This window comes from Hypomesus nipponensis, chromosome 11 (genome assembly GCF_054491055.1).
Source record: "Hypomesus nipponensis isolate SF chromosome 11, ASM5449105v1, whole genome shotgun sequence".
Lineage (NCBI taxonomy): Eukaryota > Metazoa > Chordata > Actinopteri > Osmeriformes > Osmeridae > Hypomesus > Hypomesus nipponensis.
In genome coordinates this window covers 15689667-15830807 of record NC_140371.1, presented here as the reverse complement: position 1 = coordinate 15830807, position 141141 = coordinate 15689667, and the positions used below count along the sequence as shown (strand labels likewise).

At 44.3% G+C, this 141141-nt stretch overlaps 11 protein-coding genes across 18 annotated transcripts in view; 5 read left to right on the top strand and 6 right to left on the bottom strand.

Annotated features, from left to right (window-relative positions):
* The window catches only part of inpp5a (inositol polyphosphate-5-phosphatase A), a 100060-nt gene extending 78531 nt beyond the window's left edge, over positions 1–21529 (bottom strand). For 2 of the 5 annotated variants that reach the window (XM_084710098.1, XM_084710096.1), the window contains exon 1: positions 21072–21528. In XM_084710098.1, coding sequence (XP_084566224.1) covers positions 21072–21146 — 75 coding nt within the window. In that variant the 5' untranslated portion in view covers positions 21147–21528. Of the gene's footprint in view, positions 1–2769; positions 2862–7557; positions 7908–21071 lie in introns of those variants that run through there. The other 3 variants (XM_084710097.1, XM_084710100.1, XM_084710099.1) reach the window with 3 other exon arrangements.
* Positions 21530–34949: 13420 nt separating this feature from the next.
* Positions 34950–41665, bottom strand: pwwp2b (PWWP domain containing 2B). Of its 2 annotated transcripts, none has more exons than XM_084710196.1 (3): positions 41339–41665; positions 37605–39324; positions 34950–36769 (listed from the first exon to the last, which is right to left on the bottom strand). In XM_084710196.1, the coding sequence occupies exons 1-2, from the start codon at positions 41476–41478 to the stop codon at positions 37605–37607; spliced, it is 1860 nt and encodes a 619-aa protein (XP_084566322.1). In that variant the 5' UTR covers positions 41479–41665; the 3' UTR covers positions 34950–36769. The 2 variants fall into 2 exon arrangements, with proteins under 2 accessions (XP_084566322.1, XP_084566321.1); XM_084710195.1 differs by having other exon boundaries at positions 37609–39324.
* A 203-nt stretch (positions 41666–41868) lies between these two features.
* On the bottom strand, positions 41869–47771 carry LOC146268346 (leucine-rich repeat-containing protein 27-like). Its single transcript, XM_084710197.1, has 12 exons — positions 47579–47771; positions 46851–47163; positions 46610–46740; positions 46451–46509; positions 46101–46253; positions 44999–45269; positions 44504–44644; positions 43959–44064; positions 43615–43770; positions 43213–43334; positions 42674–42800; positions 41869–42535 (listed from the first exon to the last, which is right to left on the bottom strand). Exons 2-12 carry the CDS (start codon positions 47055–47057, stop codon positions 42440–42442), a joined length of 1569 nt encoding a protein of 522 aa, XP_084566323.1. The 5' UTR covers positions 47058–47163; positions 47579–47771; the 3' UTR covers positions 41869–42439.
* Positions 47772–48122: 351 nt separating this feature from the next.
* stk32c (serine/threonine kinase 32C) lies at positions 48123–89681 on the top strand. Its single transcript, XM_084666976.1, has 12 exons — positions 48123–48764; positions 62117–62172; positions 71371–71522; positions 77771–77944; positions 81863–81900; positions 82361–82450; positions 82574–82677; positions 82775–82891; positions 83841–83966; positions 84783–84911; positions 85743–85810; positions 86543–89681. Exons 1-12 carry the CDS (start codon positions 48683–48685, stop codon positions 86748–86750), a joined length of 1344 nt encoding a protein of 447 aa, XP_084523102.1. The 5' UTR covers positions 48123–48682; the 3' UTR covers positions 86751–89681.
* Positions 89682–89686: 5 nt separating this feature from the next.
* On the bottom strand, positions 89687–94036 carry LOC146268344 (placenta-specific protein 9-like). Its single transcript, XM_084666975.1, has 4 exons — positions 93874–94036; positions 93683–93771; positions 90519–90613; positions 89687–90365 (listed from the first exon to the last, which is right to left on the bottom strand). The coding sequence occupies exons 2-4, from the start codon at positions 93744–93746 to the stop codon at positions 90234–90236; spliced, it is 291 nt and encodes a 96-aa protein (XP_084523101.1). The 5' UTR covers positions 93747–93771; positions 93874–94036; the 3' UTR covers positions 89687–90233.
* A 2450-nt stretch (positions 94037–96486) lies between these two features.
* LOC146268343 (uncharacterized) lies at positions 96487–102324 on the top strand. Of its 2 annotated transcripts, XM_084667022.1 has the most exons (12): positions 96530–96593; positions 97046–97148; positions 98621–98966; positions 99170–99286; positions 99459–99700; positions 99871–100036; positions 100175–100274; positions 100359–100434; positions 100680–100805; positions 101028–101195; positions 101693–101750; positions 102192–102324. In XM_084667022.1, the coding sequence occupies exons 1-12, from the start codon at positions 96530–96532 to the stop codon at positions 102288–102290; spliced, it is 1665 nt and encodes a 554-aa protein (XP_084523148.1). In that variant the 3' UTR covers positions 102291–102324. The 2 variants fall into 2 exon arrangements, with proteins under 2 accessions (XP_084523149.1, XP_084523148.1); XM_084667023.1 differs by lacking the exon at positions 97046–97148 and having other exon boundaries at positions 96487–96593; positions 98645–98966.
* A 1610-nt stretch (positions 102325–103934) lies between these two features.
* On the bottom strand, positions 103935–106757 carry tmem254 (transmembrane protein 254). The gene is made up of 4 exons (XM_084709797.1): positions 106590–106757; positions 105466–105569; positions 105018–105077; positions 103935–104759 (listed from the first exon to the last, which is right to left on the bottom strand). Exons 1-4 carry the CDS (start codon positions 106674–106676, stop codon positions 104639–104641), a joined length of 372 nt encoding a protein of 123 aa, XP_084565923.1. The 5' UTR covers positions 106677–106757; the 3' UTR covers positions 103935–104638.
* A 1742-nt stretch (positions 106758–108499) lies between these two features.
* mxtx1 (mix-type homeobox gene 1) lies at positions 108500–110337 on the top strand. The gene is made up of 3 exons (XM_084709445.1): positions 108500–108521; positions 108907–109091; positions 109555–110337. Exons 1-3 carry the CDS (start codon positions 108500–108502, stop codon positions 110335–110337), a joined length of 990 nt encoding a protein of 329 aa, XP_084565571.1.
* A 3156-nt stretch (positions 110338–113493) lies between these two features.
* LOC146268340 (rho-related GTP-binding protein RhoQ) lies at positions 113494–121349 on the top strand. Its single transcript, XM_084709897.1, has 5 exons — positions 113494–114174; positions 114573–114631; positions 118624–118788; positions 119650–119745; positions 119921–121349. The coding sequence occupies exons 1-5, from the start codon at positions 114033–114035 to the stop codon at positions 120080–120082; spliced, it is 624 nt and encodes a 207-aa protein (XP_084566023.1). The 5' UTR covers positions 113494–114032; the 3' UTR covers positions 120083–121349.
* Positions 121350–121850: 501 nt separating this feature from the next.
* On the bottom strand, positions 121851–124961 carry LOC146268339 (GTP cyclohydrolase 1-like). Its single transcript, XM_084709896.1, has 5 exons — positions 123870–124961; positions 123403–123512; positions 123167–123254; positions 122853–122937; positions 121851–122489 (listed from the first exon to the last, which is right to left on the bottom strand). Exons 1-5 carry the CDS (start codon positions 124141–124143, stop codon positions 122360–122362), a joined length of 687 nt encoding a protein of 228 aa, XP_084566022.1. The 5' UTR covers positions 124144–124961; the 3' UTR covers positions 121851–122359.
* Positions 124962–127603: 2642 nt separating this feature from the next.
* Positions 127604–139660, top strand: socs5b (suppressor of cytokine signaling 5b). 2 transcript variants are annotated; one of them, XM_084709895.1, is made up of 4 exons: positions 127604–127809; positions 132618–134461; positions 138097–138163; positions 138288–139660. In XM_084709895.1, exon 2 carries the CDS (start codon positions 132635–132637, stop codon positions 134315–134317), a length of 1683 nt encoding a protein of 560 aa, XP_084566021.1. In that variant the 5' UTR covers positions 127604–127809; positions 132618–132634; the 3' UTR covers positions 134318–134461; positions 138097–138163; positions 138288–139660. The 2 variants fall into 2 exon arrangements, with proteins under 2 accessions (XP_084566021.1, XP_084566020.1); XM_084709894.1 differs by having other exon boundaries at positions 138097–139660.
* Positions 139661–141141: the final 1481 nt, after the last annotated feature.

The following is a 141141-nucleotide window of genomic DNA, read 5'->3' as shown; positions in this document are numbered from 1 at the left end:
AGGGAGACTATATTAAGAACAGTCAGTGGAGAGGAGTTCAATCTGGACTGGACTGGTGGTGCCTGCCTACAACACAACCTGCAGCTCTGAATCTCTGGGTCACATCAGCAACAGAGCATCATACTGTTACATCTTGCACTCTAAAAATACCACATCGCTATGGCAACCTGGGGAGAAAAAAAAAAGACTTCTTCTCTAGAGTAATATCCACAGTTCGATCATGAACAAGTCCTTTGGTTTTACTTCTAAAACAGGCTGAGCTGATCCTCTCTGACACACAGTGGTGGCAGGAGTCACAGTCTCCCATGTGTGACCTAGTTAGGGCATCATGGCTGTTTCTGGGAGCACCTAAGTCTCTCCAGGTCTACCCTTGGTAGGCCTAAACTGGGAGGGAACAAGGGCCGTTTGTGTGTGTGCGTGTGTGTTTCTTGTGACAAGAAGTCTGTGAAGTGTGCGTTTATGTGAGGGTGAGAAAGAAAGAAAGAAAAGTGATATAAAGTGTATGAGTGAGAGAGGGAGAGAGAGAGAGAGAGTGAGAGTGAGAGAGAGAAAGGGAGAGAAAGTGAGAGAGAGAGAGAGAGAGAGAGAGTGAGAGAGAGAGAGTGTGAGAGAGAGTGAGAGTGAGAGTGAGAGAGAGAGAGAGAGACAGACATGGTCCCAGCCCTAGCCTCAGTCTCAGCCAGATCAGATCATAGGGCTATATAAGGACATGAGCACTGGACCCTGTCATTATTCATACAAAGAAAAAGAAAAAGGGCAAGAAAGAGAGAAGAGAGACACAGAACACAAAAAAACGAGGGACAAAACTGCCCTTCGCACCTTCCTCATTTGTCGACAGGTCAGGTGGTAAAAACACTTGCACCTGCGTACCTGTATGTGCACCTGTAAGAGTCGAAGAATGTTCAACAAGAAGGTGTGTGTGCTGTGCGTGGGAGGGTTTGAAACAAAGTCAAGGCCCAGTCTTTTTAAGTCTTTAGCTGCAGGACCTTCAGATCCACAGGACTATCCACCGGTTCAAACAACCATAGCAGGCCATTCCTAAATAGTGGGATATTTATAGGTCTTTCCATTGTTTAGATCCCTCTAGGAACAGTGATTGCCGTTTCAAAGAGCCCTGTGTATAGAAACGATGTACACTGACACATACCAAATGCATGCGGCTCCCCTGGACTAATTAAGTCAAATTTATCGTTGAACCTCCACAGCCAAAAACGTGTCAACTGGCCCTGACCACATCTGTAGTGTGTTACCAACGAGGAAGAACCCCCTACTCATCCAGGGGTACTGTCAGACACTAATAAGACAATAAAACCACACTGTCGACAGTTTTACAAACAAACCCCCTCGTCTTTGCCAGGAAAATGGTCTCTCCCCCCAGTACCACGACAGCAGAACTTGAAGAAAGTCCATACAAGCTAAAGTTGGCTCCACACTGAGTTTGACAAAAACTCGTTCTAGAGGCCCTGTGCTAATTAAGATGACCCATCTCTGCCGAACGCAATGGCTCAGGTCCTTGGGAACAGACGGTGACCTTGGTAGGGTGGCCCTAAGGAGGGCCAGGGCCCCCTGGAGGCCCTCTGCTGGCTGGGGCCCCAGAGACAAATGGACCTAATGTAGGAACAGGTCCTCTCCTCAGCACTAAATCTGCAGTCCTGCACCGTGGCCCTCCCACAGCTTATCAAAAGTTAATTTTCTGTTAATTAGAGACGGGGCTACACTGGCAGCAAAGTAAAAATAGACGACAGCCTTTCTTTAGGGCTCTCACGCTCGCTCTGACTCTTTCTCCATGGCCTCCCCACTCTCTCATTTCTTTGCCCATCCCTTTTTCCGTTTTTGCAGTCGACGGCCTACTTTTCCGACCACTCTGGGAATTAAAGACTCAACTCAAGCTTTGGTGAAGATCTACTTTCCTGTCATCAAAGTGGCGTATTCTTTAAGCAGCCATGGAAGGGTTGTTGAGAGAAGCCCTGACTAACGACCACAGAATGGCAACCTCCTGCCGAGGAGGCTTACTGGGGTTTGGATTGAGATGTGAAAAGTAATTACATGGAACACCTCCGTTTAGTTAACACCGTGCAGTGATCCATTATGAGCCCCTGGAAAACCCCACTCGTCAACAAGCAAGCTACTGCTTCAAGGCGCCACGATTTTACCGTATGTCCATCAACTCTCATTATTCTTCACAGGAGACAAAACAACAACAACAACAAAACGATTTTGACAAAAGGAAACATTTGGACAAAATCCAAGGTCACGAGTGACCCCTGGTCTTCTTATTAGCCGCTGAGGAGCTCTCCTTTCTGTGGCGGAGTGTTCCGGTTGTGGTGCAGATGAAGCGGACCTAGATATGCGTGGAGATGACGACAGAGCTCTGGCAGACAGAGAGCCCGCTGGTCAGCTGGGAAACACGTGGGCACCACATGAGCCTGCTCCTGCCGAGCAGGTCCATGACTCCTTCCTCTCTTATTTTCTTTCTCTCACTCCATCTCATGCCCCCCCCCCCCCCCCTTGTTTTAGTTGACGTCAATCTCTGCCCTTAAACTCTACTCATCTCCACCCCCACCCCCCACCCACTGCTTTTCTTCCATCTCAAGTTCTCAAGAAAAACCCAGTTCTCACCCTTGCCTACACCCCCATACACCTGGGCAGCTCCAATTCTCTCCCTTCTCCCTCTTTTCTGAGCAACGACTGGGTAAAATAGTGGAAGGTGTCAGCTGTTCATCCTGTGTGTCAGAGGAAGGTGTAAGAAATGCAATAAAAGCCTCTTACTGGAGTTATTTTTGCACTTTCCACTATAAAAGAGGCCAGGCTGGACGAGGGCAAAGTCAAATCCCTTCACATGACTCCTTGGCTGCTGCCTCCTCCACCTCTCCCGCCACATCCTCCTCTTCCCCCTCCGAACCCAGCGACCGCAGCAAACAGCCCTGGTATCAATGCCTGAGCAGAGCAAATGTGCAGACGGCAAAGTCCTCAAATAAGCCACTTAGATACACAGGTATGAGCAAAGACAGAAGACCAATAATCACTTTGTGCTTGTGTGTGGAGGATAAGTGCATCCAGGGAGAGGCTGGTGAGCGGCTGGTGTGAAGCTCGGTGTGAGGCCAGGTAGAGGCTAGGTGTGAAAGTCAGTCCATTGTGCTCGGTCCAAGAAAAGGAGATTGGAGGATGTGACCTTCATCACACGTCAGGTGTGATAAAGGTCTCCAGAGTTGAAAGATCATCTCTCACCTTGCCTCTCCCCACACCTCTGAAAGGACTTCACGGAACATTCCGAAATCTGCTGTCCAGAGTAAGGATCAATTCTCATCTAACATGGCACAATGAATTCATTACGTCTATACAGACAGGGATAAAAGGATCTGCTTGTCAAATCAGAATTTCCCATGAGACAATAGGCCTATGTTGCCAATGGCTTCCATCACTACAAATGTTTGGAATGCATCCCAACCAAAACAGTGTCTTCAAAAGTTCACAGTGGGAATCTATTTTTATTAGGCTGTGATGCTGTTCCAAAAAACAGATCCCAAAGGCCCTGAACATGCAGAAGAAAAAGCCCCATTTGCAGTTAATTTTGGACACAGTGTTGTGAATGACAATCTACATCTAGGCTGTAAAGCACACAAAATAAACTACATCGAAATACTGCATCCTGCTAATTGCTACAGTCATGCTTGAATATCATGTTCTTGAATTAGGGTATCATGGTAGCAAGATGTTATGCCTCGGTGGTTCGGAATGTGGGATGTGACACTATATCTCGAACAGATCGACAGCCTGTGAATGTTGACACACCAGTAAAAAGAAGGTTATTAGCTTTCAGGGGAGCATGTGGCTGTCTAAAAATACCCTCCCTAGATGAAGGGTTTTGATTGAGGCAGGGACTGAGGGAGGTGGGGGGAACCGGGTGAGCCAGCTGGACTACCAGCAGGGACCACAGGGAGGCGTTGGAGGGGGTCCTTAGCTCTAATTGGCACAACAAACGGCCCTGTACGAGTCATCTGCTCCTCGAGATCCAGAATGGCGTCAAGGAGGAGAACGAGTGACAAGTCTAACAGGGTTTGCCACTCAATTATGCAATACAATTTAAGGTGGCTCATTATAGAATTAATTAGAGCAGGCCATCTTCGAGAGGGTTTAAAATGAGGCCTTAGGTTGGAATGAGCTTGTCTCCTCTGGGGTCTCCCTGCCCCCACAACAGTGAGGCCTGGAGGGACTGGGATTTTGGAGGTCTACCTTAGGTTACTTTGTGGTTTTCAAGTCAGAGGATACTTTTCCTCGAGGCAACGAGGGATGTGCTGCCTGTCACACTCACAACCCCCTGAGAGGGAATCAATACTGCAATCAGCTGGGCTGAGAGCATAAGTGTCATCAGGGCAAGAAATTACAGCATTCAGAATAACCGCAGCTGCGTGGTTGCAGAACAGGTCTGCATCACCACCTAGCAGTCTGCAAACAGCAGTCAGCCCACACACAGCTGTACTGTTGCTCTAAAAATTCCATGGATAATTTGTTGGCACCATTATTTTGGAAGACAGAAAAAAAGTTAATATAAGACAAAAATAACCTGAACTGGCTAGATAAATGACATGGGAAAACAGAGGTTCTTCAGAATGCCAAGTATTTCTCTAACACTAGTTGCTCCACGTGTGCCCCACACAGATGCTAGGTCTCCCACTCTTAACATGCTGCAGGCAGCTACTGTTTAACACCTCTGCACACCACAGCAAGATGGAAAAACATCAAAGAGTTTGCAGTGTATGAGAAAAAAACAGACATGATTGTATGAACAGGCTTACTTGTTTGTCTCTTTCCCTTAAGTGAACACCAAAGGTCTAAGCACAACACCAAAGAGTCTAAGCACAACTTTGAAACATCAAGATCTCTACGCCTCACATCTGTTCAAACAGTAACACTTTAGTCACAGAACATCGTAGTAAGAAAAGACTGAGGGGGTCCTAGGTGCTAGCATTATGACAGAAGCCAGTGAAAGTCTGTGGAGAGAGGTGTGTGATTTAGAGCGCGGGTGCAGACCACGTGCAGACCAGTCACAGAGAGCATGTCTGACCAGAAGAGGCAAAAAAACTGGCTCACTCCAGCCTGAGGGTCCCATCTTCAGGCTCGGTCAGGGAGACAGTATTGAAGCACACTGGGAGAAGAAGAATTAAGAACAGTATCTGAGCTGAAAAGCAGTGGACTACTGGGTGTCTGGAAGCCACATATCTATTGATTAGACTTACCAGAAATGCGTGATGTTTGGGAGGACTTGTGAGGGGAAATACATTGTGAAACTGAGGTAGCGTACAACTGACAAAAGAGATCTTGGTTTTGAATCAGCGAGCCCGCAGCAACACAATTACAAACCATGATGAGAGAAAATAAAAAGACATGCGTTACCGCAAAATACTTCCTTCTTACCTGCTTCTGATCCCCACTCTCTCACACTCACTCAATGCCCCACCATGAAACAGCTAAATACCTCGGCCAAAATTCTCTCTGGCCCAATAAGCTATTTGTATTACTATTTTATAACAATCCTGTCCATTTAACAAAAGGAGACCACACTTGTCTTATGTAATTGTTCAATTATGTCTTGGCTAAGACTTATTGTTTGCAGAGGGTGAAAACTATGAACAGACTGATAGGGTTTTCTTAAAGGGCTTGTGTAATTGTGGTCATGTTATTTCAGACAAAGTAATCTTTAAAAAAAGCCGCACTACAAAGTCTGGTCATCACTACAAAGTCAAAGTGTCAGGTAGCACAGGCCTACAACTTGCTGAGCATCTTGACAAAAAGTGTTGGAGTATGGATTGCTCAACTAGCCAAGTCTTACGAATCACATGAATTACATGTCTACAAACTATGCGGAGAGGTTCAATCTCGATCTTCGAAGCTGTGCCAGGTAAAGGTCTGAGGTAAAATCCCTGTGTTTAGAGACTACTACCCTGCTTAGTATCTTGCTTTTAAGGAGCAGAAACTGAAGTTATAGCCAACGTCTTGATATTATCAGCACACTTTGACTTAACAATGTTCAGTGTTTCTCCAGCTACAATCACTTACTTTTTGCAAGCCTACATGTTATGTCATTGACCTTAGAAAGCTGTTGAGTTTGCATATGTAAAATTCCCAACCTCAACCAATTGAAGAACAATAGCATGTCAACACACACAAAAATAGCCCTGTTAGCAGATGCTGATTGGTGGAAGCTCATTCTTAGACCAGGAAGATAAGTGTCTTGAGGAGGAAATCCCCCACTGGCTTGGAAAACAAAGAGCCTATCCTTCAACTGGACAAGACATCCTAAAGTCAAAAAACAGATGACCTGACCCTATCACTAGCACATGCACAATCACACACGTACACCAAATGTGACCTGGTCCCAATCAACAACCAAAAGCACCCGATAAACTTAGTTGAAAACTCTTATCTGCACACAGAACGTCCTAGAAAAAATCTAACAGATGAAACACGTTTCATCCATACAGTTGAAACACTGTTCGGATCCTATACCGCATCACTGTTCCATCATCCCCTGCTCTGTCACACAACAATAATCTTTGAAGTAGAATACGGTCAGTGGGTTGGGGAAATAGGATCCATGAAGGTTTACACACCCATTATCTTTTCAACTTTAACCCCGAGGTCACAACGAACAGGTGTGATCTCTAACAACCAGCAACAACAAAAAGGGGACGCTGACTTTCAAAAAGTAGTTCTTCTCACAATTCCAAAGCGGAAATCATTTCTTAACAAGGCCATACTTGGAAGCTTGCATAATTCATGCGAGGAAGAGAGATTCAGGCTGTCACCGAGCCTGCTCCACTTTCTCTGGCTTTGACAAGTTACACAGAGGTCTCCAGTCTCCACTGGAGCCTGCATGGCTATGTTGGATGAGTGTCCATCTTTCAGGGGTCCCGGGAGATAGACAGATGAAAGGTGAGAGGAAGAGGAGTGACTGATTAGAAAAACCAAGAATAAGGGGGTAGGAAAGAGATAGAGAAGAAAAGTTTACATGAATAGAGACAGGGCCATTGAAACAGGTGCATAATCTGCTCCTCAGTGAAGGATAACAAGTGATTATGTCTACTATAAGTCTGAGTACATAAGATCTCTTATTTGGCAATGCCGTGTCCTAGATTCGTAATCCTCCCATATCAAACATGTGGGCTATTCCTGTCCTCAAACCCACAAAAACACATACGTACATAGCGCACGCACATAACACACGCATTGCTGGAGAACACAGAAGGGCAGAAAAAGAGGTGTTCTCAAATGTTCTTAGATTTCTTGGTAAATAATCGAGTGAACTACATATTTCACTATCAGGACATGCTTAGCAGGAAATGATTTAAGAAAGATAGAGATGCTATGTGGTACAGTTTTAGCAAAGGTCACATTCCCTCTCAGGTAACAAAGTGGATTAAACTTCCTTTCTTGGTGACCAATCAGCTAACAATCTACCTTCAACCGAGCCCCCCCCCACACACACACACACACACTTTCATCTTCCTTCAACCTCTCCCCACTTCTGACTCATCTAATATCATGTCATCCCCTTACAGTTTGTCCTCTCGGATGGTCTACCTCTGGCCTTCTGTCCTCCAAAAGTCTCTTGCCGCCGTCTTCCCCTCAAGATGCCATGGGTTCTTATCGCTCTCTGCTCTCTTGCACGCAGCATCCTGTTTGTATTGGTGAAGGACAAACATTGTCTCTGTGTGTCGCGGAAGACATTTCACAGGCTATCACGTTTTCTGCCTGGACCTGATATCTCTATAATTGGGTTCTTCCTGCTAGAGGGTGGGGGAGACGGGTGAGGGAGAAGTAGAGAGAAATAGAGGCAGAGTGAGAGATTAAGGGAGAGAGAGAGCAATATAGAGCAAGAACCCGACTGACAGCAAGAGAGAGAGAAGAAGAGAGAAAAATAGATGGGGCATCCAGAATGAGAGTGATAGAAAGGGTGGAAAGGGGGGCAGTTTCCATGACACCGTTAAAAGAGTGAACAGCACCCCCCTCAACTCTTTCCACAGGGTACTGTGAGGCCCAACAGAAAGATCAACACGGTGTCCATATCACAAAAACAGGCTCAATTCATCCACTTCTGCCAAGGTCCAAAATGGACCTAGTAGCAAATAAGTATGACGAAAATATGGATGGCTATCTCCAAATCCCTCAAGAACCACTAAAATGACAGCTCCCCTAGGCACTGACCTTAAAGATACGTGGCTTCAAACCTCCCAAAACAAACAGAAGAGTAACCGCTGGGTTTCCACAACACAGGGTTGCAGCCATCCCTCACCAGGAGAGCCTGATTTATACCCTCCACAGTCCAAACTCAACGCGTAAGGTTCCCAGTTGCTGTGCCAAGAGTGAACCTAGTAACAACATGCCATAGTAAGGCTCAGCCAATCACCCACTGAGCTGGCTGTGAACAGCAAGTTCATGGCTTTAGCTCAGTGGGATAAGACCTATTTGAGGAATACGCACTGGGCAGTTCTGAGCAGACATGGTCAGTCAGGCAGGCCGGGTCAAGGCCTCTGAGGGATGGGCTTATTTCTCAGTGCTCACTCTGCGTGGTGTTTTGTGTGTGTGTGTGTGTGTGTGTGTATGCTTGTGTGTGTATGTGTGTATGTGTGTATGTGTATGCTTGTGTGCCCATGCCTGACTGTAATTTCCCATGGACCGGTCCTGTCACTGAACTCTTACCCTCTCCCTCGTCTCTCTATCCTCCCTCACCCTCCCCTCATCATTTCTGCTTCCCAGTCCCTCTCTGGCCACTCCCAAGCTATTTCCAGTCATTTCCTATATTTTTTCCTACACATCTGAACACAAACTGGTTAAGAACATCTGAACTCAGAGCTGGGGGAAACTCCAGAAGGAGTTTAAGAATACAGACAATTACAAAACATTTATTTGAATCATGTGGTACTTGACAGATTATAAACGTGTCATGAGTGACCTAAAGGGATTTCCCCACTTGAATGTGAGCAAAGAATGTCCATCTGTAGATAATGAGATCACTTGTCCTATACAGCTAGAAATTCTGATGAAGGCATTTTGCAACCGCAACTACGCTGGTGTTACAAGAAAGCAACAGTTGAGAAAGTGTTTGGGCAAGGCTACATTTCTGGAGAATTTCAAAATGTGTCACACTGTTAGTGACTTCCATATATCCTATTTGCATATTGACAAAGCCGTGAGAAGTGAATTGAAAGAAAGCCTGTATTTCCCTTGCAGTGTTTACCGTTTCCAGGGATCCGTGTATTTGCTGTCTGTCACCTTGCACGGCAGCCTGCTTCTCGGCTCAAAGGCTCATTAATACTCCGGATTGTTCCAGACTGTCACCCATTACGGCAGAGGTCTCCTCTCATTGATCATCCCCTCTAAACACATCTCCCTGACAACCCTGGCCATCTCACAAGATAAAGATGAAGAGTAAGAGGAAAGACACACACATGCAACCCCCCCCCCCACACACACACACACACACACACACACACACACAGGATGCAGAGTGCATCATGAGGGGAGGCGTAAACAGGATTTCAGAGACAAAGTGCAGTCTAATCTCTCTGTTCCAGATGTAAAACCCTTCCAAAAAGAACACACACACACCCACCCATACACACACACACAGAATGGGTTGATGCAGGAAAAAGAGGAGCAGCAGGGAGAAGTGTCTCTGGAGCACAGTCCCTATCCAGCCAGATGTGTGATTTGTCCCATCCTGGTGAAAGAACATCCTGTCACAGTGGCACCATCCAGTCAAAAACACCTTCTAAATCTAAATAGCCACAGTTGCGAAAATAAGTTGTCTTATGACCGGGGTGGGCAGGGGGGGGGGGGGGGCTGAGATCCAAGTCGAGGATGACTCAAGAAGCTGTCGCCGTACATAAAGGCCGCTCTCGGAGATCCCGGCTGTGCCAACAAACGCTGACCGCCATAGGAGCCACTCCCACCCCTGCCCACCCGGCGGAGAGAGACAGACGGGAGTGTCTGAGAGGAACGTGGCGAACGCCAGACCAGGGCAGCCTGCTGTGCTCCTGGAGCCCTCTTGTACCTTCTGAAGCAGTCACTCCCCATGACCTCGCACAGGCCATGTTTATGCTTCTTTTGGAGTCCGTACGGCAGATAGCCGTGAGTGTTTATGACGGCTTGCAAAACAAGTGCAGGTCAAAAAATCCGATTTGTTTTGACCCTGTGAACAGAAAGAACTAGCACACAGACCAGGATTTAACTCAAGACATGCTCACACTTTATAGGGAGCGGCCGTGAGAGACAGTAACACAACTCACCAAAAAGAGAAAGAAAGAGAAACAGACAGAAAGAAAGAAAGACTTGGAGCGGACACCAGCTATCCATTCGAGGGCTCTTTTCACACTGCTTCCACTTTGCTTCACCACTAGCCAATCAGATAAGATGGCACCCTGATCCTCTGGGATCTGAGACGGGTAGCGTCACCGTCGACGCCGTGTCCGCCAGAAACCTCGGTCACCTTGTAGAGTCTGGACCTCCGCTAATGGGCGACACCGACCGGCTGCAAGTTGATAGCCAGGCTAGCGTAGTGGGCTAGCAGCCCCTTGGTCATAAAAGCAAGACATTAGGCCACTGAACAAACAGTTCAGTCTGCTACCAAGCCAGGCCTCAGCTTGGAGACTGGGCTACTCAGGGGAGGAGGGGGGGACATGGCTTTGGATGGAGCCCAGAGGGACCTGACATTATGGGATCCTAAACGCTCGTCATTTCAGACTCTAATGTGTATTACCTGTCTGGACATGTTTTGACACAGGCGTGGAATAGCTGCAGGTAAACTTGTAAAACTTTAGATTGCTCGTCTTGATATTTACTTTTAGCATGTATGCGGTCACTGTTAAACAATTGTATAGTATATGGACCACTTAGACACACATACCATACTTAAATGATGGGTGATGAGTAGGCTATAATCTTCTATTAAAGCATGAGGTAGGTCGAAGGTCAGGTACCCTTTCTTCCACAAAATGCTGACCATCTAACCACATCAAGTAGTGAGGCTTGAGTAGGCAACTTCAGGATTTCTACCCGCTTTCCATCATGCACTTCCAAAGCAAACAGGGCTAACCCTGAACGTGACAACATGAGTATTTGCAGGTGGGCTTAAGTGCTACTGTTCGAGATAACGTTTATCTTGTTCCAGTCAAACTGCCTCTCCTTACCTAAAAACGGCCAGTAAGAACGCATGCAGGCTCTGGCCACCATCTGCCCGGCTGGTATGAGGACTGGGCTGGCAAGCACCGGCAAGGCTGGCACAGTCAGTTAGCCTTGTGGTGGCCACTTGTCTGGAGAGGCTCCGACAAACCAGCGGCAGATGGAAAGGGCACCACTTACAAAAAACGTGCATGTGTGTGTTTGTGAAAGAGAGACAGTGGACATGGGGGGGGGGGGGGGTCGTCTGTCTGCTCCTTAAATCAAATGGAAACTGATCTGTATCATACACCCGGCAGTCCTGTAAACTGGATAGATCTAGAGAATCAGCCCCACGGACATGTGGAAAGCCTTCTAGAACAAGGAGGTGGCCTTACACAGTAAACAATCACTAAAGAAAACATTTCGAGATGAAAACCCTGAATAAAGCTTCAACAGAACATGTGCTGGGCCAGGGCTTCTCAATGAAGCAGAGAGCAGGAATGTGGAAGTAAAGCATTCATATGCGGGGAGAAGAAGGGGGTGACCAATCAGAGTCCAGAGGGAAATCCTCCCAAGCGAGAACAAGGAAGCATAGTTTGGACAACCCAAATCTCTGCTTAATGCCCAATGACTCCAAAACTGTAAGCCCTCCCCCCCCATCCCCACCCCAAATTAGCCCGAGGACTGATTCTTTGCCGTCACAGTGTTTCCCAAGGCTAGGCCAAAGGGGTCCTTTTCCTCGCTGGTCCTAATGAAATAAAAGGATGTCTTCAACAAAGATACATTTGTGGAGTGGGGCTAAAAATAGCCCCTAGTGGGGAGAAGGAGGGAGAGAGAGGGACAAGCGGCAGGGGAGGGGGGAGGGGGGGGGGGGTTGTGTATTGTTTAAGTCCTCCAGAATGGAAATTCAGGCGTGTGGTGTCAACAAGGTTGGGTAAAGAGGTAAGTGATAAACCCCTTAAGTTACCCAGTGACCTGGCAGAGGGGAGATAAGCCAAAGGGAGGGCCCCGGACACACACTCAAACTCACGCACACAAACACACGCACACATACACATGTACAATGGAAAAAACGTTCCCTAAAATCCCAGGGTTAGTGTTTTCATTACAGAGGAACATGGACAGACACACGTAGCTCTGCTTCAACACACACACACACAGCAGAGCAGTCAGCAGTATCGTTGCTCACAGTACACACTGTGTTCCTTCAATGCCTCCCTGGAGACAGCCCAGGGAAACCCCAAAATCAGCAACGTTTTCCAGAAACACCTTTAGGACAGGCTTTGATTCAAGCACACTAACTCTCCCCAGCCCAACAGAAGTTACTCCCCAACTTAATAGCATTTGAGTTAGTCTGTATTTGGCTAAGGCTCAGGATGGGTATGTCATCCAGGGTTGTGCTAGGTTTAAGGGTTTAAGCACTGGGTGGACCTTAAAGCAGAGCAGGTCTGGTTTGAGTGTGGTCTTTAACTGGTGGTCTTGAAAGCTTTTCTCCAGGCCGAAGCAGAACAGGCATAGTTGAGGTAATGATGGGCTAATTAAGCCTTTTCTTTCCTTCACCCTCCCCCTCCATAGCCGGCTCCCGTGATTTCTGACTCTCTCCACCGAGGAAACCCCCCAAGCATTGGCAACTTGGATACAGCATGACAACTGGCAACCATCGTAAACATCGTCATTATGGATCAGCTACACACAGTCTTCTATGGGCATAGGAGAAGTCAACTCAACTTCTTTGAGGAGGCATGTGACATAAAACAGGAGCCGTGTGGGGATTTTTCTCCTGGGAGTGCCAACAACCAGTGTGTGTGGGTGGGTGTGCGCGCACATTGTTTCACTATGGATTTCTCCATTAGAGAACCGCTTCCCTTAAATGGGCACCCTGTGAACGTCAGACAGCGTAATACTAATGTTCATCTGAGAGAGTTTTCTGTTATGGTTCTGCTGAGGGAAGCCAGGCCCAGAACCACACCAATATCTCTTTGTCCAACACAGCAGACGTGACACAATCACACACACACACAAAGGTAAAGGAAATGGCATGATAACATGAACTAACCCAGTCCAGGTGTTCTGTATACAGTATGGTTTACTTCTCTCCAGGAAGTCTGCAAAGTGAGATGGAACATGAGCAACGTGTTCCTGGGCACATCGAACTTGTCTTAATAACTCGGCAACACAGCCCAACACTGCAGCTGAACTGCCATGTTAACAAAACAATACTGCTGCTGAACTGCACATGCAAACAAAACAATGGACTTGCTGGGAAAGAGACACACTGGAATGGTGTGGACAATAAGCCTTCTCCAGCACAAGCTCTTGAATGAATAAACACAATTCTTGGTGTGTGTGTGTGTTTGTGACAAAGAGAGGGAATGAGAGACAGGGAGATAGAGAGACCCAAACAGACAATCCATGTTTCCACAGAAAACTGATTGGGTGTGACGAATACTGTCTAGCCACACACTAATGACATTCTATTTCCAGTATTCTATGTACTGTTCTTAGCAGAGCACAAAAGACCTCCTTAAGCTGACAAATAAACCAAATGGTGTGGTTGTGCAATGGAGCGGTAGAGGGGGAGCTGTTCAGGGGCCAGGCTGGCAAGCCGGTAGCCGAGGAGACGTCTTCTGCAGCCGCGTGGGAGGAGCCTGGTCCTTTATTAAACAAGTCGGTTTTCCAGGAGATACATTAGGTGGGCAGGCTTTTCATAATCATTCGGTATTTGTTTTTCTACTCTACAGGGCTGAGCGTGGTGAGAAGAGAGAGAGAAAGCGAGAAAGAGAGGAAGAGAGAGAGAGAGAGAGAGAGAGAGCTGTGTGTGTAACACTGACAAACTGACAAGTGTCCTTAACACATCCAAGGTGCCAAACCAGTACTGACATCGCAAGAGGTCACAAGACTGGACGTGCACCTTGAGAGACAAACACACAACTGCAACTCGTCAAAACACACATCTGAGTTTACACAGCAGAGAAGGAGGTGGCTGCCAGGCTGTCAGATGTCCGATACACATGAGCTTGTGATTGATTCAAACATGGTGGTAACAACCAATAACAAGCTCTTGTCAAAACGACTTCCTGTGATGATCCAGTCGAACCCTTTTTACCTGGAGCAGCATACTGTACACAGACATGAGAGAGGATACTACTGGGCCACAGCCTTCCTCCCAACACAGACGTTTAGACCCACAGAATTGCATGCTGCTCACGCTACGACAAGCATGGACACACCCCATACAGTCAGGTACTCCTTTACCTGCCTAAAATAGGGACTTGTGTGTTTACATTCCTGTCGCCAGGCGAGTTTGGACACGTACTGTATGTCATCAGCTGAACACAGAGAGAGGAGTCTCAGAAGGAGAAGGTAGTATGCTTCTTGGGGAAAAGTGTTCAGTGGAGTCTGCTGTCTAACACGCTCCTGAACAGGTTTGAGGAGGTTGCCTGCATGGATTGATTCCTTCAGAGTTCCACGGTAAGTCTGGGAGCTGAGCCAAAAGTGCTGAGTTCTGGTGAAGGACAGGACTCGGATGCCTTATAAAGACCTGGGTAACAGCCTGTTGTAATTATGCGTTTAGTCGCAGGTATGTTCGTATTGTTACGTTGCATGTTTCCTTGCCCACACGCATGACTGAAGTTGCTGAGTGACATTCTGCAGTGTACATTCGTGCAAACCATAAGGAAATAGTAACAAATGAACTCTTTTGGAAAACAACACCGAATTGTGAACTCCCAGCCTGAACTCATGAAACACCCACTCCTATTTCCACAGCCCTCCCTCCCCCCCTTCTAGCCTCACATTCAGTGAAACGAGAAAGTAGGGATGCTAGCACGCACAGAACCAGGAAGTCTTGACATAGAAGATAGCCTAAGATAGCCCGAGCCTAACCGGGGCCTTCACTCTCACATCACTCCCCCTGATGTCACCTAAGGCTAAGAACTCATCATACCGGGCTAGGCGTGAAAAACACATCCTGGCTCTCTCTCACTCACACACACAAGACAGCAAACGCTCTTTCTCACACACACACACACACACACCCACTCAACACTTTTAGAAATCTTGCTTACACCCAGCCTCACATAGTGGATAGCAAGCCCTGACATGGTGAAACACCATGTGTAGCCTGGCTGAAACAGGGAGTTCCTCTCCTCAGTATGACAGTCATGGCAAGACTGGGCCACGAGGCTGCTTTGGGCCCATAACATGTCTATATACAAAAACACAACTAATTAAGCCAAGATCAAAAAATAACCCTTTCAGTTACTAGTTTATCTGGTATATTAAAAGTGTATGATTAATTGCTCTAAGTAAACCCAGTTTTATAAATAGTCTTTGTGATACCACAGAGTAAAGTAGAACTATTAACTGATAATGACCCACTGGCTCATGAAGCAGGCTAACCACTGAACAAAAGCAGCAGAAACTGCAGTGAGCAATACAGCCTTCATGTACGGTACTACACAGTAACACAGCAGGCTTCCACATTGCTGATTTAGCCTCTTGCTTTGAGCTATAAGGGTTATCATAGCGCTGAGTCCTCCTCTGCCACCAGAGACTCTCATGAATGAGTCCTTGGGCTTGGGGACAGAGGGACGGCTCTCTCTCTCAAGCTTTCGCATTCTGGATAATTATGGCTCTTGGAAGGCACCCAAGCTGGCCAGCTCCTCTGCGACACTCCCCCTTGTATCCCAGGTCCTAATCTGTGTCCGCGGGGGCCCGGCCTTCATTGTCTCACTCACCTCACTATCAACTCCTCCTGAGGAGGGCTATTGAACTCTGGGAAGGTTCATGAAGGCTCTCAGTCATTACTTTGCCCTGTCCTACCACTGGGACGGGTTGAAATAGTAGACACTGCCTGTGAGTGTGTGTCTTTGTGAGTGAGTGTGTATCACTCCCCTGAGCCACTACTGTAAACAACAGTCTAGTCCAGTGACTGCCTGCTTGTTTTCATAGGTCAGATTAGCAGATCTGGCCAGTGGGGAGAGTGGACAATTTATTCCCTTGAGTTTGAAACACAACCTAACCATCAGTGCCTGGCTCAAGTCAGCTAATCATCCAGTCAGTAAGGCCTGGCTGTTCTGTCCAGTTCTACTGCTCTTCAGGGGCATAGTGACCCGACTGACTGGGAGAGTCCCAGGGGCCCACTGGTCCAACTCACACCGAGGCCTGGTGCTGTCTGGATCCTGGACTGAGGTTTCAGACTTTACATGGTCACAGAAACCCAGAAGAGACGTGAGCCAAAGAGGAGGACAGGGAGGTATCTGGTTAAAATAGCTTTGTGGGAAAGGGTCTCCTTCAGAAAGCTGCCAACTGGCAGCCAGAATGTGACAACTCTGAGTCATGCATTCAAGCTGTGCGCATGAATGACACGGTGAGGAGGAGAGGACTGCATGATGCTGAGAACGAAGGAAACACCTCCCATGCAACACAAACCCACCTCCTCTCATTCGAGGGCCCTCCATATTGAAGCCATCAGCAGCCTGTGGGCAGAGGTGGGTTCTGGCTCTGCCATAACTACACTCATTATGACCAAGGCTGTTGGTACTGCAGTGGGATGGTATTTACTAAATTGGTTTTAACCCTCGGAACTCCATTTAGATATGATTTTTTTTCAACAATCCTGTGAGCAAACAAGTATCTTAGGTCTTGTCCTAGATAGGTTTCTGAATGCCTCACTTGGAGACAATGGTCAAGACAGGACTTACCCTACTTTAGTTGGACAAATGTTAAGTTGTCTGTAAACTAAACAGATTTTCAGGAAGTAGGCTAATGGCAAATGATTCCATTCAATTCTAAAAATGCTTGAAACAAGCTTGACTGCTGCATGTGAACCCATCCTTAGTCAGCAGAGTGCTTCTCAACTGCCTCTTCTAAGCTATAACAGATCAAATTCCTGTATCCTAATGCTAAATAAACATAACATAATCACAATAACAACATAACATAATCACAGCATCATCAAGGTATATTCTAGACCCTTGAGCCATGCATTCATATTTAACAGTTAACATGATCAAATAGTAATGGCCAGGCTGGTAATTTCATGTGAGTGGAGAGGAATCAGGTTAGAGGAAAAAGTGTCAGAGGACTCTGCAAACTCAATGCTGATTATTCTGGCTTTCGGAAGCCAACTCATTTCACCCCTCTCCAGTTTCGCCTTTGAAAATCTAATTTCCTTATCTGAGGGGGCAGAACTAGAATGAAGAAGCGCATCAAAATAGCATCATCTGATCTGCCTTTCATAAACTTTCATCTCTGGCTGCAGCATGAAACTCAAAACAGGAGCTCTCTTGAGCAGGACAAAGACAGATGAAGCCAAGAGACTTTTGAGATCATCTGAAACCAGCCTTGTGAAGCATGACAGGCACAGACAGAAGGCCTAATTAATTCACCTGCTCTGAATATCCCAGCATCCCAGTCTATCCTCCAACCTCCACACTCAATTCCCCCCCCCCCCCACCCCATTAAAGAGCACCCACCATGCAATTAACCCTTTCCCCAGAAAATAATTATCCCATGTCCACGCTTCTGTCCCATTGTTAACAGAGAGGTAGAGGGCCCACCTACAGTGGTGACGTGAAGGAGTCTTGAGAGCAGAACACACACGCTGTGCTCCATAATGGGCAGCATTCACAGTCAGATGCTGAGAAGCTACAGTGGCTAGGATACATTCGGACTGAAACTAGAGCGCACATCTAAAACAGGTTTTCCTCAGTTTCATGCCATCTTTACTTGTGTATAAATGCCAGCATACTGGGGTCTGGATCCATTAGCAAACGTTGATGCCGTGAGCTAATGAGCTGTTAGGGGATGCCTGAGAGGGAAGGAGAGAGAGAGCCAGAGAGAGAGAGAGAGCGAGAGCGAGCCAGAGAGAGAGAGGAAAGTGGGGGGTAAAAGAGAGGGACAGAGAGAGAGGGAGGGAGAGATAAAGTGAGGGAGAGGGGGTTAAAAGAGAGAGCAACAGTGGGTGCAGACAGGCAGATGCGGGGTGCGAGAACTCGGTACATGAGCCAAAAATGGCAACATGGCAAGACCATGCCCCAATCTCCAGGGTAACTGAAGTCCAGAGTGAGCACTGGATACATTTAGGGTATGACATCACTGTTCACAGACTACGGTAAAAAAGAAAAGACATGGATTGGCGGACATATCGGTAACAGGTGGTTAAACAGATGTCCAAGGCTCTTGTTACTCGACTAAGTCCTCAATAGTCCACAAGTGTGATGTATGTTTGAGAAGAGATTTCCACCATTTCCATTGAGGGGCCCCAACTGCATGGTGGACTAGCCTATATCTGAGGAGGCAGAGTGAGAGAGGTGCCCTCTGTTCCCTGGCCAGAGTTCAGACGACACAACACAGTATTGCAACTATCTCCTTAGAAAACACTCCCTATGCTCTTTATGTCACACAGTTAAGGCTATCACTCTTCCATGGCTAGGAGTTGGCCATTACTCAGTAAGGAAATAGGTTGTTTTTCTAATTATACCGATTGTTATTCTCTTTCATCAGTTCTGTTTCATCAACTTTAATCTTTTTTCAGCAGCAACGGCCCACTGCTGTTGTATGACACTATAACAACCAAGAGTTGCGCAACTTCCTTTAACACAGTAGCTAACTTTGAATAAATAGGAAAAAGGGGCGTGCAAGACATTCTCAAATGTAAATAATGATTAACACCTGACCTTTACATTTGAAATGCACCTGGAAAGAGGTGTTTGTCTTCATTTGAAACATGCCTAACCGTGAATGTTTGACTTTGCCACTGGTCCCTTTCAATGATAAATGTTTGACATTAACGGGACTCAGAGGAGCGTAATGTGGACACGTCTTCCTCGCCGCCGATTAAACAAAAAACATACAGTGAGGTTATATTAACTCCACCTTCATTTACCAGTTGCCACAAGAGAATGATTATGATAACACAACAGGCTGTGACAACGTAAGGGAACGTAAGGGGCAGCCAAATGGTCAGTGTCTTTACTAAGAAAACAAGTGTCAGAGGGCGTGATTTTGTCACTGGATCTGTGTTAGGGGAACCATGGGAAAGGACTACACTACTAAAATAAACTAATATCCTTTCTATGTAGGCCGTCAACTAGTTTGAGTAGGCAAATGTTCCTTGTCTTTGACCATACCCTCCAACACCATCTGTGTTTTATAATTTGTATTTTTTTTTGTAAAGGTCATCTAACCAAAACACCAAACCTTGTGATCTCTTACAGGCTCTGTATTTGTCTCACAACACCACAAACAACAATCTACAAAGAGTCCATTCAGTTGCCATGAGCAGTGTGGAGTTTGGACAAATTTTGTGCAAAGGTGACTGCATCTGTTCTAAAAGAAACACACGTGTTTGCTAAAGCGGTGCGCATTTTGGCTCACAGCACAAACATGTAGGCTAGCCTATGCAAAAAGGACATCCAAAGCTCAGTGTTCATGACAGGCAGTCTATTAATATACAAACATTAGAGAGAAAACCCTTCCCTCAAAAAAAGAGAGAGAAACAGAGATAGAGAGAGAGAAACAGATAGAGAGAGAAACACACAGAGAGAGAGAAACAGATAGAGAGAGAAACACACAGAGAGAGAGAAACACACAGATAGAGAGAGAGAGAGAGAGAGAGAGAGTGTGAGAGAGAGAGAGAGAGAGAGAGAGAGAGAGAGAGAGAGAGAGAGAGAGAGAGAGAGAGAGAGAGAGAGAGAGAGAGAGAGAGAAAGAGAAGAAGAAAGAGTATCCTCAGTTATAACAACAACGGGATGAACGGGTTACAAGGTGTTTGCCATCACTGGCTGTAAGCATTCATCCCAAGATGAAGAAAAAAATGTGTTCTTGACTTGGCTCATTTTACAATTCTGATAAACACAGCAAGGCTCACAAGCCCAACAGTTAGTGTATGTTAAGATTCACTAATAATATCACTGGGAGATATTATTACTAGACAGTTACATTTTGAATTTAAGCATTTACAAAACTTTTACATGACTTGTAGTTGTAGATTGATGAGCATTTAAGATAAATTTGTAGTGTGTTTGAGTTGCCATGTTAACAATAAGAGCCATGAGGACACAGTTGGTTAATTCATTAAGATGCTCTCAAGCTGCAATATAGCACATATCAACAGGTGGTTTTAAACTAATTATAGCCTAATGGTGCCCTTGTTTTGAGTCATCATTGAAGGGAAACATTTCTAAAGCTATCTTTCAAATAAAATCAACAATGTGTTTTTAGATCATGTATACCTACAATTACTAAGTAGACCATATGTAATGAATAGTGTAACACATCTACAATTCAATGGCACATTACTCGAGAGTGTAGACTTATGGTTTCACTTTCTCGGGGTTACCTTGGTGCAGACGTATTATTTATGAATTTGATACTGACGACATACCATAATATATTGCATTTATCTGAAGATATGAGATACATTCGTGTAGATAGTCAACACATCAAGAGGAACGGCGACACTCAAAAGGATCTTCCAGTTGTCTCTTCAAACCGTTGGAGATGGCATGCTGTCACAAGAATGTTTTAGGTAGGCCATGGTAAGAAACACTATGTTCTTTTAAACTGAGAGACTAATTAACATATCGGTTTAACATCAATGGCAAAACGAGGTTAATCAAGTTCTTGTTTCCCTAACCGATGTCTTCATAATGCGTGAAAAGACATGCAGCAAAACGTAAATCTTTAGAGCCGAGACGGGCCCACGTTGTGATTATGCTCGTAGCCTACAAACAAGTAAGGTGGTTACGGTAGGATACTGCAACCTATCTGACAGATTGGCGGATTAGTTAAAATCTCCGCGGGGAAACAGCAACAACGCTACAGCTACAACAGACCAAGGTTCACATAGGCAGCAAAGACACATTGTAATAGAAAGCATTCATCAACACGTCGCAGCAACTCACATCTTCAAAAAGCGATCCAACGTTGGCTGTCACGAGCAGTATTCCCGTGCTTTGTGATGTCAGCTTCCCTGCCATAATTCGTTCAGAGTAAGGATTGTTACGGACTTTGACTGTGTAAAACAGAAAGCAAACAAAAGTCGAAAAAGGTTTTAGGATGCTAGTTCGGTTAAAATACTGAGGAATTGGGACTGCAGCCAGGGTTGAGATGGCTCGGCTCGCGCAAATGAGCTGTGCCTGTGCATCTAGTTGCTTGCTAAAGGTCCGTTCTGGTGTTGTTTTGGCTACTTTTTTACGTTTAGAGCCATCGTAAAAGTTTCCGTTTTAATCCACAGCGACTGCTGGGCTCTGGTTCATTTCAACGATTAATGTTTCCCTGGCTTTTGCAGTGAAAAAGTCTCCCTCGCAAGCACGGCTCTGCCAGGACCATTGCCTTGATTGTTTAGAGAGGAGGATAGGCTGGAGTCCTTCACGGCCCTGACGTCATCAAGCGAATGGAAAGACGAGATCTCTTAAAGGGCGACGCTGTGTGGAAGCGTTACGTAGTAGGTTTATGCCTATTCCCAGACTCTCTTTAACACCTTCAGTTACTTCAATGATGGGTTTAAACAAATAATAGCCGATGTGATGTCGGCTGTCATTGTTTAGGTTACTGCTTTAAGTAAAATACATAGTATTGCTCCCATCTTTCACATAAATGTGTAAGATGCATCCCCAGCAACTGATCAACCTCTTATTACTTATGCTTCTTAATAAAATGAGTCATTAATTGTTTTAGCTGTATAAAACTGTCTCTGAACAGAAGATAAGCCGTTTTAAGATGGTAGGGCCCACACGTGTATACTCAGCTGTTAATTTTCTGTCTCTGCTGTTCCTACACAGCAGGTTTAAACTCATAACTCTAATTTCTTCAAGAAATTAAAGGAAATTGCATTTAAAACAACCTACAGTTCATTGAATAAATGCATTTCCTCATACTTTTGCTGTAGCTGAGGTGCACTCCTACAAACTTAGACTGTGTGCGTCAAGTTTAATTTGGGGTGGACCTTCTTGACTCAATAGAGACTTGGAGTGGAATGAGGTCAGGAGGTCAGTCGCATGACACTACAGGAGAGATGTTTTCTGATGTGAGAGGGTGACAGTATGGTGGACAGACTGCTGTTCCATACAGGGAGCATGAGATTTCTGGGGGTGAACACAGTGGCAGTCCACAACATTCGCAGTGTGGCCTCAGGGATGTGGGCTAGTGGGGAGAGACGATGGCTCATTGCATTTTACTGAAGAAAGCAAAGAGATTATCGCCATAACAAGTTATTCAAAGTACCCACAGCTGTGTCTGGCGTGTGTGTGTGTGTGTATGTATGTGTGTCTGTGTGTGGGTGTGTGTGTGTGTGTCTGAGTGTGTGTAAGTGTGTTGGGTGCAAACCAAGATCCATTCACTGTAGTCCATCTGCTGTGTCATGACAGTGCCCAAAAAATCTCTTTCTGTTTTGCATATGTTGTTCCTGGAATGAGACAAGAGGTGTTCATGCACAATTATTCCCTCAGACATTAGATGGCCCATATACCACAATACAAGCTCAGTCAGTGCACTGTGTGATCATGATATGTATGTGTGTGTGTTTGGAGGGGGGGAGGGGGCTCTATTATCTCACTGCACTATTCTCTTACTGGTCAATGCTGTTATGTGCAAATATAACTAGTTTTATGGGAACAGACCATCACATTTCAAAAAATGGCCTTTCTTAGGGAGTGTTATTGCATGATTCCCTGTAATCCAAGCACCCTTACAGGGCAGTAAACTGTTTGAACTCTACTAGAATTGAGTCCTTGATTGGACTGACAGATGTTTATTATAAAGTAGAGTTAACATAATATAGCCAGCACAGTGCAGCTGTGGCTGTATGACAAGGAGTTGATAGCTGGTAAATTGTCATTTACAGTACAGTATATTGGCAGAGAAGGGTGGCTTGTCTTTGCCAAGGGTAAAATATCTCTTTGCCCCTTTCCGTTGAGTATTCAAACACATAGGGGGAGGAGAGGGGAGAGAAGGATGGGGGAGGGGAAGAGGAGGAAGGCTCCCAGTGGAAATGGTCCTAAAAATAACACTTTAAATATGTGTCTGTGCACAACATGATAACAGCCCAGGTAATGTGTCCCATAAGCTGCAGTAGATACTACACTGTTAGCTCTGGACGGGATATCCCTCAGGAGTTTGAAGGGAGGGGTATCGGGAGTTGTGTGCGTATGTGTCTGTGTATATATGTGTTTGTTGGCTGTGTGTGTGTGTGTCTGGGTACAAGTGTGTGTGCTTATAACTATAAGTACATGAGAGTGTGATGGCCATTTGCTGATAAAACACTCAAACTGAACAGAAGCCCCTCCTTCTACACTCTGAGTAATGGAAAAAAAGATGTAGGAATTCCAGACTGTGAGCAAATATGTGAACTTTGACCCCTATCCCTCCACGGCTCAAATTCACTCACCTAAAAATAGAAAAACCTGGAAATAATAAGCCTTTTTATTGCATCTCTGGAGCTGTGATTTGAGTGTTTTATGACTTTGACAGCATACAGTCTTGTGTGGAAAAGGCAATGTTTTGGTTGTTTGACCTGCTACTAGTTAGTTTTCCCTTACATTTTTGTGTTTTCAGTTTGGAGACCAACATTTTCCAGAGCAGAGAGAGTTTGAATGCAGGGTGCTACAATCATGACAGCCACATGGCATTTTCGGCGAATGTATTTGAATATCTGAAAATGTCTTCCAAATGCGCTATTGTGACTCTCTCTTTCGCCCTCTCTCTCTTTCTGTCTCTTTCTATCTCTCGCTTTATATGTCTCTCTTTGCCACTCACTCTCATGCACTCACTCACTAAACCTTTATGTTGTTAATGCACATTAACAATCCTATACTAGGGGTCACAATTAACCCTGCACGTGATTCTACTCAGGCAGATCACAAGTCTGTATTCCCTTCCTGAGCTGTACCCTTAAATGTCTGACATATTTCTGTAGCCCCCTCTTCAGGCTTGCCTGGCACCCACTGTGAGGTCGACCTATTTTGGAGGTCTCCCGGGAGAGGTTGATTATATCCCCCTCCTAATTTACTCTCTCTTTTTCAGTTAATTTGGAGCAGTGTAACCTGTGGGATTTATGTCAGTTATTTTGCGACAGAGGCTGGTGGTGACCTAAATCAGTTTAAACTGAAAAGGATCGACTGGTGAGATGGAGTTTGATTTTAGACTGATTTGTTTCCACTGACAGATGCCCATATTGATGTTAGCATTGTCATGTATGGATTGATCTTTTGTTAAAGCATGTGTAGAGGTTACATTCCCTCCTTTCAAAGAAAACAGTACGTTTCAATCTATTGCAGATTAGACACATACACATTTGACATGGTAAACCTATTATATCCTTCCATGTGGAAATGAAAAAGAGAATAACTAAATAAACAGAATCAAATACAGGTTTCTTTGTTTCATATGGATGTGAAAAATTACATGTTTTTCACTTGACACCCTGTGTTTTGTGCCACCTAGAGGTTATACGTTGTAACTGTCAACAAGAACTGGCTGAAACACGTTTTTTTTAAATCCATATTGACCCGTGTACAAGCGTACAAGTGTGTCAAGTTTGGCAGGAAGAAAATGTTTTCAAAAGTTGTTCTTGCTCTACAGTGTAACTGTATGTTTCAAGATATATTTCAAGCAATAAACTCTGGGTACATACTGTATGTTCACATAGATGAATATAATGACTCATTCTGTCATCCTCATCCTTTTGAGAAAAGCTCAAGAAAACCCCTAAGAAAAGGTTTGAAACCCCCACTGGGAACATGTCAAACAGCCTGACTCATTCTGGCTCCACCGTCCTGTTAATGAGAAGCCCTGTTCCAAACACAAACCTGGGGATTTAGCCTCTTCTGTTGGGAGACTTCTGTGAGCTCCTGAAGGTGTTGAAGACTAGTTTGTGTAGCTAGGTAACGGCCACTGCCAAACTGGGAAACAGACCTCTCTGTGTGCTCCTCTCAGAGGCCTTATGTAAATGCTCAACAGAGTTAGACGTAATTGACATCAGCCTGTGTCCTGGCTCGGCCAGACTTCAAATAATTGCATTGGTCCACTGGGTGAGCAACAGATGTTTGTGCTGCAGCTGGTTTTAGTCAGTCATAGACCCTGCCCTGTCTCACACATACTGGGCTTCCTCTGTTTATTGCTTTGTCTGCATGGTGGAGGTGGGTAGGTGACCCTCCCATAATTGGCTAACCCTGCTTGTGACGTGAACATTTACATTGGCTTCCCAGGCATTGACTAAGGCTTGCATTAAGCGTTCTAGCATAAACATTTCATGAGAGAGATTTGGGCTTAAGTCTTACGTCATAGGAACATAGAAATCATAACGTTGAGTAAAGCTAACTGTAAGACTCCAGTTTATCCATTCTGACACAATGTAACCACAGAAGTATCCTAGTTTAATTAAATAGCTTTTCATTTCTTTGAAGTCACTTAACAAGTCAACAGAACATTCCATAATATAAGAACACGTTAACATCTATAACTAAAGCTAAACATGGTCTAGCCAAACTTGATTTAATAAGGAAGCACTGACTAATTAAATCCTTCTAGTAACCGTAATGCTCCAGCAGATGGTAGTGATGCTCTTCAGTGTGATCATTGGGATATTTAACATACCGGTACCTACACTTACCAAGCAATGCAAGACAATTAAGAATTAATGAATAATAGACAAAAAATGTCGCAGCTGCTGGAGTCTACTGGCCATTTTCCTGTCTTCTCTCTCACAATTTGATTTGATCACAAATGTTGGGTTTGAACAACCCAGACCTTTTCTGAGATATCACAAATGACTTATTTTACTATTCAAAATTGTATAGAATGAAAAGGTATACCATTTTAGATACATGCACTGTTGCAAACTATTTAATTGCTTTGCTTTTCCTTGTTGGCCACTAGATGTCAGTCTGTCCCCTGGACTGAGAGAATGTTTCTCGTTTAAAAATATCTAACAGATTGATGTGGATATAACCAGAATTGATCTCAGAATCATTAAGCTATTCAGCCATCAAGCTATCCATAGTTGTGTCAGTGGTATTGTAAATGTTTGCAATGAAACCAGGTTGTTAAAATGTGTGCCCATCACTTAAGTCTAAAAATGAATCCAGCAATGTAACGTAATGCCACTTAACAAATTGTATCAATGCCAAGTATTCAAGCAAATATTTAGATACCAACACAATCCTCCAAGTTAAATGTTGACGACCTCACAAACTTGGTCAGTGCACAGCTGTGTCACATTAGTGTGGTGTCTTTATCAGCCAACCATACTAGGAGGATGGCTATGTGTTCCTCTAACAGTGGACAAATCCTATTATCCAGTTGAGATGTGGGCTTAGATAACACTTTGATTGACGGGTCTGTGGCAGCTGTTTGGTGGAGACCAATCCAGCCCCTATCCTCTGAATGTCCACTCTCCCAGAGGGAGGTGTTTGTCCCTCTGTGACAGCTGTCACCCCCCCACACACACACACACGCACACACACACACACCTCACAACCCTTTATTCACCCCTCTCCCTCCACCCTTAGGCATTTCCGCATCATTACCGCTCCCCCAAACCCTTTATATTTAAATTCTATCTCTTCTCCTGTCCAGAGAGTTGTTAAATGAGAAAGTGGTCTGATGACAAGGGGTTTAAATCAAAATCCATTGGCTAACTGCTAAAGGTAGATGGTTTTCATAGCTCGCTTTTTACCCTATAGCCCTTTTGCATTTTAATGAGACACAAGATGGAGGTAAATGTATACTTTGTCGACACAACATACTTTGTTCCCTGTCAGATGTTCCTATTATGTGTTTAATCAATACTGTTTGTCTGTGGTGATAGGAGAAGTCGAGAGAGTAAGCAGAAGGGAAACAACATTCTGGCGGGGCAGATGTGGCCTGACATTAAGGGATGAGTCACTGACTGACGTGCAACAGCACACATAGGCTGGATGTGTCTTCTGTCTATCTGTCACATACTGTGCAGCCACACACACACACACACACACACAAACACACACATACACACACCAGTGAAAATAAATATGCAAGAAGTCATTGTACACTCCCCTCACCTCATTCTAAAGCACGTTTCACAAAATGGTGGTGGGTTGTGTTTCTGCAGTGGTAACATCCTGTGTGTAGCTTTTCACTGTTGGTTAACACACCCTTGGTCAGATATACTATTTATACATGGGCAGCAACACTGTGTACCTATTGGTGACTTACCTACACACACGCACACACACACACGCACACAGACATTTCTGTCCTTTTACTGTCGTCCTTCTGATTCATGGTATGTTTCAGAGACTGAGAGTGCACCCTTGGGCGCACATACACATACACACACATACATACACACACAAACACACACACATACACACACACACACATGCACACATAAACTCATAAGCACGTCCCTTTTCTGCTTTGTCAGTCTCTCTTCTTCACTCGCTCTCACACTGCTCACTCTCTCTCTCTCTTTCTATGTAATGAACATAAAGTGAACCCATGACTCCATTAGATTAATGTCACAGAGAGCAACTGCATGGGGAATCATTAACTGTAAACCTGGCAACCCCATTGAAGTGGGAAATGGAAACCCAGAGTCACATTCAAGCCTGTCTTTGTTGTTTTTACTTCACCTACCCAGGATGTATTATACGGGATTGCACATATGAACCAACAGAGGTTGCCCAACATACATACACAGAGTAAAGGGCAAACAGTGAAATAGGTTTATTCAAGTAGCATGGGTTTGTGATTGGGTTCATTGGGTTATTGTAATTATTGTGGTAATGTATCTTGACCATCTCAAGGGTGATTGATTGTGGTGGCCTGGTACTGTATGAGAATTGCTAGGCACTGGTATTCTCCTAAATGTTACACCATCAAATTACTGTAGAAACCAGTACCAACACAGTTTCACCCTGAATCACCTTTGGTACAGCTGTGTGTGGGAGGAGGTGGTGGTGGTGGTGGTGGTGGGGGGGGGGGTTCACACAAAACAGCCCCAAAACAGGACCCAGCGGCTACACATTCAAGTATTACATTTCACCTCATTCCTGGAAGCCCAGGGAGCTTATAATGACTTATATTAAATTAAACAGCATATCCATCAGGAATTCAGACCAAATCTAATCTAATGCTTCAAAGGAGTCATTCACATGTACACATGAAGAGGATTCGGACTCATTTGTGCTGTTCATGTTGTTTTTCTCAGTGCAAGCCTTTTATTCCATCTATGCACATCACTACCATTTCTCAGTGTGTGTGTGTGTGTGTGTGTGTCTCTGAGTCATCTGTGTCCAACTGTCGAGGAGATGAGCAGGGGTCCTGTCATTCGCTCTGAGATCTTACCACACCCTGGGGAACTGTGGATGAGAAATGCACGGCCTCTCTGAGCAGTTCTCTCTCATCTCAGCTTCTCCAAGAGCCGAGAAAGACAAAATCAAAGAAGCCTTTGTTGAATCCAGCCTTGTTGTGGTTTGTGTTGGCCTGTATGAAGAGCAGATGAGAAAGTATCCAGGCTGTAGGAATAGAGTCATCATTACCTTACTATGTCTCATTGAAGCCTGATCATTTTACACATATACTATAAAATCTAAGGAAGTCTCAACAAATTCCCCTGTGTAGCCAAAAAAAGAGTCAGTGTGAATCAGTGTGTATTCTAGTCTTGACATGACACATATGAAAAGGAATTCCATGACCATGGGGTGACCAACATTATTTTAGCCACAGTATGAAAAAAATAAAATGCGTAGTGAGTGTGTGCATTGTGCAATTACTGTATGTGCATGAATTCTCACATAGGCATTTCCTATGAATCACAGTCCACAAACCATAATCCAGAGTCAGACAGCTGAGAGGAAGAGGGGGAAATAGAGAAAAGAGAGAATCCACTGCAGTTTTCATGTGCCAGACTTAAAGCAAATGAGTGGTATGGGAGATAAAAGATGCACAGGCCTACAAACTGTAGTCAAATATCATGGAAAGAAAGACAACTTTAAAGCCCTTTTCATCTAAGACCACTGAGCAGTGGATATTTCCAACTGGAAGTGCAGCTGATGTAGATCTGCCATACATGGCAATGGAATGTGAAATATGAGGCAGGGTATGAGAAGTATGACTGTTCTGGAGTTCTCTTCTGTCCTGTCTCTATGAGCTATCTCTCTCAAAACTCATACACACACATGGGTACATTTAACTGTCAATAAGTAACACAAAACCACGTCTTATGCAAATGTGAGTGTCACCATTTGACCGGAGCATGAGGGGTTCCAGACAGCCTCTGATTGGCTCTAATCCTCTGCATCCTGCCAACATCAAACCATCCCTCCCAGAACCCCCTCCCCCCTTGCCCCCGCTCCCCATTCCCCATCCCTAGTCACCAAACCACAGCTGGTGATTACACTGGCCACTTGTAGGAGAGAGAGTTTTGTCAAGGCCCAGATATTGTCAGGCCATACGGGGTTCCAATGAGCGCCTGTTGTTTCGCGGCAATGTTAATAGTCCAGGATTAGCGGTACAGTGGGGGGTGCCTGTGGGCTCAAGCTGTGAGGAGGCAGAGTTCACAGATGGGATCCCTATAGCTGTGGGCAAGCCTGGAGACTAAGATCATGATGCCCCTCAGCCCACACCCCTACCCCACCGCCTGGAGCCTGAATCCCAACCAAATACATATCTTTTCCATACTGTCAATACTAGTGTCTCTAGCAGTATGATTTCATATCACAGACCCCCAGAAACTGCTTCCTGCTCTGAGAGTATCAGACGGTGATGTGCGAGAGCTGCCTTTTGTGACTACGCAGCATGAGTCATGTCGAGACGTCCTTGGAATGCTTTGTTCTATTGTGTAAGAGCGTTTGATCCAAAGTTTTGGTCAATGCTAATGCACAGATAAGAGCCAGAGGGGAACATTGCAGATGGACTGTGGGATAATTGCAAGAGCTTCAATATGTGAGGCCTGCATGAGACCAACTGTGTACTTTGTGGGACTGTAGCACATACATTTAGAAAGATAAAGAAAAAAAAAATGGGAGATATAGAGATACAGGTAAAGAGAGAGAGAGATAGAGAGAGAGAGAAGGATAGGGACAAAGAGAGAGAGAGAGAGAGAGAGAGATAGGAAGGAGAGAATGAGAGAGATGACAGATGGTGGGAAAGGTTACATATTAGCTCTTCCTGAGTTGACAACAAGCCAGACGTCCCCTGCACACCCCAGGATCACACCCCTGGCCTGTGTGTGTGTGAAGCGGTTACAATCCCATTAAAGCCCTCCTGAGATTTATCTGAATGGTTCAGAAGTCAAATTAAATAGAATTAACTTTACAACAGACGTGACATAAGAGTTCAAAGGATGATTACAACAGTAAAATGTTTTACTGAAGCACTTTACATAGAGCATAGAAATAAAGCATGATAATCTGAGAGCAAACCAAGGGCTTTCACCTTATTGTCTATGAAGCTTCATGGCTAATGCATGAAAACAAACTCTTTCCTTGCATTTTCATGTAAAAAAAAAATAGTCTGTGCTTCATTTTGTCCAAATGCATACTGAGTTAGGCTATTTGTGTAATGACTTTACTGTGATAATACATATGTATTCTAATCTAAGCACACCTTGATGAGTGGTTGTGTGGACAGGGTGTGGTGGATGTTCTTTAATGCTGGATATCCGGTTCCTGGAGAACTCTCATCCAACCACACCCATATCTCAACTCCAGCAGTGCCAGAGGAACAAGAGAAGACATGCTGAGAGATATAGATCTTTAAAAACAGGACAGCTGATTTCAAGAGCAAGACAGATATATGTTAGTATGCATTTATGAGTCAGTATGCACAGTAAATACACAAAGCAGCCTGGATTAAAGTATATTACTGGACTAGAAAGCCAATACTGATTAATTGTGAAGAAATTCTGTTAGTGGGATATGACACACTGCCTCTTAGTTAAAGTGTTGCTTTGAATGATCATTTGAATTTCCTGTTTCTTTTTCAATGTAAAATACTGCTTCAGTCTCATAACTCTTAGATCTCAGCAAAAATAGTTTATTGCTGCTAGATGTCATCATAGTGGGCAAGAATATGAATATGTGTTTGGTTGTGACTATCTACCTTGATGACAAATGTAACCTGACATGCCTGGTTTAAACCTCCATAGAATGTCTCCCCTGGATGAGAGCTGGACAGAAAAACAAGACTGGAGACGACAATGTAGAAAGAAAAGGGGATGACGGAGAAAGATAAGAGATGGGAGGATTATAAAAAAGGCATGCGAGAGAGTGAGGTTGAAGACGTTCAGTGATACTGTAACATTGGGGTTTTGATGAGCAGTGCATTTGTCTAATGTGTACAGCAGTTAACACAAAACCAGCATGTGAAAATGTGGAATAATCAAATGAAAGTAAAAGAACATCTTCTCAGTCCAACAGTGTTTTGTTTCATCCTGAAGAATGCCCATCCCCCAGAGTAAGGAGAGGAGACAAGCTGGCAGTGGTGGGGGCAGGGCGACTCTCCCTCCCTCTGTCTCTGCATCTCACTGGCAGATGCTGGGGGAGGCCTGCCTGCTTGCCTGCCTGCCTGGGGCTGTGGCATGCTGACTGCCGAGATAGGGGACATGGAAGGCAACCCCTACCCAGTGTTGGAGCTCAGGCCCAGGAGTACAGATCTGGGTCCATCTCCTGGATCCCTGTCTGGAAGATGGTGTCTTCACTTAAACTGCCATAAACTGTGTGGACTTGAGTGACCCAATGTGCCTAGATTAAAGATGGCCTTGTCTGTGAAACCTGCCTGTTTACTCAGTCTGTCTGCTTATGTTAATATTTGAGCAGTGTAAGCAGAGCTGTGTCAGTGTGTGTGTGAGGGGGACATTGTAAGGCACAGCAGCTGACATGAATGTGATGCACAAACACACACCAAGGGGGTCTCTGGCCCATAGATACTTCCTGTCATCAAGCCCACAGAACATGTTTACTGAAGGCCACATGACCCTCCCCAAAGGTGAGGTGTTGGCATTTGGGGCAGAGGAGAAGCACGCCTGAATTTCTCAGACAATCACAGCTGGTCTTCCTATGATGACATTTCGACAATGTGGGAAATGCAGTAAAACAGCAGCTTAAGCAACAACACACACGGAGAGTTTACAAATGGCTAAAATGTGTGATACATTTGGTGAGGGTCAATAGTGAAATAATTTCTTTCGAATGTTAAGCAGTTCTCAAGCAAAGCTGGCACATTTTCAGACTGCATAAAGTAAAATCCATAGTCATGAATCATTCCAGTTATAGGCCCAAAACTGCCAAACTCCTGAGAATTTAAATAAGAGGAATTTAAATCCCTAAATCAATTATTTCATTTAAACCCTGAATCAATAATGAATAGGTAAAAACAGGCCAATAAAAAGGCCAGACCAGCAAACTTAACCCATCAATACAAACCACAAGAGAAAGGACTGAAGCTTCAAGGACAAAGAAAGGGACACAGCACAGATCTGCTCCTGGCCCTGGGCATGCAGTTCAGTAATAGTCTGTGTAGCTACATATTTTCTCTGGTAACTGCCGTACTTGAAACAGGTAGGACTGTTGAGAAAAATTCAGAGAAGCAGAAGGTATAGCCTTCCAGAATGCTCAGAACCACTTCATAACATACAGCTTGAAAAACGGTATTACAGTAGGATTCAAAAGAAGTAGAATGGTTTTCAGAAGATGCACTGTTATTAAACATTCACATTGTAAACTCTAGTGCGATCCAGTGTTGTAACCATATATCTTCCTGAACAAAGCCCCTAGATTGGCGACAGATACTCATATAGACAACCATTAATAGAAGATTAGTCGTTGACAATAGACCACCCAACATGGATGCCACGTTTTTGAAACAAGAGATTAGAGGAGTGTTGTGGCAGGTTTTGTTCCCAGCATTAGTACAGAAGGCAGGCAGTCTTGCTTGCTCCAGCAACTCCTCCAGTGCTCACAGGCCAGGCTTCATCCCAAGTTAATTATGGCCACAGCTTGCTAGGAGGCATATCATTAGCAGTAATTGCACACAGCATCCTACCGCCATGTGCATCCCTTTTTGTCCCAGATTTACGTAGCACTGATCCATGAAGAACAGTGCTTCTCTGCAAGCTGCAAATGAATACAGAGTTTGCGGCAGACAGTCATTTTGGCAGTGTGTGGGTGTGTGTACGCGCGCTTTGTGTGTCATGGAGTGATCCCAGAAGTGCATGTGAGACCTGTCGGCTTTGTGCGTGCATCTGCATCTGTGTGACTTAAGGAAGCGTGGACATGTAAAGCCCATGTGGATGAGTGGCTAAACTCAATTTCAGGAAGCATGGGGATTAACATGAACCAGATAGTGTTTGTTGTGTGTAGGCCTGTGTGTGTTTTTATATCAACAGTGGGACGTTTGTTCCTCTACTCCAGGGAAGCAGGTCGGGACATGCAGACAGGGGTTTTTGATTTAACGACCCAGATGTAATTGGGCTATTTCCTCTTCCCTTTGGCTGGAGAACCACAAGAGGTACTGCCCTTGTGTTAACCCATTAGTGACTGCACCTGCAGACAGATAATGAGATCGTCATTAAAAGCTGCCCTTCTACAATCGTTTCCCTCACAACCGTATGGTTTATGAATGATAACGAGACAATTCTTCTATTCAAGATGTCATCAAAAACAAGACGCTGTGGGGGGCTGTGCCAGTGGTTACTGTGATGTGTCTTGCAGAGAGGGTCACGGCCCTACATGTTGACCTGGCTTAAGTGGAGGTAGCCTCCTGTGTGACAAGGCATTACCCATTGGTCATTAGTTCTGCCACCCTCCTGTAGGTATCCTACATACAACGTTCCTTTTGTTTGAGACGTTACAGTACTGTATGTGCATGTGTACACTTCCCCCTCTGTTTCAAACCCCCATAGCTGGGTTTTGAAAATGCTGCATACCTGCATTCCTTTCACTCACCTACATGCACAGAGGGGCTGGTTGTTAGGCAACAACCACTGCATGAGCTACATCTCTGGCCATGCTGGTCAGCATTTCACTTACAGGAACAGCATGAAAAGAGCCTACAGATGGCTGCATTTGCCATGGTGGTCAAAACAGATTTCAGCATTAGAGCTTTCCTCTGAAGCGAAACGACTCAACAGCCCATGGTCTCAAGATATCTTCCTCTGGTCATGATCCAACATATTTAGACACTTTTAGAGCCAAAGGAAACAGTTTGGAATGAAAGCTTTGAAAAATCTCAGTCCAGAGACCATGACAAGGGGGTAGGGGAGGATCAACCTGGGGCTGACGCACATTGTAAGATGATCTGATCGGGACATTGACCCAGCCCTGCCTTGAGGATGTGCTGCCCCCCATGTTATGTAAGAAAGATATTCATAGGCTACTATATCTGACACATAGCTCATAAATTAACATGTTAAAATGTAGGGAACTCAACAACAGCAAAGAGCAAGCTCTATTATCGGGTTAGTGGAAGGTTAGTGTCTATTACGTAGGGCAGATTACAGAAAACGGAACATCATTTGATAAGAAAATGCTAATTCAAGTGCAAGAGCCCCCTCTCTCCTACTCTTGTTGCACAACATTGTGAAACCAGAGCATGCAGACTAAGTAATGAGAGGGCTGCTATCATGTGATTGAGGTGAAAGTAAAGGACAAGTCGTTATTAGAGCTCTAACACAATGGACAGTATGATACAGGCTGAGAGGGGGGAACATAACTTCCTGTTGCATGCATACATACCTCTGTTCAATTTACAGTTTTTCCATCCGGATTATTATTTAGAATAAAACGGCAGGCAGCAACACAGACAATGCTTGTATATTTTATTTTATGTACAGTACATGTTTAAAAAAAAAAAAGAAAAGAAGAACAGCCATTAACATTGACCAACATGGACAACAATAGCAGACAGTCGGGTTGCTCATCCATGGGAGTTATTCTCTCATATGGAACCTAGCAACAAAAAGGGTCTCTCTCCTTTCATAAGTCCTCCTGAAGTTTAAACCACAAATCAGGGGACAAACACAGACGGAAGAGGATTTATGGTTGGTTTCATAGCCATAAAAGCCTTGGATTGGTGTAAGCAATATGGAAAACACAGCCACCATTTTATGTTTACACCAATCTGACGCTTTTAATTGAATCCATGCGAGTGAGTGAGGACGTTCATTTCAGGGGAGAGGGGTACAGAATGGCAACAGAGACTTGAATGTGTGCAATCTGCAGTGTGCTAAAGGCTACCAATGGTTTTCCTCGGTGCAGTCCAACCCCCTCCCCAACAGCGCTGCTTTAAACCCAAAGGTCACCAAAGGTCAATCCTGAAGATTTTGTCTCTACTGCTAGCTCTGTAACAGCAGTCTGCAACTTGTAGCCACGGTGGCAATTCACAAAGCAGTCTACCCCCAACTCCACCATCTGCACACTCAGCAACTGAATTCACAGTATTCTTACAGCATTTCAGTTATTATAAAGCTTTAATTGAGAGAATGCATGGGGGATGTAATTATTTGTCCATTTAATTTGATCCAGTGGACAGTGGACTGTAGTGTGTGAGGGTGGACTGAGATAACATACATACAAAGACACACCCAAATCAAATATGAGAATACAGTGCACACAACCACCCCTGAAAGGTTCTCCACCATCCCCAAATAAGGGAACACAAAATTATATAAGATATTTTATCTCCAAAGGCCATGGATAGTCAACCATGAGACATACAAACTCTCCCACTGCCTATCAGTGCTGTATCTCCAGTTAGTGTTTGAACAAGTGAGCTTACAGCAGGCCACCAAGGTACAGATAAAGTGCATTTTCTTAACATGACACATTAAATAAAGATAAGTAGAAAATAACTCGGAGAGCAAGGGGAGGGGGGATTTTTCACCAACCCACTAGTCTTCTAACTAAACCTGAAATGAAATGGAAGAGAGAAAAACATGCATGGAGGACAGAGGTCAGTAATAAATACATCAACATATCCGTCTAGGGACACCTGAAGGCTATGAGGATTGAAACACGTGATAGTAGAAGAGCTGGAACGTACTGTACTCAGACAGTACCATCATTTAATGGAACAGTTTCACATTTTCAGATCTGGAAATAATTTTCTAGAGTAAGACTATCATCAGTAGAGCCACTTACTGGTTGGCTCACTGAAGGGAAGGAACTTCTGATGAAAATGGGAGTGGGACAAAAAACAACAGAGTCCTTTACTTGGGCAATTTGATCAGTGTCACCACTAATTGGTAAAGAGGACCGTCCGCAAGAGCAGCTGAGTAGATATTTTGCAGGATTGTGGAGAGGTGGACTTAAATCATAATGAATAATAAATTGTTACGGATAATAAATACATTCGGGTTTTTGTAGTGTTTCTATTTAGATCTATTGTCATATGATTAAATCTAAAACAAAAAGAGAAATAGTTCTGAATAGTTCATAAGATGCCTCAAACTGGCCTTCTTGCTCCCTTATCTAGGCCAACGCTATACCTTGGCCGCCATTTCCCTCCAGCCATGTGTGTAAAATGATGTATAAATAGTGACCGTGGCAACAATACGTAGGCTCTTTTGGGCTGGACAAAGTGTTCAGGAAAACCTCTGAGACCATTTTTCAGCCCTTAGCTCCTACAGAAAAAAGAAAGAGAAAGAAAAGTAAGTCATAAAAGTGAGTGTAAAGGTTGAAATGTTTCTGGTTAAAAGAAACACGGACCATACACTGATTCATTTCATATAAAGAACATTATTTCAAAATGTATAACTTTTTTTCCCCCGTGGTTATCTTAACTTTGAGAAGTTATACTTGAGTGGAAATTCATTTTAGCCATGAGTGTGGTAACCTCCAGGCAGCATGATGGAAAAATGTTTTTCCATCATAAGCGCTGGAAAAATAACACCAACCATAGGTTATTCTCAAATCTCAACAGTCTGAGCTCAATTGAACCCAGACTAGGTGTAGCCTACCTTCTTATAGCTGGACCGTAAGAAGATTCAACAGAGTGTGGGACTGGCCTGTCTGTCTCATATCAGTAAGACAATATTTAACCTCAGTGTTTGTTAAAGACCTGTTGCTAGGCAACATATAGGCTAGCCTGCAGCCTAGTCTACCCGCTCAAATAAAGGAAATCAGTGTAGTGCTTGGGGTATCCTAACTAAATACCTACATACAGTACTGGCATTAGCCATATAATATGCTACAGTAGAAGTGGGGCTAATCTGATCTGGTCATAGGCTATTTGATTGTGTTGTTGAACAGAGACATTACCCATCAACATTTACTATAGGATCTACAATATAATTCAGAAACTGGAAAAAAAAAAAAAACTTGTTCATTGTGCGAAGTTGTACTAAATTTTCTCCACAAAATAAAAAGCCATTTGGTCAAAGCAAATGTGAAGTTCTATTTTAACTTGTGAAACATTTTCTTCAGGCAGGGGTTGTCAGTGTAGTGTGGTGGACTCACCTACGTTTCGCAGTGGGCCAGTAGAGAGGTGATCTCAGGGCTCATGTGGCCCACAGCCTTGGCAGCTTCCAGGATGGCTCGCCGGTACATCCCTTTCTTCTTGCGGTTGAAGCGCGACCTGAAAAACTCCCTGAAGGGCGAAAGTTTGGCCACAGACAGCTGGGAGGTGGTGGGTGAGCCGAACCAGGCGACCTTCGCTTCAGGCCACTGGGCCTCACAGCTGGCCGTCTCCTCCCTGCGACTGCCGCTGATGCTAAGAACCCTGGCTGGCCACCAGGGGAACCCGTGGATCTTGCCCCACACGATGTCGCCCACCGCGACCGCATGGCCCTCCTCCGTTACACACTTGGTCATGCTGCGCGTGTGCAGACGCACGGTAAGAGGCGGCACAGTCTTGCTGTCGGCTCGCGCCGAGGAAGGCGCGGCGGACGAGGAAGACACCGAGATGTCTTCACCAGGCGCGAGGTCGCACAGCTCGGGGGAGGTGCCGTCCGAGCTAACGGATTTGGATTCGTCCAAGCTGTCGCTGCTGCACACCGATAGGCTGGAGGAGTCGGCCTTGCGCTTGCGGAAGTTGATGAGAAGGGTGAGGTCACTGTGGCCACGGTCAGCCTCCTCCCCTGAGCTCCCTGACCACAACTCCACTGAGTTCTTCTCCTCAGAATCCTCAGAGTGGGGCGGGCAAGATTCCTGTACCTGGGGGCTCTTTCTCGGTGGCGCACCGACGAGTTCAGCCTCGTACACCGTCAGGCTGTCCTCTCCGTCCACCCGTGGCCGCAGGCGAATCTTAGGGGACGGGAGGTCCTGGCCCACGGTGGTGAAAGGTCTGGTGAGCTTCAGTTTGGGAATGGAGACGGTCAGACCTGTTCTTGTGGCATCTAAGATGTGCTGCTGCTCCTTGGTGGGTTCTGACAAGGACTTGCAGCTCTCTCCCAGGCCATTGTGGAGCAGTTGCTTGGGACAAAACGGCTTGACCGAGCCATGAACCCGTGACGGGATCTTCATGACTTTTCCCTTGCCCTGCGGAGTGCTGTAGGAAATCTTTATGACAGGGCTGTGGGGGATCATGTCGCCACCAGGGAATTTTGCTTCCTCCTCCCTTTTGTCCTTCCTGAGCCGCTTGCTGTCATATCCAGGGCCATTCTCTCGCCTCTTGGCCTCCTTGGCTGCATCCATGTCCTCTTTCCTGGACACCTTGGTTGGCCCATCCTTGACATCCTCGTCGCTCTGTGGCGCATTCTCTTTCCTGGAGGCTTTGGTGGTGGTCAGGCCATCTTTGCTGTCCTCGTCACTGTTTAGTGTGTTTTTACACTTCTCACAGAGCACCTGCCGGGGCCGGAGACGTATAGTGCTCATTGTCATGCGGCCAGGCTCACGCGTCCGTCTCTTCTTCCGCTTGATTGGTCGTGGCGGTGGCTGTGGTACCCATTGACCATAGCTGTGACGCACCCATATGGGATGTGGGAAGGGGGCTCCTTCAAAATAAGGAGGGTAGGGAGCCTGCCCAGCGGGCACAGGTGTGGGCAAGGGGGCAGGTAAAGGGTCAATAGATGGTTCAGGCTCTGGGAGCGTGTTTTCATCCTTTGGTCTAAATGAAGCCTGGTTCAGAGGCCTTGTAATGGGCCCCTCACTCAGGACCTCTGGGATTTCACAAGCAGGTTTTAGTACAGGGTATTGTACTGGCTTGGTCATGACATCTGGTAGACAGAACAGTCCGGTTCTAGATGAAGAAAACCCACAAGAAAATAAATGAGTGCATGCCACATCAATTCTTTGATATTATACCCAAAATAAAGTTCCTTATGGAAGACCAAACAGAAGACCAACCACACAAAAACATTCCAGCGGATGGATCAGTCATCAGGAATGTTCTACATTCTTCAGTTTAACAGTGATTTTACAGTTGTTTTCACTGTGTACAGTAGCCCATGTCTGCCTTATCTAAAGCTCTCATTCACTGCCTTGTACTTTTAAGTTTCATAAGAATGGCTGGTTGGGAGGGAGAGCAAAAAGACACCAAGCAAGCCATTGTGTCCTGCGTTGACCAAAAACAGCTGCTTAAATGCATTTTAAACTGCACCTAGCGGTGGGAACTGCAGATTTGTTGCCTCCGAGGAGCCTTTGGCAGGCAGGCAGCAGCAGCAGCAGTAACATGGCCGTGCTGCTTCAGCTGTGTCAGAGACGGCAGACAAAGAGACTACAGGATGCCCAGGAGCCCCCCTCTATCTGACTGAACAAAAACAATCTCATGAATCACTCGAGACCAGGAGTCAGAGAGCCAGGAGACTCCATTTGTTTTTCCACATCCCTGTGTGCTGTGTGCGTTCATCATCAGATCATTAATTAAGGCAAATTTGAGATGCCCAAAAGGCGTTTCCCCATGAGCCCCAATTGGCAGGCGGGCACCTTTCAATAAAAGGCTCTGCAAGACTGCGCTACCTGTGCTTAGGAGATCTTCATAGGGCCTCCTTGCTAAGGCAGAGAGCACAGGCCATGTAAGTAAGAGAGGGCAGAGAGTTCCAGCCCAGGCAGAGTACAAGAACATAGTTTTTCACCCCGACAAGACCATGTGATAAGAGGATTTGACAGTGATAGATGTTGACAAGGAACTAAATCAAAAACAATGAAGGGAAATGCTTTTCCAGGAACAGCACTCATAATGACAATACTAGTCATCCTGAATAGAACAGCCTATTTTTACCTTTTTGTATGAGTAACTGTGTGTGGAGGGCGCTATTCCCAATACAAGATATTACCCTAAAAAGTGTAAAAGAATACTGAGATGGATATCTGGCACGATTCTGATGCCTACTCTACTCAATAACTACATGTGACTGTACAGCCTAACCTGTATAGCTTAGCCTATTACACACAATCATACACACACGTACTACAGTATATAGGCCTCACACATGTACCATACAGTAAATTGGCAGGCCCTTTACACTCCTACATTGTTAAACATGGCCTATGACATGGCTACTTTGTTAAACTGACAAGAGAATTCTCTTTGTTAAGTACAAAGAAGGTGGTTTGGGTAGCCTTACTGTGCATCTAAACTATTTTATTGTGCTCCTTCTGCATTCCAACTGCAGAATGTCTATAAATCTTTTCTGCAGTGAAATAGACACTGCTTCTCTAGCCTATTGTTTTAAAATGTGACTTGTATAGGAGATTATATTTAGACTAAGACAAAATGAATTACGTTTAAGTGATATGGCTCATCACTTCTGAAAGCATACAAGCCTGAATCAACATTACCATATGAATAGTGAATAGTGAAAGTATTTTGATAAATACATTGGGATAGGGTGTTACAGCAAGGCCTGCTTTAATAGCTCAACTGTAGCTAACTGCTTAGCTATCTACGTTAGCAGGCCTGAATTTGGCTAGTTAAAGTAAGCTGGCTAACAATGAGATGCATGTATGTCATATATTTCTATTAATTACGGATCATATTTTGGACATGATGCTAAACTTGCCATGACCCTCATGTTACTGATTCTAGGTAATAAGAGAACGTGGATGTGTTAGCTAGTTACTGTAGGTCAGCTGACTAGGGAGCAAGCTAGCTAGGCTAGCTAGCTTTGAAACCTTGAACTCTTTGTATGACCAGTATTAGTAGCTATCTTGTTAGCATGCTAAAATACCCTGCTAAGGTTAGCAAGTTAGCTACCAATTAGCTAATTACGTTTAAATACAAATGACAAATAATTCGAGGAAATACAACTTACTTCTTCTTGCAATCGAGTAATATTCCCGTGTAGCTCCTTTCCCGGTAGGTAAGCGTCACCACAAGTGTATCGTTAACTATTTGATCGATAGTGACAGGTACCCGAGAGCCGGCCAGCAGCTCCTCGGCCACAGCCTCCATATTTTCTTGGGTGAGGTGTCCGGCTTGGCGGTGCTCGATCGCGGCTGCAGGAGCCACGATCGCGTCGGCCAAAGATCCTACTCCCTTCTACTTTCGAGCACGGGAGGCTACACCAGGGCACGAAATGACGCCATCTCCCTCACCAAGTCAATTACAACAGTTCTGCCACTAGTGACATCACACAGTCAGAGGAGCAAAACCTTTTAAGATTATCCCTGTTTGATTTGAGATTATACCATATAGAACATTGATGGAACCCAGTTTATTTACTGTTTCATGAACGGAACGGAAGGAGTCCTATCAGTGAATGATTCAAAGAATACATCTTATCCAGTCAACCTTATTGTCTCATTTGTAATAGGCTACATTGCCCCATAACATCAGAATTATAACTTGAACATGGTTTCTTTGCATTTTACGTTAATTTAAAATACATTTTAAAGATACATTTTCACATGAAAATCCAACTCAACGTGTCCTCTATTCTGCATTTCTCCCCCTGGCTTTGAGAATTTCAGTATATTTACTGTTTAACTGTAATGCTAGTAAATACACAAAATATTTTATATGAATGAGCCACTGACTGAAGGTTTGATAAGACTTGTGTTGTGACCAGTGTGTAGGTATAAACAAAGACATTTGTGTTAGTTGTAAGTTATTAATTGACTACATGGAAAACACTAAATTCTCTTAAATATTAATGATAGAGGCCAAGGGCAGTTTGAGGGTATTGTATGGGAAGTAGCATATTAAGATAATGGTAGAGGTGATAGACAGAAAAGAACTGAGTGTTACAGCACCACACTGTGGACACATTACACAGTGGTCCAGAAATAGAAGATACTATATGTTTGATGAATACAATTGAGTGAGTAAACAGTATCATAGTGTATCCGTTTTATAAAACCAACATGGAAGCAACAAATTCTAAAGGCAGCACATCAAAACTGCACTTGTCATGTCATCTTGGTGAGCTCTCCCCAGTATATGCGATGAATCTATACTCCAGGTCTTTCTCTTGTTTCCTTGCATCAAGTTCCTCCTGCAACTTCTTAGCCTATGACAAAATTAAGAGAATGAAGACATCCACACGAAAGGGAACACCAAAGCCACACTCTTATTCCAGAGGCCAGTGTGTCTCTTTCAATCAGTGTGATTAAATGATTGACTGGTTGTGTGATGTCATGTAACAGACCTCCTCCATGTCGTGCCTGGCAGCTGCTGTCTCTTCTTCCACTGTGCCCCTGGGCCTCCTGCGTCTCTCCTGCATCATCTGAACATGAACTCTGATTCGGTGCTCCAGCTCCCGGTCTCGTGCCGCTCTAGGGTCACGGGGGTCATTTGTCCAGGAAACACCAATCACACAAGACAAGGTGTTATCTCATGTTTCTCTTTAGTTTGTTTTTCACAGCGTGCATCTTTGTTTGTGTAACGGTACTAACCTTAAGTACAGACTCTTGACATGGTACTGTGTGACTACATTTAAGTTTGAACACACTATACTGGAGTAAATGTATGCATTTTACTGTGCGTTAACAGTAACATTATCAAAAGGATCAGGGTATTTGACATCGTCCAACTGTATTACTCTATTCCACTACATGTTTCCATTGAAAGATTCAGACACCCCTTAATGATTCACATGGCTTCTTTTAGTGATTACTATAGGTCAGTTTGAGAATAAAGAACTAGCATAGCAGATTCAAAGAGTTGATGGATTACACAACGCTATACCTTGTCTCCTCAGCCTCCTTCTGAGACCTCTGGTTCTGTAGTCTCTGTTGGGTGTTTCCAGGTTTGACTTCAACACTGTCATGAACGAGAGAATCTGTGGCATATGGAGCTTTCTGTGAAACCTGTGACATGTAAAAGAAGCTTTAGTAAAGAAACATGTTTAAACCTTGTAATGTACCTATAAAAAGGCTGAAAGGTTATTCAGTGTCATATGAACATCCTCAAATTCAGTGTACACACTGAATCTGTTGTACTCATGAGGTGAGATTGAACGTAGTTTTGTCAGGTGTACTTGAACAGTGATAACTAAACACTGTCTGTGTATCTGTGTATGATCTGGTTTGCCGGTGTAGCCAACGTGTCTCTTATGTGTGTGCTAGCCAGTGTCCTTTGTGTGTTTACCAACTGTGGTGGGGCCTCTATAGGGCCGTCTGACTGTAGGACGACCGACTCTGCACACTGCAGATACAAGTTTCTGTTGCTAGCTAGGCCTGTGGCTGTTTCAGAGCGCGTGAGCCTCAGCTTAGTGTCTGAGCCTGACACTAGGGTTTTCAACGCCTGCTCGGAAGCAATGGAAGAAGGGATTCCTGGTTAGTCTCTCTAGTTACTCTACAACCTAGATACATTTGTCATTATTTCACAAGAAAAAAATTCCATTCTAAACTGTACTATGCTGCCCTCTTGTGATTTAAAAGGGAACTTTGGAATCTAAACAAAAGAATGGGTTCCACATTCTGCAAGTCTACCTCTTCTTTTCTTTGTCTCTCAAGCCTTGCCTGCTTGTGCTCCAAGATTTTCCTCTCCTGCATCATTTTTGCATGAGTGCGCCATTCCCGCAGGAGCTCTTGGTCTCTGAGGAGAAAATAAAGAGTGTGTGTGTGTGTGTGGGGGGAGCACTGTGTAGAATCAAGTTGCCTATGAATACTGATCTTCAGTGAGTTGTAACTCATTCAGGTTAGGAGTGGGTAGGAGTTGGGGTAGCACAAGCTAAACTACATGCTTCATAATTTATTTACATACCCCTTATTGGCATTAGCTATGGGTTTTACAGACATTTACATGATAAATTGATCCCTCACTTTCTGGCACTTAATCATTTGCCAATTTGACACAATACACCCCTGCTTTCTGAAACTGCAAGGTAAGAGAATATTCTCTCTAACCTTCGGAATTGTACCTATTCCCTTCCTAACTAGTAATGTATGTGACTCAATGATCACAACCACCTATAGGCTGTATTCTGGTGCACTCTAGGACTGGGCTTTGGAGAAACTGGCAATAAAAAACTTACTTCCTCCTCTGTTCTAAAATGGCTTGTTTCTCTTTAAGCTCTTTCATTGCAGCCAGTCTTCTCTCCTCTGACCTCTGCCAGTACTGCGTGTCAAATGGATGCAGCTCGGGAAATATGCCCGCTTTGGTAATCTCTTTATTTCTGACAAATAAATTGAAAGAAATGTTTGTATTTGCAGCTCTCAGAAGAACAGATTGCCTAGCAGATTGCCTGTGGGATTTCACACAACGAAGGACAGTATACAGTCCTGTTGTATAACTAGAGACAGCAGCACCAAGGTTCTTCCAGGGACCATAAGAATGTGCAATTCATGTACTTGAATCAAGGACACAGAATACTATGTAAAATTGTATGGGAGTAGTACCCCCTCTTACCTGGAGATATGAGAGTACAAGGATAAAGGGATCAGGACTGTAAAGGTACTGCAATTGAGATGCTCTCTTAGATTCCGGCAAAGGACACTGTTAGCCAAAAGCACAAATCTGGTTCACTTACCTTTTGACAACAGGCAGAGGGTATGTCTTGTGACCTTTCTCTCCCTCTGCTGCCCTGGGCAGACATGCCAGGGTTAGTGCTGCTGCCCTGGGCAGACATGCCAGGGGTGGTGCTGCTGCCCCATAGTCAGATTCAGCCCTGTCCATCTGGATCATCTTCTGTTTGAGTTCCTTGAACCGGCGCATCTCATCCTCATTCACCACCTCCTCACACAGGTCCAGACTGGACTTGACAAGTTCTGCCAACTGCAGCTTCTCCACAGGAGGCATGTCTGGCGCCCAAGCATGAATAGCATAGTTAGCATAAAATGGTTTTGACAGCAATATTAGTGTATTTTCTTCTCCTCTCTGCTGTAGAAATGAACCAATTCTGATTTAATTGGTAAACCAAAGTAGAATTCAAAGAATGTGTAAGGATGAAATATAAAAATGTTAAACGCCAAAAATTTAAGACAGTACAATAGGGAATATATATCTTGCTATTAAATGACATATGCATTAAACACGTACGTAAGTATGATCAAGACATTTAAGGTGTTATCATTTCAAATTAGATTTAGATGTCTGAATTATGACATCTTAATGAGCTCATACTGTCCCTGTGATGGCAACATGATATTCTTTGAGATAACATTATATTTTCTTTGGGAAAATGAGCCTGGCTCCCCCTTTAATAACATTTCACACAAAGAGATAAATAGATAGGCAGAGTCTTTGTTCAAGGTGCAGGTTTGGCTGCGTTTCTGCTGGGAGGCTGAGTCGGGTTGGTCAGGATGATTAGTTACAGACAGTGTTTGATGACAGAGAGCACCCGCTATAGGCCCACGGATTATCGATCATTTTCATCTGGATAAAAATGTTACAAAGTAGATCTGCACAAAAAAAAGTCAGCCCTGCTGCACACGTCGTCTCCAAGGGAACAGAAGTCACACCACTGAAGTGGAACCAGGGCAAGAAGCTATTTTTGTGACCAGTCTTCTTTTCTTATGCAAAAGAACAGATGGCTGGGATGTGTTCGAGGAGGGCAAACACTTATATACACACACACTTATTGGTTTGCATTGTTCAAGTTCAGGCCAAATCTATACAATTTTTTTGTTCACCTGGAAGAGGGTTCCGCACACTGACTGGTCTTACAACCATGGCACCCCTTAGAAACTGAAGGATGCACTGAAGTCCCTGCTCCACAATCTCTTGAGGTGGGAAAATGATGGGGCAATGCCTCAGACTCAGGGCCCTGAGAGTGATCACAGTACCTGAAAAACACACCGCAAATGTATTTGGAGACATTTAACACTAGTGGAAAAAATCCTTTGGGGCACACTATTTATTTTTTAAAGGATATGGATCCTAAACTCCCCCTAAGGACAGAGCTGGAATGTTGTGTGGTTGTCTAATTTCAAGTTTAGTGGAAATCACCAGCTGGTCATCAGGTGACTGATGGTTTACTCACCCAATTCTAATGGTAGCTCCTTGATTGGATTTCCCTCCAACAGCAATGTTTTCAGAGACCTGAATGAAACAAGATGAAAATATATGGGAGTAACATAAAATACAACTAGAACCTCAATGTTTAGGTCTGGTGTTATGTCTTTACATACAGAATACCTACCTATGGCGACCAATTTCCGCAGGGAGTGCAGTGATTTGGTTATTTCTGAGGTCTAACCACACCAAATTTGACAAACTGGTGAACAGAGAATCCGGAAGACTGGATATTTGGTTACCTTCGAGATACAAATTCTTTCGAGAATATGTTAGCAGTTAGATATGACAACACTGTATGAATTAAATCATAATATGAGGAGCTGACCACCTATAAGCATATCCCATTGATTAGTAGGTTTGTTTACCTTTAACATATAGGTCTTCAAAATGCTATCCTCAATATCCTTTAACTTTCTTCTACTTAGATATAGTGTGTCAGAAGTCACATATTCAGTTAACTGCATAGGATCAACATTCTCAGGTGGGATGTGACCTGTCTGTGGTCTGACAGAATTATCACCAAAGTCAATGCTTAGATGGAGATCAGGTATTCCCTCCTCTAAGTATGACATGGCCGCGAGTTTGCTTTGTTTTGTTGTTTCTTGTGGTCAGAGTAGAATTTCTCAGCTCATCATCTAGGAAGCATCTTTTTTGTCAGATTCTTGGTGTCGATGAAGCCTAGAAATATACAAACACATGTCCATATTCAACATAAATCTGTCTATATATTTGTTTTCAACAATGACAACAATGTTATCTAAGATCTTGCACAACAAGCCTGCCACTGTAGGCTTCATCTTGCCATAAAGTTTACCTACTGAGTACTGTACACGTCTTAACGCTACGCAAACGTCATGGCTGTAGTAGCAACTGCTACTGTAATCTACCAGACCGTTTCTAATCTAGCTAACCTAGCTTGCTAGACAGTACAGTTTTAATAATTAGTCTACAATTTGTCTATAATTAGACATCAGTGCTGCAGTGCTAGCTTGATAAATAACAGGCTACAGTACTGTACATCCTTAACTAGCTAGTTAGCTAGCAACAAGCCACAACTTTCAAATGTTGCACTTTAAAAGAAAGAAACGCTCACGTTTAGATTATAGATTAGTACCAAGCAGGAATCAAACATCGTAAAAAACACAAATTCCCATAACATCTTGTCTAGCTAGCCTATTTTATGATATATGTACACATGTAACCATAACAACCAGAGCCTGGCTGCAACAACAAGAAGCACACCGCCGGTAGAGCTAGAGTCACACTACAAACGGTGAGAACAAGTGCATTTTAATGACACAGCCATTTTATATATATATATATATATATATATATATATATATATATATATATATATATATATATATATATATATATATATATATATATATATATATATATATATATATATATATGTATATATACTCCCCCACACAAACACAATTAAATCAAGTTGCACGATGCCTCCGATGTTGAATGTTATTCATTGGGTTGAGCAGCGTTTTACTTAAACAGCTATTGATAAAATAAACTTTACATTCAATTGTAATCTACTTGAAAATGTGCGCACAACATCCTTAGGAATCTCACTAATAATGAATACGACTGTGCACGCACCTAATCCATGTCACCTATTATAAACGCATGGTGTCGGGGAGATAAAGTGTTAACCATTTTTTCAATGAGGCGCCACCCATCTCATAATTAAATCCGTAACTGTCTGATTTCAGTGAGAGGTAGCCTAGCCATACAGCTCAACGGTTCTGGAACTGTGTGTCTAGCTTCCCCTGTTTGACACCTTCATAGGCTATTATCGGTCTTCTCGGAGGCTCTTTCTTCAGATGCATGACAGAGGGGGCTACGTCGACAAAAAGTGTCACACTGTCACACTCACTGCTCACAGAACATAAGTCAGTTCAGGACGGAGGAGAGAGAGCAAAAGAACGGGGTTGCTTGTGATCTGTACTGTAGCTACTCCGACACAAGCAAGTGAAAGGTATTTTGCTCATTAGATCCGATTGCAGACCTCTAACCTACTCGTCTTCTTGGTTTATAGAGGCTAAAGTCGCGGTGCGCAAATGCGAGAAAAAAACTGACAAACATTAACATTGGCGATTGCAATGTATTTGTCCAACGTGTCCAACACAGAGCAGTAGTTTTTCAAGAGGCGAGGAATGCTATCTGAGCTCACGCATCAATGTTTCACTGGGGCAAGTGGAAGAAGAGGATGGGCGCGAATAGTTCTTCAAAGAGACCGGTCTTCGATGAAAAGGAAGATGGTAAGCAGCTATCATACCTTATAATCTGTTAAATAAACGAAATGATTATAATATTCATTTTAAGCTAAACTAAGCCTAACTTTTAGTTTATACACCACTCAGAAGTCCAACGCGAATCCAGGAAGTTACAATGTAACAGCAACGGAATGGCCATAAGTCTCAGGGATGATGTTATGCACATTTCTCATGAACAATGTCATTAGTTTTGTGTAACAAAACGAGCTGTATTTTTGCAGCTATGGAAGTAGTTGTTTACAACTAAGTAGAGGAAAGCTAGTCAAGTCGGGGGTGTGGCATCAAACTTGGAAGTGATTATGTTCAAATAACACAAAATATCGCATCCCTATTATTATAAAGGATTGAAGCTGACAAGACAAGCTTTTCTAGCTGTAGTCGCTGCTTAAAAAAAAAAACATTCCTGCCGTCAATTGAATAATTGCGAGAAGATTAATAACAAGCGTAAAAAGGAATATTAATTTATGGATGGTTGTCAATGCATGAATAAGCCCTGGCCCTTGGAACTGTACCAAAGATGCTTAGAATGTCTGTTCGTTAAAATTCCAATGTTACCAAGGAATTATCTCAAATGATGGATGAGCCTACTAAGACACAAGAAGAGTCAAAGTAAATGAGGTCAGTCCACTGCAGAGTTACATGGTCATATGATTGAGATGGATTGCATGTGTGTGTGTGTGTGTAATTACAAGACTGACCTATTTACAGGCTGCAGGCAACATTCATGTTGTGTGTCTTGTACTTCTCTGCATCAGAGTAAGGCTAGGGAAATTATTTTGCAAGTCAGGGAACACAGACTGCCTTTGTTATGTAATATTCTTAAAAGAAAAGGTCCCTGTTTTTGTCAAATAAGAAAATGAGAGTGTTGGAGATAAAGTGAGAGGTTCAGTTTCTCTCCTTTTTTAAATCCTTCACTTTTGATGAATGGAGAAGCTTGAGGATCAAGGCAGTCCTGGCTAGTTTACTAATGTTCAGTGGGGAGATTGAGATTGCCTATCTTCTTCATAACACTCTTATGTCAACGTTATAAGGCTTTAAAGACACTTGTTCACCATCCTACTATCTCACATGAACCTCCTATCACTCTGATTACTCCCTGCTTTCACTCCATCTCCCGCAGTTCACTTGCGTTATCCCCATCATCCCCATCATCAACAACAATTATAGGCTGATGAACAGAAGATGCCATCCGTGTGCTGTGGTAGAAGAGAGAGGTTGATTATATTTCTCTCACAATGTTATTAACATTCTCCTCGGGGCACAGTTCCCTCCTTTAGCCTACACGGTAGAAATAGAAAGGGAAGACGTGCCAGTTAAATTAAGGAAAGCCTCTTTCAGCATACATATACTGTATAAGACATTTCAAATACTTTAAATAGTCACAATGTAATCTACCAAGTGCCATGATATCATTTCCCCATAGCTGAAATGGGAAAGCAGCCCTTCCTCATGGAAGTGAGGAAGTTTCATACAAAAGATTCTGGATCTTCTTGAGTTTTTAAAAACAGCAAACAGCACATGGCCTTTGTTAAGCAGAACATTTTAACAATGCTTATCTTGATGGTTGCTAACATAATGAAATTCTCCCGTTGATGTCCAAGCCGGACTGCCGGACAGCTATTCATGCTGACTGTTTGATTAGCAGGGGACTAAGAAGTCTATTACATTGATTGGGGCATCTCTCTTTCCTGCACCAGTCTTGATTGCCAGTTTGTCAGATACACTCAAAGGATCATGGCGTGTCAGTCTTGTGACTGTCATTCCCACTGCTCAACACTTAACTGTCGTTTTACAAAGGTCATGTAAACTGGATCTGACTGATCTGTTGAAGTATAAGCCAAGCATCAACACGAAGGAGTGCTTTGAAAGAACTCACCTAAACGTCAAATGAAATACATGTGTTTTAAAATAAGATCTTTGAAACGTAAGATGAGTGCAATATAATTTGGAGATCCATTTGAGGATATGTACCCACAAGGCATGCACTCTAGTCTGCTTGCTTTCTCCCTCATGGACTACACAAACAATGTTATGTGCACTGACATTGTGTGTTTCTTTGTGGTGCGACATAGAGAGAGAGAGAGCTTGCAAATGTCTGTTATTGAGTGTGTGTTTTTCATCAGAAAATGAAGTACAGATTTGTGGTGGAGGGATAAAGATAGACAGGGAGAGCAAGATGGCTCATTACTTGCACTGAATACAGAGTCCCTTTTTTCTTTCATCTCTAGCATTAGGCTTGTCTCTCAATTCATCTCTTTCCCTTGCTCCCTCAATTCAACTAAGATCTGGCCTGCAGCTGTTAGCCTCTCAGGCATAATTGCACTTACAACTAATCCAATATGTTGCTGATAATCTACTAGTTGTATTGCTGCATTGTCTGACCATTGATACAGTATAAGTATGTGAATCTAGAGTAGGAGAAGTACACAGAATGTTCTAGCACAGTAGTGTACTGTACATGTACGCACAGAACATAGACAGACAGTACATTCTAAGATGACTTCCATTATGCTACTATCTGAGCCTGCCTTGTACTTGCTCCAGGTAATGTGGCAGAGATAGCACTGCTAATGTCAGAGTGAAGGTGTCTACAAAGAGATCAGCTCAGCTGGGTGCAGAAATAAAAAACAAAACAGGGAAGAGAAAGGTCACTCAATGTGTGTTTGTGTGTGTGTGTTAATGTTTGTCAGTGTGTGCGAGTGTGTTCACACCCTGAGATTGCAATTGATGTGAACTCAGTGGGATGGACTAGAACCTGTCATAAAGTCAGTGTGTATTCTCTCACACCTGCACACTCCTTCTCTTTTCCTACCACATCTACAGTATAAATGCTTATTCTTTGTATTCCTTATCATACTATTTATAATTATTTAATAGTTTTCCTATTATTACAATCATATGGGAAAACCTCAGAATTTGCCTAAACAATTTTTTTGTCATCAGTGGTGACATCCCCAGAAAGTTTGAGCCCTCCCAGCTCCAGGGACAGCGGCCAGGTAGTGGGCGCGGCCACTTTAAACTGTTTCCTCCTCCCTACTCAGCCAACGAGCCTCACGGCGGAGACTCGTTTGTTAATCACCCCTCAACAGAGAAGCTGAGCTGACAGGGCTCAGAAGGGAAGAGAGCCCCGAGCCAGAAGGGCATGGAGGGAGAGAGAGAGGGAGAGTCAGATTGAGGAAGAGAGAGAGAGAGGGAGAGTCAGATTGAGGAAGAGAGAGAGAGAGACAGCAAGAGACGCCCCTTGCTGATAATGTATCAAAGTATCGTTTTTCTTTTGTTAATTAAAACGCACGTGAATGCAGTTGTCCGCTTTTTGTATGAGACCTGAATTGTATAAGTCTCAGTGCCCTGTCTCTCTGTGGCCGTCACCATTGGTGGAAATCCAGGGGTGGGGGGGGGGGGGTGGATGGGGGGAAATAACCCCCCCAATATGCATTACAACAAATGTGTAAATCTACTGAGTATGATATCATATGGCATGGAAGAAAGGAGATCACAGCTTTTGCTGAGCCTCACCGTGGTAGGTGGCGTTAGATTGACTCTTCTGCCGTGCAAGAGCAAGTCATCAAGAGAATAAAGGTCCATCTCAAAATCTAATTCTCAAACTCTGCTAAAGGAAATGAATAAATATAAACACCAACGTTTTGGGATCAGATCAGAGGTTTTAAATGGCTTCATTTCCATGTCTAAATCCTTGCTTTTAAACCAGGCCTATGTGTTGGGGTATGTTTTTGTGCGTGTACATATGTACGTTCAGAGCGGAGTGCTGGATTCCCTCTGGGCAGAGCAGGAAAAGCAGCAGACTCCCATCTTTTCATTGAGCCGCTACAGTCGACACACTGCACAGAGATGCGCGTTGAAAACAAACAGGAATGTGCTGGAAAGGTTTAGAGAGTACCTATGCAGTCAGGCAAAGGAGCTACTTTATTAGTCGGGGGATGAGGTTGGAGGAAGGCAGCGGTGTAGCCATGTGCGTCCTCTTTATTAGAGTGAGGGACAAGCTGTCTGTTGGGCAGTCCCTCTGATGTTCTGTCATCGCGCCACCGTGCCTGTAGAGCCGTGGGCTCTCCTGTGATGCCTGAGGGGGGTGCCGCTCTTGCCTCAGTGACACGCTCATTCATGAACCACTTACTGAATCATTCTGTGCCACCATCAAAGCTGACAGTAGCCACTCCCCCTCAGCTGCCTATTGGCTCCTGAGGGAGCATATATGCTATCGTCAGCTTAGATTATAGTCCTTTATAAAATATACAGGGCTAAGTATGTAGTCACCTCAGGGGATCTGTCATGGGCCATTCAGTTGCACTGTCAGGAGAAAACATTGGATGATGGTTAGGTTAATGTAACTTTATTGTCATCTGGAATGAAGCAGTTGACGTTGAGAGTATTATGTGTAGTTTACTAGGTCCTCTGTCCTAGATACCTGGGTACTCGGCTGACAGAAGGTAGGTGTATCTGGGCCATAACACAAGGTGTCCTGTTCCTACCCCAGCCCCAAACCCAGAGCTGAGGGGAGAACTGGGCCAGCATCCATTTACACTGCCTGAACACACACCCAGGCAAACTCACACATTCACATGCACAACATATGCAGACACATACACGCTAAGTCAATGTATGAACCTAGAAATGCCATCAATTAAAATTGTGAAACGTGAAAGTCATGAAGTATGCTCTTCCATCCAATGTCTGTGCCAGTTGTTACGATGTTTGTGTGTTTATTTGTGCATGGGTGCATTCATGTGAGAACAGGTAGTGTAAGAATGTATTATTCATCACTTTGTGTACTTTTCACCTCAGAAGAGATTAAAATAAAACTGTAGTCTAGCACACACACACACCTTTTCCTCACAATTACCCCTCAGTCACACTCTCTTGACACAACCTTTGGGCCTACGCACGCAAACACAGAAAATACTGTTACGTGTTCTATTTATACTATCTCTTGCTCCTTTCCCCTCCTCGCTGTCTTCCCATTTCTCTGCGCCTTCATCCTCTCCCCTGTCTCTAAATAGATATTTAATGTTTTTCTCTGTGCTCTCTGAAGAGGCTAATATGGTATTTTAACCCTGCAGCACGGTCCACTACTTTTACTCAGACGTTTTACTGCCTTGTGGTCTGTTGATCCAGTTGGAGTGTGTGTGTATGAGTGTGTGTATGAGTGTGTGTGTGTGTGTGTGTGTGTGTGTGTGTGTGTGTGTGTGTGTGTGTGTAAAAAAAACAGGATGAAGAAGTTGGAGATGAGAGAGCAGCACCTATGCAGAGCTCCAGCCTCAAGGTCCTCTTTCTCTCTCTGAGGCCTGATGTGGTCACTGACCTGGTTTCAGAGTGCTGATTCTGACTCTCTCACAGTGAGAACCATGCAATGACCTTAGAGAGGTTGTTGTTCTAGGACGCTCTGTGGGCCTTTGCATGACTGCCTGGACATTGGCGGTGGCACATGCAACGTCACCGCAGGCCAGCCAATCTCAGCGACTTCTCTCTGAATCCCGGTGAAATAATGGATCATTAAGGAGAGTTTAGTGTAAGGTCACCACAAAGCCCCCCAATGTTTTATTGATGAGCCAAAACTCCATGAATAAATGATGTGCTAATGTAACACCAAGAGTTGTGAATCACAGTGAATTAGTTATGGCAGTAGAGCGAAAGAATGCTCTGAACCATTGGATGAGTTGGCACCAGCACCACAGACAGACATACATACATACATGGACTCACACGCACACGCACACACATACACACACATACACACACACACACACACACACACACACATACACATACTCAAACACGTACGAAGTATTGTCATGGTAACCTCAGAAGTTTTCTTGTGACTTCAACTGCAGTTGTTTTGACAGTGACGCTTCGTTGCACACATCTGTGCAGAAAGTATGAGAGTCCCTGTGCATCATTGGTTCCATTGTGGACAGCTATCTGTCATCCTCTCTCTCTCTCTCTATCTCTCTCTCTCTCTCTCTCTCTGTCTCTCTCTCTCTCTCTCATTCTTTCCATCTCTCACAGCATTGGTTCTTAAGATTCCCTCCTGTTGCGAGTGGTGTGCAAGAAATCACATCCACTTTTTTGAATCTCAGCAGTCCCTGTTTGTTCAGATTTGCTGTGCACTTGAGTGGTCGTATACATCTGAAAGTGAGAGAACACACACACACATTCAAAATCATAGGCCTATAAACTTTATTGACATTGGCAGTTTGGACCTGACTTGTTTTTAGTGCTGCGCATATAGGATTAAAATGGCCTACCTATCAAGTCGCGATGAGCAGCAGTGCGTTAAATCTGTGTGTGCGTGTGTGTGTGTGTGTGCATGCTTCTGCTGGTGGAACCGCAAACGAGGCATATCAGTCCTGTAAGCGTAGAGGCACTCTGCCACCATTGCCAAATGCTAGCTGGTCTATAATGACAGGCTAACAGAGAGAGAGGGGCAGAATGAGGCTCCTGTGAAGGCCTGTTGCAGGGGAGAGGTCAGTAATGCCCTTACTGAGTCCTAATTACCGCAGAGACTTTAAAGGGTATCTGAAATAGAGAATCATAACAAAGGCAAAGTTCAGAACCAATCCACGAAATGGCCATTTCAGTTAGGCTGTAGGTGAGAGAACTACTTCTTTACGGAAGAAGTAGTTATTGAGATAGTTTAGTGGTGAGACAGTATACAGTGTGATCCAGAGCATTGGGGAAAAGTGTTCAATCTTGGAAATGGAATAGACTGTGGGAAAACCTGATTACTGGACCATTTCCCCCCTCGATCTGAGTCTGAAGATAATCATTGATGCTAAAATAAGAGGACACAACCACACAGGAAAAATCAATGGCTTCCATTCGCTGCTGGTGAGCCACCCAATAACACGCTGGGGGTTGATGCGCCTGGTCTGTGCCCCCTATCGATCTTCTCCATGACTCCCAACAGTTCAAGATCATTCTAGAGTGATCACATTAGCACGTTTATGCATGCGTAACAGCTTTTTCTTTGAAAAGTTACATTCCTTTAATTGGTAACAAAAATCAATATTGTGGAAGTCTGTTCTTTTATCATAATAGAATACCAACCTTGTATTAAAATGCCTTTGAGCACGACACATCAAACTTATCACGAAGGACAATTACAAAAGCCTAAGAAGCATCTTCATATGACTATATGTACTAACGTGGAATGGTCATTAAACATATACTGTCGCTCTGCCTCTTTTTCCATGCTCACAGCCTTGTACTTGGGAGATCAATGGAAATGCATCCTTGAAATTCCCCTGATGTCTAAAACAATGAAGCTGCTCAAGCTCATGAGTATTCATGAAAGACTGTTTAGAGAGCCAACAATTAAACTGTATTAGGACTCCAGTGTACAAAGAGAAAATCAGGATGGCTGCTTGACGATGATAGTAATTTACGTAAACAGAATCGTCAAGTATAGTCCTTAGCATGGTGTCAAGGCATTTCCCCCTCAAGCTCTAACTGGATCATGGCACAAGCGGACTTTGGTTTGTAAGCAATTGTTTTGTGGTCTTCTTGTGCTCATAATGACAACGTACCCATGCTAAAAATGAGCTAGAATCTTTTATCTATTTAAAGTGTGTTGCCGAGGATCAGTTGCAGTGGGCAGTGTGGTTCTGCATGAGTTAGGATTTTCCTGTGACCTCGTGCAAATCTAGTTCACAAAAGACGAAGAAGACAAGCCACGTTGCGGTTGTCTCCGGAAACACGTTGTTCCGAGGCCGGCAGAAACGTTGGCTGCTCGCGCGGTGAAGACAGAGTTCCAAACACCTTGCGAGGCTCCTCCCCCGTTTTCCCAACCTAAAGACCTGCCAGTCAAGATCAGAGGAGCGCCGAGGCTGACCTGAAGACGGCTCACAACCAGAATAACTAAGCCCTCATGAAAAATGAAGCTCGCCACTAGCGGACTCTTCATAGATCCGTGTGGCAGGAGGCACAAGGGAGCCGAAGCCTGGCCCGAGATGGCCTTGTTTGGGTGTTCATCCTCTAAGAACCCATGTGGCATAGTAGTGGCTTCAGCTCTTTTCTAGTTCAGCCCATTAGATATACTGTATGGCTTACTACTAGCATGAAATATTTAGTAATCATGTTGAGGGAAGTAGTGTCTGTCTTGATGCAGGGCCTTATGTAGGTCAGCTGTGTGATATGATATAATACTGTGTGTAGGGCGATGGACCAGCTGTGAACACTCATGGGTGCATAAGCGTAATCTTAGAGGAGAAAGAAAGGTACAGATCGATCACGGAGGGTTTTTTATCCCAGCCAAATCAAAGGGTTCCAAACGCTTTTCGATAGTGCACCCTGCACAGAGTGCATTCACTCTGTGATTTGATTATGAGTTGATGAGTTTGTGAGTTTGAAAATGATGGTAGGAAATGTTAGGTGGAGCTGAGGTGATGTTCATTTCCAATGATACAATGCATAGCCTCATTTTCTATGTCTAAGCTTTGTAAGGACTGAGAATTACCAATGTTGGGCCTCTGACTAGATACTGCATGTCATGCCATTTTAGAAACCCTGGAAAGATTAGAATACCTTTAGCAGATCAACTGCTTCATCATACTATTGTAAATGTGTTGAGTGGATTACTTACCCTTCCTCCTTATTATAGTTAAAAGTAGTTGTTTCACATTGGTTATAGGCTTTGCATAATGTGTGTCTTTTTTGTTGTTGAATTGTTAGCAGATACCACACAACCTTGTAGTAGCTGTGTCTGTGTCTTCTCATATTTAGATTTTGCTTCTACACTTGGAAGCTCCACATAAATGGCAGACTCTTTGCAGTCTGTGTTCAGTTGTAGCTGGTAGATCAATGTGCTCTTTTGACATCCAAGGTATTAATTGCCCCCTCTAAAGGCACTCTGGTTTCTTCCCAGACCTTGAAAACGTCCCACGTATTGCTCAATATATCCATTTCAGATAACAGTAGGATGGTAACACCAGACAAGCCTATGGATTATAATGTGACACTCCTCCCAATTAGATATTACCTTTGGGAACCCCGGTGCAATTGAAGAGGCTGCATAATGTAGCATTTGATGTCTTGGTGGTGTCCTATAATTTACAAAAATGAAGGTATCGATGCCTGGCTTATCGCCAGGTATCACTGCGGTTTTGTTAGTCTTATAGGGCCACTTGAGTTATGTCCAATTCACCAATCAGGGTGACAACTGACATCGTTTTGTGGCTTCTTTGAACTTAATGCTCTGTACTTTTGATATAATTTGAATATTCAGGTATTTTGCCCCAAGAATTGTCCTGTTTACTAAGAGCCTGTTTATAACTAGATATCTAGTCTAGAAATATTTGTCAACCAGGCAATGACACTGCATTAATTGTAAAACAACCTCCCAACATCTGTTCATAGTGAATCCTGCCTCAGCTAGCGGTTCCTGATTGTAAGTTGAACTCACAATTCAGCAGCATCTGCGTGCTTGACAAACCCTCACCAAACCCCCCACCACCACCACCATCACCGCCACCAACAACACCCCCCCCCCCCCCCCTCACCAACACTCTTTGTGCCGGGAGCAGTGACTGTGATGGTGATTAATAAAGAACGGCTCATGAAAACTACATCATCTCTATTCATAATTAATGCCAAAATATGACAAAAGAAGCTCAGTGCCTCCAAGCAAATTAGTCATTTTCATTTATTTATGACACTTCATTGGGAGAGATTCTTCACATGGTCTTGCATAGTAATCCGTTGTGTTTTGGGCACAAATCTTTTCTCAAATCTGAACCATGTGTGTTTAGAAAAAAATAATCTTAGATTTAAATTTCACAGGCTGTACCCTAACCTCTCTGAATAATAAGACAATGTTTTCCATGTGTACAGTACTTTCTTAACACTCTGAAACTAAGTGCTTGGGGCAGAAGTTTGTATGTTGGCATCAATGTGGTATTGTTTTAAACCAAATGTTCCCACTCCAACAAACTGCATCTTGCTTTAAGTTTAACTGTGAGTATAATTAGCTTTGTAGGTGATAATTACGCATGATAGAAATCATGTTCGGTAGCTCTCACACACTCTCATACATCCATATTCATACCCACCATCCCGCCTGACTGTGCTCGATCTGATGTTCTTTATTGAGGGCAGTGCTAGCTCAGTCGTAGTGTTGCCAGGTCAGCCATAAATAGTAGATGGAGGACTGCTATGTAGAACTACAGTAAGGCCTACTGTTCAGCAAGACCTCATTAACCCTCTCCCACTGCTCCAGTGGTCAACACAGCTGTTCTGATGGTAGCTTTTGTTGTGTTAGAACATAATGGGGAGGGACAAATGTAACACTTGAACACCTGTCCCACGAGACCTCCCAATGAGATGACGCTCAAAGTCTTACCTTACATTCAAGTGCTACTACTAAGCAGTAATCAAACATAGCTATTTGTCATGGCAGTGAAATGGAGATTCAGTCAACTTCCGGGAGGTAGGTAGACAGACAGATAAGTCCGAAATGCTGTTCAGTCATTATGTTCAGTCCAAATTAAATGATTGATTGTGTTTATTATAGTCCTGTGATGTCCCCGCTAATTTATAAAATGTTACTGTCAAACTTTTAGATTTGTTGGTTGCTATATGACAGATATGTCAGAAAGTGTGTCTCAATAACAATACTGACAATGTATATTATGTCTCACTCTCTCTCAAATACACACACACACACACACACACACACACACACACACACACACACACACACACACACACACACACACACACACACACACACAGCTAATTCTGTCACTCCTGGCTCTCAGCCAGTATCAGCTCTCCCTTGAGGAGCCAATCACCAGGGGAGCCTGCTCAGCACTCTCCCTTGGTGTGTCAGCAACCATCAGCCCTTATAGCCTCAGAGGATGTCACTCCCTGCCAAATCTCCAGCTCTGGAATCTCAAATTTACCCCACCCCGCCACAACGTTCTTGTCATGAGGGTCCCAGCGCTTTTTATGCAGCGTCTACCGAAACCTAAGAGAGGGATGACAGAGTCGACGCAGCATTACCAGACACTTCTGGGCTCTTATCAACTCCACACGTACTCCACTGTCTGCCGTTCAGTGCCACTTAACCTAGATCTGACCCAAATTACGGCATTCACTGTAGTTTGCACAAGGACGTGCCTCTCCTTGGACCCAAGGTAATTTCCTCCAAATGTGCTCGAGCAGCAGAGCGATACCAGAAGATGAGTTGTCATAACGTAATTGTGCTTGCCCTTGTTTTTTGGTGGATTGATGGAAGGCCACCCAGTTACAGCTTGTAATAAAAGATATGTTCTGACCTCCACTGACCTTGACTTCAGATATGCCTTTGATATTAGAATCAGCCCCTGACATGAAACAGTGGAATAAACAGTATTTTTTCAGAGTTTGTCCAAGGGCACTTTTGAAGGAAGGGGACATCCATGAATAAAGCTGAGAAACAAGTGGCAAGGTTGGTTGTTTTTCACGCTTGACAGTGTAAATCAACCTTGAAGGAAATGCAGCAGATGTAAATGTAAGGAACGAGTTGCATTTGTAGTGTCTGACAGAAGTATGTTTGTGGTGGTAAAACCCTTTAACTGGAGTTTGAATTATACTGACTCATTCCCATCAGGGGAAATGTGTCAGTCTATGTGGTCAAAAAGGAGGTGTCTGGCCATTGAAGACAGCTTAAGCCTTGTCTGGAGCGGCAGGCCAGTGACATAAAAGCCCCTTGCCACCTCCCCCATAATTCTCCTCCCAGCGTGACTGTGAGCCAGCAAGCCATAGAGAGAGAGAGAGAGAGAGAGAGAGAGTGAAAGAGAGAGAGAGGGGGGCCTGAGGGAGAAAGGAGGGCTACAGGAAGCAGCGTGTCTTTTCTAATTACCCGCCTGGCGTGAACAGGGCCGAGGATTTAGTTGCCAATTCAAAAGAGTGACTTCATTCACAAGGCGGGGGGATAAGAGGGAAGGGTAGGGGGGCTGGCTAGCTACCTACATTTCTCTCACTCAATGAGTCATTCTTCGAGGAAGCTCTTAGATTCATGATTTTAAAAAGTAGTGCTTGTTCTGCACAGGCCCTTGTTCTGTAATTTCCAAAAGGCAATGGATTCCCCTCTCAGGTTGACAGAGCTCATGGTCTTTAAATCAACCAGACCAGTTTGTTCTGTGACTGCATTGGTGACTTCTATTTGAACATGGGTCCAATTGTATTTCCGAGCAACAGGAAGACAATACTGCTTCAGATCACTGTGCTTCCCTATTTCAATCTTATTTCCTCCAATCCTGCTCCGCTGCGACAACTCAGTCATAACTCTGCCATATGACAGGATTAGCCTTGTACAAGATGTTGAGCTAGGACACACCACACAGGATTAACGCATCTTCCAGACGAGACGAGACATACAAACCCAGGCCCTGTGCCTACTTTCTCCTGGCTGCCTGGCTGGCTTGGTGGCTGCCTTGCTGGCTTGGTGGATGCCTGGCTGGTTGGCTGCCTGGCTGGTTGGCTGCCTGGCTGGTTGACTGGCCAACCCTGTCAGACTCGACCCAGGTACCCAGGTCTGCTGGGTGGGCTTAGCAGCGGGTATAAAAGAATAAAGCAGTTGGCATCTGCCCAGGGAGGGCTTATTCACCCTTGCTCTGATCCGCCCATCTGGGGGCACAGGACGTTTTTTAGAGAGGAGATGGGTGAGTCAGCAGCATGCCCGCTGTGCCCATTGGTGGGGCCCTGTGCAGCCTCACATACAAACTCGCAGACTTGTCTCACACACACACACACACACACACACACACACACACATGCAGTGCACACACACTTAGGGAGGCAAATGACAACAACCACATAGCTGAGGCTAATGTGCTCATAGAACCCCATCTCTAACAAGCCATAAGACACTCTCGTCAATAGAAGTGGGATTGCAAATGAGTCCACACAATCGGTTTGTTTCTCCTGATCCTCTTCAGTCCCAAGGAAGTGGCAGTGCTTTTTTCATTACGGATAATCTGCACAAGTAATGTCGACACAGCTCTATGCTTGTGGGCGTCAGATGCACACCGACAGTTACATTACTCGTATTAAAATTGCTACTTCCAAGTAACTGATGATGTGGAACTTCATCTCTTCTACAATGCCGTAGTGCGTTTGTGTACGTGCGTTTGCAGATTTCTGAACACCGAATGCTGCGTAAAAGGATATTCATGCAAACAAAATTGTAATCTATTAATATTAATAATAATAATATCTGAACAGTACATTGTGTCTCCTATAACTTTTCCCTTTCCCACAATCCCTGACTTTCTTCTGTATTGTTTGGTAAAGGCAACAGAATAACCCATACTGTCCTTCCTTTCCCATTTTTCTCTTTGCAGTGAACTTTGATCATTTCCAGATCCTGAGAGCCATTGGGAAGGGGAGCTTTGGAAAGGTAATACAGCTTCCTTTGTTTTTTATGAACTCTGTGTGTTTAACTAGTTAATGCTGAGCTAAGCCTTCCTATCCACAGGTGTGTGTGAGTGTGATATATAAAGTATAAATACATACCGTATGTGTGTGAGTGTGTGTGTGAGCAACTCTGTTGCCACCGCTAGGGACCCTGGGTAATTCCGTGGCACTAATTAGCCGGCACACTTATTATCTTCGACAAGGAAGCAGAGTGGGGATGGTGAAGTGGGCCTTAAGTAATTACATTTTAATTCCCATTAATCTTATCCATAGCGGTTAATTAATTTAACAGTGGAAGCATTTTGTTGTTTTTCTTTTCTTTGAAACTTTTCGTCTAGTGGCAGCTTGGATCACAGTGGATTTGACCCACCTCTTACTTTCCAATTAGAGAAAAGCATAATAGCTCAGTTTATTTTTTGCACAATGCTTATCCCAAGTTGTGCCAGTTGGGAAACTAAGACTGTCGAGGGCTGTGTGTGTATGTGTTGTGTGGGTGTGTGTGTGTGTGTAAAAATGTGTGTGTTTCTTGTTCTAGTGCCAAACGTCACAATTCCTTTGTATTCTGTCTCAAGGGGCAAAAGTGTGATTGGATTGTGTTGCTATGAGTACAGAAGTTTGAGACCGATAATTGCTTTTTGTTGTATGAAGACTTCTGTGTCTTCATGTAAGTTGGGTATCTGGAACCAATTGGTAAGTTAGTGGATTTTGGAAAGGACAACTGTGACTGTGTTGCACAGAAAAAAAAATCTACAGTTTGACTCGCAAGATCATGACTAATATTTGTTCATAATGCTACAGTTTACACAAGTCTTTGCAATTTCTTCCGTTTTGCTCTTTTCAAACATTCAATCTTTTCGAAAGTAAGTGTCTCTTTTATACAGAAAGCCGGCCTTGACTGCAGAATATATTACCATGTGAATTTATGTTAATTTGACTTATTGCTTCGTTCCTTCAAGCGTCTGTCACTTCCCTTGTGATGTTGGAGGGAGGCTGCAGCAAACCATGAAATCCACAGTAACCAGCCCAGCTCTCTGAGGCCTTGACATTACAGCCCACGTGCTCCATGACCATGAGACCATTACAGCCAGACATGGACGTAGATTGGATATGAAATCCCCATTGGTAGTGTCCTTAATAGTAAGGCACACACACACATTTTCTGGCACATACACAAACAAACACATACACACACACAAACAAACACACTGACATTTGCAAGCACCATCACACATGCACTCATGTTAAAGCGATACCCACACACATAAAGGCAGGTAAACAAATCCATGTTAAATGGTTAAACAAATAACTGTTTGGCCATTTTCGGTGGAAATGCATTCTTAGTGTTTCACCCATATAGTATGGCCTTCCCCTGCCAGCATGGCTGTAGATAACACATGACTCTGACTCTGGGTCCGGGCATTCAAGCTAGATTCAGCTGATTTTTGGGCTTGGAGGAGGAAGCTAGAAGATAACAGGACCGCCCCAGGCCTCCATAATGCATCCAGGCAGACAGTTGACTGCCTCAGACGCAGACAGACTTCAGATATAGTTTTCTCCGTTTGGAGGTAGTTTTTTCCTATCATTAATCCTTCCTCCGAGTTGGTTGGCATTCAGGCTGCTGTTAAAACAGCATGAATCTGACTGCCCAACAGAATACGGTAGAGGGGTTTGAGTTGTTTGTGTGTCAGTGTGGAGATACTAGATATTATAGCTTCAGAGCACGTACAGGTCAAACTTCTCATTTTCTGAAAATTGGCTCTGTACGGTGTTTGTTGACATGTTTGTGTATATTAGTGCGTGTTTATGTTGTTGTGTATGTGAAGGAGGCGGTTTGTGATGAGTGGAAGCTCTTTTCCCCGCGGTGGGGAGCAGAGAGCCAGGCGTGGCTGGGAGCAGGAGCTCGTCCGAGGGGAATGAAACAAGCTACTCAGTGGGAGAGCTGTTTGGAGCCAGGGACCCCCATGGAGACCACCTCTTTCTGAGAGACATCCTCCAGCTGCAGCCCAGTCACTGGCTCGTGGTATCACTCCATCTCTCTTTCTTTCTTGTGGTTCCACTCTTTTTTCGTTCACTTTCTCTTTCTCTCACGCTCTCTCAAATACTCTCTCTCTTTTTCTCGGTGCATCTCTCTCCATCTCTTACTGCCTGGTGTTGAACATCCCATTTGGTCAAGGCGTTGGATGAGGGGGGGCGTTCTCATTTTCTCACCCCATGATGGAGGTGGTGTGGGCCTCCTGTTTGAAGCTGAGCACCCGGCCTTGCCCGCAGCGGAGGCAGAATAGTCCGCAAGGAATAATTGCCTATATTCTGCTCTCTTTCTATCTCTCACTCTACCTTTCTCCTTTTCCCCTTTTTCTCTTCTTCTCTCATGCTTTACCTCACTCTCTCTTCCTCTTCCTCTCTCTCTCTCTCTCTCTCTCTTGTTTTACTCTTAATCCCCCCTCCCTCTCACTCTCAATTCATGCTACATAGCCCCCAACCAGTACGCCACAGGACTCATTAAGGCTCGGTGCTGGGCCATGTGGGAGCAGAGAAGGCACAGGTCCCGGGGCCCAGCAGGACCGCTGCCACCCGAGACAGCGCCGCCACCCAGCCACCTGACACAATGACAACTCCTTAATGCCACTGCCTGGATTGACATGGATAGAGGGGGAGAAGGAGGGGGCGGAGATGCAGGGGAGCTATGTGAAGGGCAGAGGTGGTCCTGGTGCTCAGCTGGTGGGTTTACAGTGGAAAGGTTGTCATCGTGCTGTGCCTGAACTCTCATTATGATGGCGACCTGTGTGTCCATGTGACAAGGCCGCGGAGAATGGACGGGGAGAGAAGGACGGGAAGGGCGAATGACAGGGAAGAAAGAGAGAGATACCACAGGGTGACAGGACATGGAGACAGGTAGTGTTTTGTGCCAGTGACGTGTTTGTCGTGCGGTGGAAGGATCTCAGGGAAAAGGTCAAAGTCATGACAAGTCTTTGTGAGCAGGTCTATATCAGGCTCTACTGTGGGCAAGACACATTGAGAGCTGGACAATTATCCAGAGAGACTGTCAAAGGGTTTGTTATCCTCATTCTTCATGCTTTTATCCTAACACTGCAGGTGTTCAAGACTGCAGATAAAGACTGGTGGGATTGCGGAGGGGAAGGAAGGTGTGTGTAGATGCACCAAGGCCTTGGGCACCCTATTAGCCCAGAAATGCATGTTCAGAGCTGCAAAGCCTTGCAGTTCTTTCCACAGTATTAGAGCAATACTTCATAAGCAGTCACGGATAGGGTTTAGAATGTTTTGCTTAATCTATGTTTCTTCCTTTGGACTATAAACGTTGCCTTGATGAGCCACTTTGCGGATTGGTGACGTTTTCTTTTTCTGGAGTTTCCGTTCTTTGACGTGAGCAGTTGCAGATAATTGAATAAAGCTGTCGGAATATTGATTACATAGGTTTTCTGTGTCCTCTAACATAAATCATTTTTCAACCATGGATATGTTTGAGGCAAAGTTAGCTCTTCCCTTGTGAAAAACCAAAGGGTTGTTTCTTCTCTGCAGTATTCCTCGGGGACACTCAGGAGGGAAAGGGGTGTTGTAGAAAGATTCCCACAAAGCCTCTTCATCCTCTCAGTCACTACTAGTTCAATTGAGCCATGGTAAGAAACTTTCCCAGCAAGATCTAACCCCCTCTCAGCCATGTCTCACACACAGTGTACATTGTGTGTTCTGTTATTAATGGCCAATATTTTGGGTAATAGTGCATCATGAAGCTCTGCAAATGGCCGTCCAAGCTTGCTAAACACTCTCATTTCTTCCTGCCTGTCAGAAGTGGTAGCGGGCGTGAGGCGGTCCAGGGGAATACATCAAGGGAAAAAAGGGAATTATTTATTCTTGTCTTGGAGGATGACAAGTTCATCAGAGCCTGAAAGCATATATGTTCGCCTCAGCCCAAACTCGGTTTTTGTCTTTGTGAAGGGTGTGTGTAGTTATTTGTTTCTGTGTGTGTCAGCTTGTGTTTGTGTTATCCTATGCTTACACGGTCTCTGTTTCAAATCACTGTTCATGAGTGACAAGTCTTAGACCCCAAGACTGACAACAGAACCTTCCTCCCACACACTACACCCAATGTCTGACCATGATGGATGTCAGCACTTGTATTTCCCCAGAAACACAAACACATTGTATACAGGAGCACAGAGGATAGTCACTCACTGATCTCTGCTTTAACCCTTTCTCCCTTTCTCTGTCCTTTTTCTCTATATGTCCTGTATAAATGTACTCCTCCCTCTCTCTTTCTCTCTATTAATATGTACCCATCCCTCTCTCTTTCTCTCACCTTTCTGTCTCCCCCATTTCCTCAGTCAGTTGTCTTTTGCTTCTGCATGTATCTACCCGGTCTCCCTGAGGCTTCTGGTCCATTTACCTGACCTAGAAAAGGACATCTTATACTTCCTGGCTTCACTAAATGTAAAACCCCAATTTCCCCCCCCCCTTCTCAACATGGCCATGGGTCCCTGGAGTTCCACACTGTGACAACAATTGATAGGGCTGCTAACTATAGCGGAACCAAGGGGATAGCAAGAGAGGGGTTTAGAAAGGTAAACTCACTCAGCCAAGACTGCATGGAGATCCGATGTTCATTATGGTAGCTGGTCCCTCTTTGAAGCGCTACTTGAAAGGGCATTTCTTTACGTAATACTTGAGCTAATAAGCATTTAATAAGAGCATGTGTTAACAGCAAGTGCTGACATGGAGATTAACAAGAGGGGGTGCTCAGAGAAGGTGGGACAAAAGGCTAAGGTATGGGACCAAATGACTCATGAAATAAGTCACTATCAGGTTTTTGTCATTTGAAAGATTAAGAACTGGACATTTATGTATTGGTTTTAACTGGCCTAATTTTACAAGGCCAAGCCTTATGTGAGGCCGAAGAAAATCTTCTTTTTTAATCTTCCCTGACCTATATGTGACAAACAAACAGTAGTGTGTGGTTGGAGCAAGGTTTACACATTTAAGTCAAACCCTATTTGATGATTAGATATTCATTGAGGACTGTATTTTCTGCCTGGTTTCCCGTTTTATACATGTGTTCCAATCTCTCCATTTGGAACTGTCACTCTCATGCATCTATGTCTCCTCCTGTCTCATAAATGTGGCAACGCAAAGCTTTATTGTAAGGTATAAAATATGAATTTGTCCATAAAGCTGGTATTTGAGGAGCTGGTCATATTTAAATAATGTTGACTGTTGGACCTTGTTCCCTCCCTAAGAGAGGAAAATGTGTTCTATTTCTGTTCTGGGTCCCAGTTTACAAAGTGCCAATAGCCTTTTGGTTTAAATCCAAGTAAAAAATCCCTTGAGCTTAATTAAAGTAAGTAAACAACTTGCACCTTTGACATGATGGGAATATTTTGAGTTTGAAAATACCAGTATTCCAAATGAATACTTTTGATGCACTGCATTCATGGGATCAAGCCACTCATCTGTGAGCACCACTTATTGTGTGTTTCTGATTCAGCATGATGAATCATTGTGTGATTGTCTTATACACCTATTCATGTTGGCAAGCTCTTCTGAATATTCCCCAGCATTGCTGAGTGACAGACTCCATTGCTTTGTCAAATAAACCTCAATTATTTATCTTTGGCCTGTTTTTGGCATGGCTTTTGCACCGAATCTTGTTTCTGCATGCATGCTTCCTTGGAATTGCCAGTCATGTATCTGTATCTGTCAAATCTGTCCAATTAAAAATGTATATCCATTTGTACTGGAGAGATACCCAGTCGTCTGACAGCTAGCGGAAGGTTTGGAGGTAGAGGTATTAGGCTTGATAATGGATAGGATGATTATCATTTCTACTCCTTCCCAATGCTTTACAAGCAATTTCTTGAATCTCAGCTCTGGCCTGCGTTGTTATTTTTGCATCAACTATCTTCTCATTAAGAGTTCTTGAAAGTTTTAAACCACACTAGATTAAAATTGAGAGTAATTTGTCTTCATTAAAAATGATGGTTGGTAAGTTAGTGTTTATATACGGCAATGTATTTCTGACAAGCTGCCAAACTGACCTTTCGAGAACTGCGCTTGAGCTCCCGCCAAACTCCATTAGTTTTCTCATTATTAGCCGTTTTCTAGTGTTCTCCCACTGATGGCATCATGTTTGTACACGGAAAATGTCCCTTCTCAAAATGATTTGCAGGAGTTATTCCTGTACTTGGACTGTTTGTGGTCCTTTCGAGGTGCATGTCTTTGGAAGGATGGCAGGTGTTTTTCATCTCAATCCTACACTTGTACACATCTATCCATCCTCCCTTTGAATCTCTCACACATCAAGCGTCTTCCTCCCTCCCTATACTGTTCATAGAGAGAATCAGTAGATTCAGTTTCATCTGTGTGTTGGGGTGTTTGTGTGTGTGTGCATATGTGTTTATGTGTGTTGTTTGTGTGTCCGCCCACCTCCAAAGCCGACTGCTCTTCAGGAGGAGATAACAGGTGTGAGGTGCAGCTGGTGGTCAGAGATTACAGCCAACGTTGTCACAACATTGGGCACCTCACCTCCCAGCCGCAATCTCTGCCACTGTGACTGGAATGTGGAGGCTGCCAGTCGCTGTGATGGTGCCAGGGAATCATCCGGCACTGCTGCAGCACACCACACTACACAGCCACTGACAGTTTGCACTGTCAGTGAGCTGGCACCAACCTAGGCCTGGCCCAAAGTAAAGACTCCCCCTGTTCCAGAAAGGTTGACCTTTTACCATCTCAGATTTCAACATCAAAAGTGAAGCTGAATAGCAGGTGTTCACAATGAATATTTAACAATGAAAGCTAGCCAGCGGGACCATGATGCTTTGGACCGCGCTGCACATTAGCATTTTAAAGATAACTGCTCAGAATTAATTACACTCAATCACCCTCAGAAATGCTAAAGCCCCATAGCCAGGACTTTGATAGTGAGGGTCTCTCAATCTCTAATCATTGAATCGCTAAAAAGTCCATATTAAAATGCAAATACTTATGTAATGAATACAAAGCAAAAAACTTTTATATCTGTGCCTCATAGTTGGATTTGGTTTCTTGGTACCTTTTTGGAATTGGTATATTGAATTCCAAATGTGCTCTATGAATATATGAATAAAATGTTTCAAAGACATAGTCACATGGACTGCTCAGGAGGTGTGAAATCAGGGTGAAAAGGGACTGATAATGTGACTAGTGGCTTGAGAATGTCTTTTCTTCTATGCGCTAGACATGTTAACATGTTCTGGAACTACCCACAGACTGAAAGGCCGCGATAGACTGGAATCACAAGAAATGGCCGACATCATGGGTTAAAGCTGGGTGGGGAGTCATAAAGGAATGGAACAGCTTCAAAAGTTGTCTTTTCGGATGCTTTTTCCCCCTCCAACATCAAGCGCATTGCAGCAGAGCAGCTGCCCTCTGTGAGGGAGAGAGCAGGTGGGAGAAAGTGGGTCTGTGAACAGGCCATGGTGACTGGGGAGCCTGGGAAGGCCAGAGGCAGCAGTGTTACCATGGAAAAGCTCCTGTGTGTGTGTGTGTGCTTGCCGGCACGCAAGAGTGAGCAAGGGGTAAAATAGAAGAACCTCGAAATAGAGCTGAATTAAAAACAACTCTAAAAAACAAAGGAGATCCAAAGTTCTACCATTGCTTCGTCTTTCTGAAACCCACGCTGTATCCATTGTTCCTTCAATTTGACAACATATGAGGGGGAGGGGGGGGTAAAAGTCCTCCTGTAATGAGCCTATTGTGTCAAAGGCGCTGAGAGGAAGAGGGATGTGATCAGGATGGAGAGGTACAGACGGAGGAGGGGATGGACAGCTCTCATCTGAACTCTAGCTGGAGGGGAAGGGAGGATGCCAATTAGATTGCGTCTAGATTTCCTCCTGTCATTCCTGCTCTAACACTGTAAAACAGCCATCTGCCTCTCTCTAATGAGCCGACCTGAGCCACTGTGGACAATTCAATTCAGTTAAACCCCTTCTGCTGGCCAGCACATGGCACTGAAACAGCCTGGGGTCGCTGCTTTTTACAGCTCTGCAGTGTGCTTATGTGTGCGGCTAAAAAGCTCTGCCTTTGGCATCTAAATAACATCCCTGGCTTAGACAGATGGCAGTATTATAAAGGTACTTTGACAGCCTTTGCAGGTATAGGGCTGATGCTTATGTTAAATGTTGGAGCATTTACCCTCCAGTTCCCTAACTTCCACTGTTCGTCTTCCACTAAACGTCAACAGATTGTGATTAAATGTTATACGTTGAAATTTAACAGATGCCAGCAAACTAAGTTTCTCAATGGCTTTGTGGGGATGTGGTGTGGATGTTGTGTGGCTGTGGTGTGGATGTTGTGTGGCTGTGGTGTGGATGTTGTGTGGATGTTATGTGGCTGTGGTGTGGCTGTTGTGTGGCTGTGTTGTGGATGTTGTGTGGATGTTGTGTGGATGTTGTGTGGCTGTTGTGTGGATGTTGTGTGGCTGTGGTGTGGATGTGTTGTGGATGTTGTGTGGATGTGGTATGGATGTGGTGTGGATGTTGTGTGGATGTGGTGTGGATGTTGTGTGGATGTTGTGTGGATGTTGTGTGGCTGTTGTGTGGATGTTGTGTGGCTGTGGTGTGGTTGTGGTGTGGATGTGGTGTGGATGTTGTGTGGATGTGGTGTGGATGGTGCATCAGTGATAATGTGCTGTGAGTCTTTTCCCTCAGGCTACAGGTTATTTCAAAAATAAGTCCAACAAGACGACATTCAAATTTTTTTCCAGCTATTGTGTGTCAGTTAGGATCAGATATACTATCTGTCTAATGACTGGGACTGAATGTTAATGTTGATATAATGAGTCCAACCTCAGGTGTCCTATCCTACTGAGGACCCACAGTACTATGACCTTTGAACACACGTCAACTTTTAATGAATGTGTAATGAGCATTGAAGATGTCTGTTTGCAATGATTTTCTCCATTCGCTTGAGTGTTACTGGATTAGCTAGTTGTTCCTTTTCAGCCACAGAATGAACTGCGGGTATCTAAACAAGTGACAGTTTCTGCAAACAAACCAAAATGCTAATCAGAAACACTTTCAAAATCCTGAAACCGCAAACGTTCTTTGGGGATAATTGTGTTTGTTATGACTTGGTGATATCAGTCCAAAGTGTTTAACTGCTACACCTTCTCCTTGTTCTGTTTCCTGTCCAGGTGTGCATTGTGCAGAAGAGGGACACAGAGAAGATGTACGCCATGAAGTACATGAACAAGCAGCAGTGCATCGAGAGAGACGAGGTCCGCAACGTCTTTAGAGAGCTTGAGATCCTACAGGAGATTGAACATGTTTTCTTAGTGAACCTCTGGTGACTATCCCCTGTTTTTTCCCCACTTTTTCTACATGTTTTCTAACTGCATGACATGTTTTGAGTTTGTCACTTGAGTTTGTGCATTGGATGTGTAGAATGCATTTGATGTTACTTACTGTCCTTGCACATCTCTATGTTTGAGATAACGCCTCTCACGAGGCATGTCTACTATAAGTGCTTCAGTGTTGTTAAGGATGACAACCATCCTTACAACAGATTTTCTCCCAGGCTGGTTGGAAAACGTGATAAGAATAGCATTTTAAAGTCAAATAGCACTTGATGATTTTCCCATCAGAAATGTTGGATTTTCATTCAGGAGTGGGAGCTCATTTCATTATATTTGATAATTACCTCATAGTGGGATGACTGACATCCCACTAGTCTGTATGTGGGTGAAGGATACCAGCCTTCATTATTTAACCATTCCCACAGTGCGCAGAGGAACATCTCAGATGTAATTAGTTATGCGGCATTGTTCATGGTATATTGCTCTCAAACTATTTTACCTGGCTGCCATTTGTTAGAAATAGCATGCGATGGCCTTCCCAAGTAATGTATTACCTCATCCCTGTGTGACAGTCGTGGGAAAGTCCATCTCTCCTTATACACCTTTTTTGATTGATCCCAAATAGACTGGTCAAGGTACAGTGTTACACAGTTATACTGTATATCCAAGTTTTAAACAAATTCTTGAGCTCTCCACAATTAAAGTTTCATGGGTGTGAAAGTCTTTTGTGTCTAAGAGAAGCTTCCCAACTAGAACATACGGAGGCAGCATTGGTGAGCTAGTTATTGTAGGGCTGCGTATTCTTCACATTAGAACTCCCTGAAGGAGAATTTCTCTGCCAGGTTCTGTTCTAGTTCTGCTATCTGTTCTGCATCCATACAGCCAAGCCACATGAAAGCGCCATTAGAGACCGAGATGGAAGAGAGCATCATTAAGGCACGGTGGACATGAATGTCCAAAGATCATACCCCTCCTCTGGTCTCAGTTCATACTTCAGAAGGCCAAGTGGTCAGCCTTTCTTGCATTACTATGCAGTGAATGAGGAGCAACCACTAAGGCCTGTTCACGACTATACTCAAGGCCAGCACTTTTCAGTCTTAACAGTCTCCTCCACCTTCCATTAGTTCATCGGGTATTCACAGAATGTTTGTTTGAACAAACTCTTTGAATATCATTTTCAGATGGTATCTGTTTCAAAAGGATCCTGCTTTCACGAAACAATCATATGCAAGCTGTCAAATCTGCATGACAAAGAGCATCAAAGCGTGTACGAGGGTTGAAGGGAAGAAGCCATTCTTCCACAGCAGTTTGTCCGCTATTCCCATCAAACTGACCAGATTGGGCGACAGAAAGGAGAGAGCTGGCGAAGCCGGCGTGTTGATGGCCTGTCAACACACAGCTGTTACTGTCTGTCGACTCCGGGGACTACAACAGACAGTGGCTTCATGGAAAGAGCCAGTATGTTTCAACAAAGTCCTCTTTACTTTTCCAAAACGCTGCAGACCCTGTACCTGAGCAGCTGCCGTGCTTGTTTTGTAATACCACCAGTCTGGTCCCCTGCCAAGCCACAAGAGAACGGCTAAAACAGTTTCTAAAATAACTTTCTGGAGCATATCAATCATGCTAGCCTCATTGTGTTGCCTGGCTGCTGCAGCTATTACTGACCAAAAAGCATTTCCCCCCCTCCTGTTGTAATGCAGGGTTCCTACTAGGCCTGTCTGAAGATGATTTTTGGTGGCCTGCTGTGTCTATCATGCTTTTTCTGTGGGGAAAAGGTTTAGTCTTCCACTAGATTAGGAGACAGAGACAAAGACATTCACTGTTGTTGCACTGTGCGGAGAACAACTGGTTTTCATTTCTTGCTTGGCACTCAGTTTATCGACACACTGTATGGACATTACCTGTGTATCCATTGCATGGTTGTCTTTAAAATGTCTTTATTTGAAACCCAACTGACAGCTGGTCGATCAAACAATGACATGAGAAAAATGCGCACTGTTCAGATGGTGTTCCATTACACTGTATAATGAGTTTGATTCTAATTCTAATTGATTCTCTGTTCTGTATGGATGTAGGCTGTACAGCACGATTCCCCTGTAACGTACCAGAGCGTTGCCAATGAACCATGGTCATGTCAAGTGGAGTGTGCTGCATTCTGGCTCTATGAGTTTAGGCAGCACGTTTCATAATTGATGGACGTGAGATGGGCCAGTGGAGGAGTGTAGGAACTGCCTATATTCCCCAATGTAAACATCAGAGGAAGTGGCTCCGTGAGTATGCCCGCTCTGATTAAGTGTTGTAGGAGTACATTGATGCCATGCCAGAAGAGAAGGAGTGAGGGGGAGAGAAAGAAAGAGAGACAGAGAGTCGAACAAGCCGAAGGAGACGTCGACGGAAAGTAATGATTCTTGAAATCACAGGAAAGACGGAAAGTGAGAAGTGGAAGGGAGGGGAAGTGGAAGAAGCAGCTAAGAAGGGATTTGGGCATTGATTCGTTTGTCAAAACACTGAGTTGCAAAGTCTGATAGGCTTTGTGAGTGTTCTCTCTCCCGCTCTCTCTGTTTTTGAAGCCAGGCTTAGCTTTCATTTAGATGTCCTGAATTCTGCAGCTTCCTTTGAAGAGGCTCCATCCATTGCTTCAGAGGAAATTCATTAGAGGGAACCTGGAGAAGCAGCCACTCAAACCCATCACTCAGGAAAAGGCTGCTGGAAACCCGCAGCATGTCAACTTTGCGGCCCACAGTAATTGCTGTGACCATTCACTCGCTGCAGATATGATGTGTAGGAGTGGGATATACTGAAATGGATTACCTTAAAAACATAAGTATCAACTGGGGCTAAGCAAGAAATTCAACCAAATCCTCTTCTAAGCTATTGCAGCCACATGGGGAAAAGTTCAGTCTTCTCTTTCCTACCCGGATCAATCTGTAGTCCTAAATTGGTGGGGTCACATTACTCCGCCTAGACGTACAGTGTTACATGCAGTTAAGTGTGGTTGGGAGTTGCTACTAGCATTAGAGTATAGCCATGAAATTGATCCCCTGTGCTCAACGGTGTAGATCATTATCGGAGCACGGTTCCGCCTTAAGCGTAACATCACAACAAACCGCTCTCAAACACCATCACCCATACTCTCCAAGGACAGCAGGGATCCGCTGAAACATGACCAAATAAGAAGCCCAGCGGCACCATGGGTAAGTGAGGCGAGAAGAGTGAGCTTACATTAGCGCCTTGATGTTTGTTGTCAAAGGAACAGCTGATTTATAGGAGGGATAGGCCTAAAGATGCTTTCAAAGAGATTTTAAGGCCCACCAAACAGAGTGAGTCATCACTTTAGGCCCGCCAAGTGTACTCTTTCCCCTTTCTCCATCCCTTCCTTGAGGGAGATAGAAAGAGAGAGAGAGCCTCCATTAGGAATATTGATTCCTGGACGTGTATGGAACAATCCTGTAGGAGACAGAGAGATGAATTCGACTTTTACCCCCCAACCCAGACCTCATGACAAACGAACCCTGTGTGGGACTTTTGTCTCTGTTGACGTTTATAACAGATGGAATTAGACCGGATGTGTTCTCTGAGGGCTGGGATTTTGTTGTACGCCATTAGGCCTACCCACCAGAGATACTCTTTCATGGACACGGAACACCTTAGGACTGCGGAACCTTCCAGAAGATCGTTCAAGTGCACAGCTTCCTAGAGGACGTCCCTTTGAAGTTCACCTTGTGAAACCAGGACAGTCAAGCTGTGTGTGTCTGTGTGACCAGCTGTGATACTGCAGGGCTAGAGAAAGTGCTCTCACATTGCATTGGTAGAGAACCCTCAGAGGAATGTATCTAGGTGTCATGTGACAAGAGTCAGTCGGCCTGGCTAATCCAAGCTGTCTATACCACTATCTAGGCCAAAGGAATGTTACAATTCAAATGTTGTCTCACTTTATTTCTCAATCTCTTTCTCTGCCGTTCCCTCATTCTGACTGTTTTCTACCCTTTCTTTCTTTAAATTCTTTCTTTCAATTCTTTCTTTCTTTCTCCTTCCTCTGTTTCCCTCATTTGTCACCATGGCCTGATTATTTCAGCTCCTCGGACTTTTTCCAGCCTGTTAACCTTCGTCTGTGCTTTGACTGTCCCAGCCTATTCCCTAAGCAAACCATACCACCCTAGCCCCAGGCCAGGCAAGCAGGCTTTCAGCCAGATCCCAATGCAAACTCTTGACCGTTCTCAAAAGACTGATCTTCTTAGTAATAGCATTATGCATTTGGCTGAGGACAGTTTACCAGAGAATACAAGAGAAGAACCTGCAGTCTTAATGTTGAATTTCACTTCTGCATTCTTCCTGACTTAGGATTGTCACACCAATTTGTCATTCTGTGTTAAGGCCCCTCTTTGAAGAGAGAAATGTTTTCATATCCTCTAAGATGTCCAATAGACTGCTTATATCCCTTGAATTTCAATCTTCTCCTAATAGCCAGCACTGTGGTTAGAGAAAGTGCTCCCTCCTTCCAAAAACACACTTTTTCACTTTCTCTTGTGTCCTTGGCAGTAACTCCGAAGGTGACAAATGCTGTCATTCTCCAAGCTTTCATACGCCTCACTTGTCAACCCACGGCTTACATTTACCTGTCACCCATTGGAAGGGAGGAGGAAGGTGACAGTAACAGCAGCAATGATCTCACTCAGGGCCTAGGGAATACTCCGGAACACTGCGATCACTCCGGCGCTGGCCGGCAGCGAGGACACAGACTCTCCATCAACTGATAGCGAAGATCAGAGGGTGACAAGGAGGTGATAAGAAGGTGACAATAAGCAACCGGCAGACGGCAACCAAAGATCTCAGCTCTAGCCATCTGCCGGCCATCCCTGTTTGGAGTGGGGCCCAAAGTAGGGGCCAGGTCAGGTTTGTTAGCTTGGTCTAATGGATTTTGGAGTGCTGTCATATCATATTGACCAGCTGCCACTAGACTGTCCCTCTGCATCAGCTGGCCCCTGATCAGAAGAAACGCAGGGTCCTGCTGTGAAGCCTGAACTAGCTTACTTTGAATAAGCTTCCATTTTTACTCATCCCTAGATGTTAATGCAATGTTACACCATTGGTATAGTGTGAAGATTCCAGTCAGTGTCAAACATGGCTGTGTCAGTTACTCATCAGAACACAATCCTGCCCGCAAACCTCTTGGACCATAACATCACCATACGTGTGTTTCAGTAACAAAACCAAAAAGTAATCTGTTTTTCGCGTCTGGCTATCGTGTCTGAACAATCAGATCCCTTTCATCCAGTGATCTGGGTGTTCTTTTTGCGGTGAGATCAGATAGTGCTGTGAATGTCACTCAGCTCAGCAGAACCAAAGTCTCGACCCGATAGAACGATTTTTCCGTCTGCTCTAAACACCCTGTTCCTTTTCTAGCTTATGGAGAGCAAGAAATAGAAACTGGAGAGGGCCAATCAAAATGCCCCCTGAGTACTGCCGGGGCTAAGCCTACAGACACAGAGATCAGATGAGGAAATCTGCTCAGATGAAGAAAAAACATAATAACGCTGCAATAAAAGGGCTGTGATGGAAAAACTAAGAAGTCTCCAAGTAGCAGAGATATTAACCTGAGTTTGGTAGAAGAATTCACAAGGGGGTCAGCTAGTTATCTTTGTGTATCGAGAGCCAAGGTGTGTGGGAAGAATGTTGTGAAATAAACTTTGGATTTCACAGTTAGATGTGTTGGATTTCTATAGGGCAAGGATTATTCTGCATCCCAGGATATTATGTTTTTTTCTTGTCAGTAGAGAGATCCCAATCTAGCAAAGAAATCCCAATCTAGACCATTAACTGGCTGTGTTTTAATTTGATGTGCGTGATTAGTAAGCCTGATTGACAAGGATCTCTAGCCATCCACCAGTCATCTTCAATTAAGACACATCAATCACTGACGCTCTATTCTAGCTTTAATTTGGCAATCACTCTCCGTGTTCACTCCAACAAATGGCAGCTCATTAAGATAATGATCAGTGTACAAAAGTCTCCCACTGTGCTTAATTTAAGCATACAAGCCTGCCAGTGACTGCACACACCAATATGAATATTTATACTTGTGTACATATTCACTATATGTGGTACAAGGTCCTCTGCCATCTCCTCTGAAATAGATTGAAGTGTGCGTGTGTGTGTGTGCGTTCTTGCATGCGTGTCTGAGCCGACGTAAGCACCAATGTGTGTTTGGGAAACTGAGCCCATTGGCCCCTGTCTCCAGGTACTCGTTCCAGGATGAGGAGGACATGTTCATGGTGGTGGACCTGCTGCTGGGAGGAGACCTGCGCTACCACCTGCAGCAGAACGTCCAGTTCAACGAGGACGCAGTCAAGCTCTACCTGTGTGAGATGACTCTGGCCTTGGACTACCTGCAGAGCCAAAACATCATCCACAGGTAAGGCTGAGTCCCTAGACTGACTCATCCATAGTTATCGGCCGTACACGAGGTAACTGAGGTGGCTTGGTGAACCACGGAACAGTATTCTCAGACTGACTCATCAAGCTCAAACTTCAGCTCCAAAAGCTAGTACAGGTTTTGTGCCACTGTAACTGACGTGGTTGCTCCACCACATGGCCGATGTTCACCCTCACCTGGGATCAAACCCGCCACCTCTGACTCATCAAGCGCAACCACTACTAGCTACACCAACAAAAAGCTAGCAATTTGCTGGCGCGGGTGGCCTGTACACATACCTGAAGAGGGAGTTTAACCAATCAACACCGGCTACTGCAGCATCAATATCTCAACGTGGAATGCTAACTTCCTCAGTAGACTGTGGACAGAATATCATACACCAGGGTAAGATGAAGTCATCCTTTCATCATCCATTTAAGAACACGGCATGTGTCAACCTCAAGTTCACATTGACATCTCCCAGATGATGCCTCAAGGTTGTGTTTTGTGCTTTGCGTTGTCAAGGTCTTAGCCAATGTGCAATCAGCATATAAACTAACACAAATTTCTCCAGTAGGCACTCAAGCTTTTTAGGTGACTTGTGAGTACAATGATTTGTGTTTCTCAGGCCAGAACACAGAATTTATATTGAATACTAAAAGGAATGTATCTGTGCTTCTATCTGGTGGAGTCACCTTGCGGGATGTTTTGTGCATGCTGGGTATATACGCTGGTTATATACGTTCCTATACGCTCCTGTAGCTATATTGTCTTTTCAATGGTAAATCAGATCATTAGGATTCCTATACAGTACATTTGCCTACTGTAAGTAAAGTTGCAAACAGGAACCCATCCTGCTTCCCCCTCATACCCACCCTGCTTCCCCCTCATACCCACCCTGCTTCCCCCCATACCCACCCTGCTTCCCCTCATACCCATCCTGCTTCCCCCTCATACCCACCCTGCTTCCCCCTCATACCCACCCTGCTTCCCCCTCATACCCACCCTGCTTCACCTCATACCCACCCTGCTTCCCCCTCATACCCACCCTGCTTCCCCTCATACCCACCCTGCTTCCCCCTCATACCCATCCTGCTTCCCCCTCATACCCACCCTGCTTCCCCCTCATACCCACCCTGCTTCCCCCCATACCCATCCTGCTTCCCCCCATACCCATCCTGCTTCCCCTGCTACACTGATTGTACATCACTTTGGACAACAGCTTGAATGTGCTCTATACGTAGACGTGACTTTGTAAGTTAGTAAGTCCTAGTAACACATCAGTGTTAATAAGCATATTATAATGGCCCTATTAACTTACACTTATTTCATCTTACGATTACAGTACATTTAGTCATTTAGCAGATGCTCTTATCCAGAGCGACTTACAGTAACTACAGGGATTTTCCCCCCGAGGCCAGTAGTGTCTTGCCCAAGGACACAACGTCATTTAATTAACTAGTACATAGTCTTATTAATGCATATTAATGTTAACAAGCAGCTTATTTACTAACACTGCTCCAAGCACTTGGCTCAGTGTTCCTTTACCTACCCTGCTCCAGAAACAGCAACAGTACCCCCCACCAGCTCCTCAGAGATGGATGGTCTGGGTAGGGGTGGGGTGAATGATTCATCATCACCCTACTCTCATCAGACTTCCCTGTTCCCCTAGGCAGAGAGAGAGAGAGAGAGAGAGAGAGAGAGAGAGAGAGAGAGAGAGAGAGAGAGAGAGAGAGAGAGAGAGAGAGAGAGAGAGAGAGAGAGAGAGAGAGAGAGAGAGAGAGAGAGAGAGAGAAATGGGGAACCCTGCATCCCTCTCCTGGCTGACAGGGTCTGCCCCGGGGCGACTGGAGGCTAACAGCACAGTATAGGACCCTGGGCTGGCAGTTTGATGTTGAATCTAATATGTGAGGTCCCTGAAGCAGAGCCTCAAAGCTGAACTAGCTAATATGGTGGCTTGGCCGTGTGGCTGCACTGTAAATGTAGTCTGTGTGGTTTGTTAGCTGGGCTTGCTATAGATGGGGGTTGTACTGAAGTTGATCCGACTAGGGAATGAATAGGGCTGTGTATGTTTAGAGCTTTGTTATGTGTATGTGCTCAATAGTAGAGTATCAGTGCACCTGGGTATTCCACTTGTGTTTGTACAGTTTTGCCTATTTGAGCTAGTCCTCATATTTGTGTTGCCGTAACTGTTACCATATCAATCACCCTTATGGTGCGATGACTTGCAGTCAAGAGCTGTTGTGGGAATGTGCTGAGCACAGTGGTAAGTGTCTGTGCTGTAAATGAAAGTGCCGGCTCCCAGTAGACCGCAAACTCAACTCACAGATGGCCTAAAAAGTGTTTTAACCTTATTCCAAAAGCTCATTTGGGCAAATTGCTTCCCTTAAGTGAAAATAGACTCAACCCAAGTGTGTGTGCCTGCATGTGTGTGTGTATGAGAAGGAGAGAGAGACAGAGAGAGAGAGAGAGAGAGAGAGAGAGAGAGAGAGAGAGAGAGAGAGAGAGAGAGAGAGAGAGAGAGAGAAAGAGAGAGACAGAGACAGAGACAGAGACAGAGAGACAGAGACAGAGACAGAGACAGAGACAGAGACAGAGAGACAAAGAGTGTACTGTATCTTCATGTAGTCTAAGAATCAGTGTCCATTGTCTGTGAATGTCTGTGAAATTCAACCAGGGACAGACTCCCATCTGCACATTTAACAGTTCAGATTCATTTTTTACTGTCCTTGTCAAACTGATAAATGTTTTAATCTAAACACCAATGCAGTCAATTGGAAAGATTAAGTCATATTGTTCAAGCCGGTCCCCTTGTGTTTTAAGCCCTGTCTTCCCCAGCATCAGACGCTCTCCCTCTGAAACAACTGTCTGCTGCAGGACTTCTAATCCAGTCCCTGGGTATCTCTCACCCTCTCCGGCTCTACAATTTGGTTCTACACCGTGGGTTTTTGACAGGAGAATACTATACAATTATTTTGTTGCACCAACTGGGGAAGAAGGGTCTCCTAGCAACTGTCTGCTACCACCATGCCCGAGGAGGTAAAATTAGTGAAGAAAAGGAAGAAAAGTCCTCAAAGAACAAGGGCCTCTCTCTCTCTTTTCTGGCTCCTCACTTCTTCTGTACCGGAGATGAATGTGACGCAGGAAATGGATTTCTCTTTGCTCAGCGGTTGTGTTAGCTGTGCTAGCTCCAACTTGTCAGTGAGGCTCTGCAGCTGGACGTGTCCACACACAGGAAACCCAATTTGACATGCAGTATCCTCTTGGCGCTACCCATTACTGTGTATTTACAGAAATAAAGTGTTTATACATGAAATAGAGTTTTTTTTTAAAGATACAACTATAGGATGGTAGCGGTGAAGAACCTTTGCTACTACTGCAGTGATAGCCACTCGGAATACATTTCAATGAACTCTCAGGGAAAATAATCCTTAATTAGGAAGCATGGGCAGTCATTGCCCTTGGGAGCTTCCTCTAGCATCTACTGCTACATGGAGCTGTGTGGACTAAGTGTATTATTCACACACTATCACACCACGCTGCATAATGAAAAAAGCTGTGTGGGCTATGTTAATTGGCCAAGCAGGTTGGTGGGGATGTGCTATGTGAAGAAAGACACGAGTGTACACACACACACACACAAACACTTCTGTTTCACGTGCATGTTGTGTTGTATGCACAGCAAACACAGATACCACATGCACTCAGCCTGCTTGGATGTTTGACAGACTTGCACATGTGCTGTCAAATACGCATGGATATACAGATACCCAGACCTGGGCATACTGTGGGGAAAAGCTTTTGAAAAGAACCACTGCAGGATTACATTTTGTGTTGGTTTCGTCTATGAGATGCGTAGCATTTGGTGAGCGTTCAAAGTCCTCTCTTTGTCTCTCTTTGTCCCTCTCTCTCCAACAGGGATGTGAAGCCTGACAACATCCTGTTGGATGAGCAAGGTAAGGAGCAGGGCCGCCTTTAAGCCTTTTTACGTTTGAAATGCAAACCCCCTTTTGTGCGTACACCGTATATCCCCACACACAGTGTTAGTCTGTCAGGGATGAGGAATGAGAAGGAAGATGAGGGAGAGGGGAAGAGAGGGAGCGCGAGGAAGAGAGACGACATGCTGTGAAGTGAGCGGGGGAGGAGAACGGGTCCAAGGTGACACGTAGGACACAGAGAGATGACCCCGCAGGCTGACCAGGATTAGCACAGTAGCGGAAGATACCGAATCTGTGTCGGATAGCAAGGTCGCAGGGGCACCCTGGTCTCCCTCAAATCAGATGTTGGAGACGTCAAATCAAATGAACCCGACCCACCGCCTCAAGCTAATACGATATATCAAAGACTGCACATGTTCTCATCCATTTTTGGTTTTCTTTTTGAACTGACTGTTATTTCGAAATGTTCTCCTCTCAGGTCATGCCCACCTGACAGATTTCAACATTGCCACGATAATCAAGAATGGCGAGAGAGCAACAGCCTTAGCTGGAACCAAGCCTTATATGGGTAAGATGAAGTCTATCTCAAACATTGAAAGGATTTCACTGGTTTTACTTGTGGGTCATTGATTCATTCTTGTTTATTGACTGTTTCCTTATTTCTTTCCTTCTTTTTAAAATCTCTTCTCAGCCCCAGAGATTTTTCAGTCCTTTGTCAGTGGAGGCACAGGCTATGCCTTTGAGGTAGACTGGTGGTCACTAGGGGTTACGGTCTTCGAAGTGATGCGTGGATGGGTAAGGCATAATGGGAGAGGGAGTTGATGTGTTTGCAGCTAAGCTGTTACGGAGCTTTTTCTCACTCTTGTCTGGTTTTCCTCTGTCTTTCTCTCAGAGACCCTACGACATCCATGCCAGTAACTCAGTGGAGTCTCTGATGCAGCTCTTCAGCACAGTCAGCGTGCAGTACAGCCCAGCCTGGCCTAAAGACCTGGTCTCTCTCATGAGGAAGGTGAGCTTGTGCAGAGAGGTGTACGCAGGTGGAGAGGCAATGGATGCTGAGGGAAGGGGCGGGGGTTGGGAGGTAAAAAGGTGTGTAATGGCTGGTCAGAAAGAATGAGAGAGAGAGAACTGCTGACCTGGGTGGGGTACAGGGGGGACAGGGAGAGTGGGAGAGAGAGAGAGGGATAAGGACCGGGGCAGAGGAGGATGGAGAAACAGATGGAGTCTGAGAGACTTCCCGGGGTGTGTGTGTGTTTGTGTCTGTGTGTGTGCCAGTTTACATCTATGTGCCCATGTGTGCGATTGTGTGTGACTTGTCAGAAGATGCTCCAGAGTGATGGCATCGGTCCTTTCCGCTCTGTTGCGAATCGATTAACTATGCCTGAACTCCACAGAGATAGACCAAACCAGGCCTCCGGGGAGACGAATGAGTCAGCTTCAGACATTTTTTGGGTGGTGAGGGGGGGAGAGATGGTTTCCATGACAACAGAACCACATCCCAGCACATCGCATAGTGTTAAGCTGTCCCAAGGTGAACAGCAAACAGCTGTTACTCTATTACAAAGCCATCATAATTGATGCCGCTCAAATAGATTGAGTTTCACCCTCTGACAAATGATCTTGGTCTTGATTTTATCCCTTCTAATCAGTGGAGGGTTTCGATTTTTGGATCCTATTTCTCCCTTGACTGACATAAGAGGGCCCCCTATTGGTGAACATGCCTCGACGATTTACTGTTGTGTTCTAAGTGCTTAAACTAGTTTGATATTTCTTTTTCACTTTTGTTTGTTTAAATATGGAGGAAATTTAAAATATACTTTTAGGCGGAACACAGCATTTATGTGACTGTGACATTTTGCTCTTCTGATGTTGTGCTTGTGTGTTTGTCACAAGTATGGCCTGGAAGCCACAGGTAGGTGTAGGTGACATTGGCTGTTTTTGTAATGTGTGTGTCTTAGTTGCTGACGGTGAACCCCGAGCACCGTTTCTCCAGCCTGTCTCACATGCAGACAGCACCCTACCTCGCTGACGTAAACTGGGACGCCGTGTACGAGAAGAAGATGGATGCTGGCTTTGTCCCCAACGTGAGTGGGAACCATCTAGAACACACTCACGCATGCACACACATAAAGCCATATAACATACTTTATGTGCACTGCTGACTCAATAACACCCAGTTATGCTAAGCAGAAGCCAGCAGAGCGGGCGTGGGCAGCAGGAGGGTGATACAGGAGAGACAGGGAAGGGGATGTTAAGCTCCTGAAAACACATCAGGATTGGAGCCACACTTGTTGTAGAAGGTGACATACTATAGACAAGTTTGCAACACAACAGACAACGTGTCTTAGCAGTAAGCCAAAATACTTTTATCACCTTCCTTGGCCTCAAGCACATAGACTGAGGCTGTGTGTGTGTGTGTGTGTGTGTGTGTTTGTGTGTGTGTGTGCGTGTGTGGACAGTTCTGATGCAATTATCAGGGCAGTGGTGTCTAGTGCAGGATAGTGATCAGATTAATAAGGCTGAATGAGAGAGCGAGAGAAAGAGGGAGATAGGGTTACTATCGGTCACATCAGACAGACATGACCACACACAGACAAACATCCTATGGACTGACTATGCCAACTAACTTAATCAAAAGCTGAATTCTGTGGGCTACTTAATGTACAGTGTAATAGATATAATGTTACGTTTATATACGTTTATATATACGCTCATATGTGCAGGTAAGTGTGTTGTATCTCAAGGAAGGGAATAGTACCATGTCATGCATGTTAATTAAGTCGAAAATTTTCGATTTGGGGTGTGTGTGTGCCAGGATGCGTGCATGCACATGTGTGTGTGTGCCTAATGAAGCATACCTGCGCCTCAAACGTCACCGTGTGTGTCTGTGCCTCCTGCAGAAAGGTCGTCTCCACTGCGACCCCACCTTCGAGCTGGAGGAGATGATCCTCGAGTCTCGGCCTCTCCACAAGAAGAAGAAGAGACTGGCCAAGAACAGGTCCAGAGACAACAGCAAGGATTCCCAGTCTGTGAGTGTCCCAGCACCTCTAGGGGTCCCTCTCAGTCAGCCACCTTTATTGGTCATGCACCGTTACCAATGAGCATTTACGGGGCGTTTAGGAGAACTTGACTGAAAATCAGGCTCTGGTCTTTTCTGACTTTACTGTCTGTAGTTTGTTTACTGTTCAACACAGAGCACATGCTATAGCCATTACAGCACACTCTGTTCCTCAGCTGAGATTCCCCTCCCTCCTAGCACCACTCCTTGCACCTAGCACACAGCCACTTTGCTACTTTGAGATTCCTTGTCCAAACCATCTTACTATCTCTGATTGCAACTTTATTTACCATGGGTTTCAGACAACCCATCAATATTTATGAGATCTGACAAGTTTCCATCAGCTCAAGCCAATCATTATCATCTCTTGGTTATTAAAGTCGACCTTCCCTGTGTTATCGAGATCGGATCTCTCTGTGATATGAGAGGGTAAGGCTTGTATCTCTAACAATAGCTGGTGCACTTCTCCAGGCTTGAAAAGTGTGTGTGTGTGTGTGTGTGTGTGTGTGTGTATGTTTGGAGGGGGGAGACTGGGTTATTACCTAAATGATTAAATTATGAAGCCTTCAGTAGTGTTGTCATGCCCCCAAGTGCTTTTGGAAATATGAGGTTCTATTTTCGGCCCACGCCAAACATCCAATTTGAAGGAAAAGCACACAAACAGATCAGAGTCGTGATTTCAAAGGGGGTAACACAGGGCCATTTGTCACGCGTCAGGTCATGTTGTTGAGTGACTGAGGTGATGATTGATCTGTGGTGAGTGTCGGCGTAATGATGACTCTCCCCCTCCTCCTCTCCACAGGAGAACGAGTATCTACAGGAGTGCCTTGAAGTGGTGCAGCAAGAGTTCATGATCTTCAACCGGGAGAAGTAAGAGCCCCCCATCAGCTGCGACAAAACCGAGAGGAACAAGGAACAAAACATATTATGTTGTTCTACATTTCTATAACCAACCTCAGAAACCAAATGCTTCATTAGATCGAATGAGATTGTTTGCGACGGTGGCCCTAGTCTTATTGTTGCCTGATGTCATTTGAAGCGAGTTCTAGTTGTAAAATACTAAATGTCTGAAGCCAATAACCATCTCATAGCTGGTATCTGTCTACTTCCTCAATTGACAGCGACCTCCCACTTCCAAACAATTGAGATATGTAAATTGTAGATAAATTGACTTATATTGTAGGACTTATCTATTGTTTATGCCAGTATGAAGAGCACTCATCATAGGGTTAGAGTGCTGAAGCTCATAAGACTTGGAATATGGGTCTGCTCTTCTATCCAGAATATTGGTTCAGCGCTGCTCTAAATTATTACCTCATTTATTATTTACCAGTGTCTGCCATTGCTGCGTGCTTTGGAAGCCATCCTGCATGGCAAATGGAGTTTCCTTATTGCTGTAATTAATGGATTTTCCAGATTTCTATTTATATGACTGGGTTCAGCCGTAATTTGTGGACCTCATGGTATAGCAGACTCAGACTCCCATTTTGAATCACCCTCACATTTTCTCTCCGCCTCTGTTTGTCTGATTCTGTCTGTTTCTCTCTCTCTTTCTTTCTTTGTTTTTGTGCGTGCGTGCATGTGGGTCCACCTGCGTCTCAGGTTGAAAAGGGGCCCTGAGGAAGGCCAGTCCGAGGGTGCCGAGTGCGAGGGTGTTGCCCAAGCAGGGGGAGACGATGCCAGTGGCGATGGGGAGGCCGAGGGGGGAACAGAGGACGACGAACCCGAGCCAGACCCCGAACCCGAGCCTGAGTCCTCCTCCAAACTGAGCATGTGCGGCTCTGTCTGCTCATCACCCGGCAGCTGCTAGCACCACAGTGCCCCCCTGTGGTGTCTCAGGCTACTACGCGTGTGTGTGTTTGTGCACCCGTGAGTGTATGTGTGTGTGTGCAACATGCCTATAGATACTCAAACCTTTCCTACTTAGCCATGACTGCAAGAACGCACAGCAGGAGCCAAAATAGCTCCCCTATATTCCCCTCTGTAGCATCGACCAGTGAAAAAGCACGTGTGGCACCACAGCCCCCAGCAGGCTCCAGACAGGCTCCACCCACCATGCCCCCTCAGTTCTATGCAACCAACAGTATAGCATGATTGGTAATGAGTAGTCTCATTGTCCAGAGGCCATGATCACAAGCCACTGTTCCAAGAGCATGACGACACAGAGAGCAATAGGAGCCCTGTTATGGGAGCGGTGTTGATTTTAGCAGAGGAGAAGAAGGCTCAGCCTGGTGTTGATGTATCTCCCAGGGCAAACTCAGACAGTGATGTTGAATTATTCAGTAGAGTCAGGCACTTTTCTCTTTCTTTGCCTGCATAGCTCTCTCTCTACGCCCCTCTCTCTCATCACTTTTTTTTCCAACAACAGTATGACAGTTGTTAAGATATCTCAGAATGCCTTTCATATTAACAACCAGTATATCCTTTTTAAGTGTTCACTATTTTGCCAGTATGCCAATACAGTGTTATGCATTGGATATTTTAATTGAGCATTTCCAAGGAGGATATGTGTAGTTTCAGTTGAAGTGAGTGAACCTTTATTGAATAAACGCTTACATTATGGTCCCTCTAGGATAGGGAGGCTTTGTGGGAGAAATTAATCACTTAGACGCATCCAATACTTAACAAACCCACTGGAAGTGGTTTTGATTGTAAATCAATAGTAATTAATCTCCTGGCAATTACGGCTACATGTTCAGTATGCATTTGCTAGTATGTTCTTTTTTCTCCGTAGTGAGTAGTGTTCCAAGTCATTTTTCCAAACCGTATATGATTCGCAGAGATGCTGTAACTTGAAAAGGGAGATGAAAAGAAAAAGATTTCCATCTGGTTGATTTCAGTACCTCAGTGTTGTTCCTCTGACCATGCTTACATGCTCTGAGAACTGTCGCACACAACTTTGTCCCACAAAGGAACCACACAGGATCCACCTCCATCTGTCCGCTTCAAGGACCTCTAAGCAGTGTTACAGTTTTTCGGAGTGGAACGTGTGGAAGATCACCGAAGTCTATTGTTAATCCTAAACAACTCTCTTACGGAAACAGTTGTGGGGCCATGTTGAGTTTGTGTAGCTGTGTAGATACTTTGAGTTCTTTAGTTGATTAGTGATAGTGGTACTTTTAAGGTGGTGCCATTAAATCTCAGCCTGGATATCTGGGAACATGTAGCATAGTCCACCTTAAAAACCCTAAGGCCTGATAAAGTAGAATTGTGTAAATAGCCTAATCTAACTCTCCACAGTTTTATGTGGGACTGCTTACTAAACTACATGTAACTAAACTAACAGTTGTATGAAGCCAAATCTTCATACGGTGTTGTTCTGATCTTATTTCCAAGTGTGCAGGCACATCTTGTAGGCAAATATGCCAAAGCTTTTTTACCATTTGCATAGCCATTTCTAAGGAACTTGAGTGTGTGAATGTATGTTTCTTCTCTGTAGAGTATAGATTCAGTGTTCCTTCTGCGAGTGAAAATCATTTGTATACAATCATTTATTGTTAGTATAAATATACCAAATTCTTTCGGGAATAGTAAAATACCATTAGATTATATATTTGAACGAAGATGCCTCTGAAAGGAAACATTATGAGGCAGTTGAGAAACATCTTTAAAACATGATGGGGATATACTTGATTAGTCTCTAACCCTACTCAAACCTTTCTATTTTGCATGTGCTGACCGTATCAACAGCAGGAGTGTGCAAGATCGTGATGCTAGGGTCACAAAGACTGATGTGTGCATGCGCAAGCCACTGGCACTAGCACACCCCAACTTGTATATGGCTTCAATGATTGACATCCAATCACCTTAGCCCCGTCCTGCTTGACTGTCTGTTTGATTTACAAGTTTGCTGAGCAAGATTAGCTCATATATGACTGTATAAATTATTTATTCCCAACGTTTCATTGACAGCATGATATTTCGAGATGATATGCAGTAATTCTGGTATCCAATAGATTGTCTTAATGGTATGTTCCAAGCTGCTTCCTTGCTGAGTGGATGGTAAATTGTCAAGCTGTTGCGCTCAGTGTTCCTGTGGGTAAGTCTAGGTTTATGTGCTTTGGTAGTGTTCGTGTGGCAAAGAATCCATAGGATTTGAGGAATGTTTGTCCTCAGACTACAGATATTGTGAGTAAAAACTCAACCAATACTTGGTCAGACGTCTTAAAACTGTCTACACAATCAGAATAAACTGTTCTAATGGTCAAGTGTGGGTATGTAATTATGTGTCAATAATTTATAAATTGATTATTATTGACAGGATATTTTTAAATGTTGATGATATCAAAGTTACAATACGAAACCATGGCACTGTCCTTTATGTCAGTGATATCAATGCAGTTTCACCATTTCTGATTTGATCATGTTTGCATAAACACCCGAAACTAAGTTGTAAGTACCCATCTTAACATGAATAACATTTCAAAAGGCATCGAGAATAAGCAACAGCACTTTCCCCATCAATTGGTTCACAGTCATTATCCTCACAGCTATAATGTCCAGCCCTTGTAGAACCATTATGTAATGTAACAGTAGTGTTCAGTCGAGAAAACCCTTTCAATAAGAGTCACCCTTCTCTAAAGTGGTTATGTTTTGCCTTATGTTCTGTATTGTAGAAATCTTCGGGAGAATACACTTCCGAGCTGGGGTCCCAGTGAAAGCCTTGTACTGTACTTATTCAAACTGCTCTGTGTATTGAAACATGCTGCTTTAACTGCTTTGATAAATAAAATGAACTCCTCCCAGTAGAATAGACTGACTTGTTTATTATGATGTTCTGTTTTGTGTAGCAAACTACCACAGGAGGGCCACAGTGAGAAACCAGCAGATATAGGTTCATTTGAGACTTGACAACAACACACTGTTTTGAAGATGGTACAGTACACTTGACCTCAAGATGTGTGTCACCCTTGGTGAGAAAATGGTTTAGAGGCTAAGACAAGCAAAAGGAGAAGAGTGTTGGAGGATTAGACGAGTGTATTTAAGAATTAGTGTCGAGATCTATCAACTGTACCACCTTGTACATAAGCCTGTGTGCTCTCTAGCAAGGGGCTTGTATTGGTGTACAGGATGTATACAGGACATGCTAGGTCCAATGTAGCGTACAATACAACAGTACAGGTTTGGAACTAAAGTAAAGTGTATTTAAGAGTCTGTCCATGTCAGTTACGCAAATCCTCACTCCTACTTCCTATAAGTTAGTACTCCTATAAGTTACTACTTTCTACACCAACACCAACAGAAGTTCTTGTTCTGTTTCCTGTTTATGGTTGGTTTAGGAGCCTCCTTTCTCTCACTGACCATCCAGGATGTCCACCTCAGGTTTGCCTCTGGTGTCCAGCAGGGGGCTCCACTCCGGGGATTCAATGGCATCCAGCAGAAGAGCCAGCTCTGTCTCCAATTTGCTGACGGTTTCTTCCACACGCTGCAAGAGCACAGAGAGGGGACACTGGGTCAACAGTATGCCACGGGATTTTATGTTCAGGGAGAAACACTGATGGGTCTAGGTGGGATCTAAAATGTCTTCTCTGTAAACGACTCCCATTTCTAGAACTGGCTCTTTCAAATTTGACTTAACCTTCTCGACGACATCCAGTCTGTTATGGAGAGATCCATGTTCCTGACAGGCAGTTGCCCGGACAGTCCTGGGCAGGGAGTTCGACTCAGCAGGTCCTAAAACAGAACGACACAGTTCCAGGGTCATCACATTATTCCATGGCACATTACAAAGCATACCATTCGAGTGCAGTACCATTAAGTCAAACTTTCAGACTCATTTTGATTGTCTTTCTCATACACAAATGTTATCTCTCTTCCATCTCCCATCTCCCTCCCTCCCTCTCTTCCTCCCTCCCTTTAATGTTCACTGCTCACTCCATGTGTTTCCTATTAGCTACCCTCTGCATCTCTGCAGTCAGGCAGTCTGCAAGGCAGCCACTCAGTACACCACAGCCCTGGACCAGGCCTTTGTTTCTGCTGACACAGCACTCCTACAAACTGAACTGGGATCAGATAAGGCCATTTCAGTGACCTTAGAATAAATGAAGAGAAGATGCAGCTGTTCCAGAGACTGTAGTCTAGAGCAATGTCCGCACATTCTCATTCACTGACATCCTTTTAAATGTCTGATGTAGTCAGTGCACACGTGGGTGGAGGACGCTAGCTCTCACGAACCATGAGGTGGTCAGCTGTAACCAAAGTGCTTTTTAATGGCTGTTGGTTGCTGGGTGGAGACTGACTCCATACATTGTTCCACCTATTTCTCTTGACTGTAAAGTTTTTGTGTGGCCAATTATCCTTCCCCTTTGAAGCTCACAGTTTGTTCTCTCTCCCGGCTGAAGCTGGAGGACAGTCATTCCAGAGAGAGGCCAGAATTTGCTCAATGTTTTCCTTCAACTGAATGTTGATTATTTTGTGAACTTGTCAAGGACCGCTTCCTGGCTAAATATGAGGTTACATAAACTTAAAAAAATGCTGTATCGAGTCCTGTATTTTTTCCACTGAATACTTCCACTTCCTGTTTTTACATCATCACAGGACTGGAACACACTTCTCTTCTACCCTCTACATGCCAACAGCCTAAACTCATACTAACAACTACAGAGTAGTCAGAATACAACACACTGTTCATGTAACGGTCCACAGTATCATGATTCATCTCTCTCCGATCCACAGCTGTCCATAGCCTACCTGTCTAGAAGTGCAGTATAAACAGCAGATAAGGAACTTGAGTTGTTCTGAAGGCCTCCTATGGCCCTTCAGTGCCCTGCCAAGAGCAGTGGTGAGTTAGCACCGACTCTGCTGTTTTTATAGATCTATCCCACAGAACCGTTTAATAAGCTCCATTACGCACAGGCCCGTGACATGCCAAATATGTCCATGAGAGGAGCCAAGCAGATCTGCAAATGGACATGAGATAGGAGCTTTGCTTCAGATTTCTCTCAATGAACGTATCAAACACACCAGATGTCAGTTTCAGCTTTTCAGATATTCACAGACAGAGGACTGTCCGTGTGTCCTTTCAGTTTGGGGGTTAGCCTATGAGCTATTTGGCAAAGTTCGATTGCAAGGGAAGCTATTCTTGGAAACTAGGTTTCTCCTAACTGTAAAAACGATCAATTTGTTGCAAGCAGATCAAGTAAAGTGAAAGAAAAATCAATCAGATGATCGATGACCATCCACGTCAACACAGGAAGACCCTTTCTTAAAACGGGAAATCCTTGAATTTTCTGATTCCACTACAGTCTAGCATCTGTAATTGGAGTGAGGTGGTTTGTTGTTGCATGCCAGTATTCCCAATTGTTCTGACTTCTGGTTTGGCCATCACTGTAGAGGGGCACCAAAAGACCACAGACAGTAAACCCTGTCAAGGGAGAGTGTGTGGTGTGTATGCGGAAGGGGGAGGGGGGTCATGGGAATGTGTGTGTGTGTGCGTCTAGGGAGTGTGTGTGCATGTGTGTACATCGTTTGAAAGTGGGGGCGAGAGAGCAGGAAGGAAACTGATGATGATGTGTATGATGAGTGAACAGTCCTGGGTGTTTTATGTCCCAGTTGCAGCAGGGGGGTTAAGACAAATTGACCAGCGCACTCAGAGGAAACAGACCATAGGAAAAAAACACACAGCATCCCACAGATAGGAACACACACAATCCTCCCTGAAAACTGGCCCTTACCGGTAATGCGTAGTTTGTGTGTGTGCGTGGGATTGTTTCTGTGTGTGTGTGTGTGGTTTATGCTGTTACTTGTGTCTTTTGTTGGCCCTGTGTTCGTTCTAATGTTCCACTCTGCAGGAGGGCAGACAGAGAACTCAGTGGGATATGTAATTGAGAAGCTAGCTCGGGCCAAAACATGAGGTCAGGACACCAGTGTTCTCCCCACATGCTCTCTAAATGCTCTGGCCATGGGAAAGACAACACTTCCCTTGTTTTGCCAAATGATCCTGGATCAATATGGTTTTGGGAAACCAGTGTGTGTGTGTGTGTGTGTGTGTGTGTGTGTGTGTGTGTGTGTGTGTGTGTGTGTGTGTGTGCGTGTGTATGTGTGTGTGTGTATGTTCTGCAGTTGGTCATTCCTGCAGTGTGAAGTCATTCACATTTACACACAGGCCTCCTCAAAAGTGATTTCTCAACCCTCCATGATGTTACACAGAGCTGCTTACGTGTGGACAGCCAACATTTTTGTGAGTTTCTCTGAAAGGTTGTTAGTAAGATGGAAATGGCCGAAACTACATGCTTGAGGAAGAGTTTTCATCAAGAAATATTTGATTGTTCTGACAGAGTTACTTGAAGCAATGCAAGAGCTTCAGTACAATAAGAAACAGATGTACTTAGTAGATATGCACATGCACACACACACACACATTTAACACGCATTTTCATCCAACCATCACCCCCGTAAAGTACTCCATACTTTCAGACACGTGTCACACACACACAACATTGGGATGACACTCTTACAGTACATGCAGATTAAAAGCTGCATGCAACTCAGAAAACATATTTAGACTGAAAACAAAAGATATGAGCATTTATAGAGAAGTTGTGACATGGTCACGTACCGATAAAATGTCAACTTGTTTTCAGTCCAACAAAGCTACTCCCAAAACAATCCCCCAATGATGATAAAGCAGACATCTCCATCGCAGACTGCCATCTACTCATGGCTGGTTGACACAAGCCTCCGTGTCCACTGAACTCTCCACCCTGACCTCTGCGTCCTGCCACACCCAAACGTGTCACTTACCTGCCACAGCGAAGCCAATGAGGAGCATGAGGAGTCCAAGGGTGGAGGTGAAGGGGCGGGTCATGGTGGACAGGAAGCCTGGAGTCCAGCTGGAGAGAGAGGGAGCAGAACCTGTAACCTTCGCTAGCACGGATAGAAATAGGTAGAAATAGGTATGACAGAGAGAGGGACAGAGAAGCAGAACTACTTACAATGTTTTCAGTGCTCACAGAATTCCTGATTTAGAACTGGTCTGAAACAAGCTCTTTTCCCCCCTCGCTCTCTCTCACTCTCCTCTGTCAGTCTTTGCCCCACATTCACCCTTTCCGTCTCCCCCTTCTCACTGGGTTGCGCCCAGTTTCCTAATGAAAACATTAAATGCAGAACAAAAGCTCTCTATCTGGGAGGGGGCTGGAGGTGGAGGGAGGGAACGAGAGAAGGAGCGAGGGAGGTAGCAAGAGAGGGAGCGAGGGAGGGACATTCTGGGGTAGGAACAGGACTCTACAGATTCGAGACTGCCTGTTTGCAGTGAACACTGCAAGCCAATAGTAAACCACTGATGAGGAGCAGAAGAATGTCTGTTTGTGAACTGTTTGTAAATTGTTATTGGGATGTGCTGACATAATGCACACGCACACACACATTCACATAAATACTCAGTGTCCAGTCCACACACAAACACCACAGAGACACACACACACACACCAGAGAGTCTTATGTACTACACATGGTTATCTTCAGTAAGCTAGAGTAGTCTTTGGCTTGGTCAGGTGGTCACTGTCTGGCCACTTAAGAAGATCTATGGAGGGTTAAGCACAAGTGAGAAAGTGGGGGAAAAGCAAGTGAAGGGATCAAACAAGGGTTGTAGGAGAAGAGAGAAGTGGGACAGTGGACAGGATGAGCCCTTTGCTCTCCTTGTCCTTGGATCCATGTTACAGTAAATACACAGATAAAGGACAAGAGGAGAGGGATGATAGTTATCTAAGTGGATGATTAAAAAAAGAACACAGAACAGGAGCTTACAGTCCTGTTCTATCTTAAGAACAATGGATGGAGGTGGCTTCTATGCATTAAGTGAAGTTTGTATTCCACATCATATATTCTGTAGGTAATATGATAACAATGTTAGGAATAAATGCAGAAATACACACAAACACATGCCCACGCCTGCACGTACACAAACTTTTCAGACACTGGCCCCCAGCCAGTGTCCATCCTCTGTCACGCTGACCTGCAGTGTCACAGACTGCTTGGCCCTGCAATGGAGAGACAGAGGTGAAGGGATCATCCTGTCACTCTTTCAAACAACCACACACAAATACACACACAGGACAGCATTTTTCCCATGGTCATTCCAGCAACAACATTGGAACTTGGAATGATTTGGGAGAGAGAGAGAGAGAGAGAGAGAGAGAGAGAGAGAGAGAGAGAGAGAGAGAGAGAGAGAGAGAGAGAGAGAGAGAGAGAGAGAGAGAGAGAGAGAGAGAGAGAGAGAGACACCCTAACCCAAACAATAGACAGAGAAGGGGGAGAGACAGAAAGAGGGTTAGGGATAGAAAGGGTTAGAAAGAGGGATATCCTCATCTTCTAACGTCTTCTTAATAATATTATAGTTGAAAGCATTTAGGATGTCCCCATGACCCTCAGCAGTGAGTGACTTTTCTCTTTGTTTTCTCTCCTGGCTCCCTCCCTGGCTATTCTGCCAAGCCAATCCCAAGTATAAGCTACGTAAGAGCCTCATGCCACTAATGTTGTTTAATTGTTCTTAGTATACTTTATAAAGAAGGTGTGCCTACCAGCCAAGATTTAAGTCAAAGTTCACCGTCTAAAAGAGAGTTCACATTGACCTGGTCCTGGATCTAGACATTGAAAAAGTACACACACACATAAGCACACACACACCTGACAGAATGAAAAGGTTTGTGGTCAGTCAATTGATTGCAACAGTCAACAGTTTTAGGAAACGTTCTTCTTTCAGTAGTCTCCAACATTACACAACTGCACATCCTGAAGGACTTTGTTCTCTTAAGTGGGTTAAGTCAAAGACTGAAGTCTAAGGAATAGAGGGGATCACTGACTCGTGTCCATTGGTCTTGTGACTTTGTGGAAGCGCTTAGCGTCCTTGTTAGGTAGGTCAAAGTTCAGAGGTGGGGGAGACTTCTGTCCTATGATCTGCCTCAGGATGTGAGTACTATCTGCATGCTGGATCGTTACCCAACACCTCACCCCCTTGCTTCTGTCTCTTTCTCTCTCTTCCTGTCTGTCTATAGTTTTCTCTCTGGCTCTTGACCCATCCCACAATGTCTCAAGCTGACTCTCTTTTTCTTTCAACCCTCCTCTCTCCCTTTCACCTACTTAACACCCCATCTGCTCCTCCATCCGGTGCAGACCACAGTCTCATCTCCCACCCAGCCTCCCTGTCTGCAGGCTCCTACCTCCACCTTTCAGATCATTGTTCCTTAGATAAACCTTAAGTCTGTAGCTATCCTTTTAGAGCTTCTGATTAGAACACGTCACAGGAGGGGGGGTTTAATCCAGGTCTGCGACCGGAATAGAGCATCTGGGCGGGGCCCCGGGGGCGGGAAGCAGGCTGCTGGTCTGGAGAGCATGTGGCCTGAGTAATCCCTCCTTAAATAGCCCCAACGAGAGAGAGAGCGGTCAGCGCATTGTGACCGTGGGAGCGCTCTGAGTCTGTATCCCTGTATTCCTGTTTTCCACCTTGTGAGGCCTCGTTTGCACAGACCCGGGGAGGACCAGGGGCGAGCGGCAGAGGGACGGTGAGCAGTCTGGGACTAGAGCGGTGCAGTGGAGGTCTGCCAACGACGATGAACTTTGCAGCCCAGTTTTTCTACGCCAACTACTTGAGCGATGGCTTCTCACCAAAGGAACTGGGGTCCCGCGATGGAGAGGAGTCTGACCCCTTCTGGCAGAGGTGGGATACTGCGGCCCCTGAGAACCCCACCCCTTCCCAAAGCCCTCCTGTAGAGGAGGAGGGACCCCCCACCCCAGCAGGAGAGAACCCCCATCCTGAGGAGGCTAGGACTCAGGCTGCACTTCCTAAAGCTGAACTGCCACCAGTTTGGCCTCCTCTCTCTGAGCCTCCTCTTGCCCTTCCCCCTCCTTCTCCTGCACCCCCTCCTTCTCCCCACTCTCATCCCTCTCTGAAGGCTCCATTGTCCTCCATTCTCCCAACTCCCTCTCCTCCTCCCTCACCTCGAGCAAAAACTTCCACCACATCTTTCACAGCCCACTCAACAACGACTGTCCCCACATCCAAAGCTTTATCTACTCTCGATCTTCCAGACTCCCCAACTCAATCCGAAATGGTAGAAGTAGTGTGGAACCCCCCTGCCTCTGCTCACGACCCCCTGAAACCCTTTTCAGACCCTGGGAGCAATAAAGCTCTCCTGCCTGCCTTCTTCGCTCTGATATACTACTTTCTCCGCCTCCTTGTCTCCTTCATCCTATACATGCTCCCTAGAGCCAGGTAATCAAAATGGACAGATCGAATCCCCATGGGAAAAATGGGATGAGGGATGAAGAAAAGAGGAGTGAGAGAAAGAGAGAGACAGACAAACAGAGACTGACACAGACATAGAGAAAGATAATTGGCTATTTCAAAACTCGGCTGCATGGTTAGAGAAAAAGAAGGTGAGGTATTACCAGGGGAGGTAGAGAGGGCATGGTGTGAAAGAGTACAGGCGTCACAAGGTCAGACCAGGGAATAAGGTAAGAGGTTACAGAAGTGTTTGAGGCTTAGCTGATGATATTATTAGCACCGATCGGGATCTCCAGTCAGAGGACTATGGCTGGCAAAGTGACTGAAAAATCCTAGTTTGGGCTGATATCTCCATCTGCTGGTCTCCTGTTCCTTTGTGTGTGACATGGATGTGATGGTAACATGAGAATGTGTCTTCACTGGAGAAATGCCTCAGGGCTCAGTACTCATCTGTTATTCATCAAATTCAACTGTTAATGATAAATTGTGGAAAGGTTCATTTGTCACAGCAGACAGTTTGAAACGCTATTAATTACATTTGATTTGACAGTAGAGATTTTAGAATTATGAGAGACTATTGTGAACTTTTACATTCATGACAAGACAAAGTGACTTAGTTGGTGTTTATTCATGAGTTTGAGTGATGACAAAGCGTATGTGGCTGCAATGTTATCTGAATGGTTTGTATATTCATTGTCTCAGTTAAATATACTTTACTTTATTTATAAATGAAAAAAAAATCAACAAATATATATCATACTGCAAAGCCAAAATACAGTTTGTATTCTATTGTTTGTCAGATTGTTATAGATCTCAGATTACTACGTTTAAATGCTGCATGCCAGTAGCAGAGCTGAAATACCTCAGTTAATCATTCAGAAGATACATCTGTCACCAGTTCAACTAAAAAAGACAACATGTAGTCTAATCAAATTAATCTGTCTATCATTCAATCTGGATGGGCCGTGTGTGGGTGCATGTGTTTAGGGACTACGGTCAATTAACAGGTGATGAACTGGTCCTATTTTTGTTGACATGAGGCAGTTGTACCTACCCTGAGAATGATCTGTGTGGATTATCCTCATTGTCCACAGACCAAGGTCGACTCTGTTCATGTCCACACAATAGACAAGGCTTACCTGTCAACAGGATCACAGGCGCACACGTACACATATACTGTACACATCCACATGCACATCCACACACACATGCACAAACACACATAGACATGTGTGCGCACGCACACAAACAAAAAATATTTCTCTCCTCATCTAACTTTTGTGCCTCTCCTCATTTCTCTTCCACAAAGCTCCTTTATATTTGCTGCTTTCTGTGCCGAAAAGCCTCAGAGAAAAGATATGGCTGCACATCTAGAGGGCTCATTCTCTCTCCTCTTCTCTCGCTCTCCTCCTCTCTCTCTCTCCTTTTCTCTTTCTCCTTCCCTCCCCACCCACCCCCAGTGAGGAGGAGCGCCGGGGCGCCAGGAGGTCCAGCACAAAGGGCCCCACCTCGAGCAAGACCAGCCACATCTGCAACGGCGCCCTGAGCCGCCGCACCACGCTCATCGAGCCAGAGCGCCTCAAAGACTTTGGGGAAGAGGATCTCCTGAACGGCGACGTGAAGACCTGGGAGACCAAGGTCGAAGGCGCCCCGGAGATTCAACTAAAGGACCCCCCCAAAACCAGCAAGAAAAGAGACAGTGAAAGCAAAGCTGTCCCCAAGCCCACATCCGAGTACCTCCGCTTTGAGGACATTAGTGCTGCTGCCTTCAAAATACAGTCGGGGATACAGAAGACCCCCTGCACGGTATGCCAGCCCCCCACAGCGCAAAAAACATCTGATGTACTGGGTTTCTGAAGCATGAAAGCTCCTATAGATCAGATATCTCCATGTATTGAAAGCTAACATCCCGTGTCACTGGAAAAAAACTGTCGTCGAATTTTGCCGACTTTGGGTACCACAGCATAAAGATGGCCAGGATGAGAACGTGTTGTTGTTTGTGCTCCTAGTACTCCAGACTATCCAAACAGTACGGGATGGAGATCTACTTGAAGAAGGAACACCTCCACTACACAGGCTCAGCCAAGGAGAGAGGAGTGCTCTACCTGCTCTCCTCCCTCACGCTGGTAACTGAGCCCTCCAAAGTGACTCCATGCCTGCGTGTGTATATCTGTGGGTGCGTCCATTAATCATTGCATCCATGTGCGTGTGTCTGTGTGTGTGTGTTTGTGTGACACATACCTACCCCTGCCACCCCCCCCCCCTCACCCCCCCCCCTCACCCCCACCCCCCCCCCAGGAGCAACAGAAGAAGGGTGTGATCGTGGCTACAGACTGTAACTTCTCCATGGCCGTGGCCCACCACGCCGTGGAGCTGAAGATCCCCGTGTTCGTCATCATGCCGGCCAGCTGTTCCCCGCCGCGCCTCAGGACCTACAGAGACTACGGTGCCATGGTCATCTCTTACGGCAGCACGGCCAGGGACTCCCTCAAGCATGCCCGCCACCTGGCCAAGGAGAACGGATACCTCTGTCTGGAAGAGTGAGTCACACTCGGCCTGATCTGACCTTTCTGATTCTACTGGTACTTCCAGCTTTCCTTGCATGATATATTCTGCAGTTGGATGGACATGAGACACTGTGGTACAGCCTGCACTACATGAACCCTAATGTATTCAACTTAATGTTGATTTTTCTCTCTCTGGTGTGCAGGGATGACAGTGCTGTATACCTGGCAGGTCTGGGAACAATGGGCATGGAGATCCATGAGCAGGTGTCCAAACTAGATGCTGTCATTGTGCCTGCTGGTGGGCAGTGTGGCTTACTGGCTGGCACAGCGGTCGCCATCAAACACCTCAACTCACGCATCATGGTCATTGTAAGTGTCCCCTAACTGTACTTAATATTTCCAAACTACTACCATTTAACACTACTAAATACTTCCAAAATACATTACTGAATGATGGAGGTCTAAATGAATAGCTGAAGCATTTTTTCCCAAACGTCTCTTTCACAGGGAGTGGAACCAGAAGGATATCCTCTTCTACTACAATCCCTTAAAATAGACAGTCCAGTCAAAGACATGCACGTCACTCCCAACGATAAGCTCTATGGAGGTAAACTATGTCTCTAGTCTTTTTCCTTTGTTCGTTCATTGTCCCTCAGCCAGACTGTGATATCAACCTTCTCTCTCACTACAGACCTGGTTGAACACTCATTGGGTACCCACAACTTCCAGCTGGCTAAGAAACTAGTGGATAAAGTCATCTCAGTCAGGTATGGTTGAACAGTTGCACTTGGTTACAATACAGATCATTCCTTGGCCCCACCTGCTGAAATACGGTCTGATGTTGTTTTAGATAAAAGAGTCTACTAAATCAATCCATCTAAAGTTAATGTACAATAGGCTACATGTGTACGGGACTAAATCCACACAAAAGGGATTTACACCTTCCCTGGAGCATGGAATAGCACCTGTCATTGTCCTGTGGTCAGTGATTCCTGCCTCTGTCGCCTCTTAGCGAGGAGGACTCCCTGGTAGCCATGTTGAGGTTCCAGGAGTTTGAGCGTGCCACTGTGGACACAGAGGGAGCCATGGGACTGGCGGCCATTTTGGCCGGCCAACTACCTGAGCTGAAGGGCAAAAAGTGAGATCCACACAGCCAAGCAGAAACTTAAACATACACATATTCTGTTTGTTTAGACCCAAAACATTTATAGTATAGTCTAGTATACTACGCTTTTTGGTATAGTTTTGGTGTTAAGTACTAAATCATTTTAATCTTCTATTGAGCAAAAAGACAGAAGAAAAAGAAGAAGAGTTTATCCCTGCTATCAACGTGAGTACTAAATCCTTTTTGTCAATTGAGGGTTGCTGTGGTGGTGAGCAGCGCCAACATGGAGCTGGACCTGGTCCGGCAGTGTGTGGACCGGGCGCTGGTTCTGGATGACCGGGTCAGCAAGTTCACAGTGCAGTTGGGAGACTTCCCAGGAGACATGGCCAAGCTACTGGACATGCTGGCCCGAGAGGATGTCAGGTGAGCTGGACACAATGGGAGCAGGGTGGGAGGGAGGTGGAAATGGACTGTGGCACATGCCAGGCCCGATGAGATTAAGCAGTGGGTTCATGGATTATAAATGAAAACACATCCACACACACACACAAATGCACACATGGACCAGACAAACACTTACTCCAAAGTGAGTTTTCAAGTTGAGGTTGCCCCTAACCTTGTACTGCCACAGTGAATCATTTGCCTCTGTCTTAATGTGTGGTTGATGTGGCTGGAGAGATGAGTGTGTATAGTTAGGCTTCTCCCAGTAATGCTACTGACCCGGTTCTCCTCATATCCGATCTAGCAGAATAAGCCACAGGAGGCTTTAGCTGGCACGACAGCTTCTCTGACAGGATGGGGAGAAATGATCTAATTAAGTTCCCTTTCCTCCCTCTATACTTATTTTTCCTCATGTGTCATGTTGATGTGACTCTGTGCTTGTCTCTCTCTCTCTCTTTCTCTCTCTCTTCCTGTCTCAGGTTGTTGGATGTTTGCCACAGGAGCCACGGTGACAGAGCAGATCTCTTCAAGGTTCAGGTACGCACAACTTCCCCCCTCTTCCTTTTCCCCCCTCCCTCCTCCATTCCATTAAACAGCTCCTCCTTGCACCAGCATCACCATGGCAACCTTGGCTCAGGCACCACTGGGGGTTTTGCAGGATAAGTGGTGCATTCTGGATCTAGCACAACAAACATACTTACATTACAGTTCAGTGTGTGATCTGGAATGAACTGAATGGAGGTATTTGGGCACGTGTTTCTATTAACAGCAGGTTCTCAGCGGACACACATACACTTTTTAAAAGAAAGAGAAACGCTAAGAGGATCAATGTACCCCCATGGGACGCTATACATCCAGCAACTATCTAACCAGACAGACACTGAGGGTCAATCTTCATGTGTAATTAGCTTAGTTCAGCGCACGTGTGCGTGATGATGTCATGAGTGGCTGGGGTTAACTGTGTGCATGTCCTGACAGGTGGAGTGTGTGGTGGAAACCAGGGATAAGAGCCAGGCTAGCCAGCTCCGCAGAACTCTGTCTGAGCGCTATCCCACACTACGCTGGCTGGACCGGTGAGCGCACGGACACACGCCGTCAGCTTCTCTCAACTTCAATGTGCACACGCACACACAAGCATAAATAAATAGACACACACAAACACACACACACAGCAATACATGAGAAGACAATACTAAGCAGAAAGCACATACAGTACAGAGAAGATCGACACACAGGACAGCATCTATAGATCCCTAGTGAAAAATAAAACACACACACACTGTAAAAGATGAACTCTGCTGCAACAAAATGTGAAGGCATTTGCTGCAGCTGTTAAAATAAAGATGATTTCGAGTACAGAAAAGCCTTTTGAACATGTTCAGTTGAATAAAGAGGTTGAGGTCTTCAACCAAACAGTTCTGCAGTTAGGAAACTGAAGGATTACCTTATTGTGATATATTGATACTTAACAATGCTTAAGAACCGTCTTATACAACTAATGTATGCATATGTATAAGTATGATTTAGCTATTCCACATGGTTAACTTATAGGTTACAGAACCCAGTATGTAGTGGTTCCTTTACAAATAGCCAACTATTGTACTGTTGCATTAAGAGATATTAACTTATTTTCAAAGCAGATTGTTTTTGAACTGATGTATATATTTCTATATTTATAATGTACAATGTATGTATAAGGTAGACCTAAATTAGTAGATTGTATATAAAAAACCTCTCAGGAAATAAAACAAATGTATATTCTAAAGTTTGTTTGTTTATATTTAAAATGTTCAAACTGAGTATCGTGTGAAGTCAAGAAGAATTCAACACTTGCATTGAAAGTGTCTCTTGACAGCCAGTAACATTTACATTTACATTTATGCATTTAGCAGACGCTTTTATCCAAAGCGACTTCCAAGAGAGTTTTACAAAAGTGCATAGGTCACTGATCATAACAACGAGATAGCCCCAAACATTGCGGGTTGCCAAACATGAAGCGTACATTGTGAAAACCAAATAAGTCCCAAAGGGAAGAACAGAAGTACGATTGGCCACATCCGTGCTGGTGCATCCATTCAATTGGCCAATCGGCCGAAGGTTCCGCTGTTTACAGTTGTGGCAATATAACAAATGAGATTGCTGCAAATGAAAGTTGTCCAGAAGATGTCATCCGCTTGATTAACGAATAGAGACAGCACCAGAGAGACAGACGATTAAGTGTGTCTAATTCTCTAAGTTCGTTAGCAGAGGACGATCTGACCCCAGCGTGCTGCTTTGGCTTTGACCATAGTAGTAGGCCGTCTACCATCCTGTGGGAATGGAACTTATTGAGAGGGTTTATGCAGATGGTGTCTCCATCCTCCACAATGCTGGGCGAGGATCTGTTGAGCAACTTATCCAGTCACTCATGGATATGATGAAAAAGACTGACCCACTGAATACTAAAGACATGCTGTGTATTTTTCCTGTAGATCAGGGCAGTATCCAGGACAGGCTCAGTTTGGCTCTCTAACTCACAAATCACAGTTTATAACAGCCCAGTAAACCATCCACTCATCTGCTGGAGGCGGACAGGCTTCCTGAGGGAAATGATCAGCCACCTGTGACACGAGTCAGGTTTGCAGCTGGTGCTGCTCAGTCAGATGTAAAGCAAGTTTCTTTGTTATGATATTGTTCCTGTCTAAGCTAAGGAAGCTAAGAGACTGCGTGAAAATGTATAGATTTGTTAATTAAACTTTATTGCTCACACTTTACATATTAAAATAACTCTTATCTTGTATGGCAAAATTGGTACAGCAATTCAATTTTAAAGGTAAATGTGGCCATTAAAAAACATCTGATGCTGATTTGTGGCTTCTCTTTTGAATTTTTTTATTATTATCCTTCAAAACTATTGATTCCAGCTGAAGCAACAATTTATTTAATGCCCTTACAAGTCTTAATTGCATAAATCAGACAATGATTTGTCATAATCCCAAATTATGTTCCAGATAAACATGGTTCATAATGTATTGTAAACATTGCTAATTATATTTGAGAAATAATCTGACAAAGTAAACCAATTCCTTTGGGAGGAATGTGTATTATCTACTTTAAATCGAATGTATTATTTACTGCAAACAACTGTTGTTACATTTCTACCCTCACAGTTGATCAGAAGGCCTCAGGTTTAGAGAGTGTATTTCTCTTGTTACTATAGTAATATACTATACTAACAACGAAAAAGTTAAGTAGCCTACCTAAGTTCATAATGAGTGAATAAATTCCATGGTTATCAATGTTAGCAACCCAAAAGAGGTTTCAGAGATTCACAGCAAACTTATTCATAGACACTCAATACTGGCCCAGTTTAGAAGTTGCTTTAACCCATGTATCCTTTTACTAAAGTACAGCATTGTGGGACTTGGAGTCTCATCCGGGAAGACTCACTGGTGTTTGAGCCGGTCAGGTTTGTACTTGATGAGCAGGCCCAGCGAAGCAAAGCCAAACAGTATCGTTTGGACAAACCAAAGAAAGCGAGTCGTCGGTCCGGCAATCCCTTTTGCTCTGTAAAGACATAGCAGCGATTTCAATACCACATTTCAATACCACATTTCTAAATACAAGTGTAGTCTACAATTTGACACATACCATATGGTTTGAAACAATCTCCACCACATTCTCCAACAGTGACTACAGAGTTTATCGTCTTGTGCAACATTTGTAATTGTGTACACAATAGGTGTGGCAATGCATTGTGAGGAGAGATGCTGAGCAGCAGAACTACAGTGACCCCTAGGGGACGCAAGAAGTAGTTTTACTCACCTACAGATCCTCATGGCAACAAGAGCTTCAAACACATGGATGGCCCAGGCTGCCCACCAACTGAAACAGAGCAAAAGGATGTGAATGTTCCAGCTCAGTTCTTATGCTGTCAAATGGGTCATGTGATTGATTAACAGGGCCATTATCAGCTTTTCTGAAATGGCAAGGAAAAGGCTAATGTTGATTAAGATGACTAATTATCTGCATTGTGTGGGTACTTAGCGCTTCATAAGGATAGGATCCATTGGTGTGTGACAAGATTCATGGCTAATCTATCTTTCCAATTCATTAGCATCATACAAGCTACACTACATTGAAACAATAACATTCAACAACAATATTCATCCCTTACACTCAGGCTATTTGCTGAATGTATTTGCATGGGTCTGTAATCGGGTGTTAATGTCATTGGTGGATACTGTGTTAGTGGGCGTCCACAGTTTCTTACCCTTGTACCATGAGATCATGATGGTTGTGCACCAGGTATTTGGATAGCGAGCCGAGTGGGCCCAGGTTGTCATAAGGGACATGTTTCGGCATGAAGACTACACACTGAAAGACATGAACATTTAGAGACTGTCATCTCATAGAACAAAATAACAGATAATTATGTAAGATATGCTACTGTATGGTACCCAAGGCCTATCCAATAATCCATCAATTATCCAAGTCAATTTATCCTAAACTGTGTCAAGTCCATAGTTTCATAGTATCATACTAGAATATAGGCATGGATCACACAACACACCGGACAAAACATCTATTATTCAGGTCTCACTGGGCCTCCAGCTTGTGTACTAACGTTTATTGTGAAATAACCCACCACCTTTGACCCTGAATGAGGCCAAACCCTTTCGTCTTTGTTTGAACGTGGTATTGTAACTAGGCACTCAGTTAGCAAACCCTGACATTTATCTCAGAGGGAGCAGTTTAGATAATGAAGCAAGAGATGGGGAACTCGATAATGAATGAAATGGCAAGCTTGCCACATCATTAGAGTCTAGCTAGCCTAGTTATCCATACGTATGCCCACTAGCCTTACTCAAAAACCTCGACGTTTGGGTTTGCTATTACGTAAACTATGTAGGCCAGCTATAATACATGCATAGCCTTGACTTTTGACCACGTACAAATATACGTATCCAGCTAATATGTAACCCAAATTGATAACAGATCACTTAATCAACACGGCTGAACTGATTGATAACCTGAAAAGTAGCTACAGTAACTAGCTACAGTACCTACAGTAGTTAGAAGAAAGGTAGTGCTAGCTAGCTCGAACTTAAATTACATTCTAAAATCAAATGTATTTTGAAGTAAGGTATTGTTTCATTGATTCCATACAAAACAAAATCAGCTAGCTATATAATAAACGCGTACAATAATATTGGTTAATCTCTGTCAACTCAGAATTTAGAATTGTTGTATTTAGCTATACAGTAGCTACCCGGAATCTATTGAAAGTAACACGTTAGCTTGCTGGACGTTTTAGTAACACGGCGGCACTGAAAAATAAAACATACCTTATCGTACAAAAACGATCTTAAAACGACATGGGTTCTGTTAACTTACAGTGAAGTATCCCATTGAAAGCGTTACTGTAATTATCCAGAAAAGACTGGTCCTCTTAAAATAATCGCACCCATCACTTTTTGCCATTGTTGCTTGTTTGGTCCCCTTCTGTAATCTGAATGTGCAGTCACAACACAAATGCACAGTGTAAATTCACCCTGCTGACTGACTGTGTAGTTAATAATCTACATCGTCGGTAAATTCCCCATAAAGTATTTTATAGAGTGCCATTAATCGGTATGAGAGTGAGGGCTCATATCTTTTCGAATAACATAACATATTGTTGCAGTACTGATCATTTCATAGTGACTGATCAATATACATTTTCTGGGATTTGTTTCGTTCGAACTCAAAAAGTGCTACAGCCATCTAAACTGGTCAATGACCCAGGATTAACCATCTACATGACAATAATGACACAACCGTTTGATGTATTTGTTGCCATCAATTGACTGACCACAGACCCTTTCAGTAGTCAAACTATTAGTCGTCTTCAATCACTCACTCACGGATCATTGTATGTAAACGTGTGGACAACATAGGTATAAACTGTAATCAGATGAAGCAGATTCAATATTACAAAAGTAGTCCACGACTAATGACGTAGAGTTATGTTTTAAACACAATGGAAGCATTCAAATGTTGAAGGTAAAGTGCATCCCATGGAAGTATCCTAATTCCTAAATGTAAGCTACTTTTAACAAAATAAACACTCTATAAAGGCAGTCTGGCTTCAGCTGATTTTGGAGTGTGCCATATGTCTATGAATAAAATGTGATTGGATTTGGATGATCCATCCACATTCGTCTTTGACCTGAATGAGTGGGACTCTTAGGAGCCAACCTCAACGCATGGAGACACTGATCCTCAGTCAGTCAGATAAGGGGTGAAAGAACCAGAAATGCCTCTGTGTAGAGTAGATGCTGATATTATAAATCTTTGTATTTGTAGAAAACATGGGCTCCTTGATGTGCAAGCTAGGTATACGGTAAATGTATATTGTATTAACCTTTTTTTTCATCCATATGAAAGAATAAGTGATGTCACAGAGGTGAAAGGTCACCCTGACAAGGCCTGGACATGTCAAGTTGTCTTAAGAACTCAGTAGTGGGTACAGGCTGGCCCATTCAGTCTAATGGCTCTACTCTATCTGAATAAGGAGATAGTGGTCCAATTAATCATTAAACAATTAACAATCCCAGTTCTGCATAAAACTCAGTATACTGACAGTTTTGCATTTGAAAAGAAATCAGAAGTTGCAAAAGTTTCTTTTGAATTTTGCTTATCCTGTTAGTCATATGAGATAACCATTTTCAAATGTATTGTTTTAATGATTAAGCTCTGGTATTTTGCATATGCTATTAAAGGGCTTCAGAAACCACCTTTTAGTGACTGGTATTGAAATCACTAAATATTATATGGCAAAAATCAAACAGATATGTAAATAATACACTTTTAAATTGTTATTGTACTTTTAAACAAATTGCTTATTTAAACATATTCAAACAACATTTTCACATTCCAAATATATTTGAAACATAGTACTGTGTGAAAGATGCCACTGATCTTGCATGTACTTTGATGGGGACTGCTGTATGGTTGGTTCTGCGTTGGGGTGTGTGTGGGTTGGTCAGATGATCTTAACTTTAGTATCGTAAAGACAACATACACACCCCCATCCCCCATTCTCTCATTTGCTCCTTCAAAACAAATTGTCACCAATAAGATGACACAGCACAATCAGCACCTCTGATGGGAGGAGTGCTAAGGTGGGCCTGAGATCTCAGGTGATTCATATAAATAGGCCCCTGTTGCCTTCAGGAAACAAAGCTATTCAGATTTTCAGTGCTGGAGTATCTTCACCTACCTACACTCAGAAGAACCGAAGGAACCAGAGATCTCACAGAATTATGTGGAAGGACACTAGCATTGGTAAGGAGATGTAATTGGCTGACATTGAATGTAATTTGCAGCTTTCTGGCTGAATGTAGAATGGCCTGGTTTCTTCTGTAAATGCCTAGATGTGTATATATGTCTCAGATGCATTTATAATACTGCATGTGTCAAAGACAACATAGACACATTGCAGGACTCGAGTTTGCTTGCTTGTTGATGTTCTACCATTACACAGCATCTTTGCATAACTGTGTTTCCTGTTTGGTTTAACTCTAGTTCACCACAAGTCTTCCATTATAGGGCTATTTTAGTGAGGAACAGTGTTCCCCAGGACAAGCACAGGATAAGAACTCCCCCGCAACCCACTGTCCTGCCCTGGAGCAATGTCTGACCCAGTCCCTGTCCTGTGTTTTCCCCCTAGAGGCCCCCAGACAGGTGACCTCCACCTCAGGCCCATCCCGGAGCGCCAGCCGCAGGAAGAGAACCAGCTTCTCCAAGGAGCATGTGGAGCTCCTGCGCATCACCTTTGAGACGGACCCTTACCCTGGCATCAGCTTGAGAGAGAGCCTGTCCCAGACCACTGGCCTGCCCGAGTCTCGCATCCAGGTAAGAACATGGCCAAGATGGAACCTTGCATAATCATCTTTTGTATTTAATGGCAGGTCACTGATTTTCATGAAAATAATGTCATACAATATGACAACATAGAAGACAACGTGCAGGGGATTGTTGTGATAAACAGGGCTTTGTGTTCAAATAGCCTACGGGTCAGAACTGTTGATACTGCTATCAGGCTTTTTCGTTAATCTGTTTCATCATTAAGATGAAGTAAGCACTTTTTATCTGCTTTGTTTTATTTGGATTGACTTGTAGAATGTACAACACTTACTGCAAACAGAGCAGATACCAACTAGATAAGAGCCAGTCTTTCACTATTTTGTCTGTGTTTGTTGGTAAACTACGAAAATAATTAACAAAAACACAAAGCAAAGCAGACTATCTTAGTCAACAGCGATAACATCAACAGTATGGCCTTGCAAATATATGACAGAGTCCCTTTCCTCTTTAGGTATGGTTCCAGAACAGACGAGCTCGGACTCTGAAGTGTAAGGGAGCCAAGAAGGCCCTGTGGCAGTCAGAGACCACTCCCCTGGATCCACTCCCCATGAGCACCGGTGGAACTCAGCCTAGCACCACCCCTCTGCCCTCCCAGTGCTCACCGCCACCCTACCCAGCACAGGTAAAGCAGGAAGTGGAGGCAGACTGCTTCTATGGCACTTGCCCACCTGCTTACTCTACCCCAAAGGACACTAGCCACTACAGCTCCATGTTTGGCCTTCGCCATAGTATTCTACTGGCTGCCAGCTCCAGCCATGCAGTTGGGAAACCTGGTTACCAAATGGTCCCAGGAGGCTGGCCCCAAATGGGAGACCAGCCATCCCCACTGCCGTCCACGTGGAGTCCTCTGGAGGGGAGCAGCTACAACTCAGGCTCCGGCAAAGGTTTGCTTTACCCAGGATCATCAGAGCAGCAACAGCCCTTCTACATGGCCTGTGGAGAGCCCATGTCCAAGGGCCAGGCTCCATCCACCCCTGACTCTGGCTGCTGGGAGGTGGGCCAGGATAACTCCTCACCTATGGATGGCCAGTACTGCCAGTTGGATGGTCCCTGGAGCAGAGCCTCTCCAGAGTCTTATCTGTCTAGCCACCCAGGGCAGGACCTGCATCACCACACCTCACTGCCTGAGCTCCCTGCCCTGTCCTTGCAGGAGATCCTAGGAGTACTTGAGGGAGAGTGGTGGGAGGGAGACCATCTGGACCTCACCACATCTGAGGACACCAGTGTTTACTAAGAATTTCATGGACTATTTGGTTATTTTGGTGACCTCTTTATAGTACAGGATACCATTTGGATTGTGTTTGTAGGACTGTCACTGGTTTTAAAATCCCAATCCAGTTTTGTTGATTTATTTATCTATTTATTGTTTCTTGCACTTGTATCATAATAAATTAATCATCAAGTTATCAAAGTGTGTCCTTATTTTATTACAATTTTAAAATATACATATATTTCTGTTGTGGCACACCATAGAAAATGTCCAGATTCTGAACTAGAAGGGTTCTTGTATTATATGTGCTTAAGGGGGAGTTAAAGTCTTTCATCTTTATCAAAATCCTTTGGTTATCAGGTCTGTATCTGTTCTCCAGACTGGTGATTCTAACACTTTTTCTATTTCAAACGCAAAGTTACGAAAAACAAGATAGGACAGGATGCTTGGCTTGTTTTTTTTCCACACAGGGATGCACATTTGTTATCTTTGGACTCTGTTTGTACTGAATTGGATTCAAACTAGGATGTGAGTTTCATTTGTTCATTCTTGTGCAGATTAATCTCCAGAACAAACACGATACAGACAAGGCAGTAGAGAACCCTGCCTTCTTTCTTGTGTTCCATCTATACAGTGTGACTAAGAAAGGATTTCAAACTGTTAACAACAGAGACAATGTGAGAGTCATTCACACAGTTAGAGCATGTCATTCGTGCGCAGCTAAAAGAGAATATAGCAATGGAAAGCCGCAGTTATCCTATTGCACCACAAGATGTCCCTGTGCAACTACTAAGGTAGGATTTAATGTATCACAGAAGTTTTTTGAGAGGGATATCTCAGAGGTGTAAATACACAAACCGTGAACAAATCAACCACTGCCTTGAAGGTTTTCTAAATTCTTTATTTATGGTGGTAAGAATTATAATTTATACTTTATCAATTAAAATCATCCTGGGTAAATGGATTTCTTAGACTTTCAACATAGCTCCCAACTCAAGTGGATTCATTTTCTTTTACTAGTGATACAAAGGATCAATTCAACCTTCAGATTGCTCAATAGTAGTCAATGGCTGTTCAATGGCTGTCTCCAGACAAAGAGTTTTAACCAGATTGCTTCCTCCCCATGACCTCTCCTTCCTTTTCCCCCCAGCTTATCAGCTGAGCAACCACGTGTATGTTTCTGTTGCCATGACCAATGTTTTCCTGTGACTGCCTTGGTACCCTCTGCACACTACACACACTGCACGCACACCCCTGCTCCATCTTGGAACCTCACCTGTAGAAATATACCAGCACAGTGAAGAAACAGGCATTAGAGTGGTTCTCCTGCAGGAACACAATTCATTTTTATTACAGTTCCACAACCCAGATGAAAACATCCATACACAAAGGTAAATGAAGCACACAGAAAATGCACAAGAAGCTGCTGTAGCTCAAAATGTTGAAATCCACTAAGGCGAAGCAAACACACACACTCTTATCACACACACAGATGTGTTATGCTTGCACATCCTTTCATAGATAGTGTTCATTTGTCTTCCTGTCTAACAAGCTGGAGGAAGACAGGCGTATGAGTGATGGTCCTCAGCTGCTGCCAGTCCGGGGATGAGCCCAGCCTTCACTAAAAATATGGCCTGTAATTTAACCAAAGACTCCCAGCGAGTCTGCCCTGCACACTCTAATTTAGGAGCTCATCTCAGCTTTGTGATTGCCTGCACAACTCTCTTCTGTCTTGGTGCTACGCATCTTCACTTTAAATGACCAACAGATGACGGATGTTCTTTTGAAGATGTGTATGTGTGCGTGTGCGTGTGTGCGTGTGTGTGTGTGTGTGTGTGTGTGTGTGTGCGTGTCCACAAGGGGGGTGTTGTAATGAAAGGAGCAGTGAGACTACCACAGATGCAATGTAGTATGCAGACTGTGGATTACTTGTACATTTTTTATTGCTGAACATGATAGATATATAGTGCAGTTTAAGTGAAAAGTTGAATCTAAGTCCTATTTACATTAATTTCTGAATATCTTAAGAACTCCCCAAATTTGTGAAAAATGACCCATGTTATTCCAGCACAACGTTTTTCTAAAAAACTTCTTGCAATGTCTGTTTGGCTTTCTCAGTCTTCAATTCTTCCAGCAAATGTGGTATTAGACCATGGTACCACTGTATAAATAAATGTGCACACAGTTTTTTTTTATAAAGTTAGGATAATACAACTTTGCATTGTCAATATGGGTCATTGTGTGTAGTCAATTTACTGTAGGCTGTAATGTCATTTTTTTTTATGGTATGAATGCTGTGTATATATTGATATACTCACCATTAAAGTAGTCTTGTTACAGAAATAACCAGTTGGTATTAAATGTCACCCACTACGAAATAAGGCCAGCAGCCCACTAATGAACTCATGCAGCTGACAGGACCTACTTGTCAACAACAAAGTTGATACACACTTTAAGTTGTGGAGCAGGGGTACAGAAATGTACTAAGAATTGCCATACGCAACAGTTCATTTACAAATAGCCAGCGTCTAGTTATGTGATTTCAAATGTTCCTTGGCCTCCAACTCCTGCATAGCTACTATAAGTAATATATACAACACCTACAGTGCAACATGATTTTGACAGCAAGGATGAGGTAATTGTTTGGTCACGTGACAGCTGCAGCAACTGTCAATTGTGATGACAGCGCTACCAGGACGGTCGGAGCGGCGGCGCATCCTCAGCGCACTGCTCCTGCTGCTCACATGGTCACGCCCCTTCGAGCCGATTGGATCAGTAACATCTGGCTAGGGAACATCGTCAAATACAGTTGATAAGAGATGAAAGTGTACAAGGTAGCGAGTAAACATACATTTTGCACTTATTGAAAATCCACTGGCTTTAGTTTCAAATATAAAAGAAGATAATAGGGTAATATACTTAATAAAGTCTGAATAACAAGATGTCAGCTGAATTCTAATAAGCCTTAGCTATGCAAAAATTATCTCTCTTTCTGGAGGCTATGCCCCTCCCCCTCCACGATTTTATGAAATGAGTGGAAAAGTTATCATGCATTTCAAACTTTATGATCCCGTCACATGATGTATTTAAAAATCTTTAGACTACTGCAAACTGGTCTGTTGCAACTGAGATGACTGTAGAACTGTGAGTCAGTGCTGTTTCAATTCCTGGAGGCTACGGTTATTATCCTTCAAGTGATAAGCGGGAGAAAAACGTACGGAACACGCAATTGTGAACGAAAATTAGGATACCACTTGTGGAGTTTGACTAGAGCCCCTTGGTCTCAAGTTCTAGCCCCGCCTCTCCAGCAAACTAACCCACATTGTCTATAGGCTACTGCCAACCTAAACGAAGCGAGGGACCGAGAGCCAAGGGGCGAGCTGGGGAACAGGCGCCGTGACTTCCACGCTCGCGTATTGCAGACTGTACTGACAGACCTGGGCGGGGGACAGAGAGATCTTGTCACTGAGTTAATCCATTTCTGAATAAGAAGTAGTGAAACCTGCATTGCGTGTTTCGTCTGTATATGCGGAGCGAGAGGAAACCCCCTTCATATTTACTGGCAAATTTGTGAAACGTGGACGGTGGGAGAGATGCAATTCCAATTGATCTCGGTGCGTCGCGCAATTGAACTCAGACGCTGGTGATGCCTGTCGATTGGGGATCACCGTGCAGCTCAGGAAAACAGGGCGTCGGAGGATTATGGTTATGTCCGGATCATGGCAAACGGAACCGGTACTATTATGTTGAAATGCGTTGTAGTTGGTGACGGTGCTGTGGGTAAAACATGTCTGTTAATGAGCTATGCCAATGACGCCTTTCCCGAGGAGTATGTGCCCACTGTGTTTGACCACTATGCAGGTATGGGTAGTTATTACTTTAAACCTTAACATTTATCTATGACCATAACCATTAGTGATTGCATAATCCATATGCGTGCACTCAAATTGCATAAACGCCTGTCTAGCAAAAGTTGTTAAAAGGATGTAAACTAGGCTAGTAAAATGATATCCCTGGAATGTGTAGCATAAACATTTATTTAGAAAACAACCGTAGTTTCACAATATTACTCAAATTACATTGGCTTGCATCTAATCCAAACCACTTGTTTGCCTTCATTTTATTAGGGGGAGGAGGGGATTAGACAACCCTTTCTGCCCATAGCGCTCGATCTAGCTCTCTCACTCTCTAGCTCTCTCTCTGTAGCTCTCTCTCTCTCTCTGTGTCGTTCTCATCCAGCCTTTGTGATTGCTTTGCAGTGAGTGTCAATGTTGGCGGGAAGCAGTACTTATTGGGATTGTACGACACAGCTGGTCAGGTACAGTTTATTTTAACTCTGGCTCAGTGCCAAGCATGCCACGTCCAAGGACAGAATTTCTCAGTCTCTCTCTTTCTCTGTCGATCCCATTTGTCTCATGGACTGGTAACCAAACAACGTTGCTCTAAACACACCCACAAATTTCAGTTTGGAAGTTAAGCTGCAACAGGTGATGGTTTTCACACATGGCTGTAGAGCCAGAGTCTGCTGTGATTGACAGTGCTGGTAGTGAGTGGTCTCAATAGGTCTATTATGTGGAGAACAGGGGTCCTATGTCCAGTAGTGATGTCACCATCTTAATGGGACTGGCCAATGCTTAGGCTTTGTCTTTACAATGTAGCATTATGTTACAAGAGTAATAGTTCAACTCCCACTGTGCGCACACTGAAACATGTGTATTCACACACATACTGTAATGTTTCACACTCTGTACACCGCGCGCATATAAACACGGCCACTTTCCGTGGCCCTCCACTCTCCCCAACGGTTTTTCCGCCATCTAAAAGTGGCAAGTGACACACAGCAAATAATAGTTCACACTTCTCAGGACCAGATTTAACTGTGTGAAGTCCAAATGTGTCCTGAGCTGAAACCCAACCCGCTCGCCGGAAAAGTGCCGAGCGCCAAGAGGACGGCTTGGAAATATTCAGGGAGTCCATTGTTAGAAAATCAATTCCAGGAGCAACCTTCCGTCTCTTCAGAGTCAGTACAGAATCAAAACCCCAACAATCAAACATACGGTCCAGACCAATTATATTCTTTTGAAGAAACATGTGGTTGTAAATCAGTTGCCAAGGGACCCAGGCGTACAGCTTTGTGTTTGTTCCTATGATTGCAAATGTGTGTCAGAAGCAGCATATTTGTTTTTAGCTGATTCAAAGCGCTTGTGAAATGGAGAAGTTACCCAGATGTCGAGTGTGGGTGCTGAGGCCACGGAGAGTAGAGTTACTGCTCAGCCTGCACAGCCCCTTCGCCCCCACCTCATCTGACCTCTTTATGCAGAGCACAAGGCCAGCTGGTAATGTTTATAGCTTCAGCATCTGATCAAAGACTGGATAGAGAGAGAAGGGGAGGGCGAAATAGAGAGGGAGAAACCGAGAGAGGAAGAGGCAGAGACAGGGAAAGAGGAAGACACAGAGACAGAAAGGAGGGGGTGTGGGTGAGAGAGAAAAAACGAAAGCGGCTTTTCAGACCGCTAATTCGGCCCATAGAGGTGACCCAGAATGTGGATAAACTAAATCTTTGTACATTTTCTCTCCCTCTGTCTCTATCAGTACAAACCACCAAGCCACAGACACAAATGCACCCTCTCCCTCTGTAGTCTTCACCTCTGGCTCTGCATTACACATGTTTTATTGGCTCCAAGGACCTTTTTAATATTTATATCCCTGGCAGGGGGCTGGAGCTCCCACAATTCTTTGTTGTTTCAGAGGATATCAGTGACCCATTTGCACATGATGGAGAGTCATGTACAACCCTGTGACCCCATGTAACAATAACATCAGAAAAAGATACCAGGGTAACATAATTATACCAGACCAGTAATAGGGGTAAGTTATTGTGCTCTGATTGTGTTTTTGTATGCCGTCCCATCCGGACATAATACATGTAGCCAGACATGTAGCCCATTCTATTAGTGTAGATGCAGAACTGAGGAACGAGTCTTTATTTATTTATTCATCCACCCCTGCTGTTGCTGCTCTAATGTGAAACTAGCAGCATCACTGTTCTGGTGGAGGAAACAGGAAGTGGATATCAAGTGCTGCTGTACCCATGGCAACACTGCCCCAACCGCCGCCGGCCCGCTTCCCTCTCCCAGAATCCGCCTTACTCATTCCTACATTTCTACTACTTTGCTACATTTACTCGTCCCATAGCCAGCCCTTTTTGGTACAGTTTTTGACTCATTGCCCTAATGTGGCCCAGTGACCCCCAGACATCACAGCAGGGGGGAGGCAGTAAGTGGGCTTTACTCAGCCATAAGGGCCATCCTTACTGAGCTGTAGCTTTATGTAGCTAGATGCCCCTTCTGAACTCTTAAGCTGTCTGCTGTTGATGAGCATTGAAGCTTGTTTATCACGGACCATGATTGCAAACAGAAGGAGTACTTAAAGATTAATTTCCCCTCCATTGAACAGCATCCATGTGGTTTGCCTCAAGGTATTGCCTAACTTCATGTCCAATAATAACCCATAGATAGAACTCAGAAGCGTCTCCTTGCGCTTGTTTTCCTAGCCAGCGGCCATGTTTGAACAGGCGTCTGTGTCTCTGACACCGCCAGCCAAAGTGACTGTGGAGGATGAGGGGGAGGAGGAATGACTCACTGATATCATAGCTCTCATATGTCACTGACTCAACAACACACACACACAGTGGGCATGCCATGCAATGCCTCACCCTCACAGAAATGTATAGACATGTATAGGAGAGGTGGTATGCATATAGCCTGCTTATTAGCACTCCAAACACACCCTGTGCTCCCTCTGTCTCTATCTCACTCTACTAATCTCTCACTCTACACCTCTGTCTCTTTTTCTGTCTTTCCTTCCCCTTAATCGGCATCTCTCTCCTACGACTTGATATACACACGTAATGTAAAGGTGACATTTACATACATGACATAAGGTAGGCATGTACTAAAGAAACAGTGTGGTAATCAGAGAGATCTACAGCTTCAGCTGTTGTGGTGCAACCTGAGACGTTGCTGTGTTTACAGTAAGCTGCTGAGACGACGGCAAGACTGTGTTCTGCACGTATACTGGGGGATGAATGTTGCCCCTGTACACACACACACACACACACAAATACACTCACTCTCTCACAGACCAGTACAGACACAAACACTCACATGATCTTACACAAGACATCTTGAGACATCTCAGCCCTTTTTCTATGTGATTTGGTCATGTTTCCAGGAGGGCTGATAAAACTGTCTACAACTCAGCAGTATATCTGCCCAACTTCTAATCGAATATGTACATAATATAAAAGTCCTGGACAAAGTCATAGACAAGCTATATAATTCATTAGCATACAGATTTGTTTTCCTCATTAGATTTATATGTAAACGACTTGAATCAGATGCCAGAGTGCTCCTCTCTCAATAAACTTCACAGTAGCACTGCACCAAAGTGTGATTGTTGTGACAGTGAGAGAGTGAAATAAGAGAGAATGGTGGCAATTTGTATCGTAACATTTTATCTTCCGGACAGAGGGATGTTGATTGATTGAAGGAGTTTGACTGGATTGGGCTGATTAGACTTTTCATTTGTATGACCCCACTCAAATCATACATCACTACACGTCCACATCATTCAGAGGGATGGCTCATGAATATACTGTAAGTAGGTGGGGATGACACCGGACCTAATATACACATATATTTACTTCTGTGCACATACAGTAACAAGCTGCCAAAGGTGTTTATCAGTGACAGGCAAGAGAGTGTGGGATTGCTTTTGGTAAGGAAATCCTTGATTTTGCACTGTGCATAGTTTGAGGCATATCGGAGATGGCAGTTGCAGTGGCGAAAAAGGTCTCATGTCTTTCTTCTGGATTTCTGTGAAGTACTGCAAATGTGAGGAAATCCCTTGTGGCAAATTGTGACAGAGACAAAGCGAAATATTGAAAGACAGAGGTCATCTGGTAGAATCTGCATATTCCTTCATTTTATAACTTAATGCTGGAATGGCATCATTTTTATGCGCATCGCTCTTGTCATAAAACTGCTCACTACTCTCATAAAACAGCCTAGTCGCTTGGAAGAACCCAGCAGATACTGTAAGCATAGCAGTGTAGTCTCTCTCTTTCTGTAACTCTCTCATGCGGTCTCTCACTTTTTAAAAGGATGACTGTACTCTCACTGGACTCATTTTTCTTACAATTGAATAATTTATGAATGATAATTCCGTACATGTGATGAAAGGGAGCTGCAAAATGATCGACCCTCCTCCTCTCCTGTCTCTCTACCTCTCAAACACACACTTTTCCAGGAGGACTATGACCGCCTACGGCCCCTGTCCTACCCCATGACCGATGTCTTCCTCATTTGCTTCTCTGTGGTTAACCCAGCCAGCTTCCAGAACGTTAGGGAGGAGTGGGTGCCGGAATTGCAGGAATATGCACCTACTGTCCCCTACCTGCTCATAGGAACCCAGGTGAGTGTGGTCGATGCAGCTAGTGTCCCCTACCTGTTAGGAGGAACCCGGGTGACACCAACCAAGTATATACAGTGTACATTAGAACTCATTCACGCTTTATGGATATCACTGGTGCCTACAAAATGCTACTACCAATCACCACACACAGATTACACTGACTTTGGACTATTTAGAGCTCTCAGATGTATTTATATTGAGGACCATCTCCATGATAAGAACTCGCTAGTCTACACATCAAATCCACAATTGTTCATACTCTGTTCGTGTTCCCTGACAAGCAGCAGCAGAGCAGGGGCACGGTGGTGGAGAGGTTAGCATTGTAGACGTTTGATTTATTCTACTGTCAGCTGATATTTACTACTCTTTTATCCCTTGTCAATGAATCAGTCGGTTGCGTGAGTTGCATGCTAATGTAGGTCCATAGGTTCAGACATGAGACCGGAGCCACATAACCGCCAATCGGTGCACACTGTGGTAGCCTCAACGAGTGTTGCTTTGTCTGAAAGTACTGTATGTACTTAAGTTATGCATGGGGAGTGTGTGTTTTATAAGTGCATTCATTAAATACCGTAGTTTTTTTTACATGTGGTCTATGTGCTTTGAAGTGCATGTGTGCACAGTAGATGACGGGACTAGTAGGCCTACTATTAATTCCATGACAACACATAGAGTAGGGTAAAGGAAGTAGATTTAATATAAAAATGCCACACAGCAAGCAGGCTTCCCTGATACATTCATCATTGTACAACTGTACTCTCATATAATAGAATGCAAAACTCCAGACTTTGCCTGATCCTTCACAGTTGAGTTGTGTATCTGCTGACAGGAAGCCTGCTGCGTTATCTCCATTCATTTCAGATTGACCTGCGTGATGACCCAAAGACCATATCCAAGCTGAATGACATGAAGGAGAAGCCAATCACCACTGAGCAGGGCCAGAGGCTGGCCAAAGAGGTACACTGCTGTTAGCAGTGGGGAGGAACTGTGATTTGAGAGGGGAGCTCACTGAGCAGGAGAGTGATATAATTCCTTCTGGTCTGGTTCGAATTTTGATGAATTCTCATTTGTGTCTTCTGATCTTCTGATCTCTTTGTTTGTTTGACGGCCTGTGCATCGTTTCTCTTCCCAGATTGGAGCATGTTGTTACGTGGAGTGCTCTGCCCTGACACAGAAGGGACTGAAGACTGTGTTTGATGAGGCCATCATCGCCATCCTTACCCCCAAGAGGAAAAAAGGAGCCCTGAAGAGAAGATTGGGGCCGCGGTGTATTAATTGCTGTCTTATCACGTGATGCTAGGCAAAAGGCAAAGCCAACAACCAACCTGGATACACATCTGAACTAAGGACAGAGATGTCATAAACAGGGGAGAGAGTGACCGAAAGACGATGAAATTGATATAAGAGGAGACCATCTTAGATTTGGGCACCGCAAAAGCTTAATGTTTTTCCTGCTGTCTGCGGGGTGATGTTGCAGTTTTACAACCAAAGGAGCACAGACCCAAGTCAATCTCCTCAGCAAGACTGTATAGGCCTCCCAAAGTACCTTCTTTTTTAACCGTTTTTTAATCCTTTTACTTCTACAAACTTACATTATAAACTGTAAGGAAAAAAGTATGCATTTTTAAGTTTTGAGTAATTGTTTTCTAATATAATTCATAGTTATAAATAGAGGAAGAAGCTTGAAGGTCCACCTCATCTAAACAAACATTTTCTTTAAGAAACAGAATGGAATCCCTTTAGTATAAAGAGTGAATATTCATGTTTGAAGAATGTCTCCTCCACCTATCCTTTGTTAAGAAAACACTATAAGCTCTATATGGTTTGACTTGCAGTGCAAATATAACATGAACCTGGGTTTATGCCCAAAGAACTAAATGTGACTGTATAGAATGGATGTTAACAGGGAAGGAGACAACCCAATATGTCCATTTCAATTAAGCACATACTATGTCTTATCCCTACTCCACATCCAAGCACAGTCCCTAGACAACCTCCTTACTCACTCTGGCTTCTAATGCCAAGGACTGGAGCACAGAGTATTAGTTTGAGCACAACTCCCCTACCCAACCACAATATCCCCACAACTTGCACACTTAAACCCAGTTTGACCCTCTACCCCCTCCTGATACACTCCCTCTTTCAAACCTCCTACTCTTCCATACCCTGTCCAAGTTAGAAGGAAAATACCTTGAATATTTGTCTGCTAAACTGAAAGATCACCAGGATTGACATTTGAACGTTTATTCGTTTATATTGATGTATAAAGGTGCCAATTTCATTATAAATGACTGATCTTATTGTTTTTTTTTCATTTTAACATGTTTATGAAAAGCTTTAATGGTAACGGTGCTCCTGTTCTGCCCAAACTTGCATTTTATTATTTTAGTTAAGCACTCCCTGCACAGTAGGGAGTTAACCTTCTCTCTCTGAACAGGGAATGTTGAGCCTGAACACATGCTGTTGAGGTTAATGCCTCAGGTCATCCTGAGTACTGCAGACACCAGTGTAGCCTCTTCCCATTCAACTTCTTTATTCTGAATAAATGTGATTACTGTCAATCTATTTCGGGGTCTTATTCAGAAACGAGCGGGTTTACCACTAAAAGAGGCATTAAGGCACAAGCAGGTGAGAACACTGCTGTTTAAAATGAATGGGTACTGATGAAATATCCATCTCAATCAAAACGTTTCCACACAAAAAATGTAAAAAGAGGGCACCGCTCAAAAAATGTATTTTTAAAATCGTCAATTGAAATGTTGTTCAGCAAGACCTCATTTGAGTTTTTCCATAAAGTGCCTGTGATGCAACACGTGTGACTTTTTAGGACTTTTTTTTAAATTTTCCGTGAAAATAGCTTCTCCAAAAACATTACAGACGACACTTTACCATCTTGTGTCCTGAGCAAGACACGATTTTTATTGAAGCCCCGGTTTGCAAAATAATCGAGCCATGGACACACAGAGACAAACAGATTCCTGGAATTATAGATGACAGAAGCCTTCTTGAAATTGTCAAACTAACGAAATCTTTATTTATTTGACATGAAATTAATAGGTTCTTCATAGCCTTAGTAACATTGTCATAATTTAAAGTTATGGAAGTGTGTTTGTGAAACAGCTGTAGTTACTGTAGTATTATCACCTTTGGATTAAGTCCCATCAACTCTAGATTGGCAGCACTTGCTATTGTATAAATGTGTTGTTGTTTTTTACTGTGTACATAATATACATATATACGCAACAGTAAAAATGGTGTAATATCAACATTATCACAACCTCAGGACTACTTATGATATTACATATAACAATCATAAACATGTATAAATGATGGGAACCCTTAATAATGATAATGGGTCCCTGTTTGTTTTTTGCACCAATCATTGGACAATAATTCTATAAATGCAGCAGCACCAGTTGAGATGAGCCCTACAGAGACTTTTTTTTAGGGGGGGAAAACTACAGAAGAGAATGCTTGACATCAACTTAGACTGTCAGTGAGATACATAATACAGGGAGGAGAGAAAAGAAAAAGGCTTTGCTTGGAAAGCCCCACAGATAGTTTGATTGTGCTAGTTCCTCTTGATCAGAGACAGAAACTCCTCACGAGTCTTGGGATCCCCCTGGAACACTCCAATCATGACGCTGGTTGCAGTTCTGCTGTTTATTTTCTGGACACCTCTCATCATCATGCACATATGACTGAAACAAATAACATAAAAGATTAGAGTACCATCTTCAGTTAATCGTTTTAATTCATTGAACGAACTGACAAATATTTGTGATACATGCTCAATTTCAAACTTAAAATACATTTTAAAGCTCAGAATGATATGTAATAGTTTGACAAACTATCCCCGGGCATAGTTTTAATGTTTTATAATAATATGAAAGTTGTAAAACTGGTGCAGTTTTAATGTGCTTTCTCTCTCCCTTACTGTGACATTTTGTTTAAAACAAACTATATGTTTAGCATGCAGAATTTACACTGCCATGGAATTTTTTATTTTTGAAATATAATGTACAATACATCCAGGAAGAATATGACAATGGCATGCCACTTACCCTGCCTCAATGATGACTGCAACTCCCTTTGGTTCCAATGCCTCTGAGATAGCAGTCGCAATCTGTCTGGTTAGACGCTCCTGAACTGTAAACAAATAAATAAACATGTTACAGTAATACATAGAACTGGTTTGAGGGGATTAACTGTTGACGTTAGTCATCAGCATGCCACCTCAAAAATGTTATCAATGTGAATATGATCATTGACCTGTGCACTTTTGTAAAGCTCCCTCTTGGAAGTCGCTTTGGATAAAAGCGTCTGCTAAATGAATAAATGTAAAAATAAAAGGGATATAGTTTAAGAGCAGACATACCTTGAAGTCGTCTGCTGTAGATTTCCACAATTCTTGCTAGTTTACTGAGACCAACTACTTTGTTGTTTGGAATGTATCCTATGTGAACCTATGGCGGTGAATGAAAACAATGTGTATTTAATTTTGGTTATTAAATAACAGGATGGTTTCAAAAGCCAGCCATGATCAGATAGTGAAATATCTTTATTCTTATCATTATATGTTAACATTGGCCTATTAATGCAATGTTGTTTTACCCTGCCAAAGAAGGGCACCAGGTGATGCTCACAGAGGGAGAACATGTCGATGTCCTTCACTATTACCATCTCACTGTGGTTCTCATCGAAGATGGCATCATTCAGGATGTCTGAGAAAGGAAAGGTAAAACTGGTTAAATATATATACCCTGAAGTGACTTGAACACATGTAAATCATTTTTATTACTTCTGAGAAAAATTGTGGTTTTAGACTTTAAGCTACTGAATAGTTCTCATGCAGCTTCTTCGTCTACGTATGACGCATGTTTGCTTAATTTTGAACGCATTTTAAGGTTCAGAAAGCGGCTTTGTTGGATGTGATTGCCTGACTAATGAATTATATAGTAAAATAGTACACAGTATGCTACTACAAAGAAGATTAAAACAAAGCTCTCAATGACTGTTGATTTGTGATCGATAAATCTCCTGAATTAATGTTTCAAGGGCTGTTAATAAAAACGTCTCACCTTGTACAGTCTCGTGGTAGCCTTTGGTAAGGAACTGCATAGCCTTTGCTGCGCGCAATGGTGTGCGTAAAAGGCCCTCGCGTTCGGTGTCCTCGCCCAGCTCTCTAAGGACAGTACTGTAAGCCCCTTCAATGGCAGAAAGCATAGACACATCTTCCGAATCCTTGTGGGATTTCACAGGTATGCGCCCTTCTGATAATTGGAACTCAACGCTTCTTTTGTTCAATCCGTTGAGATGTTCTGGGACTATTTTTCCATTGTTGACACTGTTCATTTTTGAAGATTTTTGCTACTAGAAACTGGGTTTTGGTCAATTGATTAAAAAAAACCCAATATTTTTGGGTTGACTGATGGATGTATGGATATGCAGGCTCTGATATTTGCTGGAAGAATGCAGAGATTTTAAGAACAGACGGATGGGATGGTTTTATCCTAAGCCCTATTTATGGGAGTACCTTTAACCGTGAACCATAAGCGTAGCACATCAGTTAGAAATATTTCGTCACGCCTTTGGTCCATTGGTAAGGAGTGACTTTATGAAAGTGCAACTAAATGGAATATGAACTATAAATCAATTTTTGGACACCAGGCGAACAGTAGTAGCCTTAATCGTTTTGTAACAAATCATTCTAAGAAAACGTGGGGCCAGTGAGACAATCTTGTGAGTGAATCTCGTGTGATTCCTTCTTCCTGCCTCGTGTAGGGTGGCAGCATGTAGGCTCACATGACTTTGAGAAAATCCTTGCGAATGTGATATATGTGATATTGATAGGACACAATGCTGAGTCATTGGCCCATGTGCATTAAACTGCAAATGATATGCACACACTGTAGCATTCAGAAAAATGTGTTTGTGCAGTTAAGATTGTTGCAGGGCTCTCAAGTCCCACGCATTCGCCGCGCGACTCACTTTTCACGTTGAAAAGTAAGGGATAACTTGTCCCGCTATATGGACGAGGCGTAAGCATACAGAGGGAAATTTACTGCCCAGTTGATAGCTATCTCGGGTTATACAGAGTTAAATGCCACCTGGTTCTGATGAATTAAGCAAGTCATATGTTGAGGAGTGTTAAATGTAAAATCGCAACACTTGGAGCTTGTTACAGTGATTCTGGTCTTTCGTTTAAACAGATCAGATAACTCAAAGGTGCATCACAATTATTCAACTCTTAATGCACATATTTCTGAATGATCTTGACAGATTTGTCAAGAATAGATAGATCATCTAATCTCTCATAGTTTGTCTCTTTTTTATATATATTCCCAACAATTCCCGAAAAGGTTAAAAGTCAAGAAGACTATGACAAAAGGCATTTTGCCACAGTTGGGGAGGGGGCCAGAGCAAATTATTCATTTTCAGCTGAACGGTCACATGAGTGTCAGAAGCTGATATACTAATAGATTAAACTCAGCTGGCTGCCTCAAAATCATTGAGTGCCAAATATGTACACTACAATGTAGACTATAATAAAGGAGCCACTATAAACTACCAACAAAGAGATATACAATATGAAGTTCAGGTTGAGAATGTCATTTTCATGCAACACTGTAATAAATAGATAGAATTTTTAGAAGCCTTGATTAAAATGAATAGCATTTGGGAATTCAATTGGATAAGTAACGTATTCTCTTTTTGCATGGAAAGCTATTTCTCCTACTTGACCCCTGTGAAGATCCGAACAACTGGAGAGTTGGATATGAGCTGGTGTTTAATGGTTTGTTTCCAACACTGCACCTTAGATTTTTAGAAAAGGTTTCATCAGAGGAAATATAGTGAACATTGTATACTGTTAGGTACCTTATTATTGTAATCTAAGATAGCTGAGGCAAAACTATAATTCACTTTGTTTAGTTTACAACAAATGCATATCCATCTTGAGACTGTATGACAATAAAGAATTATGAAAATACTGGCAAATATGTCTGGACAGAATAATGTATTTCTCTCTTCCAAATCAAAAATTGATTTAACTATAGTATACCTGTGGCATGAATGTGATAGCCTGTAAAATGGAAAATCAGAATCCGATTAATGACCATGTTTTGTCTTTTGTCCTAGTGTACTTGTATTTTAATTCCACCAGGTGGCAGCCTCCCCTCTCTCCCAGGTTCCCTCAAGGGTGCGCACATGCACTCCGCTAAACCGTGGACTAAGTCACAGCAATCTACAACTGACAACAACAAAAAAATGAATGAATGCAAATGACAGTAGAAAAGTATAAGTTCGGTTTTTGTATCCTGGGGGATGCATGTAAGGTATTTTGATGAAACACAATTTTGCACCACCCTAAACACTTGAGTATATTATACTTTCTTCTGTCAGCCTTTTCCCACCATAAAAGATGCATTTATTCAACTTATATGGAGTAATTATAGATGAAAATTCATACCAAATATCATTTGATCACGTATAAACTTGTACCAGTTCTACCAGTTATCACCTTTGCACACCTATTGTAAGAACATACTTCTTATATCACACACACAGCAGACTAGCCCCTACACATTCAGTTTCCTTGCTATAGTATGCAGAACTAATTAAATAAATAGAAGCAAAATGGACTGAAAGAAACAGACAAGACACATAATTGTTTACAACATTTGAAATAGGCTGTCCAACAGGAAATTATAACCAGTGTCTCCTGGGACTTTGCTGCATGCTTCATATTCTTTGTTGGAAAAATATGAATCAGATCAGTGACATGCTGTGAAATGTAATGTAAAATGAGCTCAATGAAATCAGAGGGCTGGCTTTTTCCCTGGAGGTGGGGGTCACTGTTACTTATCCACACTGTAACACTTCCTGTTCACATTGAAAAATGTTACATGGTCACCTGTAGGTAAGATTATGAAAGCTCCTTGGACACCTTTGATTGTGTATTGATTTAGGCTTTTTTGTGTTTAGTAGCTACATGTATTATATAGAGGTCAGAAGAACACAGTTTGTTGGTGATTTCAAATTTGATAGTTAACTCTTTAGGGATTAATGGATATTTAAATGTTGAATAAAAATGGTGAATGTTAAATAACCTGTCATTATGTTTGACTGCACATTTGAATGACATTGTATAATACAACTCGAGATTTAATTCAAGAAAGTGTGTTTGGCTGTTTAAAATGTATTTTCTTGTGATTTATAAACACGACGAAACAATAAGATGCTTATTATTCAGGAGAAATCAAGACAAAATCAAGACATGCCCAAGCCCCTCTTGAAGCCCAGAACTAGTTACAGCCTAATTTAAGACCAAATAAACAGAATATAAATAATGAAAGGCAATATTTACATCTATAGCATACAGTTTTGTATATCGGAATTGTATCGCATTTTTTCAGGAGGGATGTGTTAGCGTGTGACTGTATAGATCAACTACAGGGCATTTCATTTCGTAAAGCTAAGTATAATTGTAATCTCTCCACGTTTCCAAGTTGCAGCTCAGAAGCATCTGGTTCTAGTCTCTGCTGTCATTGGAGACATGTGGTGCCTATCATACCTTGTAGGTTTTCCTTATCCGTATCCACCATCGGAAATTCGCCACCGTCCTGCTTTCCCCATTGGACTTCAATGATGCCATTCTTTACCCGCCAGCAATCCACTGAACGCCTCTTCAATTCTTCTCTCGGCTTTGCTTAGCGACCGTCATATTGGCTGTCAGGAACAGGAACGACCACGGGCTTGATGTCGTTTCGGCCATGAGAAAAAATATGCTATTTTCTGTTGTTAGCGGTACTTTCAGAAATCCAAATTAAAAACAGATTATGGTTTTTAGGCATTTGAAAATCAAAAGCTTTCGGAATGGTATTGAAAACGTCCCGCTTACAATTTTGTGTTTCGTCGGACACCGTGGACCGCAAGGGGGATATGTGCCTGACTTCTTTTGATAGCCATTTTTTTGCAGACAAAGAGAGCGGTTGAGTAGCGGTTCCTAAAGACAAAAGGGTAAGCTTCAAATTATTTGTACTATACATTTATAATTTAATACATATTCTATTTTTGTTTACTGTTTGTTACTACATAGAAGCAATGTACGCAAGTGTCTGTAATTTCCAGCATAGGTAGCTAGCTAATACGTAGCTAGCTAGCCTAACTAAGTCGCTATACCGTGCTAGGATAACCAACTGAATGGGTCTCTTCGTTTAACACACCATAAAAAGCCCTGCTCTGTACTGGGTTGTCAGTTTCCTACAATGATAAAAAACGAATGCCTAATTTCAATAAACCCATTCAAACAATTAGCCTATTTCACTGTGTGCTGACTACATAGTCTATCTTAATTTGCTGCTTTATATCCTCTTATGTTCCGCAAGAACGACGTTAATTTACTGTACCTTGCTGTATAGAAAACGTTAGCTATTTAAAAATAATAATAATTTAGGTTACATTTTAGAAAGATGCGTCATAACTTATAGTTTCACAGTTGGCTAACCAGCCACGAGTAGTGTGCTCTTCTGAGGGAGCCTCTGACCACATAATTTGGCCGACCCCATGACTGTCCATCATCCAATGTAACCAGAACGAGTGGGTCTGCTGTAGCGCTTACGAAGCTAGCATTAGCTAGCTATCGAGAGAAAGAAGGGAGAGCTAATGTTCTGTCGGGTGATAACGTTCTGAAAGCGTATCTTTCAAGTTATTTTCTGTCCTCCTCGTCTGATAAATGTGTCGTGTTATGTGTACAGAACCAGCGTTTTCGCTCTAAATGTCCTAACTGCTAGATCTTTATTCTCCGGCCATGATGTAACGTTAACGAGACTAGCTAGCTCCTCTAGCTCCCTGGGCAATGTTCTTTAAGCTAGCTTGCTAACATGTTTGCAGCCTGACCAAGGATAAGGCCTGCACATCACATAGCTAGACCTAGGCCGATTCTGCATCAGTTTAAAAAACATTACTAGGCTGCCTCCCCCATTGTGGTGGTGCGCTCACATTCGCGTGCGAAATATGGCAATGGCCTCTTCCAAATGAATAGCCTACCAGTGTAACCAGTTGGTATTAGAAATGGGCTGACCAGTGACAAGATGATTAGAAATTCGTCACGTGGAAAGGGACGTTTTGTGCCAAAAGATTCACGTAACATCTGCAATCTACTTCGTTTTCATGTTATCGATTCATTTGAAACGAAGTACAATTAATCGTTCTTATGATTTATGACTATTCTGCAAGCCACAGTGTTCTACCAATGACAAGTAGTTTGTTTGACAATAGTCGATCAAGTCTATGGTCATAGTTATCAAATGCTTTTGAAACAGTGAATGTATGCATATTCACTGTCAGATGACTGTGCCAACTCCAGATTGCTTGATCAGACACAGACAACCCTGCACAATCAGTAACCATCTTGTCAACGTTTGGTTGATGGGGGGGGGGCTGCTTGTTAGATGAGATGGGAAAACTCTGTTAATGTTGATGGCCTGAAACAACCCCTCCCCCCCCCCCCCCCCCCATGGCTCCCTGCCATCCCACACATCTTTCTAAATGCGAGACACCACAAATATCTCATTTAGCCCATTCTGGTTTGGGCAGAGAGAAGGCTTCCTCCCTTAATCTTGTCTGCACTCCAGCCATCTCTTAGATCACTGGGATCCCCAGGGGATGGGTGTGTTGAGCTGTCAAAGAGTAGAAGAAGTCCAGTTCTGTTAAAGGCAGACCTCAAAATGGGTTGGGAGTCAGTCGTTGTCAGATATGTCCGTCCTAGTGAATTAGTACATTTGAAATTTCTGTTGAATTGCCTGTACTGTACAGAGTGCAATTACCTCTAATGCTCCACTTTTACATCCATAGCTATAATTAAGCTTGCAGTTGCAGGAGTTTAAACAACAACAAAAAGAAAAAGATGGTGCTACTGGTACGAAGGCGTACGTTTGTGTTGGGTTTGTTGCTCTTGGCAGAAGGCCGTCTTTCTCCAGCCTTAAACAAATTCTATCTCTTATTGTTAGCCGGGCATTAAATGTCTTGGGATGAAGGCAGATATGTATGTATATGTATATGTATATGTGTGTGTGTATTCTATGGATAGATCTTGCCCACATCTGCCATATCATTTTGTGTTCCACTTCTGGAGCCCTCTTCGAGTTCTGTTTGATGGCTAATCAGAATGGAGCCATGCTAATTAGGCAAGGGTGGAGACAGATTAGCTAACTGACGGCATTGGTCATGTCTCCCTTGTCATGCTTTCAGAGCAGAACACAATTGGAGAGCCATGTGTGAATACCACTCTAGTCTTCATGACCTGGTAGGTTGGAGAGGGGGCTCTTTACAATACTCTCTACAAATGTTTCTTAAATGTCTTGATACCTTTTTAAATGGTACCAAGTTTCTGTATTCTTAATTTGTTACTTTGCTGTCAGGTTTTTTTAATTATAATTTTTTTTGGAAGGTGATTAGCAAGCAGAAAGAGGATAATACACACAAACCCACATGGAAAAATCCTGCCTCCCAAGATGTTCCTGATTTAGTTTCATATTACCAGTTCATCTAAAACGACAGGGGTGGTGGGTCTGAATATCCTTGGTTTAGCTTAGTACTTCTCACACGTTTAATACAACCCAGGCTGTTATATTATTATGTTGGCTGTAAGCCGCATTGTCTCAAAATAAAGCAGGTGGACTGGACAGGGTTTTCTTTTCTTTTTTAACCCCATCAATGCTTCTGAAAGGCTCCATTCACATTCTGGGATAAGAGTATTACCATATTTACAAACATGCAAAGTAGTTTACACATAGAGAGAAGGGTCCTAAACATAGGCATGGAGAAAGTAAGAATAGTAAGCTATGGACCTGAATTAGCTCAAACTAAATTTAGGTAGTTAAATGGTAGCAACATCAGGCCACTGCAGTAGTACTAATGGAAAATATGTAAAGTGATCCCTTACTTGTGTCATAGTAGAAATATCTTTGGGGGCCAGGGCCATGAACAAAAACTCAGGGGTCATGCAGCACAGGGATGTGGGTTGAAGGGGAACATAAGGATCCAGTAAAATAACGTATTTTGCATGCATGTTACCACATACATCTGTGGTTTATTACTTCAGTCCAGTACAATTTGACAACTGTGCATCCTAAACATTGTTAGTAGAACATTAGTTGCAAATGCTGCTTAAGATGACTCCAGCAGGCTGAAGTGTTTTGGGATTGTGTTTAGACAAATGAACATTGAAATCCTATGCGTTTGCTGTCATCTGCACACAGTAAACAATCAACATCTGCAATGTGAATACTGTTTTAATCTTGGAAGACTAATCTGGCATCAGTGTTCAGGTAAAAAAAAAAGTTAAAAGAGATTCCACTCGCTTAAGAGATTTTAGAATCGGTGTCATTGCAGGTTTCCAAATCCAATTGCAGTTGGATTTCAAGCTCAGACTATTTAGGCCTGGACTTTGTCATTGATCCATCTATCGTATGTTCTTCTCTATGGTGATGATGTGTTTGCAGTGAGAAGTGTCCAACTGCAGACACAGCACTAACTACTTGTTTGCTGCTGCAGAATTTGTTACTGTCTTTGAGTACCGGAGAAGGGACTTAATTGTTCCGAATTTTTGTTCCCCCGAACTCCACTTTAGACCCTGGTTCCTGTGGAAACGCAGCTTTAGTCTCCATGGTGCCTTGAGACCTGCATGAGAAATATTTAAATGGTGCTGTTTCTCAGTGTTTGCACACAGCTGCATACATAAAAACTGTTAAATGCATATTTAAAACCATTTAATAACATATAATCCTCATGGTCATTTAGCCGTTCTAGCTAACAAGGTCCCAGCTGATCACCTGTACAATGTAGGATGATATCCGTGGTCACTGAGGGGAAACAGCAGGAGCCCTGGGCCGGATGTCATCAGTTGGTTTCATGATTGGCTGTTCCAAGGAGGAGAGACCTTGGTGTTCTAAATCAACTTAATCAGTCATGTGGCTGCCTGCCGGTATCTCCCTGAAGCCTGATTCCTTAGTGTTTGAAGCCTGTTGCTGCTGACATTGCAGATCTCGCTAGCTTTAAGACAATCAAGGTCTAACTGTGCGTGCCAACATTTAGTGAGTAAGGTAGCCATGCTCACTGTATCTCATTTTAAAGGGTCAAATGTTATCTGTGGAAATTGGCTTTTAAAGGGATATTTTCCCCAATAACACCATGAATGTACACTGTATCACCGCTTAATCAGTCAGTTGGTTTGTAAATGAGCACTGCTCACGTCATTTCATTATTAGGGATACGTTGTGGGAAGGGTGAAAACGAGTGATACATGGCTTTGTTTTACATGGAGAGAAGGAGAGCTGCTGGTGCCACTGCTTCTAAAAGTCTTTGTTAACCCCAACACGTTGGAAGAATCATTTCTTCCGGTTTTGGTGTGTGTCTCGGCTGTCTGCTGTCGTGACAGGGAAAGTTCTTGGTCAGGTCCAGACTGGCTCTGTAATACAGTACATACCAGCAGATCAGCTGGGAGCAGATCACTGGGTTCATTTATAGCCATGGCCTTGTGTCCCTGCACGTCTGCCTGGCAACTCTCTCTCGCTCTCTCTCTCTCTCCTTTACACTCTCATGCTCTCTCTCACATATTCTGTGTCAATGATACCCTCCTTTACTCTAACCTACATTTACCGAAAACGAGGTTCATTGTAATCACGCAGAGAAGAAGTTTGTAACCACCTCCCACCATACTAAGGAGTTGGGTGTTTTGCTTTAATGTAGATTGTTGCCTCATTCAATGCAGTATGTGAAATTGCCTCCCCAGTAGCTTATTCTGAGATGTTGCTTGTGTCTCGCAGGTCTTGGCCTCCTATCCATGGAGAAAGTGGGCAAGATGTGGAGCAACCTGAGGAGCAGATGCCAGACCCTCTTCCACAGCGATGGTGCGGGACCTAGCAGCGAGAGCAGCGTGGAGGTAGATGGCGTCCACTGCGTGGTCGACCTCTGTCGGGGAGGCACCGTAGGCGAGTCCCAGGCTTCCCGGGCCTCCAGCCCGTCTCGGAGCCTCCTGCCTCTCCCGCTGGTGACTGCGGGCCGCCGTCACAACTGTGTGTCAGACATCCCTCAGATCGTCGAGATCACTATAGACAAGGACGGCGAGGACGTGAGGGGGAGCCCTGGAGGGGTCCCTCTGGCCCGGAGAGACTCTTACTCTCGGCACGCACCTTGGGGGGGCAAGAAAAAACACTCGTGTTCCACTAAGACCCAGAGTTCCCTCGAGGCGGACCGGCGGTCGGGGCGCTCCCGGGGGGCGTCCAGCCGCAGGGACCGGCGCTACGGCGTGAGCTCCATCCAGGAGATGGCTGACTCAGGGGCCGGGGGCCGCAGCCTCAGCGCCCGCTCTCTGCGGCAGCGCCTGAGCGAGACGGTGGGCCTGTGCCTCCCCCTGCCCCCCCGCCGGCGGTCCCGCTCCTCCAAGACCCCGGTCGCCTCCAAACGCAAGATCCACCTGACGGAGCTGATGCTGGAGACGTGTCCCTTCCCACCGGGCTCGGACCTCGCCCACAAGTGGCACCTCATCAAGCAGCACACGGCGCCCGTCAGCCCGCATTCCTCCACCGCGCTGCTGGACGCCTTTGATCCGGCCCACCCCTCCCCGGAGGACGAAGAAGAGCGCCTGCGCGAGCGCCGCCGTCTCAGCATCGAGGAGGGCGTGGACCCGCCGCCCAACGCCCAGATCCACACCCTGGAGGCCTCCGTGCAGGGCTCCTCTCTGTATAAACTGGGACCAAAGATGGCCCCCTGCACGGCCGAGGCCTCGGGGGAGGCCCGCGGGGCCAGCTCGTCGGCGGGGTCCACGGCGTCGGGGGCGTCGTTGCAGGTGCTCGGCGGGGCGTCGTCGCTGGACTGCGACTCGGAGGAGGACTCAACCACCCTCTGCCTGCAGGCCCGCCGGCCCAAGCAGCGCCACGCCTCCGGGGAGGGTCACCTGAGCCGCAGCCAGCCGGGGCCCTGGAAGGTGCACACCCAGATCGACTACATCCACTGCCTGGTGCCAGACCTGCTGCAGATCACAGCACTGCCCTGCTACTGGGGCGTGATGGACCGCTACGAGGCTGAAGCGCTGCTGGACGGCCGCCCCGAAGGCACCTTCCTGCTGCGCGACTCGGCTCAGGAGGACTACCTCTTCTCCGTCAGCTTCCGCCGCTACAACCGCTCGCTGCACGCACGCATCGAGCAGTGGAACCACAACTTCAGCTTCGACGCCCACGACCCCTGTGTGTTCCACTCGTCCACCGTCACGGGCCTCCTGGAGCACTACAAAGACCCCAGCGCCTGCATGTTCTTCGAGCCGCTGCTTACGGCGCCGCTTCACCGGACCTTCCCCTTCGGCCTGCAGCACCTGGCCAGGGCCGCCATCTGCCGCCAGACCACTTACGACGGCATCGGCGGCCTGCCACTGCCCCCGGCCCTGCAGGACTTCCTCAAGGAGTATCACTACAAACAGAAAGTGCGTGTGCGCTGGCTGGAGAGGGAGCCCCCACTCAAGGTCAAATAGCGTGGCGGGGGGGGGGTCCCCCCGCGGCCTGCCCGGGCGCACTCATGGGGCTGGAGGAGGCCCAAACTAGAGAACCTTCCCATCAGCCACCTGGAGAGACCGACACTGGCATGGCTCTCCGTCAGGCTGGGGGGAGGAGTTTAGGTGAAAATGAGCTATACCAGATTCATTCTAATCTCTTATTGTTTTAGTTATTACTTACGTCACATGGAATACATGCGTATGATTATATTCAGTATAACGCTGTCTGGCAAGCACATGGTTTTTAGCGTTGAACAGGTTTTTATGGAAAGGGAAGCAAGTATGCTTGGCCTCCCTCTCCCTCTTTTATCTCTCTTTTGGTTCTTTGTGTCTGCCTGATCCCAACAGCATTACCCTGCCTGTTGACCTGCCTGCCTGCCCCCCCCCCCTCCTCCCCCTGCCTCCACTTCGGCCCACAGGGTTAGCTGTGCTGTACAGTCCATTCTGTCACCCATTCACTTCTCCTACTGGATTAAGCACCAAGAAGAGCAGTCTAGAGGGATTGGTGAGAAGAGAACAGGGTTTTCACTCTGGTTTAACTCTTTTACTATAAAGTTCAAAACTCCCTCAAGGCTCGGCCCGTGACTCCTCCCTCTCCTATGAACACATACCTAGCCGTCGTGTTCCAGACGCTTGAAGTAACATCACCAGCCATGGCTCACAGGTCTGGAGGGAGGGAATTGTAGCCGATAACGGCTTCTTTCAAGCTCGGCTTCCCTCTACTCTCACAGGGAGCGAGGCATACACAGGTGTGTGTGTGTGTGTGTCACTGTTACGGTCGCCTGTATTGCGAGGGTACTGATCTTGCAGGCCTACATTTAGTTTTCTCAACACTTTCTTGAAGCATAGGCCAATGGCCATGTCCCGCCGTCATAAACGGTATAGGGATACTGTTTTCAATGACTGAATCATTGAACAAATATTTGTTGTCTTGCTCACAGCAGTCTTGTCAGTGGTTCACAACTGGCAACAGGCACTTTAATTGTGTGCATGCAGTGTGGTCGTGTACCTTTTACATACAGACACACACAAACAGACTCAGTCCCCAAATGCTTCAGGCGGGAGATTGCGTTAGCCAGTTACGATCTGACTGGTTTCTTTCCGAAGCTGCTTTACGGTGTCTGAGAGGCTGTCTTTCCACCCCCGCGTCCCGCCCGGGCCCATCTCAGTGGCATCCTCCATGCTGCTCACTCTAAATGATTCATGACTAATGTTTAGTCACCCATTGACCCCCAAGAATACTCTACACTGCTCCGTCTGTGTGTGTGTGCTGGTTTGCTTGTGGTTGTTTGTGTGCGGGGGGCTAAATATCTGCACAGTCAGCACCCTCCACTCTCCATTGATGTTCCGCACACTGTTATCTCAAAATCCTCCCCCTCCCCTTCCTTGCATAACGACACCACCATTATCCCTCCGCTCGGTGAACTCTGTTTACTTGAGCTACGTAACCCAGACTGCTAGCCATGTCCACAAACGAGTAGGCCTACATTGTGAAAGCTTGCGCGAGGAAGAAAATTGGACAAACAAAAGTGTGACCTCTGTGCCTTTTCAGAGAGCCTCCTGTCATGTCGAATGAGGCAGCCTGGTTCTCCTCTGTCTGAGCCTGGTGGCATGAAATGTTCCAGTGTTTTCTATTCTGACGCTCTCTAAAGAGGCTGAGGATGAGGAGGGGGGGATTAAGAGCTCTGAGCTCGCGCTCTCTCTAACGTTCAAGGTGCACACTCGTTATCTGGAGAAATCTGTTGGTGCGTTTGGCAGTGGTGCTATTCCCCCCCCCCGCCTTCTGTGTTGATTAGTACATCTGGAACCTAGTCATAGCTGTGTCCTCCACTTAAGGTAGCATGCTTCCCTGTCCTACCTGACACGAGTCCCTTTGTCCTGGTGCTGAATCTCAGAGGAACTAGCAATCTGGTGGTCTGGTCTCGTCCATTGTACCCTGAAGATCTTAACCATCAAGAGTAAACATCATTTCCGAATGGAAAAAGATTCATTTTAAACGTGTCCAGGTAATAATGTTTCTATTGAAACTCGAGACTGAAGGTGGTAGTGATGGGGCAGGAACTGGCTCACAGACACAGTGTCTGTAACGGCACAGCTGTAGAGACACACAGGCTTGCATCTGTAAACCCTATGTACAACTTAACAACATATGGGGGAACTCGCAAAGAACATGTTTGAGAATCCTATCTGTAAGCAATGTATACTAATATAGTTCTAACTAATATGTGATGCCCATGATTATTTTTATCCTGGTTTGGAAAGACCTAATCTCAGATCCTGTCTCTGATTTATACTGTAGAGCTGTTTATTTGAATTACCCGCAACCAATCAAAGCTACTGTGTGTGGTATGTGTGTGTCTGTGTGTGTTGAGGGTGGGCTGTGTTCAGCCTCATCAGAAAGAGAAAGAGAGAGAGAACCATAAATGAAAATGTGCAATGCCTTTTTGAAGTGCGTTCATAAACGTCTCTGAGTGTCTGTGACCAAAGCTCTGTAGTTGGAAGGTGTTGCATACAGGAACCTGATGTAGTGAAGCTTGCCACGGTGTCTCAGACGTTCTGTAGGATGTTCTCAACAACTGAACAAACATTTCAATAACAGCCGACTGGAGCATTAGAAGAGATGTGCCCGGTTGTCTAGGGCAGGTCTAAAAGAACAGACTTTAAATACCACCCCCCCTCCTCTTCCTCCTCCTCATCACCACCTCAAACCCAGAACAGCTTTTACCAACCAATCGTCTCTGCCAAGCCTGTAATAGCGCTATGGTCTGTCAACAAGTGAGAGACTGGTTTTGTTTTGAAGGGAAAACAGAAGTTCTGATTTGACTGTTTTCATTATTGGAGGGTGGTGGTGTTGCAATGGCTCAAATCAGCTAATGTCTCGTAAATCCTCCCATCTGTGTTCTGAGTTAAGTCAGACCAAATCCACATTCAGTCAGAAAACCTTTCCCATCTTGCACTTTTTATTTTTAGAAAGCTTGAATATTGCATGTCGACCGCAAATTAGTGCTCATGATGGAATGACAGAAGGGCTGGTGGAGTAAAGAGAGATGACGACAGTCTCCTGCACTCACACACGTGTGTGTGTGTGTGCCACATCCATGTGTTCTCAGCCTGACGACTTACATGGGGTTTCTGTTCAAACATTCGAACACAGACACTCTCTCTTCCTCTATGCCACCTGTCTACTATGCTACCGTTTAGTACAAGCTCGCTACTCCTGGCACTGCCCCACCCCACCCACGGGCACTAATCATGGGCTAAATTTACCTCTCTGGGATCTAAATTTACCAGGCACTAAAAGGGCCACTCTGTGTTTCTAATGGGTGCTGTGTGACTCTTGGTGAGGGAGATTTTTTTTTTTTTTTTTTTTTTTTTACATTTTTGGTGCTCTCTTTTTTTAACCCCCACCCCCCTTTTCTCCTCTCTCTATTCTTTGACCACATCCTCAACATGTCCCTGCTGATGCTGGGATAGGTGGAGTGGAGAGTGGAGTGTTTGTGCCCCCACCGCCTCCACACCCATGCTCTAGGGGCTAAAGTTAAAGTTAGCAGTACAGAGAGCGCCTGCCCCAGTCACACAATGTCCCATTGAGTAGCCCAGCTTCCTGCTGTGGAAACTGGGTGCAGAGGGGGAGGGATGGGATCACGTGTAGGGGAAATGTTCAAGTATTGGCACTTTAATTGTGTGTATTGGTGCACGATTCAGTTGGTGTGTGTTTGGAGACTGGAGGTCCTGGAGTATCTCGTCTGTTTTTCCAGGTAAAAGTGATGTTGGAGGCCCAACTAACTGACCCCAGAAGATCTCTGCTGCGCTGCAGCCTCCCAGGTGAATGTTGTGTGGACAGAGCCCCACAAAAGGGTCCTTTTTGGAGGGGGGGATGTGGAGTCACCTGTGAGGGGTGTCCAGTGGCGACCCCTATGAACAAAGCCTCTTGTCCCTCTATTCTCAGGCAGGCCGATGGGGAGGCTTGTTCCAGGATCTTCTCTCTTCAGTTTTCCCCATGGGAAATATCTGTGACAGTTACAGTAGCACTTATGCCATATAACCTGTAGAGTAAATACTGTACCCATTGTATGAAGAAGAGTCTGGAGAAATCGTTTTTTTACATTTTATTTTTTTGTGGTGCATTGACCGTTTTGAAAAAACACACGCATAAACACACACACACCCTGTCACACTTGGTCCCTTACACTAACCCCACATTAGAGACACTCACCTGCCCAATACCGGGGACGTCTAAATAAGGACCACGTATTTTCCAGCACCACCCCTCTTTGACTCCCAGAAAGGGAAACAAAGAAAGGTGTTTACATGTATATTCTGATCTATGTTGAAAAAGAAAAAAAGAAGAAAAAAAAGAAAAAGATTTTGAACTATATCAGTGGTAGAACACACTATTAGCTGCACTATGAACGCCTTGTTGGATGAGAGAAACCCCTGGGTGCTGAGACAGGCTTAGCTGATAAACCAGACAGATTTGCTGCACTCGCATTTCATTTCATTTGGAGTGAATCAGATTGTGATCTGGTGAGGTACAGGCAGGTCACGCCAGCAGCTATCCTAGTCCACCCTAGCACGACCCCCCCTGCAACAAGGTCTACATGTTCCTGTGTAGGGTCACGGTTTCGGCTCTTATGAGGAATTGGAAAATATTTTTTTGTTTTCTCTAATAAGAGTTTTATTCTCATCTTTCCCATATTTTGTTTGGAAAGCTGAGTTGATGCTATATGCAAAAAGAAAAGATGTATGCCTAAAAAATAAATATAATTTTTCATTATTCTCCCTAATATGCAATGGAGTGTACTGTAACAATGGTTGCAATCCCTGTCACTTTAATGCTGTATGTGCACATTGGTTGCTGTGTGAATGTGGGTGCTGTGGCAACAGGACTTGACAATGATGGGGACTAATGGTTGTCATTATACAGCACCGTTGTGTTCCCAGACTGCCTTATTCGTTCTGACCAATCACAAGAGCTCCTCAAATCCGGGGCTGCAGCCACTGCCATGGGCTAACCAAACTCTCGTCAGACGAATATTGCTGTTCCAATTATTATTATTTTTCTTATCTCCCCCTTTTTTTTCTCTTTTTTTTACTGCTGTCAAAAAGGATTTGAAAAGTTCGACGTAACCATGTTCACATTTCAGTGTCTTTGTTATTCTGTGTATCTGCTTCACCATTCAAAACAGCCGTTTCTTTCCAGTATAACCTGTTCATTTAAAAGAGACGAATGATGCGACACTTGTAGTTGTCACTCTTGGTGCTTGGCTTATGCTTCATTGTCTTAATATTCCAAATAAAAAAAAAACTGTTAAGTGTAAACCACATTGGGCTTCCCCATTGTCATGTCCAACTAATTGTCCTCTACACATACATATTTGATGCTACTTAATGATCTATAGTGTGTTCTGTGGAAATGCCGTTGACCTGACCCTGGAGGGATCTGGTTTAGGGCTGGTAGGTAGGGGTCTGACAGTCAGGCTAAATGGGCAGTCAGGCAGGGATCAGTATGAGGATTTGAAGCCTGCTCCTCTGCCCTGAGCTCTGCATTGCTGAGTTCCACCCACATACCCCAGAGCCCCCACCACCTACCCCAGATTCCCATCCACATACCCCACAGCCCCCACCACCTACCCCAGATTCCTACCCACATACCCCTCAGCCCCCACCACCTACCCCAGATTCCCATCCACATACACCACAGCCCCCACCACCTACCCCAGAGTCCCCACCACCTACCCCACAGCCCCCACCACCTACCCCAGATTCCCACCTACATACCCCAAAGCCCCCACCACCTACCCCAGATTCCCACCTACATACCCCAAAGCCCAACCACCGACAGTCCCCCAGAGCCATGGTAGTTTAGAAACCATGACATAAGTCCTTCAATCAAGATTATAGGTTTCTTTGGAAATGAGTATATGTATGTCTCTTTTCTATTAAGCGGTATGGTGAAATATGCGATGGCTGGTCTTCTGTGCTGCCCTCCCCACGGCGAGGCTGCTGTCCTGGACCAGGAGCTGGCTGGAGACGTAGGCACTGCCAAGCTGCCTGGAACCCGACAGTTTAGTATTTGTTCCTTTGAAATGAAGTATAAATAGCATGTGGGTTATCGGTTTCAAGTTAGCTACCCGAAGCTTATAAATAATTGACGCTCGCCGAGAGAGGGAGAGGGTGAGCAAGCACACTGAGCAGGAAGCATTCTATAGGGCCTGTAGGGTGTGTCTTTGAAGAAACCTGCTGCTGACTTAGATTCAACAGTTGTCCACATCTCAACAACAAGCTCTTGTAACCCTTCAGTATATTCCTTTAACTCTTCAACACAACTCCACTCACATTCAATCACACACTCCCAAACTCCAGCCATACCCCCAGGCATTCTGGGGAGTTTTCAAAATTCTGAGCTGGATCGAAGTCATGGTTCTGCAAGTGCAGGACTGAAATGTTTGGGTCTGAGCCACGGCAATGTCAGCTTGTTGAGTTTCATGCAGCCTGAGACACCTCCTTATCTTCAAGACACCATGGTCCTCAACAGTACACACCGTTATATCTCTCCCTAGCACATTAAGCCTGAATAAGCTGTTATTGTTGGCAGTACCATCAAAGATAAGCGCTAGAAGAACATCTGGGCACCTATCAAGATGGAGGTGATTGTTGTACTTGTCTGCTATTTGAAAGACACAACCAGCTGAGAAAATTGTGGTCATAAAACAAATCAATTTCGCTGGGGCTCTAAGGAACATGGGAAGACAGGCTTGGAATTGTAATTTTAAGTTGCAGATCATGATTATGTCGGGAGT

Excerpts from the sequence above, each read along its gene's own strand:
- pwwp2b (XM_084710195.1), bottom strand. The coding sequence starts at position 41,478 with ATGGAGGCTGTGGCCGAGGAGCTGCTGGCCGGCTCTCGGGTACCTGTC. Across the intron at positions 39,325-41,338 it reads TTACTCGATTGCAAGAAGAA|AACCGGACTGTTCTGTCTAC; the intron begins GTAAGTTGTATT and ends TTCTTCATCTAG.
- LOC146268346 (XM_084710197.1), bottom strand. The coding sequence starts at position 47,057 with ATGTCATACTTAGAGGAGGGAATACCTGATCTCCATCTAAGCATTGAC. Across the intron at positions 46,741-46,850 it reads TGAAGACCTATATGTTAAAG|AATTTGTATCTCGAAGGTAA; the intron begins GTAAACAAACCT and ends TATTCTCGAAAG. Across the intron at positions 46,510-46,609 it reads GCGGAAATTGGTCGCCATAG|GTCTCTGAAAACATTGCTGT; the intron begins GTAGGTATTCTG and ends TGTTTCATTCAG.
- stk32c (XM_084666976.1), top strand. The coding sequence starts at position 48,683 with ATGTTTCACTGGGGCAAGTGGAAGAAGAGGATGGGCGCGAATAGTTCT. Across the intron at positions 48,765-62,116 it reads CTTCGATGAAAAGGAAGATG|TGAACTTTGATCATTTCCAG; the intron begins GTAAGCAGCTAT and ends TTCTCTTTGCAG. Across the intron at positions 82,678-82,774 it reads TCGAAGTGATGCGTGGATGG|AGACCCTACGACATCCATGC; the intron begins GTAAGGCATAAT and ends TCTTTCTCTCAG.
- LOC146268344 (XM_084666975.1), bottom strand. The coding sequence starts at position 93,746 with ATGACCCGCCCCTTCACCTCCACCCTTGGACTCCTCATGCTCCTCATT. Across the intron at positions 90,614-93,682 it reads CATTGGCTTCGCTGTGGCAG|GACCTGCTGAGTCGAACTCC; the intron begins GTAAGTGACACG and ends GTTCTGTTTTAG. Across the intron at positions 90,366-90,518 it reads GACTGGATGTCGTCGAGAAG|CGTGTGGAAGAAACCGTCAG; the intron begins GTTAAGTCAAAT and ends GTGCTCTTGCAG.
- LOC146268343 (XM_084667022.1), top strand. The coding sequence starts at position 96,530 with ATGGCTTCTCACCAAAGGAACTGGGGTCCCGCGATGGAGAGGAGTCTG. Across the intron at positions 97,149-98,620 it reads TACATGCTCCCTAGAGCCAG|TGAGGAGGAGCGCCGGGGCG; the intron begins GTAATCAAAATG and ends ACCCACCCCCAG. Across the intron at positions 100,435-100,679 it reads GATAAAGTCATCTCAGTCAG|CGAGGAGGACTCCCTGGTAG; the intron begins GTATGGTTGAAC and ends GTCGCCTCTTAG.
- tmem254 (XM_084709797.1), bottom strand. The coding sequence starts at position 106,676 with ATGGCAAAAAGTGATGGGTGCGATTATTTTAAGAGGACCAGTCTTTTC. Across the intron at positions 105,570-106,589 it reads TTTCAATGGGATACTTCACT|TGTGTAGTCTTCATGCCGAA; the intron begins GTAAGTTAACAG and ends CATGTCTTTCAG. Across the intron at positions 105,078-105,465 it reads CATGATCTCATGGTACAAGG|TTGGTGGGCAGCCTGGGCCA; the intron begins GTAAGAAACTGT and ends GCTCTGTTTCAG.
- mxtx1 (XM_084709445.1), top strand. The coding sequence starts at position 108,500 with ATGTGGAAGGACACTAGCATTG. Across the intron at positions 108,522-108,906 it reads GTGGAAGGACACTAGCATTG|AGGCCCCCAGACAGGTGACC; the intron begins GTAAGGAGATGT and ends TTTTCCCCCTAG. Across the intron at positions 109,092-109,554 it reads TGCCCGAGTCTCGCATCCAG|GTATGGTTCCAGAACAGACG; the intron begins GTAAGAACATGG and ends TTTCCTCTTTAG.
- LOC146268340 (XM_084709897.1), top strand. The coding sequence starts at position 114,033 with ATGGCAAACGGAACCGGTACTATTATGTTGAAATGCGTTGTAGTTGGT. Across the intron at positions 118,789-119,649 it reads ACCTGCTCATAGGAACCCAG|ATTGACCTGCGTGATGACCC; the intron begins GTGAGTGTGGTC and ends CATTCATTTCAG. Across the intron at positions 119,746-119,920 it reads GCCAGAGGCTGGCCAAAGAG|ATTGGAGCATGTTGTTACGT; the intron begins GTACACTGCTGT and ends TTCTCTTCCCAG.
- LOC146268339 (XM_084709896.1), bottom strand. The coding sequence starts at position 124,143 with ATGAACAGTGTCAACAATGGAAAAATAGTCCCAGAACATCTCAACGGA. Across the intron at positions 123,513-123,869 it reads CTACCACGAGACTGTACAAG|ACATCCTGAATGATGCCATC; the intron begins GTGAGACGTTTT and ends TTCCTTTCTCAG. Across the intron at positions 122,938-123,166 it reads CTACAGCAGACGACTTCAAG|TTCAGGAGCGTCTAACCAGA; the intron begins GTATGTCTGCTC and ends ATTTGTTTACAG.
- socs5b (XM_084709895.1), top strand. The coding sequence starts at position 132,635 with ATGGAGAAAGTGGGCAAGATGTGGAGCAACCTGAGGAGCAGATGCCAG.